Consider the following 115,863-nt stretch of genomic DNA (forward strand, 5'->3'; position numbering starts at 1 on the left):
TGGTAAACCAAAGGTATTTTCAAGTATCTAAGAAAAGACTTGTGAAGGTGGAATGTTTAAAGGTGGTTTTGGTAGATATATCTCCAGAGACTGAACTTATTCTTCAAAATTCTCAGCTTTGCATATAGTACATATTTCCTAAAGATCCTTACAATATGTGATATTAGTACACTCTGCATTTGAATGTTTAAAAGAACCCCAGCCCTTTTGTAGCTAAAGCTTTCGTGTTTATTTCCTTTTTTTTTTTTTGCTCTAAACTTCACAGGAAGGGTAAACCAAAGTGTCTTTATCTATGAACAGCTCGTCTTCCAAGAGGCTGAAAAAACTTTTGCAGCACATACCAGTTCAGTGTATCTTGTTGGGTTTTGGAAAGTACTGGTCAAGGTAAATGTTCATCCTATGTGCTAAAACAGAAGGGTTTTGCTTTCTCATCTTTTCTAGGAGAAATAGTATTACTTTCTGTAATAGGAATGGGTAACAAAATAGTATGTTTCTTCCAGCTTCTGCACACTTTACGAAGAAATCTCTGTTGGGAAGCCCATAGAAATCTTGTACTTTCTCCATTCCTCTTCCTCCCATGGAGTTAAAGGTGGTAATGACAGCGTACACGAGCCATTGTGCTGCATCGTTCGCATGTGGATGATAATATGATGCAGGGTATGAGGTAATGATTTCAGGCATACACACCTTTTGGGTGTGTTGAGGTGCTCATATTTTAAACATGCAGTTCTCTTTCCACACCTTGGAAAATCTTTTTTTAATAGCTCTTATGAAATGCTGCCTCTTTAATAGGACGTAGAGCCTAAACTTTGCAGGAGTACTCGTATATTTCTGCCTTGCTTACAGATGCCACAAGATGAAAATCATCCTTATATCCTTAGTACCCTTTAGCGCTCTGTATGTTTACAATAAATTAATAATAAATCACCCTTCCACCTAATTGTTCAGAATAGAAAAGCCTGTTACGAATTAGAGCATAAACTATTAGACTTAGACCACCTATTCCATATATTGAGAACTCTTCTTCCTTTTTTCTTTCCTTATTCTATCCATCTTAAACATCTGTAGATGTTTAGTTTGAAGTCTAAGGCTGCCAAAATCCAAACCCTTTTTCGCTAATGATCTGCGTAACTGATGATCTCTATATTAAAACAAAAAACTTACCCCTCGGTAGCCTAAAAATTTCTTTACTTACGTGGTAAAGCAGAACATAGCTGAGAATAGAATACTTCCATTTGTTATTCTTTTGCCTTTCCCATTGTAAAGAAAACTTATAAAAGTTACTGTAATACTTCTTTTTTAATAGAAAAGAATTTTTGTAATGCATATGTTTTGATGTCAAAAAACCATACAGCCTACAGGAGGAACTGTGTAACTTTTGTTTTTAACTTCTAGCAATTGTTTTGAAATAAGGGTAATCATACAAAATGCTCAGAACTCAGAGGTACCTTTTAAATTGTTCTTTTAAATCTTGTCTTTTAAATTTTCCTTTCTATGGAGGCGGCAGTCAGTATGAGAAGATTGAGCAGAATCAATGAGTAAAACTCCTGTATTTACCTCTGCTGTAAGACATACAGTTAGTTGGGGTTGGGGAGCTACGCCTGCTGTTTCTTTCACGGTTAGGAATGAATTAAGCTTTATCTCTTAGCTGTTTATCTACACTCCACTTTTCCTTTCAAGTGCTATGTATTGTTGCACTGAAGATGCTTGTAATTACCGAATTTCTTGCATCTCTCAGGTGTAACTTTTCAAATTGGTTTTGTATATTGAAACTGCAATCAGATCACACTGCAAGGTCTGAGAAAAAGCTGAATAGCAAAGTATTTCTGTTACTTTTAAGTCACATTCCCATGGTGATGGGTGTGGTGTAATAACCTAGATTAGAGCTTACTAAAATGAATGAGTAATAAAATTTGTAATGAGGTGGGTATAGTGTGAGCAGGCGTCACTCACATTTTCCCACAGATTCCTGTTGGCATCGTACTCATGTTTGTTTACGGCATTTGGAACAGCAGAAGTATTTTAAAATATTGAAAATATTTTAAAATGTACATCTAAAAATATCTAATCTGTGCAGAATATTCAGGGTATCAGTCCGGTGACTAGTTGTCTCTTAAAAAGATTTGAATTTCTAACTTACATTTTTATAACCTAATTCACAGTGCTGAAAACGTCACAAAAAGAGAAATAGCTGAGATTCTAGAAGACATCTGAAAGATGTGTTAGCTGCTAAGAAGAATTATTTTTACTGCAAACTGTAAGGCAGGGTAGCTGGGGAAAAGAAAAAAAACAAAACCCAAAGAGGAGGAAAAAGCTTAAATATAATTAAATTGTTCCGATGCATTGGTAGTTGCCATGGAACTCCATAGGACCTTCATTTTGTAACATGGCTGTGTTGCCTCTGGTAAGTAAATGCCATTGAAGACTTATGTTGTTCCTAAGAATTTGTTGTAGAGTCATGCTCACATTTTGGGGAGTGGGAGGGGATGAGTCAGAGGTAGGAATTGGTCCCGATCCTTGGAGAAGCTTACAAACAGGATGGATTTAATAACGTGGTAATTAGCCTGTGACAATTGGACACTTCCTGAACTTTAGTTAACTACAAGCAACAAAGATTTGACATGGGATTTTTTACAATGTATATTTAGCTGTCGTCCAATGACTGAATAACAATGTGTTTACCCTTTCTTTAGAAGTCGGGACTCTCAATAAGGAAAAAACCTTCTGCTTTGCTTCTCTGTAGGTGAGATTTCAGGTTTTGATGGTATCTACATAAGTGATAGAATGATTTGCATAGTCCATCTTTTTAATAGACTATGGTTTCTCAGTTATCTGTGAAATGAAACACTAATAATCAAGATAAACATTAATGTTTAATTAACTATCTTGATTAAACAGGCAGGCAGAAAGGATTCCTTAAATACTGTCTGTTTAAATGCTGTTCTCTGTTTCACCCATGTTGGGTAGAAAAAATAATGTAAAAGTGTAAGAGTAAGCGTGAGGCTTCAGGATGCTACATCTCTTTAGGATCAGTATAGCTGTAAATAGCTGAGCAAAATGTACCAGTCAGGTTAAAAGGGGAGGGGGGAATCCTGTTCTGTTCTTGCAAAACTAGAAACAACTACAGAAAATAATAGTGCAAGTTTCTGTGCTGGGATTTTTGAAGCAGCACTTCTGTGATTAAAAAAAACCCCAATATTATTTGTTTGTTCTGAAGCAGGTGTGACCATCCATTCTCTATAGGAATTGCCAAATTCAATGTACATATTGAAGAGACCGTTCAGTGGAAAAAAAAATCCTGTACTCAAAATTGTCATACTTGGCTGGAAGATTGAATATAAAAATGGATCTCTTAAGATATCTTTAAATGCAGTTCTTAAAGAACAATACTTCAGCTCTTCTGAAAGCTTCAGTAAGTTTGGACCCTTCACATACCTGGAAAAGGGCAGAAACCATTTCAGCTGGTGTTCCTACATTATAGAAGAGAACAGTTTTAATTCTAAAGTGGGCCTTACGCTTGTGGCCAGGATGCCAGTAGTTACGTTAGCATCCTGAATTTCCCTGGAGCATCCAGCAGTTCCTGTTCTCACAGAGTTATGAAAATATCTATATATTATATGTTGACTGATCCGATCATGCGGCTCAGAGGAGAGAGCCACTAGGAGTGGGATCAAAGATGTTCTGGCTTTCAATCGTATTTAGTCCTTCAGAGTGATTTATAGCACCAGCATCTTTTTTATAATGATTGCTCAAATTGGATGTGAACGTAGTAAATGTTACTGTTACTACAGTCTGCGTATAGCTCCACCTAAGTGTAGCCTGGTACACAGAACCTGTCAAACGTTTCTAATTGGGATGAACTTAAGTTACAGTCGCTCTAAAGCTACTCTTCTTGTGGTTTGAAGGTTGATACTGGTTGAATGACGGATAACTAACTCCCTTGTTTCCTACAAGATTACTTTGATCTTGAAGCCAGGAATCTGCTCGCTAGGAAATTACATGAAAAAGCAACAGCACATTCACTTTATAAGTAGAAGCTTTTGATCTATGCGACGTCATTCTCAATTCTTGCTTCAGTAATAGGACGTTTTTAGCTTTAGCCTTGCAAGGGAGTAAAGAAAGCTATTTACACATTTGAACTGTATTTTGACTGTTATTTCACCACTGTCATTTACTGCTTGCACTTTATTTACAGGGTCTACAAGAACAGCGCAAAGCTACAACTCTTAGTTCCTGTCTGCAAGAGTAATCCGACTTCCAGTTGCTGTGCTCCATGCTGGATACATCAGCTTAATGTTGGGCATTGAACTGCTTACACTGCCTCCACCTACATGGTAACAAATTAACAGTGAGACAGAAAAAATCAAATTAATGAAGGAAAATGATGGAAAACTATACACTTAGAGAAAAACACATTCTATATTAGCACCAGATTGATACAGAAAGCTCAAATTTACAATACTAGAAGCAAGCATGAAGGTTTGCAACTGTGGTTCTCAAGCCAACAGATATTTTGGGCAAGTGTTCTGTAAAGTTAGTCCGACTCTCTGGTTTTTACCCTAATTGCAGTTTTTTTGCTAGGGGTTATTTCCGTAGCTGGGGGCTGCAGGGTCATTTTTTTATTGTTCTTTCAAGCAATCATTCGCTGGCTCTGCGCTTCTAAACACAAACTAATATTTAAATCCTGAAGTCCTTATTCAGCAAAACTTTTATTGAATTTTGCAGAGAGAAAGAAGGGTGGCTGTACATGGATTCGAGTATCTTTCAACATCTAGCGGCCGTGGCAAGAGATTCTATTTAACATTTAGGAAGTGAAATTCTAACAAACGTTGCTAAATGCTGAGCTAGTCGAAACCTATTATTTGGGGGGCTGTGTCACACCATTTTGTGCTTTACCACGCTGGATTAATGCCAAAAGAGCGAAGCCAAAATGAAACACAAATTGCAATCGGGCTCCAGCAATGGAACTGCTTTCTCATCACCCTTTTGTTCGAAGGGCATCATGCAGAAACCAAATGATCTACGCGACTGCAGACTGAGGTCTGCTTTGTGATGAATTCAGCAGTTACGGGCCAGCTCTGGCTGGGCTCTGCTGCCTGTTTGTAAGAGGTAGAGAAGCGAAGCAGAGGTGTTTGAACTCAGCCTTGAAAATTGGTATTAAATTGTTGATGATGGTGCTGGAGCTGCTGCCGCAGCTGTTTAAACTTTAGCCATGGGATCGCGCCAGGTTCCAATGTGTTGCTTCACAAACACAATGACAATTAAAACGCTCAGTACTTTAGAGACAGAATGATAAATTTCTGGGCATCGGGACAAAAGGAAAATGGAGATAAGAAGCAGACAGTGAAGTTATTCACCCACTAAGAGCTATGTGCTTCACACCGCCCTGTCTCTTCTCCCCACCCTCTCCCCCTTCCTCCTCCTCCTCCTCCTCCCCCTCCTTTCATGCCTGCCCGCTGCCGCAGCGCCTTCCCCGCTGCTCGGGCCCCCTCCCCGCTGCTCGGGCCCCCTCCCCGCTGCGGGGACCAGGGCGACCCTCCGCACCGGGCCGTGCCCGGCCTCCCCCGGCGAACCCCTCCGGGCCGCCCGGGAAGGCAGCGTCAGACCGAGGGGAGCCCCTTCCCCCGGCGGCGGCGGCCACCCCCCCGGGGGGCGAACAAAGCAATTAGTGGGGAGACAAAGGGGGGAAAAAAAAAAAAAGAAAAAAAGCGAAGGGAGAACGAGGGGGAGCGGGGAAGGGGCGCGGAGGGAGGCGCGGTTCCCGCTGCTGCAGTCTCCGCCTCACGCCGCCGCGGGCCCCGCCGGGCGCAGACGTTGTCCGCCCGCCCCGCCCCCTGCCAGCCGGGGAGGCGCCGCCGCCGCTGCAGAGGAGGAGGAGGAGGAGGAGGGAGGAGGCGGTGGCGGCGGCTGCGCCCGGCGCTGGCGGCGGCCGGGGAAGGCGGCGGCGCGGAGCCGAAGGCAGCAGCGGTGAGGCCGCCGCTTGGGGCCGGCGCAGGGGAGGGTGGCGGCGGCGGCGGTGGTGTCTGAGGGTGGGGGGAGCCTTCGGCCGCTTCCCGCCTCGGGGCCTCCCGCTTCCCGTCCGGCCGCTTCGGCGGGCGCCACGCTGTGCCCGCGCCGGGGCCGTGAGGGCGGTGAGGAAGCGAGGCGGCGCGGCCGGCGGTGAGGGGACGGCGGGGCGGCGCTGAGGGACCTGGCGCTGAGGGACGCCCTGCGTGGGGGCTGAGGGGTCCCGAACGGGACGTGAGGCGGGGGGCAGCGCTGGGGGGGGGGGGGGCGATGCCGGGCTGGGTGGGGCGAGGCTACCCCTCCGCCCCGCCACCCACCCCCGGGGGAGCTGTTGGCCTCCGCCACACGTGCCGGTGCCTCCCCGCCGGCCTGCCCGGGCCGCGGTGACAGCAGCCGGTTTGGCTGGTTCCCGAGCTCTGTGCTCGGGCTTGCCGAGCTCATTCCGCTCTCGTACGGCTTCTTCCCCCCCCCCGCCACCACCTCCCGCCGCCGCCGCCGCCGTGGCCCCGGTTGGATGGGGCCTCCGTAAACTCGGAGGCGGCAGCACCCCGGGGGGGGCGCAGGGCCCTCGGGGCGGGGGGTGCCTTGGTGGTTCGTGAGGAGCAGGGAGAGACGCCAGGGTCTGCAATGTGCTTCCTCGCTCCAGTGGGAGATGCAGCGCAGAGCTTGGTGGTGGCGACTTGGGTGGGTGATTCCGGGGGGGGGAAGGGGGCTGAGAACCCCCCGGTGAACGCTGACCTGCGTCCCACACCTATACGCTGATGTTTTACTGATTAACCGTTTGGCTTATAATTCACTTTGGCTTTTTATTTTTGGTTTTATGCCTGCTCCCCACGCTGGCGTTGTTTTCAGAGCAGGTGGTTTGAAGGTGAGCTGCTCTGGTGTCACCCCACGGTTCCGGGTGGCTCGACCAGAGTTTGCTGCCGTGTTTATGGCCAGCTCTAGACCTGTGGGATCCCCGGGCAGAGGCTCTGGGCCCCTCCTGCTTTCCGCTATATCACTGGTGCTGCTACCTAAGGCCATTCAGTGCTCTCTTTTCTGCGCCCCAGCTGTCACCGGGCACGAAGTAATTGCTGCTGTTACTCTGATGTTGATGTGGCTCCTGCTGCATTAAAATCAGGAGCTAGCTTCCCCTTTCATTATAACATCCTCACGTGTGTTTTTTAAAACATAAAAATAAATAAAACCAAAGTTAACACCATAAAATAGCCTTTCTAAACCATAGCATGGGGAAGAAAATTTAGTCTGTGACTGCGTATGTTCACGATTAAAAACCTGACTGTGAAATGAAGATTCTTTGCTCCTCACCCCTTCTCTTTCCCGTGTGCTGGATGGGTAGGGTTTTATGGAAGTCCACAGGTTGCTTTGGGATCTTTGAGCAGAAAGATTTTTTAAACATGTGATACCTGTATTGACATGCCGGAAGAAGAAAGAAAAGAGGAAATGCCTTTATGCCAGCTGCTTTGCGAGTAACTTTATTTAAAGAACAGAAATATGCATGTAGTTCTGAAACTAGGAATGTCAGAGAGTGGTTTTTCTGAAGTGTGTGTCTGTGTGCACCTGCTGCAACATGTAACAGGACAGCAAATGAGACACTGGGGGGGGAGAGTAACTAACTTTCTCCCCCCCCCCTTTCAGAGCAGCGTGTCTTAGTCTAAGGAATGTGTAACTCTTCAGGTACTGACAAAACTTCATTTACATACTGAATGTAGAATGACTGAAAAATGAGCAGAGGATTATTAGTTCTTGGTTTAAAATTGCAAGGTTTAAGGGTTCTCTTCCTGTCCATTTCTTATATGTGCTAACAGACTCTCTGTCTGTGCTAAAGTGCACTATAGCCTTTTGTGTATTGACGGGAGAGGGATGTGTTGGCTGAAGCAGAAAAGCTTGGAAATGTGACCTTAAATGTCTGTATCTTTAGCAATCAAGAAGGAGTTTTTATTTGGCCAAAAAAAAAATATTTCTATGTATTTTGTATGGTTTCTTCTAAAGAGAGGATCTAAATTTTCAAATGAGGGGCAGAAAAACAGCTATTTTGTATCCTCATCACAGAGGTGTACTGTAGGAAATAAACAGCCTTTTTCCTCATGTGATTATACTGTAGGAAGGAGCAGTGCTTATATATGCTGATTGCTATGAGCTTGTAGAGCTCCTGTAGGTTTCCTAGGCTGTATCTGTTGATCATCTTCTGAATGTGAATATCCCGGACAGCCTTTATTTCCTTAGCTTGAGCAGATTGGATAATTCCTTTACTGCTCCTCCCTTTATCCTTTTAGCCCCGTTAAAGTTTTTCTTGGGAGTGACTGGGAATATTTCAAAGTAGATCTTCCTTCAAAAGAAATAGAGCCATCTGTCTTGCCAATATGATTTTTTTCAAAACGGCTTTTCTTTTTCTCTCTAAAACACTCAGGTCAAATGTTAACTCTGTATGTTGAATGCAAGTTTTCTAATGTTTGAACATGATGACCATGAATGAATGCAGCTCTTGTTTAATCTTTTGGCATTCCTTAGGGACTACTGGCTCTGCTGGCACGTATAAAAAGTAACGTGCTGGAATCCTTATTGGACTGGCATGTTCAGAAATGCCTCAGATGGATGGTGTTTTGTTATTTAATGAAAGGCAATTATATACTGCATTAGCTGTAATCTCAGCTGCCCTCAGCTGGGTGCCAGTTTCTGCTGGAGCAACCAGTCCGTTCTTCTTGACCAGCAGAACTGAAGGCAGCTCTCTCAGCAGCGTGGTCCCTGGGGATTTCAAACGCCTACTGATATGTCTGTGCTCGTCCAGGTGTCTGTCCTCTACACACGTTTATTTTTGTAGAGTGATGTTGCACTCGCGTGTTGTACAAACTCAGGCAGAAGACTTCTGGGTGAATAGTACCATACATTCTTTTCATTTATAAGATGTGCCTTCACTCTACTGTTTCAAGCAGAAACATCATTAAAAGCTGTTCAGCTTTCCTGATTTTTGTAATCTTACTGTCTATAATTTTACCTTATTTTGAAGGGAAATTGCAAGGGAAAGAGAGAAACTCAGTATTTGATAGAGTTAGCTTATCTGACACTCTCCTTCTGCTTCTCTGCTTGGCGGCGGCATCCACTCAATCACAGCAATATTTATCTGCATTCTGTATTTGTACTTCTACTTTATGCCAGCCGTATAGCAGTCATGGTGCTAATTTAAAAGGCTAAGAACATGGGCAGCTAAAAAGGGATTGCTGACTTGATGTTTTCAAAGAGTGTGAAACAGTTACAGTTTCACTCAAGTCTATCAAAATGAAATCCTTACTCTAAAAAGCAGCATCTTTGTTTCAGCTGTGTCAGTTGTAACTGTATTGGGGAGAAGCCCTGGGTCTTTGGTTATATGCATTTGGTTTTGAGCCTGACAGGAGATGGTATCTTCCTTCTCAAACTTTCATTTAAACTTTAGATCCCAAATAGCTTAAACTTGAGGCTCTACTTTAGTTCCCAAATAACTTATTCCAGAATCATAGCTGTTATTGTGGACTGAATGCACTTACTGAGATGGTTGAAGTGCGTTATCATCAGAAGTCGTCAGTGTGGACAGTCAAACACCTTACTTTTCCTATTATCAATACAGAGGGCTTTTGGGAAAGGCAAGAATTTCCTTGGAAAAATGTAGGAAAAGTAGTAAGTAGTGAGTTTCCCAGAAGAGGTGACAATTATTTACTTTCTTGGGTGAAAACTTTCTCTACTTTTCAATCCTTGACTCATTCTGTAGAGAATGATGTGTGCTTAGGAGGATCATGTGCTTTCTGATCTTTTAATAGACTATAGCAGTGACATTTTTATAATGCGTGTGTACAGCGGCAACTTGAAGTGTTAGAGTTTGCATCGTATTTTCTGTGATGATGGGTTTTTTTTAAGCTTTTAAACCATTATCAGCTCTTCCTCATTAATTAAGGATGGGAATATCTGTAAAAAATTGAGCAGACTGTGTTTAGAAATAGCAACATAGACTGAGAAAAAATTACTCACACATTGCTAGCCCAAAATAATTTTTTACTGTTACATTCATCCTCTCTAATTTTTGGTTTGTATTCAGCAGTCTAAGTCTTTGTGTTTCAATGGTATATTTTTTTATTGAGAATCTCGAGGCTTTTAGGATGAGCACAGTGAGCTATGGAATGGTAAGATGAGGTTACTTAAAATGTCCTTGATGCAGAATTAAAATCCATAATCAGAGCAGAAGCTTTAATGAATTACCTTCCTCAAAGCATTGCTGTAATATCTGACTGATGGTTTGAGGTCCTAAGCTTCTTACTATCTTTCATCTGCATCATCTTGTTCTTAGTTCAGTTTCTTAGTTATAGGCATTTACCCTGCCTTTTCCCTTTCCCAAGCATATGCAGAGAGAATTCCGTTTATCCAATTTTCAGTGAATATTCTACACTTTCTAAGGCAGAAAACCAGCCATGCATCTTAATCACCAGCTTAGCAATGTCACTAAAACCCTCTAATTTTCAGTTGATTTGTATCTCATAATGGTGACCTTCCTAACTATTATATCCAAATTTTATATTATCTCCAAACATACTGATAACCTGCTACTACAAAGTGTATTGATGGCAATATTTTGGTTTTTCCATTTTGCTTCGGAAATTAGCTGGTCTGATCTAAAGTCACTGGGAGAAGCTCAAGACTATTTGAACACAAGTCTCCCTCCTACTGGTTGGCCTACTTCTGTGAAACTTGTAAGAATATAATACTATAATACTTGTTTTTAGAAATCAATTTAGAAATTGTTTTGTTTTATTTAGTTGAAATTACCTGACAGGGTCAAAATCGAAGGAGAAACACGGATTTGTTTGCAGGCCGGGCTGCCGTAACAGCCCTGACGTTGAAAGATGATCTGGAAGTCTTTGGTCCTGAATATGCTATGGATCTGTGAACTCACACGGAAAACAGTTCATCTCCATGACATAGAAATACAGCATCTACTCTCTGTCTCCGTTAAGAAGCAAATCTGAAGTTGCTGGTTGAGCTCTAGATTAGTCATGCCCTTAACGAGGGACAGGACTGTGGGGCGTTTGGATCGATTCCCAAACAAGAAATTCTGTTCTTTCCCAGTCCCTCTAAGTGTACGAGAGAGCAGGAGCGTTCTCAGAGTTCTTAAGGAAACAGAGATTCACTCTTTGAAGTTACAGAAAACCAGTAGCTATTTTTGGGGATGTCCTTATACTGTGGTGTGATGGCTGCTTGATAGTGGGATGAGTGATGACAAGGCATAGTGTTTGCATTACAGTGTTGGGTCTGTTTTGAATATCCCCTGGGTGTCTTTGTTTCACTGAACACATGAGTTGCTTCAGAGTAAGTAATGTCTATCTAAACAAATGCCCTCTAAAATAGAGTTGAAAGATTTTTCAGGATCTCTACTGCTAGTGATCGTATAGATATGATTCAGCTTGAGTAATTTGTCAGCCACTCTTCATTTCAAGTTCTGTTCATCAACTCAATGACACTGTCAAAAGAGCTGTGTCATACCAGTGGGCAGACTTCCCAACTTCTTGCAAGCTTTTGGGTTTGTATTTTTACGATGGCAAAAGTAGACTGTATTTTGAGTTAGACTAAAGACATACTAAAACTTGCTCGCAACGGTAATTTGCTGGAGTAACCCTGGTAGTGACTTTGAAGGCACTTCAGAAGAGCAAAGGATTGCTTTCATTCTGTTAATTTAATAGTTATGCCTACTTAAAATAACAGGGATGCACTTCTTCGAGAATCTGTCTCTGATAAAATTCATGTTTATGTTAAGAACACGGTATGAGAAACTTGAGGCTTTGTGGTTCATGTTGGGTGAGTGTTTGCCTTTGTGAACGGTCTACCTCTCTAGAATTCACATGATGCTTATATTGGATTGGGCTGGAATGAGCTGAAGTAGAATGTCGTAAGAAGAATGATCCTATACAAGCTAGGGGACATTCTGGCTTATTTCCTTAATAAATTTTTATTTCCTATAGCAATATCTGCAAACAGCAGATCTGAGAGAAAGGTCTGGATTTTTTTTTTTTTTTTCCACCTGATCAGTTGAATTTTAAATGCAAAATTGTTTCTACCTTTAAAAGTGAGGTGCAACACACTGGTTTGATAGGCACTTAGCAGCCCATATATTTTGATTCTGGCAGTAAGCAGAGCATCTAGTATGCCAAATAAATATGATCTGATGGCACTTAGCATGATAAACATTGAATCAAATGATGCGTATTATTTTGGTGTCTTTTCTTATGGTAGTGATGTACCTGAAAAATATATTCAGATCATCATGTTACTTGATTAATTTACATGGGTTTGGGAAGGCAAAATCAAGCTGAAATCGTGTTTTTTAAATGCTCCCTTTCTTCTAATTGCTATGTGTTGAAAGAGTAATCAAATGTAGGCTCCAAAATGCCAACTCTTGTTCTGTTGAAATCTTAAATTCTTAATTCTGTTTGTGTTTTATTTATAAATTCTTTCTTAAATTCTATTCATTTCAACTTAAATGATACCTGAAGATGCCTCTGTAATCCCACAGCCTCTAATCACTGAACAGTACAGTTAAATTCTTGAGCAACATTCATCAATTTGGTTTCATAGTGATTACACAAAGGATGTTACATCAGTAGGATAATAATTTGCTGTTTGTGACTTGCTTTGTTATCAAATGCCTACTGTGCTTTCTGGCTTGGTTCAGTCTGAACTTGCTACTCATTCAGTAAATGCTTTGGAGCTGACAAAACATGCTGAATTTGCACTAAATCATGACCATTAGGTTCAGAGAGAAGTTCATTTACCGTTTCAATAATTTGCTTCAATGGCTAAATGCAAAGAGACCTTGATGTGAATTCGTAGCTCCAAAATGGTTGTATTTAAGTAGTAAACGGCTAGGAATACGAAGTGGGCTGCATTGTTAAAAGAGAAGTTCTGAAAAGTTAATGCATGGAGGCTTCCAAATCCATCTCTTCGGTTTAACTTCTTGTAATTGCTACAGAGCTGACTTTGAAGCTTAGTGTGACATTTACAATGGATACTGTGTGCTGTGGAATTACTTCATTGTAAGCGTAATCCAACGCTTGCAAACTGGTGATTCAGTCTTTATGGTTGCCCAATATGAAGCATCTCCAATGGACCCAGAACGTGGCAGAGGAGGCATCATGTTCAGGAAGAGAATTGTTCCGGGATGCGGCTCATCTCTCGCACGCTGGATGTGCCGACATCGCAATTTTCCAAAACATGAGAAATCTGGCTGCGTAATATGTAGCAGTGGAGGACTCTGCTTGTATTCCTCCTTGGAAACAAAACAAGATTGGTGGCATTAGGAAATGTGGTTTCGGGAGGGTGTGTGAGCCTGGCTGCTCGCTGCGATTTATCCGGAATTGTTTCAGTGAGGATGTTGGTGGGTACGTCCCAGTCTGGTCAGTTTGTGGACCTGCTGTGGATGAATTAATCTCATTCCTATCTGAACCTTCCAGAAGTTGGTATCTATGATCTGGCATATTCTTGCAGAGAGAGAAATATTCTTAAAGAGCCAGCAAGAAGCAAATAGCAGTGCAATGTGAAGACATTTATTTTGTTCGAAGCCGAAATGTGGCTGTATTTCTAAATTGTGTGTGAATTTCAAAAGCCTGTAAATTCAACTAAAAGCATGATTTGAAGTGCTTTTGGAAATCGATACTTCTTACAGAAATGTGATACCAGCCCAGGAGACTGCAAATACAACTTTTAGAGCTGTAATAAGAATTAGATCTGAATCATACAGAAGATGCTTTAACGTTTTGAGACTGCAATAATTTTAGGAGTTGTAAGCGTTTGTAACTGTGAAGGGTCTGAGCTCTTGGACCAGAAGAGAAAACTTTCTGGGTTCAAAATTCTAAGTTACTTTCTGTAAACCATTGTCAGCATATTTGAGGAATGATTCATGAGCTTTTGAAAACTTGGCAATAAATGGTTCATAGAACACCAAGAGTATGAAACAGATATTTAAGAAATGCTGTTCAGGCTGCTATTTCAAACATAGCGCTTCTTGTGGTGAGTTTGTTTTTCTCTCAGGGAAGTGAAGTTACTGGATTGTGGTGGTCTCTGAAATATATTTTCCATATCACTTTTCTACAGAAGGGATTTTCTGATTTATTTTGTACATTTTCTTCATGGTATGGTTGGAATTTGTTTTCTAGATACCTACTAGTTGAGTGCCGCGGGGGTCGTGTACGATCCTCTCTGGTTACAGATTCCTGTGAGATTTTCAGCAGAGTTCTCTCTTCTACACAATCCTTCTAAAATATTTACTCTGTATCTGTTAATCTTGATGTTTATGTATTTTGCAAAGCACTGGTATGCTTAGCAGAATTAACAAATTGAAGTGGTCTCTTTTGAGCTTAGAAATGTGTTGGCCTTGAAAGGCATTTTTCCAACAGCATTTACTCTCTTAATGTTGTTAACTAAGTTTAATATTAATCTATCCAATTCAAAATGTTTCTAAGAACTCATGCGTGACCAATAACAGATGATCATCGATTAAAATAATTGTTCACTTTATTATACAAATAAACCACCAGTGTTCCAGCCTCAAAGTATGCGGCGCAGAGCCAGGCTGCGTGTGTCTGCGTGCAGAAGACAGAGATTATACAGTCTGGTTTGAGTCAATTCAAACATTATGCCGCTCTAGTCTCGAATGTCCTCTTTGTCTCCCTACCAAATGGACAGACAACTTGCTTTTCTCCATGGAAACACTGCATCTGTTCCATGGTAGTTGCAAGTAGTGATGTTAACCAGTGTTTCTTCCTTAAATTGTCAAGTCGTTGTTTCAAACATTTTATGGGATGAAACGTTTCACATTTAATTATGACACTACCTGTCCTGAGGAAGGAGATGGTACTATGCTTGTCAGATGTCAACTAAGCTTAAAGAACTATTGATACTATTATATTTTTGCATGACTATAGGATTCTTAAGTGGAGTGAGATGAGGCTTTAACTTCTTTTCCTGTTTTCTTATTTAATTGGGTTTCAGTTCTTTTTGGAGTACTAGTTGTTGAAAATACAGTCTTGAAAGAAACAGTGGTGGATAACTGTTTTCCTTCTGTTATAGGAATTCCTTTAGAGACAGAAAATATTCTGCTTTTTAAATTCAAGGTTATGTGGTTAAATTTTATTTAGTTAGTTTTAATTCAGTTTCCCATCAGAATTCATATAAATTATCAGATTAGTAGGATTTGTTTTCCTAAACCATTGGTTCTCAACTTGTCACTTACAGATGGCTTTGATCCATGCCCTACTTCTAGGTCTGTAAAAGGTAATTAAGAAGAATAAGGATATTATTAATCAGCTAAAAGGGCCAATGCAAGGATTCATGTCTGCATTTGAAAATTTGTGGTAGTCAACACACAACCAAAAAAATTGCAATTTGTTCAAGAAGGTAATGCATTTCCTTATTGTATGAAATCACATCTTTCCCAGCAGTGGCACAAGTGTAAAGCTGGTGTTTAAAATCTCTTTTTTTTTATACCCAGTCACGGTATTGGTAGAACATGTGGCTTTCTGAACACTGACGTAGTACGTATCATCAGCCTCTTTCTGTGCGTTTCCTTAGGTTCCAGATACGACCTTTTGAAAAACTTACAGTTAATGTTATTGCCTAATGGTTATAAGGATTCTTTTTCAGGAGAGCTGAGAGATTTAGGGAAGGAAAGAGAACAAATGGAGACAAGTGGTTGGCTGCTCTCTCCTATGAGAACTAAAATGAGGTAATTGACATCGGGAGCCTGGTAGGAAATGCTGGAGTGTGTAATGTTTAACATCACTTGATGCAAATTTACACGCTTTCAGTGACTTATGAATTCTCTTAGGAAATGTTGCTATGAAGGTCCTGTTTCTTTCTAAAACCAAAAGTTGCATTTTCACTATTGCAATAAGGTAGTAATTTACCAAAATCTATTGCCTATATTTTAGCATTTTTTTGAATTAAGCTAGAATTTCAGTAACTCTGAAACCAGGGCACAAGGGATTGTGTTACTTCTGGCCTGGTTGAAGGCCCGTAGATCGAGAAAAGCAAATGACGCAGCAAATATATAACCCATGACTGTGGAGAGCAAGATTAAAATATGAATGAGCACCCTGAGCCAAGAAATGCAATATTAGAACATTCTAACTTTCTGTTGAGCAGAGGTTTGTTAAACGTCTATTAATAAAATAATTATTTAAAACTGGCAAAATGTATTTTTGGGGGTAATTTAGTGTTTGTTTTCTTCTAATATACCTATTCTTGCACAACATAGATGGTTACTACCTGTGTGGTGCTGGAATGCTTTTGGGGGGCAAAAAAAAAAAGAGGTGGTATTTGGAAAAGAGTGGTGGAATAGTGTAAGACAACTTCTAGCTTCCTGGTTTTAAGAGACAACCTTCCTTAAGTGTGGGGGTTTGCCTTTGGTCCAGATAAGGTGGTTGGATTTCCATAAAATTGGTGTTTGGCACTGAGAGAAGACTGTGAACTAAAAAGAGCAGACCTCCTCAAATGTCTGTATTTGTACCAAATCCTTCTTTATTAGGTACGGTTTTTCTGTTTCGTGGATTTTGATGGGTTGAGGAAAGTAATGGAGGGGTGTGTGGAGATCCTGGTGTTGGAGGGAATAGGGCCTGCAGTGTGAGGAAGAATAGGTAGGTAGCATGTGTATAAGAGAGAAAAGGACTTTTCGAGTCCTTGAAGAGTAGTTTTAGACTTCTAAATCAAAATATGAAGAAATGATGCATTCGGATTTAGCAGGAAGGGCAGACTTATAGTAGTAGGGGAAAAAAACCCACAATCTTCCTGCTGTGTCCAAAGTGACATCTTTGTGATCCCCTAGTTGTTCTTCTGTCTAACTGCACACCTCTCGGTTCTTTCATGGCTTAGTCATATTTCATGCCCGTCCTTCTGCTTTGATTTCAGAGAGCTAACTCTGCTTTCATGTTCATGAACGTGAAAGCTCTCACTTAAAAGTTAATGGTAAACTGGGATACGTCTTGCAAAAACAATGGAGAAATTTTTCTTCTCGGTAGTCGTAACTCTGCAGATGGGAGGGTGACATTCTTCTGGCAATGCTGGAAAAAACGTGCAGCAATCCTCACAGTGCTTCTTCAGGGTTCTCATGGAGCATAACTTAAATTGTAGACAAACACCGTACAGCCAAGGTGGTAATTAATGCTTTTTAAAGTGTAACATTTATGCAGACTTGGAAAATGGCTTGAATTTGGCATGGCTGTTCCTGAAATAGCAGAAGAAATGTTTCACTTTGTTATTTAGGTTCACAGAGCAGTGTGCCTGAGAGTTTTTTGCTTTGTTTTGTTTTTTTCACAGTGAATTGATTTTTGGGAGCACTAATGTGCTGGCTATTAATAATGCGTGAGGGGTGAAACTCATCCTGGCAGGTAAAAGACACGGCTGGCGTGTCCCTTTAGTCTTCCTTCCTGCCGCGCAGCAGTCTCTCCTGCAGCAGTGTCTGTTTTGCCTTAAAACCCACCGTGTGCCCAAGCGTGGGCACCTGGGCACTGCTGGTAGTGGCTTGGGCAAGTCTGGAGTTGGCCAGCGTGTTCTGCCTCTGCATGTGTCCTGGTGGGGGCTAAAACAGGGAGCGAAGGACAGGACTGAGACCTGCTCTGCGGTTCTTGTTTGTCATGTTCTGAGCAAAGAGTTGAGCAAACAATCTATTGCTACATGTCTGTTTCCTTTTATTTATTTATTTTTAGGTGTTTGTTGAGATGTGTGCTGTTGTTTTTTTTTTTTAAGTGGGCATAGTTGTTCTGTCAGTGCCTTTTATATATAAAGCTTAGCAAATATCCAAGCTGTGTTCATGCAGAACAGTTTATACCTTAGAAGGTGGTGGGGAGACCAGTCACCTCGCGGTTTGGCTTTGAATTCAAATTACAGAAAAGAAAAAAAAATTAGATTTCTCATTGTAGATAAAAGAGCCTTTTTACAGCTTTTGTAATCAGAAGGAAGATGCCTTCTGTGGCAAAACCCTCATGACATAGTTCCCTGAAAAGCTTATAGCTGGCTTCCAAGTGAGAGCAGCGCTCTATCCTAGCAACCTAGGGACGAGTCCCTCCTCCTCTTTCCAGAGGAGCGGAGCTGGGGCACTGCGCCGGGGACTGCGGGCCAGAGCATCTCGTGATCTAAAAGATCACATACAGCCGAGGTGGATTTTTACGTGATAGCTGTCATCGTCTAACTCTGTTGATCAATCTAAAATTTTCCAGTTCTAGTCTCTCTTAAAAACTTTATTCCTTTTATCCTGAAATTCCTGGTTCTCTTGGTTTATCTTGCAGTTAGTTACCGAGTCTCAAGTTGTTTTTGCTGGGATATTGCAACACTTGAAAAATGTGACTGAAAACAGTAGGGTGCGCAGGCTGGTTACGTCTATGCATAATGTTAGTAATGCTGTTAAGGGCTTTGTTTTTCTTTCTTAAAATAGCCTTTTAGTTTAAAGCTCAATGTGAATACAGCAGCGTTCGGTGAAGTGAGTTATTTTGATGTTTTAGATTCAGACTTGGTGTCTTTTAATAGGAAATGGCTTTCAAAAGATGAAGGGCTGTCCTGGGAAATACTTCTTGTTGTTATTGGAAAGCGTCTTTTACCATGCATTAATACACAGACTATGTATATTTGTAGAAATTTCTTGTGCAGGAGTTAAAATACTGACTTTTGTTTCATGTCTAATATTTTTATATACAGGTTTATTCCAGAGTTGGAAAAACTAGAATAATATATTTTATCCATGTTTGGAAAAAGATAGTTGCTACAGACAAAGAGGATTAACAGCAGTACTGCAAAAAGATGAGTATGTTAAAACCAAGTGGACTTAAGGCTCCTTCAAAGACCATCAAGCATGGGAGTACATTGCTGAAAACACCTGCATCTGTTGCAGCTGGTAAGGAATATTTAAATAACTTTTTTCATCTTCTCACAAAGAGTACCTTGGAAGCTATGAGTATAGACTATTTTTACTATTTACAATGAGGTATTTTTGCTTGTATTTTTGATCTAACAAGTGATCAAGCCTTTTTCCTTGGAAAAAACTTGTAATGATAAAAGTGTTTGGCTAGTTTTTGAGGTAAGACTTGTAATCTTTACAAGATTTTTACCAAAACCTACATTAAATTAATTCAGTGTCTCTGTCCTTAGATTTTGAATCATTGTATGCCAGAGATTATGGTGTTTTCATAAGTAGGAAAATTTGGAATTGTGCTCTTCCTTTATAGAAATCATGCTTTTCCAAGTGCTTGTTACACTGAAACTAAGCAATGTTGCTCTATGGAATATTAGTGTATTTTCTTTCTATTGTACTTGATTCCAGCTCCAGCAGAAAAAGCAGCTTCTGGTGAAAAGGCCTCAAGCGCAACTACTGCAGATGCACACGAGGAGTTTGTGGATGATTTCAGAGTTGGGGAGCGTGTTTGGGTCAATGGAAACAAACCTGGCTTTATTCAGTTCCTTGGTGAAACACAGTTTGCTCCAGGACAGTGGGCAGGGATTGTTCTAGATGAACCAATTGGTAAGAACGATGGCTCTGTGGCTGGAGTTCGCTATTTCCAGTGTGAACCCTTGAGGGGAATATTTACAAGACCATCAAAATTGACAAGAAAAGTGCTGACAGAAGATGAAGCCAATGGTACACAGACAGCTCATGCTTCTAGAGCTACATCACCAACTTCCACATCAGCTGCTAGTATGGTGTCTTCATCCGCTGCTGCACTTCCCCCTTCAGGAATTCCGCAGAAAACTTCACCACTTGCTGCTAAGGAACATTCAACTCCTTCTCAGATTAGCAATCTTTCGAAAACTGCAAGTGAATCTATATCAAATCTCTCTGAAGCTGGATCACTAAAGAAAGGAGAAAGGGAGCTCAAAATTGGAGATCGAGTTCTGGTAAGATTCCCCTGCTGCCTCTGTGTCTGCTTTTGATTGATTGATAAACTGTAACTTCTCCTAATATTCAAAACTTTTTTACCGTTTCCTTGGTCAAGGTAATGTAAATTTATATTCCAGCTTTCTTCTCGTTGAGTGTCTTCTGTAGACAAGCTCTTCACAAGCAGTTCTGCATACTGTAGGAAGATCTTTGCGTTACTAAAATAAGATGGTTAATTTGGCAGTTTCTAATCTATTATGTTTTCCCAATGTTTAAAAAACATCTAGTCTTTAACGACATATTTGTAGCTTATCTTTCCATAACTTCAAGAACTATAGTCATGTTAAATAAAAACAAAGCTTGTGAGATTTCCGTGCAGCTCTTTTGCCCTATTCAAGGCTGTGTCTTTAGAAAGTGAAGAGTTCAATAATTGATTGTTCCCCTGAGTAGTGATAGGCAGCAACAGAAGTAGTCACATAATGCCACTGATCACCCAGGAATTACGTGTTCTGTTGGTGACGTGCCATGTTACTTGGCTGCCCTTCCTAAGTTCAGAACCATAAATGCTTCTGCTGATGTATCATTTCACTCTTTTAAAAGGGAGTTAAGTTTTGTTAGTTTAAACATTTTTTTAAAAAATAATTATGTTGTATACTTTTTATATTTGGATCAATGTAATAGAGCATGTGTCATTTTTGATAACTGATTTGATATACACCTACTAAGAAAAATGGGAAACTGCCTTGAAACGCTAACCTTTGCTTGAAAAGGCAGTAGAAAGCTGGTGATACATTGCTTATGTTGTTTTCTTTATTTAAAGGCTATGTATGTAACCTTCAAATATAACCAAAATGATATTTGTATGTCCACCAGATCTACGATGACTATAATAGAGATCTGATTTTAGGTTTTAATTACTTGCATGTGTCATTAAGCTGAAGAATTGTCTTACTGTTATTTTGATACAATCTCTTTTTATTTACAACATAATTTAAAAAAAATCTCCATTAGGTAAAATCAAGGATAGGAACAAATGCTCTGGCATAGAAAGCACTTCTGGGGTTACTGTAAGAATGTTGTGTAGAAAAAAATCTCATGGATTTTATTATTTGTCCTGCACTGCCCCACCACATAATGATTCTGCAGTGAAGGTGGATCGATATTTTATTTTATTTTATTTTATTTTATTTTATTTTATTTTATTTTTATTTTTTTTAATTTTATTTTTTAGAGGAAGAATTTGACTCTTCTTTCTGTGTAAACAGAGCTTAAAGCATAGGGCCAAGTTGCAGAAAGCGTGAAGGAAACTAAGGGGAAGCGAGGGCAGGGTTTGGCTGACGGCTAGAGTTGGGCTGAGATGTGCTTTCTTGGAGTGGTGATGGAAACAAAGATTTACCGTTTATCCCTAGCTATTTCTGTCAGAGACTAGAGCCCTGTCATCTTCCAGTCAGTGTCAGTTTGTTAACCACTTGTTTGCCTTTTTCTGAAGGATCTTTGTGACATCTTCTACGATGTCCTCTTTGGGTGGGAAAATTCTCTGATGCCTATGAAGGCATCGCTCTGACTTTCCTGTGTCTTATTACTGCAAATTACAGAAGCAGCGTATCCTAAGTGCTGCAGTTTGATAGTAAGAAGGTCCCAAATTCTGTTTGTTAAGCAGAACAGATTAAACTTAGTATTTCATCCTCCCTACTTCCTCTGTTTGCCTTAAGTCTTCCTGTTGAATCATCGAATTGTAGTTTGAGGTTTTGGGGCAATTTTTAGCACAGCGTGTCAGTGATGCATATCTGTTATTTATATGCCAGTGTAGAACAGTGTACACACGGGAATATGGATGTTAAAGGGACAGGATTCTTGTCTGCTGGTTTTTAACCCTTTTGGGTGCCACGCTAATTTTTTTGTAGTAGATCCCAGACTCTGCTGATGTCATGTCTAATAATAATTCAGATGTAAATGTCTTAAATCACCAGGTCAGTGCAAATAATAGTAAAATTGGCTGAATAATCAATTCATCTATGAATTTATTTTTTTTTTTCTCTGCCACTGAACTCCTGTCCAGCGCTATAGGCTGTAGAACTGAGCTGTTACCGAGTCATTGCTGGAAACTGTCCTCAGAGCATTCAGCTGGCACCCGTTCTTGTGAAAGACCTGCCTGTCACTTAGCGTAGCTTGCCCAGCCATTCCTTCTCCATCAAAGGTACAAATGCAACTGGACTGCTCCATGTCATTTGTTTTTTATTTATACTGACAGCGATACCTTTTCAGTAACATGTAACGCAAGAGGATGAGAGGCTTCGTGGAATTTAAGTCCCACTTCAGCACAGAATTTCCCCTCTAAGTGACAATGTAGTGTCATAGGCCTGAGATAGGCTACAGTCTGACCGTACCATTGCACAGCTCTAGCAATTAAATGCTGCCCATATTCATCAGTTCTTGCAGTTCGGACTGACTGCTGTTGAGTACCGTGTGAAGGTTCTTGGTAATAACAATGCTGTGATGATTATGGATATACGGGGAGAACAACTGCTGAGAACTGCGACTTGAAAAGGGTGAGCCTCCAGCAGTGTAGAATTGCAGTTCGGCAGAACAATGAATTCGTGATAGACAAAAGCTCATTTGGGAGTCTTATTAAAATGCTTAACTGGAAAAGTATGTCCTTAAGGGCAAATTCCTAGATGGGTAAGGCATAGCTCCTCAGCTAAGATTACATTCCAGAATGGACTTCAGATGTGGCTCAACTTTGTTGATCTCGGTGTGTGATCTCAGGGTGTGGAGTGTTACACTGCAGTATTTCAATCTGTTAAATTTTTCCTTCTAACTTTGATTTTCAAATGTACTTAGAACTCGATGATCTTTAAGGTCCCTTCCAACCCTAACCATTCTATGATTCTATGATTTACCTTGAATTGATCTGTACGATTTTTTTGTTGTTGTTGCTGGCAACTGGCCGTTTTCGGGTGATACCTTCAACAAAAAGGGCAAAATCATACATCTTTTTTTCTGCCAATCTGGGTTATCAAGAAGCAAGAAGCCGTTCTGACGACTGTTTCTGTGCCAAAGAAATGCGCTTACCGATTCACATCTCAACTGGGCTGCTTTTTCGCATTACACAAACGTAAATTTGACAGAAGTTTGTTGAACCTGAAATGTTGGGTTCAAAGCATTCCAGGCTTGACAAACTGACATCTCCCAACAGCTAAGCTTTGTTGGAATGTTTTTCGGTTCCTACTGAGATGTTAGTACTATACCTCTACATGAAAAGAAGCTGTAAACTTCACCGTTGCTTCTGCGTTCTGTGATTGCAAACTACTGCAGCAGTGTTCAGAGCCAGTGGTGTTGGGATGAGGTAGTTTGATTAAAGGCTGATAAAGAAATCCTGAGGAGGTGATTAAAGCTGTAGTGCATGGTCTGTATTCTTCTGTGTAGCTAGAAAAAATATCTTAAGCTTATTTTCTTATTTGTTTGATCTCTAATTGTTTCACTGGTCTTTTGTGCACTTAAAGTTAGAAGTACCTAATGCTACATGGTCCCTTGTGCAGAGTCCTCCCAAATTTCTACGGGAGAGCTGATGTCTTTAAAAAATACATAGATTTAGTAATAAAGGAAACTTCCAATGTATGTATGTATTCCTGATTTATTTGGATACAAAGACAGGTGCCCTACAGGATCTTCCCTTAATTCAGATAAAATTAGGAAGAATAGTGGTTAAATACAAACTAAGGGTTTGGGACACTCATTCAAATGCTTGTCAGAGAAAAGAAATTTCACTGCAAAAAACTAGAGGTGATTGATTCTCAAATGCAGGCTTGCTCAGTGAGGTTGTGCAGTAGATGTGGAGATGAAAAGGGAAGTTTAGACTGAACATTAGGAAGCGTTTCTTTACCAAGAGGGTGGTCAAACACTGGAACAGGCTTCCCAGAGAGGTGGTTGATGTCCAAAGCCTGTCAGCTATGTGATACGTCAACTGAGTTGGATTCCTGTGGATGACTGCAGAAAATTAGATTGTAGTAGATTTGCTGCGTCAGCTACAACTTTTTCTCTTCCCCCCCTCCCCCCCCCCCCCAATTTGAAGAAAACATGTTCCAGGCCATTAAGTTGAGTTGTAAACACCAGAAAAATAGCTCATGGTAGACATCATTGTCTGTAAGGGAAATAGAATAATCGTGGAGAAATTCACGTTGTCCTGTCTTCTTAGAAGCTCTCTTTCTTGATGTTCTGGAGGAGTCAAAGCAAATAAAAAAAAAAGAAAGTGAAGTGAATACATGTATTATACCTCAAAATGAATATTCCAGTGCAAAAGGAGAGATCATATAGATTTCTGTATTTACTCCTTCTCAAAGACGATTAGATTAAAACAGCAGGCAAGCCCTCTGCTGTCTTGGAAATCTCTGATAAGAAGTCTGTCTCCCTCAAATCCCAGTGTATCCGAGCCACATTCGGCAAGGATGTACTTCATTGCCTAGTTGACTTGAAGCTGAGCAGTCATTTTCCTTTCACTAACAAGTCTTTGGAAATATTTCATGTTAATATGTAGAAATATTGAAAATATAGGGAGATAAAGTACATATTTAAAAGAATTGTGGCTTCCGATATGTAACTATTTGTTATTCAGCTTTCCATTTGTTGTATTGATGTATAACTCTTACTGGAAAAAATAAGATAGCTGAATCAAAAAGTTATTAATGCAAAGCGTAATTCAAATAGCTCTGTATTAACCACAATTTCCATTCTTAACATCTGAAGTATGTTCTGGAATCTGGATATGATTTAGTTGTTAGAGGGAGGACATTAACTCTGGGCAGGCTGATCTCGTTCGGGGATTGCTGCGCAGTAGGAGATACTGATGTGTCAATCTGCGCTTCCTCCATTGCCCTCCTCCAGCCTTTCCGGGGTTAATGACAGTGTGAGGCCTTTAACACAAGTGTAGTTGATTTGCCTCCTGAAAATTAGGTGTTTGAGCATTTTGAACCTTGTGGGAATAAGAATTCCTATGCAAAAAGTGATGCCTTCTTGTACTGGGGGAACAATAACTGAAAACTAATTCAGAAAACAAATTACGTTCAGGCTAAACCAGTTTCTCTTTCCTGTTTGAGTTGCAGCCAGAGAACCTGTTTGCCCTGGTGTTGCAAACACTTATGGTTTCTTAAGAGTCCAACGCAAAGTTGATTTAAAAAACAAACAAACAATCAAAAACCCCTGAACTAACCAACCAAACCCAACTTGTTGAAACAAAAGGGGGAAACCTGATTCACGTGACAGCGGCTGCACCAACCAAAAGTTGAAGCAGCTTTGAGGGCATCTTCGGCTTTTTCCTGGAGGGACCAGATGCTGTGTTTTAAATAAATAAATAAAAATCTTATCAACCTAAGGGGCCTTAGCCTTCTCAAGGGATTAAAGTGCTTTCATTCATTTAACCGGTTACAGCTTCTTCAGGGTCTGCCAAATCTGATGCTTCTGGAGCTGAGCTGTAAAGCCGTAATTCGGGCCTCCGTCCATATGTTCACAAAAGGTTACAAACTAGATTTACAGGCAGATGCTGCGGTGGCCTTTTTGCAAAGTTATTCTCTAAGCATGAATGACATCTCATTTCTTCTTCTTGTCTGTTCGGCACTGCTCACTGTAAGTTATTCGTTACTTTATTTCTTACTGAGTTCTTTAGTGATGTAACAGATAAAGACTGATAGCAGATTATTGTCAGATTTGTTTCCACCCCTGTAACCTATCTTCAAGTAAACATGACGTAAGTCTGTCAGCTGATTAAATTCCAGGGCTCTTAAAAGCAGCGAAGGGGGAAAGAAACTTCCCGTGTAGGGAGGAGTTTCTCCCTTTAGAAATAATCCTGCATTTACCATGTGGTATTTTTCAGTTTTCCATTTTCTAGTTTCTGTAACATTCTGAATAGAGAACGCACTTCCGAGTTTAGTCTATTTAAAAATCTATAATAGCCAGTATTTAACTGTTAGAAAAACACTATTCACGGTTAGAAAATTGTTAGAAAAACAGCATTTAACTGTTAGAAAATTTAATTTAATTGTTGAAGCAATGCAAATTGTTAAAGCATTGTTAAAGCAATGCAAAAATATCTTCCCACGAGGCATATGGGGATAGAAAAGGAAGAAGAATTTGGAAGTTGAGAGTGTGTGATTGTCGTGTGCTCCGCTGGGGCTTTTCCTCTCCTGAGCCTCCTGCGTTGTAACTGCGAATGCACCACAGTGTTTAACTCAATCACGCTTTTGCTTTATCCTTAAGCTGAGTTGACTGTAAGGTATTTTGATGGCTTTGTCATGTTAAGTCAAGGATGAAAGTAATTCTTACATTTATGTATGTATATTTAGACATAGTATTTTGGATACTGTAAAGTATAATGCAGATTAATTTGTGAAGTGGTTACTGCAGCATGAAATATATATATGAGAATATAGCTGAAGGATAGAGGGTATCCAAAGGCTTTGTCTGTAATTCATTATCTGGGTGATTTTCTTTCTGCAAACTTCAGCTTTCTTTTAATGTTACTTTTAAGCATTTCTCAGGACACATTGTTACCTGTCTGCTCACGGATAAATAACATGTTAAATTTATCTTGTTGCAGCAAGGTGTGAGTTGTGTGTAACTGTGAGTCATTTTGTTTTAGCAACTCCTTATTTAACTTAAAATTGCATGTGAGTTACTGGGATATAATGGCAGCTGGAGGTGGCTTTTCCTCATGACTCGATCCTTTTTTTTCCTTTTTTCCTTTTTTCCTTTTTTTTTTTTTTTTTTTTTTTTTTTTTTCCCCTCTTGTGTGTGGACTCCCTGTCTCTCTCCACCTCCCTCTGCCTTCCCGAGGGGACCGATCTCCAGGAACATGTTGTCCTTGCTCATATCAGCACAGGATGGGTGGAAGAACAATTTATTTATTTACTTACTTTAGTCTTTACCTTTGCTTTTTTTTTTTTTGGTGGTGGCAAATTCACGTTTGGCTTTTGTAGTGTGGAATTGCTGTTAGTTTTTTGTATTATTTCCCATGTGACTGAATGAGTTGATTGAATGAATTGAATCTCAATAGCACATCTTTTTTAATTATTAAACTGTTTTCTTCTGGAAGTGAAGGATTGTGTGATAGCACTGTGTGTGAGTGCCTTATTGCACGTTAGCTCTTTTGCCCACTTTGGCCTTGCTTTTGAACTCGCTAGTCAACTGCAATCAAATTGGGTAGAAATATAGAGGTTTCAAAGATAAGTTTTTACAAGTTTCATGAAAACAGCCCAATAGAAGGTAGAGAATCTAACCACCAATTTTGGAAAAGCTGCAATTTGTCTTCACAGATTTTTGCACATCAGAGAATCCACATGATCAAGGTCTTCCCTAAGTGCGGTTCCCATCAATTGAAATAGCTGTAGTCACTCTTGCATTTTTAGCTAGCAAAGTCACTTGACCATAATATCCAATGCCACAGGAAAAGTGACATCATTAATCCTGCTATTCACACAATTGCTGGTTTGAAAAATCTGAATTAGGAAGGCCAGTTTAAAGTTTAGTGGATACTCTAGCACGCTTCTAGTCATGCCTTCATCAAGTGTCAGATGTTATGCAGATATTTCTAAAAGGAAATAGGATCATTGGGAGGTAGACTGTCTAACATCAAGAAAAAAAAAAGACTAGGCAAAAACTGACAGAGGAACCAGATGTTGACAAACTGTTTGACAAAACTGCCATGTTTTATTTCACTTCCTCCTTTGGAACTATAGTGTGGTGTGATTTTTTTTATTTTTTATTTTTTTTAAAGTTTGGATACTAACAGTCTAACTTTAAAATAAGCATTGGGCTTTATTGATACGTTTAAGAACTGGGCAATGGGTGGCAAACACCCACCCACCCCTAAAAAAGTGCCTCTCTTGGTACCAGCATTGGATATGGTGTCACTAGTGTGGCTTTGCTTTGAGCTAATCTAGTGCTAATACTGCTCAGCACTTTGATACATGCTCTGGAAGTAATTGTAAATCATTCCTGATGAAGTATCCAGGCAGTGAGAGGGGTAAATAACATTATGCATGGAGCATTCCAGAGGGAATTGCTGTTTCACCTCCAGCAGGCCAGGCTGTTGGTTGCACTTGGCATTCGATGGCAGAGTTTATAAGCCAAAGAGGAGACTGTAAAGTACGTAACAGCTGTCTGCTGGAGGGACTAGAGATGGAAGAAGATCCAGGAGCTAAAGGAACTAAGAGGAGCTTGTGGGTTGATGTGGCAGAAGGACCAATGAAAATATGTGGTGCTCTGAGCAGCGCTGCCCGTGCTTTCGGTCAGTCCTCAAATACTCTGTGTAGTTATGTCCTTAGTTATTTGAAAAACCCATTGGAATCATTGGCGAGAATTCAGAACGCAGCTGCAAAATGACTCAAGCAAGAGAAAGTATCTTGCAATAAAAGATTTTAAGAACTCAATCTGTTTGATTTACGAGGGGAAAAATTGAGGTCTCTTGCTTAAAACGTGTGTTCCTGCGTGGTGAATGCCAGTTGCAGAAGAGCTCTGTGATCTTCTAAATAAAAGCATAATGAGAGTCAGTGGCTAGAAGCCACAGTCAAATTTGTTTTATTTCAAATTTAAATATGTTTCTAACAATGGAGTGATTAACTATGAAAATAGACTGTCAGTGGAAGCATGTTTTCTGATGGATATCAGCTCTGATCTAAAAACATCAACGCATACGGCTTAGCTCAGTGTAGTTAGAGGGTTAATTACAGATGTAACTGGGTGAAGTGTAAAGACCTGTTTCAGGAGAGCCAGAGGAGATGATCTGATGGTTCCCTCTGGCCTTGAATGGGTGAGCAAATCAATTAAATACAGTTGCTTTTGCCAGCTGGAAATGGTTCCTCTAAACTTTGAGAAACAAGAGGAAAAAGATTCTGATTAGTAGATCCCAGGTTTTTCGAAAGCGGTGTTTGTGTGTCTGGATGTTTTTCGCTTTGTCAAGCATTGCATATTATGGGTGCTGTGGTTTGAACGGTTCTGAAAATGCCTAGTCTATGTGACAAACACAGAAAATATCCAAGTGATGCTTTTTGAGAGTCACCATAACTAAGTGCTCAGGCAGAAGAGGAGACAGAGCAATTGTTATTCACCTTTTAACTCTGCTCAGCTGGTCTGAGTAAGTGATACTGTTCTACTGACAAAGCTTCAGACAGTGGCTATCCTCTTTTCAAAGAGATCTCTTTTTTCGGTGACTAGTGTTTAAATAGCAGCCTCAGTTTTAAGACCATCTCTTTTTTCTTTCTTTTTTTTTTTTTTTTTTTTTTTTCCCCCTGGATTACAGTGGTTTATTTGTTTCCTACTTCTTCTTATCTTTAGAAATGCAACTCTGCAAAGGTTCTCACAGTTTGACGTGCTCATCCCGACGTGCTTTAATCAGGAAGTTTTTAACTGCTTCAGGTTTACAGACCCATTTTGCTACTTCATTTTACATTGCAGCAAAATAACGTAAGCTTAGTTATAATTTGATAAATGGAACTTAATAACTTTTCCCATGTGTTTGATGTAACACTAGTGAATTCCAAGCAAATTTCATCACCCCACGATGACCCGTAGCCTAACCTAGATTCTCTGGCGTATTATTGCTTGATATTTTACAGCTTGACTATATTGAGTGTGATAACCAACTAAAAAAAGGTCTGGCAGCTCTTTTCTCTGATCTATTATTCAGTGACCTGCCTTAGCATGATTGAAGGTCAGGGAAAACTATCTTTGTGGTAATGATGCCCCATTTTTCCATATAACTTTTAGAACTTTTAAATAAAGTTAATTTCCTGTTTCTTTTAGAAACTAGGCTTTTTCTTTTCTTTTTTTTTTTTTTTTTCCAGTTCTTCACGCAGTACTGGGAAATAGATCCACTGGCAAATGCAACTAGTTTTGGGGGGATTCTTTTATTTATCATTTTTACATTTTTTGCTCTAACGATAATAATTTTTTAAATATTTTTTTCTGTAATTCTATAATAAATACTATAATCCTATAAGTACAATTCTTTTTTCATATTGGCATATATGGTTTAGTGTAATCGTGTCTTCATCTTTTTTTCCCCTCTAGAGCACTAAGCGTAAGCCTGTGTATGTACAGCAATTTTTATGCACAGAAAAGCCTTTACCATACTGTGTGGTACAGTCGCACCTCACATTGTACTACCAAGGGAATAAGAGATTATTTTCTTAAATGCTCTCAAGGTAGGTGTGTTGTCACATGATGAGTACTTAATTACAGCTGGAGATAATTATATTGTTTGAGGCAGGTGTCTGTGTGCGACTGTGAGTCTTCAGTAGATTCAGGCTTTATAGAGCAATGCTGACCCTGGCTCTAAAGCTGAAGACTTAGAAGGCTTTTTGCTTGAAACTGAGCAAAACTGTATATATAGGCGTTGGCTGATGCTATGAGCAGTTTACTGCCCACAGTGTGCTCTGATTCCTGCTATTGGTGAGGATACACACTTCAGTATTTGCAGAAAGCAGAAATGTAGTAGCCGGTTATTCAAAGAAGCTTGACTAGGTTTGGAAAAAAAAAACCAAAATTCCTTGGCGTTCTTCCTTGCATCTTGTTTTAAAATAACCCTGGTACCATGGTTACAAGACTAGTCACGTTGCCGTTTCTCCTGGGAATCTCATGTTGTGCATCCCCATATGTTCTCGGGATACGGATTCCTCCATTCGCTCCCTCCCACCGGGCCCTGGGTTGCGGTCCCAGGCACATCCCCTGCCATGGCTGTAGCGGGTCCAATGGCACTGGCCACTGCCAGAGCTTTGCTACTGCATCGTGGCTCCCGGTTCATGATTTGGATGCAATTTCTTCAAAATAAATGCCATACATTTTTTTACCCAGATGTGGGAAATGAGCAGGGCCAAGATATGAAACAGAAAGGAATGAGGTTTAATCTGTATTATCCTGGAGCTAGAGTTACTTACCTAGAGGTTTGTCTACAGTTTGACCTGGAGGGAACAGATGGCAACAGTTTTTCCTGTCTCTGGGAGTCTTCACATCTAGTTTTCCCTTTCCACTGCAGTGCTCCAGATAGCTCTTATCTTGCGTATCACATTTACCTTTCTATGAAAACAAGGTTTTGTGCCTCTGTGTGTGTGTTGGTAACTTACTGTTGTTGGTAAGTTGGTAACAACTTATGTTGTTTATTAAAAAACAAAACAGAACCCCTCACCACTCAACAAAATTGCAATAAAATTCCTTGGCCTGGGCTAAAGAGTTCTATCGGAGAAGCTGAGGAATCCCTCTGTGCAACACAGACCTGACTATTGTCTCTGAAGGGATGCTCCTTATCTAGGCTATTGTTCTGCCTTTCCTGTCTGATTTCTTTAATGAGTTTTTTACAGCCTCTTTTGGTTTAACTCTGTTGATTCAGGCAGACGACAGTACAAAATTGAGTAGGAAAATAATACGCACAGAACTAACCAGTCTTTTAACTTAAAGATGTCTTCCAAATTTGTCTTTAAAGAAAAAAAAAAAAACCAAACCAAAATCCCCCCAGCTGCCCGCCTTCCCCCCCCCCCCCCAAATCCAAACTTGCTAGAAAAGGGATAAGGAGAAGGACAACCTGGAAGACCCAGTATGGACTGATCGCCCAGACAACTGCATGTTTTTGTCTCATGCTGCTCAGTTAAATTTTTTGGAGTTTGTATTTAAGTTAATGATATTCACCCTCTAGAAAAAGTGGGTTATGTCTGAGGGTGAATAACGTGTCAACTTAAGGGATAGTTCTTCCGAGGAAGTACTTTTAATAAATTATATATATTCCTTGCTCACCACGGTGCTACGGAGGGATCTGGATTCCATGTGACTCTTTTGGCCGGTTACGATTCTTTATTTCTAAGACAGTACTCGTGCTTGTTTTTTGAGAGGGGAAGTTTGCCTGTTCTCTGCCAAGAACACCAAATACCAAACGTTCTACGAGTTACTATATTAGGCTGAACCATGATAGCTGTAAACTTTGTGTATTTTTATTCCATGGAGAATAATAATTTGATACAGTGCCACTTCAGGCTAGATGTAAAGGTAATTTGCAGACTAAATGCTGTTTCAAGACTGGCTCTAATGAGAGAGAAGGGAACTGCCACCTTAAATATGGACGAAAGACGACTGTTGCCTTTTCTCATCTTGGTAATATCAAAAAAGGTTAATTATTCTTACCTGGTTTGTGGTGGATAAGGATTTTTATTTATTTTTGTAAACTTTTTTATTATTTTCTTTTGCTCATCAGCTGAAGCCTTGCGTTGCTCACAGAGCTGTTGGCCCTGGGAAGTTGATGAGCCAGAAGCTGAAGCACAAATGCGTGGGGAAGCTGCTGTGCACTAACTTAGTACTTCATGGACACTTAGTGCTTTCATGCAAGATAATGTCCCCCGTTCCTAGATTCCTCACAGTTAACCTCTTACGTGAACACTTCCCAATGTATTAATATGAATTATCTAGTGTACTGTGATCACGCACCTTTATGGCACGAGGAGCTTCTTGTTTTCTAGTTATCTTGGGAAGTTCTCTCCAAGAAGTAGAAGTCTAACGTAAAAATTATATGAAATCCTAATATACTTTTTAGTATATAAAAAGGGAAATTACAGTCTGTGTTAGCAGGGTACATCTCTGCCAAGGCTACAAAATATTCAGCATTGTATAATGTGTGCTGGAAAACACAAGTGGAAAAAAAACCTGAGGCCCTCAAAATGTCCATGTTGAATGCAGTGAATCTTTTGAAGAGCTTTTCATTAACATTTGCTTGTTTTCATAATGCTAGATGCAGGCTGAACAGATTTTCACACAAATAGGACACAACATATTGTCATTCTGACCTGCAAGGATCCTGCAGTTCTGGCTTGTGGCCCTTCTTGGCAAGTGTCAGCCACACTGAACACCTTTTCCTTCTTCACTTAATTTCCTGAGCATTACAAAAAGCGATGTCTTGCAGACATTGTAAGTTAATTGGAATGGCTGTAAAGATTTAATATTTTAAGTTTGAAATCAACTGATCTCTAATATTCCATTGAGGGGTGTTGTGTTCTGTTGTTCTGTTTTCAAAAGAAAAAGAAGAGAAGGTCAAGAAAATGATTCCCTCCTCCCCAAGAATTCAAATAGCTGTTTGCGTCTACAGTTTTGCAGTGCTATGCATTATGCTTTATAACAGTTCTTTGAAATGCAAGGGAGCCGTACTATGTAGTTTATCTGAACTATTCCTTAGAGAAAATATGAAAGACTTTTTTTCTTGTTTCATTTCTTCTGCTTTTCCTCACAGAATTAGAGTAAGAAATAAGCAGTTCTTAGAAATCCTTATTTGCTGATAGCAGTTTCTCTGAAACTATAGTACGGATCTATTGCATTCAGTACAGTGGTTGTACTGAGTCTTGTTAAATGTATTTTTAACCTTATGGCCGTTTAGAGTCATCTAATACAATTGTGGCCTCAATCATGACAAACATCCTGAATACTGAATTGCATAGAAGTAAATACTAGGGAGGTAATTTCCTTTTTTTTTCCCCCCCTTCTTCTGTAAACGATTTGGTTATGAAGATCTGTTCAACATGTTAAAACAAACTCATAGGCAAAAGAATATGCAGCTTGAAATAAGAACTGGTCACATCATTAATGTGCTTCGTGAACATGATTATACTGAAAGCTTTTTACACTCTATTTGGGATTTTAATTTGGAACTGTATTAAATGCAGTGGTGTGTCTTTATTGCTTCAGGTTGGTGGAACAAAAGCCGGAGTTGTGCGTTTCTTGGGAGAAACTGACTTTGCTAAAGGAGAATGGTGTGGAGTAGAACTGGATGAACCTCTGGGAAAGAATGATGGAGCTGTTGCTGGAACAAGGTTAGTCTATCATCAGATAGCGGCCACCTTAAAGATTTTGCATCTCTATATTCTGATTTGATTTTTTTTTTTTACTATCTTACATGAAACTTTATATCAAGGGAAGTAGTTCGGCTGTAAACCTGACTGTCTGTGGTGGGTGGGGGGGATTGTTAGACACTGATTTGAATTTTATGACGCCTACACATCTCTGAAAGTCTGCCTCAACCCCACATTCATGGGATTAGTTGATCTCTCCCACTCCCATGTGAGTTTTATTCATAGACTGGTAATGGGAAACACAATTTCCTGCTTTTTGAAAGCCTGTTTGGTTTCTCAGCTTGGAATGAATGCTCAGTTAAGGAAATATCTCTGGGTATCTAATAGCTGAACTTAAGGGAAATCTTCCTGCATCACAGGAAATGGGACCTCCTGTACCAATAGTTGTCTCATTGTGAAGATCGGGAACAGTGTAGCTGCTTCCTCCAATAAGTCACACTTAGAAAGCATTAATTCACATCTCCGTTAACTTTCTTCCTCATTTGGTATAGGGAACCGTCCTTTAACTGATTAAAAAGAGGTTTTACAAGGATTGTGCCATCTTCACATAGGTGATCACTATTTCAAATTTTAAGTTGCTTTTGTTTATATATAACCAAAGATACATTCTGTATAATCAAATATGCATACCTCAGTAGGTATATATGTAATCAAATGTAAAACTACTTGATTTAATTAATGTCTGATTTTTATTTTTAACTCTCTGCTATCACGTTTGTTGTTGGTAGCTCAGAGGAATGTATTGAAGAGGAAAGCTGTGCATGTTAAATTTTGAATCTGAATGGAATTTTTAGGAAACAGCTCTAGCTCAAGAGTTTATTCTATTGAATATCTTTAGTCTGATAGAATCATGCTGTTTCAGCTTCTCAAAGTCCCCTTTCCAAATATAGTCTTAAAAAAAAATGCAATCTAATAATGCAATCTAATATAGATTAGATTGTCACCAGCTGTTACCCACCCCTTTAATACTTTTAGACTATTCATGTAGAATTTTTTGTGAAGCCAGACCGTGTATCTGAAAAGACCGAAGTTAATTTAGTGTTCTCACCTGTCTGCTTTGCTTTTTTAAAGGTATTTTCAGTGCCAGCCAAAATACGGTTTGTTTGCTCCAGTCCACAAAGTGACGAAGATTGGTTTCCCGTCGACCACACCAGCGAAAGCGAAGACAACGGTGCGAAAAGTGGTTGCGACTCCCACAGCCCTGAAACGGAGCCCAAGCGCCTCTTCCCTCAGCTCTCTCAGTTCTGTGGCCTCTTCAGTAAGCAGCAAGCCGAGCCGTACAGGACTAGTAAGCTTCTTTTTCTATTGCATGCTTTACGTTCCCAAACAGGAATCCATGTGGCACTTGCCCGTGATTTACTTGCATAAATTGAGACTAGAACAGATCTTGGCGACAGCACAATATACATTTAATTGTGCTCTCTTTTTCATTCAAAGCATGCATGACGGAAGGAAATCTTAGCTAGCCCTGAAGAGTAGCTGACTATTTGAGTATTTAAGCTTACCCAGTTAATTTGGGCTAACTTGAGTTTTTGCAATAAGAAAGGGGCTTGTGATGCCGACAAACTGAAAAGGCATCAGTGTTCTCTGACTGGAATCTCCATTTAGTTGTTCATTTTCCTTGCGCTGCCTCTCTCATAGGGGGGTTGTGTTTGAGGATGTGGTGTGCACTAAAGCTTCCCCAGCTCAAACTTGTTTTATTAAGCAGGAAGCTTCAAATTGTCTAAAATGTAAAAGGTTTTCTTCTACTGTCAGCTGAGAAATACAGAAGTAGCAATTGTCAAGTCTTTGCTCACAAGAAGCCTCTTTCTTTTCTTTTAGATTTGGTTTTGATCCTATGAATTCATAAAGACTAAATGTTGCAAAGTGCAGTGGCTCAGGTGAATTCTAACACAGTACTAATTCCACCTAATACACTTACTATGGATTCTTGTAAAGTTACTCTGTTACATAAATGTCCTAATCTTGGGTTGTGGCAGTAAAACGGAAATCTTCTGGGAAAGCTGAATTTTAAAACGTCTCTCTTTTAAGGCAATTAAAAGCATAGAAATAATTGGGTTTTTCCGCAGTCACCCTAGGTTTTTTTTTCTTCCTTTTTTTAAACCGAAGAACATAAATACATCTAATTAGGAGATTGCTCCCACTGAGCGGGAACTGGTTAGCTGGCACACTGTCCCACTGACCAGGAGGTGCAGGACGAGGAGGTGACTCGTTGTGCTCCTTCAAAACCGAAGCAGATTACCAGTGAGCAGAGGTCAACAGTTGGTCAGGGCAACAGGGTTAATACCTGATCACAGAAAGCGTAAGGGATTTTTTTTTTTTTTTTTTATTTGGCACAGACAGTGGGACTTTATTACCTAATCCGTTCTGGAAGTTGCACTTCTGGCTGCCGAGTGCCCCCTAGTTTGAATCTGGGGCATTGACATCGTCCAGGGCAGAGTTGGTGGTGACGCATCAATATGGATCTCTGCATTTAATTTGATGTGCTGTGAGACTCTAAGCAGCAAGAGAGTACGGTTACACATTGTAAATGTCTGCGTTTGCTTATTTTGCCTCTGTGTTGTGCCCCAGGGCTTCTGCCTGTTTTGGGCCATAAACTATAAACCTTCTGTAATCCATTGTTTCTGAAATTAAAATTCCAGCTTTCTTCCAACTCTTAGGCAACATGAGCGCTTGGTTACCATCCAAGTTAAAAGGACTGTCAAAATGATTCTGACGCTTTTTCTTTAAAAGTTAAGCTGCTGAAGAAACAGGATTTCCTGAAATTGGTTTTACCACAAAGAGAGCAGACTTTTCTTCCTCCAGTTTCTAGGAAAATTATAACTTATCTGGAAATTGCTGAGCTCCTACATAGTCTTCTCAGTTATTTGGGGCTGTTGCTGTTTTCTTCTTCCTGAGTAAGAAAAGCAACTGTCAAAGTAGGTGATCTAATGGTTTAAGAGGGCTGCCTGTTGCAATTTGTATTTATTGCCAACTCTGAAGGAAGTTGATGTTTCTCTGAAGTCTTTTGGATTTCTGCTGGAATTGGGAATTAGGTCATTTGATTTGAAGAGCTACAATTGTTAAAAAGCAATATGTTCTGGAACAAGATATTTCCAAGAAACTGAGAGGATCTGAAAAAATTCTAAGCATCAATTGAAAGGTAGTTTATTCCATCTCGTGCCTTTTGAGTCACTTGACACAGCATTTGTGATGGGTTGTAGATGTGTCATTCAGGGCCATGAGTAGACAAGTTAGAGAGATCGTGGAGCAGTCGTGGTACCAGAAGGGGGAAGTGTGTTTTTGTGATGACAGGAGAGTACACCCGAGCTATGCTCTCTGTTGGGGATGTTGTCCAATGCCCGCATTCCAGGCTGTATATGGCAACTATTCTTCAACATTTTGATCTCTGCAAGGATCGTGGAAGGAACATGCTCCTATTCTTGGGCAATAGTATTTGACAGAGCTAAAGGTTAACGTAGCAGAAGAGAAAGACTTTGTTTATTGGTTTTTGTTTCAAGTAAGGCTTGAACTGCGATGTAATTTCCATTTAATACTTGGACAAATTTCTGAGCTGTTGAGCATAAAGTCAGTTTTTATAAGCTGTATCAGATTTTTTTTTTTTGGTTCAGTTTTTGCTGTTTTCACAACTCTTGTTCACTTTTACTATGTAATTTCAGTTTATTTACTTTCCCTTCTAGCTCAAAAGCTCTTGAGGAAGTAGAAGACAGGGCCATGCTGAATTTTCACTGACACAGGTTCCATTCAGTGGAGCAGAGAATCATGCAAGGTCAAGGAAAACCCTAAGGTTCATTTTAGCTGTAGTTCTCCAGAGTGATTACTTTTTATCTGTACTCTTAAATTTAATATTTCAGATTTTTTTTTCCAGAAGTAATTTAATTCCAAATGATATAAACATACGTTCTAACCGAATACCAATTGTTCTTCACAAGGTTTTAGCTGTAAGGCTGGCTTTTTAAGTCAAGGTAAATGCTTTTGATCCTGTATGTTTTATTCCCATGGTAGAGGTGCAAAATGCTAGTTGGAGTTCCAAAAGCTTTTGGTAGAGCATTTGGAAATGTTATGCTTTTGCTGATGACCCAAGATGGTGACTTGCAAACTAGAGGCGCAATATTTTTAAGGTTCAAAAAGGATGCCTGCCTTTTTTTTTTTTTTAAAATGCAAATGACACTTAGAAACATAATGAACAATCCTCTGTGGGAGCCTACTTCGATTGAGGCCAGCCCTTTTGTTTGCAGTTCAGCCCTTCTGTCCCCTACACATTACTACCTGCTCATTGATACCAAGCAGTCTCACTACACACGCATTGCCACTGTTAAATTCTAAAAAATAAAGTCATTCAAATGTAAAAGGAGAGGGTACAGTAGGTTACAGAAAGCATTTGCTTTACTAACCCTATGTTTGTGGAGTCTGGAAATATCCCTGGTTTTCACTTGATACAGAATGATTTTTAACGTATTTACTTTGTGAAGTTGACAGAAACATCCTCCCGATACGCAAGAAAAATTTCTGGCACCACAGCCCTGCAGGAGGCACTGAAGGAGAAGCAGCAACACATTGAGCAGCTCCTGGCAGAAAGGGACCTGGAGAGGGCAGAAGTTGCAAAAGCAACCAGTCACGTAGGGGAAATAGAGCAGGAATTAGCACTTGTTCGCGATGGACATGATCGGGTAAGAGTGATGGTGTTGTTCTTAAAATAGAAGCTTTAAGACAATTGACTTAATTTCCAAAAATGTGTTTTCTTATTGAAAAGGTCTGGCAGTAAGACATGGCGTTCTAAAACTGAAGTAGTCCGTACCTATGAGATCTTCCTTGTGGGAACTTTGGCTTGATGAGATAGCAAATCTATTTCATTTAACTAATCTTGGTTGAAATTCTGTACGCATCTCAGTAAGCAATGGTCGTCTTCTATTATATGCATATTCGAATATGATAACATTCCTGGATGTTGGCCCATCACTTTACCAAATTGTGATTTACTGAATTGTGATACAGATACATAACTTGGAAAAAATTTCCAAGACTTTGTTCTTATTCTTCCTGCTAATTAGCATGTACTGGAGATGGAAGCAAAAATGGACCAGCTGCGAGCTATGGTGGAGGCTGCTGATAGGGAGAAAGTGGAGCTTCTCAATCAGCTTGAGGAAGAGAAAAGGTAACCAAAAACTGTCTTCATTAGTATAACTGTGTTAAAAACAAACTTTGCATTAAAAGCAAATACTGTGGTGGCTGAAAAATTTTAAATAATACAGATAAGGGTAATTATTGTATAAAATCATTTTGCAGTGTCCTAAAACTAAAAAAGAAACTTGTAAATCTGGGGAGGGAAAGCCATAGAATGTGGACTTGTTTAGAAGCTGTAACTTTTGTTTATAGCTGAACTTCATGCAACTCATTCCTTTTATTTTTGCTTTCTGTTATGAAGGATTTTATTCATATGAAATTAATGGATTATGCCTGGTCTTCTTGAAACACTCTTCCACTTCAAAAGGAAAATTTTGATAATATCATTTCCTGGCAGTGCTGGATTAAGAATTTACAGTTTAGTCCTCTTGTGAATAATTTATTACTACTAGTCATGTGCTTTTAGGTAGTAGTCTTACTGGAAAATCTTTAAAGCGATTCATTTTAATGCCTTTTCTAGTGGCCTTTTGTAACCATTTGAGGAAAGGAACTGAGATTACCAAATAGGTAAAGCGAGGTTAGGAAAGGAAATAATCTGAGAAATTGTTGGGACAGGGTTAGGTGAGGAAATAACCCGATGGTTTTGGTGTGTTTGGAATGCTTTTGGAAAGCAGGAGTCGATTGAGAAACCCATTGTAAGTCTGCTCTGGGTAGGCTTGTGTGCCCCCTGAAATCAGTCAGTGTCAGCCTCTGAAAGGCCTCCCTAAAACTAGAAATCAGAGATGAGAAAATGCAATGGTAAACCCTGAGCAATTCCTTTGCAGATTTCATGCTGCCTTTTTACGGGACCTACTTTAACTGAATTTTCAAAACAATCAGTAGAGTTAGGTCTGGAATTGTTTGTATAATCTCTATGAAATAATGCAATGGGGTTTTAAATTATAAAAAAAAAAAAAAAAGCAGCTTTGCAACAGCTCGGGCAGCCTGGCCGTGGACCTACTTTTGCTGAATGCCAGGTCAGTGGGGGTCTGTTTTACCGCAATCCTCCATGGCCTTGAGCTCACCTTCAGCCTGTTGCTAAGCAGCCTGGCAGCGCCGCTCTGCGCCCGCTGCCCCTTCGCCCAAGTGACGTCCTGCAGCCGGGAAAACACCGCACGGCTTCGGCAGTGTGATAGTTGTCCTTCCTCCTGACCATTCTAGACTTATTTACTTTGCAAGTTCTCTGTAATATATATTCAAGTCAGTCTCAGCAGCGATTTGAAGTCAAATAATCTTTAATCCTCTGTTTCCCAAAGCACATTGGTGAGACCCGCTTCCAGTAATAAGTTCTTATTGTCCTTTTATTTTAGACATCCATCACTTGTAACTGCCTTTGATGCAGTGATTTCTACATCTGTCAGCCAGGCTGCGGGCACCAGCAATGCGTGTAATTCAAAGGGAAGAAGACGTGCTTGTCTCTTCCTTTGCAACATCTTACAGTGCTGAAATGATCAAGGGGAAGAGAGGGAGATCTGGCCCCTTGTTCATTGGGGTACACCAGAGCCACGGGAGGGAAGAAATAACTTTTTACAAATCTTATTTTAAGTCAGAGATTAGCTTCTTGCCTCCGCTTTCTCATTCTAAGACTCCTATACGGGCAAGGCAAGTCAGTGTTCTTGCTTGTGCTCCCATTCTGGGTCTTGCGGTTCATCTTGACAGTTAACGCGTGCTTGTCTGTGCTAGAGTTTAGATGCAAGTTGACCAGCGTGTTTCTAGAAGGCCCACGGGTTGTGTCCTCACTTTGCCTGTTGCTGTGGTGAATGGTAGAATACACAGAATGTGAGGTCAAACTGTTCGTTTGGGTCACCTCTTTTTGAGGATGTGCAGAAAGGTGAAAGAATGAGAGAACAAATGACTTAAAGGTTTTCTTTTTAACTTGTCAGAAAATACAATAAAATACTTTCTTTATAGAGCTGCAGGAAGACCGATGCCTTACTTTGTCTGCGGTTGTGTTTTAAAGACAGCGTCTTTCCTTCTCTCTGATGCTTCCTGTGAGAGAATTATTCTTGTTGTTTCTGGCAGTTTGCTGGTACAATCAGAATGACGCTGAAAAGTGAGCTTGAAAGCATTTTCTTTCAGTGTTATCTCAATTTTAATGAATTGTCCCCACAGGAAAGTTGAAGACCTTCAGTTCCGTGTGGAAGAAGAATCCATTACCAAAGGAGACCTAGAGGTAAAATATCTCCAGCTTTGTAAACAGGATATGTAGTAGGACACAGAAATGCAATCAGTCCAGATTAAACGTTCTGTTCTCTGGAAGAGAAAGGCAGGAATGATGAATAGATGCAATACTGGTCCAAGCATATGCAAAGCACATGGAAGTGATTCCCAGTTGTGCAGTCCTTGAGTAAGCAAACTGTCCTGAAACTACAGCGTTGCACCCTTAATGCAGTTACTTTAGCAAGGGCTGTACTGTGGAATGGCTGTAGTTGTTTAGAGTCATTCAATTAATTCATAGAAAACTCTACCTTTTCATATTTTACATTATTTTGTATTATATCTTACTAATGTTTTTGAAATTGCTTAAAAGTAACCACCAACAAAAAATCATTTTGAAGTTATGAAACTGCAAGTTAATATTTGTGCCTTTGAAAATTAATGTTGAAGACTAGTCCTGTTTGTCTTCAAACAATTCTTTTAATAATCCCTGTGCTTTCCTAAGGGAAGATTGATTAACAAAATATATTTTGTCCTGAAAGTTATTGCGCACAAAATCTAAACAGCAGTTAATGTGTGCAATTTTTATCTTTTTACTGTTTGTATAACTATAATGTTGGGCTAAACCACAGTATGTTATTACACAATCAGAATAGAAAATATTTAATGAAGGATTACTCTCAGATATCTGAACACTGCCAATTTTTATCCCAAATTTCTAATTAAAAAACAACATACTTATTAGTTGTTCTACTCTGGTGTTGTCTAATCAGAAAAATATTAGAACTTCTTGCACGGCATGAAGTACAAACTTAATTAACTTGTGTTCCTGTGAACGATTTATGATTAAAGTGCTAGCCTTATGAAAATTACTCATTTCATATAACATTTCTTTTATTTTAGTCTTCCATTCATGTTAAGATATCTATCTATACTCTTCACAGAATGCTCCTCTTATTGTTTAGTCCATGGAAAACTTTAATTTTTTTATTTTTTGTTAAATCCGTCGATAGTCATGGCAAACCATCTTAAAGACTCTGGTTTGCCAAGCTGTGTAACTTCAAGAGTTTAAAGTGAATTCAAGATAATGAAATGTATCCTGTTGTTTGTGTTGGAATGATAGTGCTAAGTCTGCAGGTGAAATATTTTTGTTTGTTTGTTTTTTTAATTTTACTGATAGCGAAAGAGGCAGATTTCGGAAGACCCAGAAAATGTAAGAGGGCACTTAAATGTGCAGAGACATCCCATGTTAACAGATTGTGTGCAGAAAATGCTTATACTTATTCACTAACTGCATAATCTGTTATTGAAACATTGACTCTAGTATTTGTGTGCATGTTGCTTTCAGAGCAATTACAACATTTATTGAAAAGAATGTGTGTAATGACTAAACGTTGTAATCCCCATTAACTGGAGAGAGGGCGAATGTGTCATTAGAATTCTTTAGGGTCAAAAACTTCACATCTAATTGAAGAGTGTGGGAGCTCATAGAAAATGACTGTCCAGGATCTCGAAATGTCTTTCATTTAAGTGTAGGATTTTAGTTGCTTTCATGACAAAATCCTGCATGGTTTCCTATGAGCTCCTACTGCTGTTCGATAGATGCCGTATGCAACTCGCCGATATGTTTTTCAGAGGAAAAAAAAAACAAACGGTATGTTCCCCACCTCCCCTTATTTGTTTCTTTTTTTATGGCATGAAATGCTAAGGGGAGAGATGATTAAAAACATCTGAAGAATTAGTGTGCAAAGGTGTCCGTTTTTACTGTAGCTTCACGTAGCTTCTCTTTGAATTATGTAGGAAAAATATACGTTACCGGATAACAGAAATTGCCTTACGAGACATTTAAGCAGCCCTCTTGCACCTGTAGCTCAGAATAGTGGAATTTAAAAGCCCTCGCTTTGATTGGACTCGGGAAAATTGACCCCAGGCTGCCTCCTCTGCTGCATCCCCAGCCGAGACAGGAAGTTCTCAAGACTAAAACTGGTTTCCTGCTGTGCATTCTTAGGTGTTCCTTTTGCGAAGCTACTTCAGCGATCTGGGTCTCCTCTATTCTTCCAATCAGGCTCACGGTGTGTTAGAAGTAAATCTGCATGTGCCCTTCCTTTCTCTTGTTTTGTGCACTCCCTGTTTAATCCTATCTTTACTCCCGATTTCCCTACTCTAATTTTTTCCATTAAAATGGACATCTTCACTCTCTAAAGGAGAGAAGTGGGGGTTCACTTAGTTTCCAGGCTAATGCTTCATAATCTTAGTCGTGTTCTGTGATTGTTATCCCAGCACGAAGGGACTGAAGGTCGTCTTGCCCCTATCCTAGAACTGATTATCAGCATTTATGGCTTCAGCACAATTTTACAGTTTGACCTATAGACGGAAAACTTAACAGTAAGGTTTATTTTGAAGTGGAAGAGTAGCTAGAATACACAAATGCTGAAAATAGGTGATGACTGGTCTCTGAAGTTTGAGTGGAATTCTTGAAGGTTCAAGGCAGAGTAAGCCTCATCCCATTTCCCTATCAACACCAGCGAAGCTTTGGAGAAGGTGAAGATGCTTCCTTTGTTTTTTTTTTTCTTTTTTTCTTTTCTGTTTTTCTTTTCCATCCAAGTTACGGTTTACAATCAAATTCTTTTCTTCCATTTAATAGTAATCTGCTCTTCTCAGTTAACTGTGCTCTGGGTTTCCTCAAAAATGACATTTCTCTCTAGATGATTAGGAGAGAAATTTGATTGATTCAAAAATTTGCAGTGATTTTTAACCTCAGGGAAACTGGGGCCTGTCCCTTGGAAATCAGACTTATTCAAAAGATAATCTATCGTCTCCTAAATGGAGAAAAAGGTGTCTGGCAAAGATCTCTGGAGTTTTGGGGATTTTGATCTCTTATTTCATTTTGCTAGGGTTTTAATTTATTTCCCTGTATAATATATAAGAGATGGGATTAAAATAAAAAGCAGTAATCAGTGATGGTATAGCCAATCTTTGCAGTAGTAAAGCAATGTCTATAAAATTAAGGATCAAAGTGTTTTGGGGTTTATGTAGCGTAGAAAAACTTGAGAGAGCATGTTTTGCAAAGTGATGCAAGGAGAATTCTGCAACTATTCAGGTTTGGGGTTTCTTGGTTTTTTAATAGATGCCTTTGGTGAGTTGGAGCAAGGAAGGTATGAATACTCAATTTTAAAAAATAGATTACTTTTTGGACTTAGAATTTTGTTGTGGATCAGAACTAATACTAACCTGTGTCAGAGAGGGGACTGAATTATAGTCACTTATAAAATATTGTTAGTTCCCTTAGAATACTTAGCTCTATTTTCAAAGGCTGTGGGAGGCACAAACAGTAATCCATGTTCTTGTGGGTTTTTTCCCCCACTGAAGATCTTCCACTGATAGAGAAACAAACCTGCTATGGAATTTCGAAACCAAGACAAATCTAAGAAGCAACTTTTGGCGTTCGTGGCGTTGGTGGATTTTAGTCTTTTGGACCTGGTAGCTACATAGTAAAACAGCCAACTGTTTTCAGATGAAAAAATGTTTAAAAAATTAAACCGCCAGATGTCTGTGTTCTTTTGGGAAAGAAGATAACTTGATGCTGTCAGAAGGAATACTGTGTTTGGAGGAGAACAGGCCTGAAGCAAAACAAGAGGCTCATCGCATCCCACTTACTCTGCAGAGACTCCATAAGATCTTTAACTGCTGCGGCTGGTTTGGAGGCAGCACTAATCAGCTTGTCACTCTATAAATAACACAGTTCTGTAGGGATTTTTTAAATATCACGTTACAAAGATCAGAGAAGCAGCAGTGTCCTGCCAGCTGTGCACGCACTGCCGCGCCGTGGCTTTGGCAGCAGTGTGGCTCGGGAATTATTCACGCGTCTTCCTGCCTCTTTGGATTCTTCCAATCCGGTGTCCAGGAGCTGTTCGGGTTGTAGGACTCTTCTCTTAATAGCAGTTCTTAGGGCTTGGGGGTTACTCTGTTACTTGGTTCCGCAGTAAATTAACTGCAGCACTTGAGTGGTGTGGGACGATTTTCACCAGGACTGGTGGATGCAACTCCTTCGGTTAATAAACACATCTCCAACTTCAGGCTTCTTCTGGCACCCACCTTACTCTCAATGTGGGCAAGCCCTGAAAAGCTGCCCTTTTTGGAAAAGACACCGTGAAGCAACAATAGACTTTATAATCTTTTTAATTTGGATTGTTTAGTAAACATAAACTAAGAGTGACCTGTCAAGGCTGACACAATACTCAAATCTCGGCACTTCAGAAATGAGCGTGGCAGCTGGCTCTTACCTCTTTATATTTCTTTTTTCTTTTTCTACCCACCTCCTTCCCCACTTCAGAGGTGCAGCTCAGATTTGAACCAGCTGCTGGACTTTAGCTGCATCTCTCAAACTTCAGGCTCTCTTGCTGGCCTTGCGGAGTACCTGGGTATCAAGCCAGAATATCCAATATTCTATGTTCTTGCTAAAAATTCTGCCTCTTTGTAAGCAAAAGGTAGGAGGTACCTGCTCACTTAGTTTCATCTGCTTCTTGCTTCCCTTTAGGACCCTATTAGAGTTACAAAGATCTTACTCTCTTTTTCCTTACTTCCACATATATATCAATATATTTAGACTTCAGTAACTACAGAGCAAACAGACTGGTTCACTTTTTAACCTGGTTTTGGAGAATCTTACTTGTTGCTTCCTTCCTTCCTTCTTGAAAGAGGAAGAGGGGGAAAAATGAGGAGGGTTCTGCAGTTAGAGACAACCATTCTCTTTCTATTCAAACAATTCATGCCATGGTGACAAATGAACCTTAATGTTCCCAGGTCTCGGCCGAAAGGATTTTTATGGCCGAGACTCGAGATACAGCTACTATTAAAAAGAAAAAGAAAAAAAAAGTTAAAAAGTTTTGATTTGTCACATGAGCTTCAGTTGTGAATTTTTGTCCCCCAGTTAGTAATTAAATCATTTATAAAATGAGCCTAGTACATTAAAGAAAAAAGTTAGTGGGATGACAAGGAAAGGGACTTATCCTATTAGAACAGGTATAGGTATATATACACATGTGTATATTTTACATAACTATTCTAATTTGTGCTGAAAACTTCATGTACTGATAAATAACTTCTACTTGGCTGCATGAAACTTTTTGTTCATATTTCTTCGTTTGTGATATTTTTTTACATTTTTTATTATTTTTTTTTTTTACACGTCAGTCCATTTACGCTCTCAGTCCATCTTTCTCATCCATAGCATTTCCCTGTTCATTTTATCCACTGCATCTTCTCTGCTCATCATTGGTAGAAGATTCTGGCAGCACGGCCTGCATGTGGCTCCCTCCTCTTGTGCTGGCATGTGATGGTGGCACCGTTGTGTTCTCTTCCTTTCCCTTTTTACTAACAGACGCAGACCAAACTGGAGCATGCCCGCATTAAGGAGCTTGAACAGAGCCTGCTCTTTGAAAAGACCAAAGCTGACAAACTCCAGAGGGAGTTAGAAGACACTAGGGTAATGGTTTTCACTATTTAAATAACAAGACTGATTTGTGTTGTGGAAGATTTCTGATGACACAGTCTGCTGAGTATAACACATGCTGAAACAGGCCCTTGCTCCTGCCACGATCAGTGCCTGCTATAGATATAGCTGGAACACTTGAAAAATTAGCATTCATTTTGAGCTTCGGTGTTGTGTGTGTGTATGCCTGTGTATGTATACTCATTTCTTCAGATGAATTCAGGTAAGGTGTGTTAAAACTGTAAAATTAATACTTGAATCTAAGTCAAAAGTAGTAAATGGGAATGTGAATTGACGTGAAGGAATGTTCAGTGGTTCATTTTAGAAGTAGTAACGTTCATTAAATCCAAAAAAAAATAAGATCAACTGTGCCAGTGCTTTTAACACAAACTTAGTATTTGGGGCTTGGTTTCTCAGGTCTTAAATAGTTGTTGTACTACTTGCTTAACTAAATCATGGTTTGCAGTGGCTTTTTAATGGGTTTTTTCCCCACCCATGATGTAATCTTTTCATGGATATCCCAGTAGCATTAGTAATACTGTTGCCTATTAAAATATCACTGGACATTGTCCCAAGTTCTGCTCTTAGAGAGAGAGACAGATCCATGCTCACACATGCAGCTTTTCTTGAAGTTGAGGTAGGATGAATATCATAAAACCAAGAATGTTCTCTATAATAAGTACTTCTAAAGTGTAATTGCAGGTAAGTAATACCTTTTTCAGGATGTTGGGATAATAAGGAGGTTAAAACGTAACTTCCTAATTAGAAATAATTGTGGTAGCTTTGCCTGCTTTTCCATGCCACGAGCTGCTTCAACAGTCAGGGAGAAGCTCAGACAACATTAGGGTGCTTTTTCAGAGACAACAGTGGAGTGGACGTAGAAGGAGTTTCAAAGCATTTGTAGGCTAAAAATGTATTTGTGTTTTTCTCTGACAGTCATAGCTGGCATGAGATAATTTGGAAGCAATTATTTCAACAAATAAAGACCTGAGAGTTCTCTGTTCTTTTCCGGTCAGCTTTAAAATGGCTCTGAGAAACATTTTGTTAGACATTGGTAACATACATAAACATAGTTTGTAAGTTGTTCGGCAAAATGTTATTTCTAGATAACTTTAGAAAAATGAATTTAACCAAAGTCCACCTTTAGAGAGAATATAATATGTGTGAAATATAAAGGTGTGGACATTTTTTCTTTTTTAAAGCAATAATGTATACGTAAGTAAAACAACAGTTGGTCTTGTTTGTAAACAGTTTGGCCTTCTATGCGAGGGCAGCATTTGCTTTTACTTAAGGTTTTACTTCAGGGTTTTTTTTAGAATTTCTATAGAAATAGGAGTTGACAAAGAAACTCAAAGGTATGCCAATCCAAAATGCTGGTAAGAATACACTAACGGTGTTAGTTTGCAACACTCGGTGGTTTCTTTTCAGTGAGGCCTAAGTGTCTTTGTATTAAACATATCTTTTATAATTCTTTCTTCTTTTCTTAAAATGCTGTTAATCATAGGTGGCCACGGTATCAGAAAAATCTCGCATCATGGAACTAGAGAGAGATCTAGCATTGCGGGTGAAGGAAGTAGCTGAGCTTCGAGGGAGATTAGAGTCTAGTAAACACATTGACGATGTCGACACTTCTCTTTCGTTGTTGCAAGAAATAAGTTCTTTGCAAGAAAGAATGGCAGCAGTTAGCAAAGAACACCAGAATGAGATGAATTCACTGAAAGAGAAGTTTGGTGTTAGTGAAGAAGCATTGCAGAAAGAGATCAAATCGCTTTCAGCTTCAAATGAGAGAATGGCAAAAGAAAACGAGTCCTTAAAAACTAAGCTTGATCACGCCAACAAGGAGAATTCAGATGTAATAGAGCTGTGGAAATCGAAGCTGGAATCTGCAATTGCCTCCCATCAGCAAGCGATGGAAGAACTAAAAGTTTCTTTCAGCAAAGGTGTAGGGGCTCAGACAGCAGAATTTGCAGAGTTAAAGACTCAGATTGAGAAGATTAAATTAGACTATGAAAATGAAATGTCAAATTTAAAGCTGAAGCAGGAAAATGAAAAATCTCATTATTTAAAAGAGATTGAATCACTGAAAGCAAAACTGTTGGCAGTCACAGAGGAGAAAGAGCAAAGCCTGGAAAGCCTGAAGACCAAACTGGAAAGTGTGGAAGACCAGCATCTAGTAGAAATGGAAGACACTTTAAACAAATTGCAGGAAGCTGAAATAAAGGTAAAGGAGCTAGAGGTACTGCAAGCCAAGTACAATGAACAAACCAAAGTTATTGATAGTCTTACACCACAGATCAAAGCTGCTGAAGAAAAGCTTTTGGACCTTGCTGCACTTCAGAAAGCCAATTCTGAAGGTAAATTGGAAATCGAGAAACTTAGCAAGCAGCTTGAGGCAGCTGAGAAACAAATTCAGAATTTAGAGACTGAAAAGGTTGATGGAAGTAGCAAGGTTTGTATCAACATCCATCCTTTTATTTTTACTTCGCTTTTATTTCACATTTGTACTGTTCTAATCTGCTATAGCAAATACATCACAGAAAAAAACTAGTTTTATTGAATGTGTATCTTAGTACCATCTGAGGAGGTTTAGAGAAAGTGTTAACTGGGATTTGTCTCTCGCCAGTTTTCTAGTGCTCGGTCTGTACCACTAAGCAAAAAGAAAAAAAATCTTTCTATGCTTTCTTGCTGCAGGCTTTGGCCTGCTTCTGCTGAAAGCTTCGTGTTATGGCAAAGTTAGTATGTTGGCTTATTTGGGAGAAGAATCCACACAACTTAAGTTTTTAACTGTGATAGAGGTATTCAGATAAAGTGACTTGGGGCTCAACAGGAAAATGTTTCCTCTGTACCTTCACTACTTTGCCTCTCATCAAACAAGGTGATGAAAGAGGCTATTGAAAGCAAAAGAGATCCTGGTGGAACTTTTCTTTAAGACAAAGCTATGGAGTGATGTTGTTGGGCGCTGTTTCACAGCATTTTTGAAGCACAGATTGCAATGTGGTGGTACTTACCAAGATTTTTCTTAGTTTTGGATGAAATGTCTCTTTAAAGTTGATAGTGTGGCATTCACTACTGGAAAGTTGTTCCACCACTGCAGGGAGGAATAAAAGCACTGAGATACCATTTCATTTTCAGGGTTCCCCACATCCCCAATAGACACGTGACCTGACAAGGTAGAGCTCTAATTGTGAGAGTAGTGGGAAAGTAACTGGAAATAGCTTTTGTAAACCCTTCACAGATGGTGCCAAGGTACTAGATTTTTATGGACCTTTGACTATTTTTGATGTCACACTGAGTTTCTGCTCTACCCCTGGGTGTGGTACAGAACCTTTTGAAAAATTCCATCCCTGTATGTGAATTGGTCCGAGTAGCCAGTTGAAGCATAAGTGCTAAATTGATCAGTTAAAAAAAAAAACAAAAAACACCACCACAACAACAATAACAAACAATAAAGAACCAAAACTACTAATTCAACTGATGCTATAACTTTGTTTTGAAATTTTGAATGTACTCAAAAATGTCTGCCATTAAGTAATGTTTTCACCATTAATTCCAAGGGAACTAAATTTTAATGATTTCAGATATATTCCAAGATGCAATCAGTACTGTGATGTATGTAGTCATCAGTGGAAATCAGCTTCACTCACTTAACACATCACATTTTTTTTAATTCAGTTGGTTTTTATTTTTTTTTTTATCTTACAGTGTTTTTAGTATACTTATTTCTTTCAGATTCAGATTTTAATTTTCCTATTTTTTCATTCATGTATGTAATTTTATTTTACTCCATTTCATCATCTTTGTTAGGCTAGTAATCTGGCCAAAGAACTGCAGGGCAAAGAGCAAAAGCTTCTTGACCTTGAGAAAAACTTGAGTGCAGTAAATCAAGTTAAAGATTCTTTGGAAAAGGAACTTCAAGTTTTGGTGAGTAATACCCAAAAATTTTGACTTTATCCTTTGGATTTTGGTTTTCATGGTGAGAGTGTAATTGAAATCTGTGGATCAACTCTGAGCAAAGTCGTTCAAAGCTATTTTACTCGTGAAAATAAGGCAAGGGTTCGTGACCAACAGGATCTGTCTCAGAAGGAAAAGAGCATTTCACCTGATTTCTGTGTTCCCAGGTGTTTTGTCTAAATAGAATTCATCTGTTTAGGGATTTCAGATAAAATATTAAACCAAATCAAAAGCAGCATGTAGTTTTAATTTAGACTAGTCATTAAGGAACATGTGGCCCTTTAATTGTAACTGTTTTGTACAAGTTAATGCTTGCTATACACATCTTACAAATGGTTTCTGAAGACATTTTTCATTTGATTTCTCATTTTGCAAATTTATTTATATTTGCAAGTATTCTATAGCTGGGTTGGATTTTCCTGAGAAACTACACCGGAGTTAGTAACAAAAAGACATGCTTTAGGTTTTACTGTCCCTGTCATAAAATCTTTCCCTGGCCATAGTAAATATTTGAAGTTGATGGAAGAGTCTCCCTTTCCTTCACAGTCCAGCATCTCTTCCTGCTGGTGAAGCTGGAAAACACTGGTATGAGACTGATCACAGGGCTGCAGATCTCCACTGTGCAGCCTGTGAGCAGCACGGGCAGCTTCTTGCATTGAGACCCAGAAACCACGTCTCCTACCCTGGGCTCTGTGGCTGCAGTTCTCTTGCTGTGCTGGCTGATGGAGAAGTTATTCTGAAGGATGTTTAGGGACTTGCTTGCAACCAACGCAAGGGAAAATCTTGCTTTATGTTGCTGGATATATCTATGCTAAACTCTAATTCAAAAACTTCAGATCCATTTATAATAGAAGTGAAGACTGGTTCTATTTTGTACTTGAAAAATACCTAATATAAATTCAGTGGTTGAATTCTACTGCTATTACCAAACCTTACCTTAGGTTTTTTTCCATTTTTCAGAAAGAAAAGTTTAGTAGTGCAGCTGATGAAGCAGAAAAGGTTCAACAATCTATGCAAGGTATGTCTGCTGCTAAACTAAAAAGCTGCAGAAAATAAATGTAAAATAAAGGGTTTTTTTTCCGTATGTTTTCAAATTGACACCTGGTGGTACTGCAGTTTCGGCAGCTATGGAAAGGACAGGATTACTTGCAGCCTGTCTTCTTAAGAGTAATATACCTTGCAAGTAGGTGGAATTATCTGCATCGAAGGAGTTACTAACTTTGTTTTCAAAATTTTACTTGCATAGAAACAGTAAAAAAACTAAACCAAAAAGAAGAGCAGTTTGCACTAATGTCCTCAGAACTGGAACAGCTGAAGTCTAGTTTGACTGGTAAGGAAGGAATAAAATGGAACGCTTTGAAAAATGCATCAGCTTTGTGCTTTCATGTGCCTCCTGCTGAGCTTGCCACGTCGTGCTTTCCCAAACACATATGGCTTCACAAGGAAGCCTTTTCTCTGGGCAGAAAACGGCTGCTGTGGCACTGTGTTTAGTGACACAGCAAGGTGACATGAAGTTAAGGAAAACGTGCAGTAAGGCAGAAGATTTTCCTGGTTAAGTGTATTCCAAATCAATAGTTAAATTCTTTCTTGTCATTGCGACAAACTCATGCTGTGGTGATGGTTAGATCCCAGACAAAGGCTTGGGGACCGGGCTGAAGCATTGTAAGTGTAAGGTAGGTAGTCACAGAAGCCTTGTCCCCAAGTAGTGTTTTCTTTTAAAGGACATCAAAAAGGCTGTCCCTTAGTCGCTTGTCCACTTCTTCCTCTCTCATAGGAAGGAGTCTTGCTGTATCTTTATAACTGTACATCTCAATTTAAAACCAACGTAGAAAGAAATTAGGAATCGTTATGTACCCTGTAAGCAAGCCTTTCGAGGCATTGTTGGGACTCTAGAAGTCATCCCAAAGTCTGTTCTTGCCCTTGGTGGCAGTGCCTGCCCTGCATCGAGTCATTTTTCCACCGTAGCTTTATGTTGCTTGCATTGTTTGTCTTCTGCTGCTCTACTAAATAGCTGGTGAGTTGTCTCACCTGTAAGATGTGCAGAGCTCTCTTACTGTATTGCTTGGTTACCCTCTGATAAGGGTAGAACTCAAGAGAACAGCTTCTCATGCCCTGAAGTGAATCACTTCTGAAAGAAAGATTTCTTGACTAGTTGCTTTCTTACTATTTCGGAAGAGTTCTTAACCTTCTGCTACAGTTAACAGTTCAAAAGTCAAACAATCATAATGTTTAATTTTAAAGGGGTAATTTGCAAGCTCTGTAGTATCAATATTTCTCTGCTTATAGTCCTTTACTATCTTCTAGCTAATCTGTGCCTACCCTTTCTCTTAAATTTACTAAACTGCTAACCTTTGTCTTCCTCAGTGATGGAGAAGAAATTGAAGGAGCGAGAAGAGAGAGAACAGCAACTGATTGAAGCTAAGGCCAAACTTGAAAACGATATTGCAGAGATCATGAAGTCTTCAGGAGACAGCTCTGCCCAGCTTACGAAAATGAATGATGAGCTCCGGCTAAAAGAAAGGTATTCCAGCATTGTCAGAACATTTTCACGTTAATTCTTTACTCTGCACTCCCAGCACTTCTCATTTTATCTTTTTGTAAATATCTGAACACGATGCTCCTGAGTGTCACATTGATATGACAAGTGAACTTACTCTATCAAACTGAATTAATCAAAACAGTCTCCTCAGAGTGATTTGAAGAGCAAATAACATTTATAATTCTAAAATTCTTATGTAATGCGCTTCTTATCACCCAGAGTAAATGACCTTTTTAATAATCTAGACTGTTTTGTGATTGTACTTCATAATTATTTAATTACCTGAGAAGCTTGGTTTATTTGGATATACAAAAGACTTGGGCCACATTTTTATCTAGCAAGAGAAAATGTGTTTTCTTTCAAGTAGAATGTTTCATGTAGAACAGTTGTTCTTTACCTTTACAAAACCCCAGAGTGGGAGCAAAGTAACTGGCAGCTGCTTTGCTCTGCACACGAGCAAGTGCTCGGTCTCACTTCTTTCTGTATATTTAATTTAGCAGAACATTCTCTATATGTTAAATAATTAAATCTCTTTCTAAATGCTTGGCGAATATAGAACTTCAGCATAATTTAGACTCTTTCATCTCTGTGCTTGTCGTGCTGTCAGCAAAAAGTAATGTTCTTTTATTTGGTCTTTCTAGGCAGTTGGAGCAAATACAACTTGAGCTTACAAAAGCAAATGAAAAGGCTGTTCAGCTTCAGAAAAATGTGGAGCAGACAACACAGAAAGCTGAGCAGAGTCAGCAAGAAACTCTCAAGATTCATCAAGCAGAACTGAAAAATATGCAGGACCAACTGGCAGACATGGTAGGAAGAACTTTAAAAAGCACCAGTGACCTATGTGCAGAATATTGTACTGCTGCTTCTTTAACTGTGTTCCAATTGTTTTGTCTTCTGTCAGAAAAAGCAGATTGAGACTAGCCAAAATCAGTGTAAGGATCTTCAGGCAAAGCACGAAAAAGAAACTTCTGAGATGATCACTAAACACGACGCAGATATCAAAGGGTTTAAGCAGAACTTGCTGGATGCAGAGGAGGCACTGAAAATTGCACAAAAGAAAAATGAAGACTTAGAAACACAGGCTGAGGAGCTGAAAAAGCAAGCGGAACAGGCCAAAGTATGTATACGTTGTTACTCTGCAAGTAATTTAAAGTTTAAATCTTTCTGTTTCAGTGAATCGCTGTTTTTTTGCCTGACTTCGCCATTTCATAGTAAGATTTTTCCAGCGTTTCTTTTTTGAACTTTTCCAGGGCAGATTTATATCAGTTAGGGAAGAGAAGCACACCCGACTACCTGGTTGTCTTCTCTAGATTACACAAGAATCCATGAAATACGGTTCTTTGATGTTAACATTTTATGTTCATAGATATCTGGCTCGGCACAATCACTTGGAGCCAAATGTTATTCTCTGGATTTTAAACACATGAATTTTAAAATACATTGTGAACTATTTCATTTAAAAGTGTTACAAACCTGAAATTTTGTTCTGTAGTATGATCCCATATTGTGTGCAACTATTGAGTAGGTACCTTGATTTTAGTAATTGTTACTTTTTCTTCTATTTCTTTGACATTGCTGCTTGCTTTCACCCTTCATTAGTTATTTGCTATAATCTTTGTTCTATGCTTTAGCAAAATATTTAGTATATAAATTGGCACGCAATTTAACTTTAAATACACTACTGATGTGGCATTTTGAATTAAATGGGTTTTGACAACATATTTTGAACAGCATCATGAGGAGAATTATCTATAAAGGTGAATTTGAGAACTGAAACTCAGTATCTAATATAACTCCCTGCATTTTAATTGACTTAGATTCTCATGAAATCATTCTGTGGCTCTTCCTGAGTAGTTTACATTCAGAAAATGTGTTAAGAATAGTTTTAAAAACAAGATGAAGTCTTGTATAGAGGAACCTTCAAAGCATTGTTTTTAAAAATTATTGTTATTATTTGATTCCTGAAAAGTTGTCTTGCAGATGGTGGGTGTTTTGCAATGAAATACCAGGGGTGGCTGTTGACAGTTCGGTTTGTGCAGGGACTGTGTGTCAGTGTATACACTTTTTTAAAACTTAAAATGCAATATCTCTCTTTGCCCTTAAACCACATTTCTCATCTGCTTGATTTCATTTTTGTTTTCCCTTCTCCCTGACTTTATTTCTTTAGTCCTTAAGCTCTGTGTTAGCATCAGCCAGAAAAGAGATTGAACTAATGTCAGACGAGATGAGGGGTTTGATATCAGAAAAAGAGACTTTGGCACAGGAGGGGAATACTTTAAAATTAGAGCGAGGTTCCCTGTTATCAAAACTTCTAGAATTGGAATCAAAGATTTCGTTAATGCAACAAGACCAAGAAGAACTTTGGACAATAAATGAAGAACTTAATTCAGAAAATAAAAAAATTCTAAAGCAGAAGGAAGAAGCTGAGGCCAAAAGCCAGCAGGAAAGTGCAGAAAAGGCAGCGCTAATTTCTGAGAAAAGCAAATTACTCTCTGAAATAGAGGCCGCACAAGCAAACCTTCTGAAGATAACTCAAGAAAATGATGCTCTCCGGTCTTCAGAGTCGACCTTGCTCCAACAGTTGAAAGAACTTCAGGCCAACAAAGATGCCATGGATGTGGTATGTCAGAAACATATCAAGGAATGGGAAGAACTGGAGAATTATCAGAAGAAACTTTTGGAAGAGAAAGATGCAGTTGTTAAAGACAAAGATCATGCTATTCAAAAGCTGGAAAGTTCTTGTGAGGCCCTGGACAGAGATAAAAGGGAGCTATTGCAAGAAGTGTCAGCTCTGACTGCAGAGAGAGATTCAGCCTTAGAAAAGCACTCAGATCTTCAAAATACACATACGGCCTTAAAAAATGAAAGGGACAGTCTATTGAAGACAAGTCAGAGCCTACAGTCTGAGAAGGAGATGCTCCTTAAAAGCATAGAAGAGCTGCGGGTGAGTTTAGACAACACGGTGAGTGAAAACCAAGCATTAAAAGTGAGAACGGGAGAGATGCAAACAGAACTCAAGACTGAACATAAAGAACTTGAAAAAGCGATGAAAGAAAATGTGGAGTTGAAGGATTCCCTTGCTGATCTCTCTCGTCTTCTTCAGGAAGCTAAAGCCTCAAGCGAGAGATCCAATGCTGAATGCGTTCAGTTACTTCAAGAGAAAAATGCTCTTTTTTCATCAGAACGAAGGCTTTTGGCTGAAAGGGAGGAACTTTTAAATGAAAATAAGGCAATTGCTGAAAAGCTTGCTAAAGCCACGGCAGATGCCGTACTTGCTGAGAAAGTCTTTACTGAGAAAATAAACGAACTGAACTTAGAAAAGGAATCTATTTTTTGTAAGTCATTGCAACTTGAAAAGCACAATGAAGCTCTTCTTCAAGAGAAGAATGAATTGGAGAACAAATACTCGGAGCTTCTTGACGAAAACAAGTCTTCTGCAAACACAATTTCTGATATGAAGAGAGAACGTGAGCTGGATGTCTCAGCCAACAGAGCTCTGGCCCAAAAGAATGCCATGCTCCAAGATTCCATTGAAGCCCTCAAGGAAGAACTAAGTAAGAGGACTCTAGAAAATCAAGAGCTAATAGCCTGTAAATGTGACCTTTCAGATCTTCTGAAAGAGGCCCAAGATGCCAAAGGAACGCTAGAAAATGAACTGTCTGCTCTGTCACATGCCCAGCAGGTCCTATCGGCTTCCTTTGAGACCTGTTCCTCTGATAGGGAAATGCTGACCAGAGAGAGGAGTGAATTGCAAGATAAGTGTCAGAAATTAAGTGGAGAGGTTGTGATTATGAAAGAGAACTTAACCATAGAAAAGGAAGCCAGAAAACTGGACAAGGAGTCATTTTTATTGGAACGGACAGAACTTCAAAGCAACATCAGCTTCTTAGAGAAGGAAATACAAGAGCTGAGGGAGAAAAATAAAGAATTTCTGACTGAGAAAGAAAAATCTGAAACTCAACTGGTGACAATAGTTAAAGAAAAAGAAGCCCTCTGCGCAGAGACCGAGCAGCTTGTGTCCAGTATCAAACGGCTGAAGAGTGACTTTGCTTCCTTGTCCAAATCAAAAGCAGAGCTCCAGGACCTGCACAGCTGCGTCTCCGAGAGGCTGGATGATCTTCAACGCAGGTATGAGGTGACGGAGAAGGAGAGAATACAGTTACTTCAGGAAAATGAGAGCCTGGTTGCTGAACAGAAGAGTCTGGTCATCATTAAGGAAGAAATACTAAAAGAGAAGGAGAAATTCTCCAAGGATTATTATAAACTGCACGAGGAAGTAGCACTTTTAGAACAAACGAATAGCGACCTCTCAGGCAAATTGCTGGTGTCTCAGGGCAAAAATGAGATGCTGCAGGAGGAGATGAACAATCTGGCTTTGAAACTAAAAGAAATTGAGACTCTCCAGGCCCAAACAGTAGCGCAAAAAATGGAGGTATTGAAACACATAGTTGAACAGTCCAGTCCGGTTCTACTAATCCTGAGCACTAACCCAACGGTTTCCTCTCTGCACTTCATTGCACAATCAGCACTTCAGCTCGGTATAAACACCCTGGAATTATCATCTCTCTCTATATATATTACTTTGGGTTTTTTTTCAAGTTGTAACTGAGTCTGAAAAACACTTTAATAATTTTTTCAAAATATTTCTAATTATTAAAGACTATGTTGTCGCTGAGTGTTGCAAGAAAACAACGTAAACTGTGAATAAAAGGAAGTTTTGTTTCCTTGAACTTGTTGGAGAAATTGAGCAGCTCCTTCTGTTGAAGCACTGCAGCTTAAAAGCAAGACTAGTTGTAGATAAGGTTTTAGATTAGATCTTTGCATAATTTTATGTTAAATTACAACAAACTACAAGTTTGAGTTACTCCAAAAAAAACCCAAAACAAACCAACTTGCTACTCCTGTAAATGTAATTGGATAAAAAGCAGTGTAAGAGAACCTTTTAAATTTACATTATAGGACTTTTAACAGTCTGTTAAAGACATTGACAATTCTGGTGTTCTTTTTATTCACAGAAGTGTTTTGTATTCACCACCAACAAATTCTGTAAAGTATTTTGAGTTTCAGTTTGTGTGGCTTGAAGCCCATAAAATCATTCTGAATACAAATTGGAATCAAAATATCCTATGAAATGTATTATGCCCACCAAGGTATCTTAGTATTCTTGTGAAGTATTTCCTTTTATGAGGGCATAATGAACAACACTGAAATAATGCAATAATTGGTTTTATCTCCTATTTAATTTTTAATTCTTTTTCAAATTTTTAACAACTTCTTGTAATTTCACATTTTCTGAAAATAGAGCAGTCTGTTGGCAGTGAATATCTATTGAACTACTACTGTCTAAAGTGGTTAGAAGTCGAAGAGCAATCACAGTGGTGGTAATTAGAAATCCAGGAATTAAAAAAGAAGAAATGGGCTTCCTCGGTGGTAACACAAGCATGGGGTTGTGATCTAGTTCTGCATGGAATTGAATCTTCTCAAGTCCATTTATTTTTATACTTTATGCAGCTTCAAAATGCAAATAAATTCCCAGTTGAAGTTTAATTTAATTCCTTATTTAACTGGAAAGCAGCTGGCAAACCGTGGAGCTGTGCATAAAGTATTGTGGTTCATCTTTTGCTTTCAGAGATCCCTTTGGTAATTTTTTTTTTTTTCCTTTTCCCCCCACCCCCTCTATCTGTAGGCTGCCAAAATGGCAGAAGATGTTTTCCAGACTGTGGAGAAGGTGACCAAAGAGAAGGATGCCATTCACAAAGAAAAGATTGAAACTTTGGCCTCTTTGGAGAACTCTAGACAGACAAACGAGAAGCTACAGAATGAAGTAATCACATTTCAATACTTTTATATGAAAAGTTTTGCCTGGTTTGTAAGGAACAACTATTGAATAACAGAGAATTGGCTTAGCCAAGAGTGGCTCCTGTCATTTTCCCACCACAATACTCAGTCTTGACTGGCTTGTGAAAACTTACTAGATGAGTGTGTATTGATGGAAAATGCAGGTGCTTTATATAGCCCTATGTCCTGTGTCCTTCTGTATTTTGCGTGTGGTTTCAAACGCCGTACAGCGTATAAGGTTGTGTCCCTTAATTCTTGGTGCAGCAACAAAAAAAAACTATCCCATGTAATAGGAGTTTGGGCTGCTCCAGCAGCTTTTGCAGGTCACAGAATCAAGAGACATGGGTTTGACTTGAGGCTTGGTCAGTCTTGCTGTATAGATTTGGGTAAGTTGCTTAGGTGTGTCCGCTCTGGGCTTCAGCTCCCTGGTTGCAGTTATGGGGTGGAACTTCATGCTGTGATGAAGCGCTGCAGAGCTCTGAGTAATGGTTCTCCCGATCCCCAAAACTTACCTCTAATGCACTCCTTGCTCCGTACATCCTCTTTGTTGTCTTCACATGTGCAATGTTATAATTTTATTTTTTTCCCCGCTTTTCTGTTAATCAGAATTGTGGTCTGACAAGGTACAAATTGTACTGAGCTACACAAACATGTGAGCACAATGGTCCCAAAGAACTTCACAGTCCAACGTGTACAGCAGTTCCTCTAGGGAGCCGTTTTCGGTCTATATCCTCCCACCACTTTGTGATACTTCAGGGTTTGAAGAAGAGAAGAATGTCCTCACTAATCTCTTTCACGCTCTTGTGCCCCAGAGTATCTAGTCTGACATTGAACTGGCGTCTTTTCTGCAGATCTTGAGCACTTCGTGGCCTCTTTTTGATGGTTCTTTCATCTTCTGCAGCTCCGGTACCAATGGGTAGTGAACAGCTGGGCTAAACGAAACGCCACAGCTTGTGCTGAAACAGTAATGATTTCCAAGGAGATCTGATGACTTGAGAATTAAATGTGGTGACGTTAATAATGGCAGGGGTTCACTTTCTGGATTAAATAAAAAAAAAAAAATCCAGAGAGTCCCGTAATGCCCCGAGAATGGCCGAAGATTCTTATGTAATATAATGTGTCGCTGAACGCCAACAAATCGGGTTCACGGGCTCATGGGGTTTATGTGGTAGATTCAAGCTCAGTAAATAGATAGACAACAGTCTGTCCCATGCAACATCATCTCCGAAAGGAATTAATTTCTCACGGTTGCAAGCACAACATTGCACCTGCTGTTTCTCAGAAATTAAGGTACGGTAAAGCAGAACTTCTTATCAGTTATCTTAAAGGAATAGATCGAGGGAACAGCTAATTTTAGCAACAAAGGTTGAGTTTTTAAAAAGTGCTTTGAGTTGTATAGGGTTTAGAATGGAGGTGCTTTGGAGCTTTACCTTTTATATCAGGGTATATGCGTCAGATTACTGGAAACTGCTCTTCAATGGACTTTGTGCTGCTTGAATGCAGAAAGTCTAACATTTTCTGTTAGACAAATGCTTCTCGATACAAACAGACTGAATTAATCTAAGAGCTAAAGATGAAAAAATGGAACAGCTCAGCTCAGGTCCCCATTTTGCTGATTATCTTTTCTGAGTGCTACATTTAAGAGCTGTATAGTTTCGTTAGTCTAATGAAGGGGTTTTTTTCCTCTTTAGTTGGACATGCTTAAACAAAACAACCTGAAAAATGAAGAGGAACTTAATAAATCAAAAGAGCTTCTAAATCTCGAGAACAAGAAAGTAGAAGAACTTACAAAAGAATTGTGAGTATTTAAATGTTAAATCTGTTAAACCATTCCTTTATATTTACATTTACCTTTCATTTTTTTTGAAGAATTGTCTTTCAGTACCTGTCCAGTATCCTCGCTTATAAAGCAGATATTAGGACAAAAGTAAATACGAGTTTAACGTATAAAATGTGAAATCAGAATGTTGCTCCTGAATTGCTGAAGGGTATCAAAGCAAATCCTTCGCTACAAGAATTGTTTGAAATCATTTGTTTGTTGGAGGAAGTGTGGAGTTCTGCCACCTGAGGGCACTAGATTATTTAAAAAGCTTTATAATAAAGAAATTCTGTTTAGATTTAATTACAAGTACACTTGGAGTGTTAAGTAGTTTTAAGTGGCTTTGTTTATAGAAAATCTGATTCTGCTTTTATTTTTCATCGATAGCTTTATCCAGTTTATTCCCATTGCCCCACTATGCAGTCATTTTCTAACTGGTACAATACAAATGCCATATATATAGTATGTAAAACTAGAGTTAATTGCTTGTCATTTGAGATACTTCATTTGAGAAACTACCTCTTATGTACTACAAACTAATGATGTGTAACACTGTATACAAACAAATGAACTTCAAGGCTTCTGATATAAAGTAATTTGCCCTGTGGAATCTCATTGTGTCGAAGCTTTTGGTGCGCCACTGTGAAGAATAATCCAGCCTGGTTATTGCTGCCCTGCAGTAGCTGCACGTCCCCCAGGTTTCAGAGATGTAATGAATTAAATCACAAATCTCTGTTCCCACCTGCACTCCAAAAATAATTTCTTGACTCACGGGGAGAGCTGAAATCTGGACTGATAGCTAAGAGCAGCTTTGGCTAATTATTATTGTTATTGTTAGTTCCATAAGTCATTTTGTGACAGTACTTAACCACGGCTCTGAGGTGAAGACAGGAGACAAAGGAAATCAGCACACACAACTAATACTAAATTTCTGTGTGACTGACAGGTTTTACTGCTTGCTTTTAAAAACCTGCACGTTTGTATGGACAGCAACCTCCTTCGAGAAAGGCAGGGTTTCATTCCGTGAGCAATTCCGACCTGCCTCAGCGCTCGTGGGAAAAGCCAAAGCCAAATGCTTGTTTCCAGACTAGTTGCTCTAATGCTAGAACAGCAAGGGGCTGGCAGACTCTGATATCATGGAAAGACAAAATATATTAGACTCTAATTTATCAAACAGGAATTATATATAGAAGATACTTCCTTGAAAATCGTCAGCACTGAAAGGTGTTTTCATGATCGTGATTGCTCTGTGGGGGTTTTTTAATTTTATTTTTTTTTTTTAATTATTGTTTCTTAAGGTTAATCTTATTGCTGAATGTGGTCTCTAAGCACCACTCATTGTGGATAAGTGGAAGCTTCTCTAGTTGTTTTTAATTGATCTGTGTTGCCATAATTATTTTGTGTGCTGCCTTGTTTTAATTAGAGTAAGGAATTAGCTGGGTAATGGGCGTTTCCTGACCAGCAGCAATGTGGGTAGAGGGGTCAGTTGGTGAAGGTGGTGCCCTCGCCTTTGTGAAGGAGAGCAGAGGGGAAAGGTTGCCCACAGGAGCTGTGACTGTAGGGAGGGATGTGCTGCTCTTAGAGCAGCGCCTTTTGGAGCGGCGGGATGTTACAGTGGTGTCAGTGTCCCTTGTAAAAGAGCCCCCTGTGTAAAACTAGGATGAAGAACAGCAGAAATACCGGCTGGATGTTGTCTATTCGTTTCTTACTGCACACTGTCGAGTTCACTTGCAGCTATCAGCTTAAAGTTCCTTGGCACTAAACACAGGGGAGCATTTCACACCAATTGACCCCAGTGTTTTGTGTGCTTTTTTTTTTTTTTACAATGCCCTGAATCTACACTTTGATGCCAAAAGCAAAAAGAGGAGAACTGGTTAGTACTGCAGTTCAGCAAACGATCGTGGTTAAAAATAGGTATGTTCCCGCATCAGCAAGCAGATTTGTACCAAGATAATTTGAATCGATGTTCAGTGATGTGAGGTTGCCTGTTTAATCCAGTCGAGGTGGATCAGATTGGAAATCAGTCAAGGTGAGGCCAGACAGAAGAAATGGTTAGAAAATCGTTCTCCAATTGCATCCTGAACTCAAAAAGTGAATCAGGCTTCCTTTTGTTTAAATGTGCCCAATAACGGAGCACAGAGTCCTTGTATTTTGAAGTGCTTGAATAAGTTTCTGACTTAAGGGTTCTTCTACCTCCCACAGTCATAAACGTATTTTTAATATTCCAGTCAGGGTTTAACTCTGTGTATTATTGGCACATAGGAGTATCGAGACTCCTTTTTATGAAAACAAAACAGTCATAAAAATTACTGTTTAGTGACATGAAGTGTATCTTTTCTATTTTTTGAAAGACGTCAAATCTTTAAAAACTTGTGTTAGTCACTTGAGCTATAGGTGGGCATGCAAAATATTTTTCAAAAAGTCATTGAAAATAAACTTTAAGGAAACCACACATATTAGTAGCAAAATAGGTTAATGAAACCTGCGAATCCATTTTTTTTTCTTCAGCTTTTGTTTTCTCTCTTTTTCAGTTTTGCATCCATTAAAAATAATGGAATAGATTAGATACTTTCCTGTTGTGCCTTCTCCTTGCGCGTTCTTGTATGTTTGGATGTTAGACCTTGTAGGGAGTATTTAAGTAAGTGGGACTGTAAGCTTTTATTTCTTTTTCTTTTTTTTTTCCTTCTTTTCCTTTTTTGCCCCCCCCCCCCTTTTTTTTTTTTTTTAACCAATTCTCATGTTTTACCCCTGGCTACAAAGTTCACTTCTGAGAAAGCCTAGGCTATAAACCTTGCCAACGCTCTTGTCAAACCCTACCCTGTGTTTCTAAATCCAAGCCTTTGCTGGCTGTTGGAAGGATGCAGAACTCGCGCTCTGAACTTACCTCCCGTTTCTTTGAGTATCTGATACGTTTAAAGGAAAAGGAGTTTTGTGCTGCTACTGCTTTTCAGGGTTAAACCTATCCCTGCGCATCCGAGGTATGGATTGTCACCTTTATTATAGATCCCCTTAGACACGTGACCTAGATGTATTTTTCCAAGCTGTGAAGCTGAATCTCTCCCACAGTTTTTTCTTGCCTCTCTCGTTCCTATGGTAACGATGCACTCTCTGTCCTCGCAGCGAAGCGCTGAAGCTGGCAGCAGCTCAGAAGTCCCAGCAGCTCGCGGCTTTGCAAGAGGAGAACGTGAAACTTGCCGAGGAGCTGGGCAGGAGCAGGGACGAAGTCACAAGTCATCAGAAGGTAGAGTGGCTGGAACGTTTCCTGGTCTGTGGTGAAGGCGCTGCGCCTGCAGTTTCCGCTGATGCCTGGGTGACGTTGCACTGCATGTTTGGGCTTGGAAGATGAGTTGCTCTGAGAATGCTTTTAGAATAAATTTGGAAGCCACCTGCACGGGGAGGTTAGAACTGCGGGCTAGCAGAAGGTTGTGTAACCCACGAGGGATACTTGGGAGGCTTGGGAATAAGCATAAATTAAATATGCTTTAGCCAAATGTATTAACAGACACTTGCTATTTCTGTCAGGAGTAATTTTGTTATACAACTGTGGAAATCTCCATCTATCCAGTACTTAAGGAAATCTAGCTATTTAATTTTCCTCCTTATTCCTATTCTCCCTCCCCACTAAAAAGAAAAAGAGTATTTAGGATGTTTTTCAGGATACTATCTGAAGCTACTTGGTTGGACTCTGCCTCTAAATAGTGCTATGCACGTGTATGCTCATTAAACTTCATGCCGTGCCTGTACATCAATAGTGTTGCAGCCGGGTAGTGGGTATTGAGGACTAGAATTGATGTAAGATGTTTTTCTGGTGGTAGTTTATAGGAGAAAAAAAAAGACTCTTAATATTTTTATTTTTTTTTAACTATTATGTTCCAATATGTCGTTGGAATCTTAAAGTATGGGCTTAGTTACACAGCTTGTAGCACTGGTACTTGCCAAAAAAGAAATTAGATTTACAGCCATTAATATGGTGGGTTTTTCTTGTGGAGCAGTTCTGGTGACAGCCACACCATGAAGGCATCTTCGGAGGATCTAGTTCAAAAGCAAGAATGTAAAAGACATGGGTTTATATATTGCTTTTCTGAGATGGCACTTGTGTAGAAGAGGGGTATGTCTGTTTGGAAATACTGAGGATGGGTGACTACAGATCTGGCCGGTTTCTTAATCCTTTTGGCTGCTGACAGGAGTCATGCACGAGCTGCTTCATCCTAAAGAGCCTTTGGAGGTGATTAACAAGAGTCCCAGACGTGTGGGCTCAGCCACTGACTCATGCTGCATCTGAGTAGTGGTGTGGTAAGAGAACGCTGTCATCCTCAACAGCCAGTGGGAGCTCTGCTCCCCACTCCCACATGTTTTCTTAAATTATTTCAGAATCTTTGAGGCAAGATCTCTGTTATTTTCAGAAAGAGTTGTAACTTGAAAAGGATTCGGCAACATTGGTCAAATCTTTCTGCCTGTCGTATGTAGCCAGAGGAAGGGACCCCCGAAGGAAGGGACCCTTCGGCCCACAGGGCGTAGGCTGGCAGTGGTCACTGCAGTCTCAGTCTGTGGCCTCCATTCTTTCCAGATGTCCTTGCGAAGGAGTCCGGCTGTCTGCATCCCACCGACTGTGCATCCGTCAGCAGGGATCCTTCTCTCGTTGCCAGAATAGAGAGTTAGTCTGTGAAGCACAGGGATTAGTCAGTCATCTTGCAAACACCATGCCCTTTTCTGCCCATGAGTAGATGGCTCCAAGATCAAAGATCTGGAAGATCTGCTAGAGCTTGGAGAAACACTGTTTGCCTTCTTCAGCCATTTGTGTTGCTTTGTCCTCTTCTGTGAGGAAGGTGCAAACTGAATCTTGGAAACATGGGAATGCCATCTGTTGCATTTTCTAAACATAGTGTTTGGGCTGCGGTGTCTTTAGGTCTAGTGAACTGTGCAGAGTGGAAGAGGCGTTTTGTATTCCATGGAGCTCTGTTGTGGCAAAAGGAACTAAGGCAAAATAGCGTCATTTAAAATGCAGGTTTCCTGCCGAGTGTCACATAACTAATGAGCGCAGCTCTTCTCAGTTCAGTGGTGTTCAGCTCTCACTGGTGAAACATGTGGTCCGCCTGCCCAGAACTGTCAGATGGCTTGGTTGCTCCTAAAAAGCATTCCCTGTCTCCTCTGGAGCCTGTAAAGTGCCAACCATCCTTTGCAGTCTGATAGAAACCAGCTGTTACACTGAGGAGTAGGACTTTTTTCATGTTCCCTTTAGATCTTAGCTAACCTAAATTTACAGTCCCCTTGTTTTACCTTTGACTCTGCTGGGTTCTTTTAATGAAATGGCAAAAAAACCAGCCAGCCTCGAGGATTCTCGCACAGACAGCTCTGTCTCGGGGAGCCCACCACCACTTCTGCCTTGCGGTCGCTTGGGTGAACGTACACTGTGTTTAGGCACCAGGTTGCAGGACGGTCTGGGCTTCCTCGGCTCAGGCTGTCTACGGGGAGTGGAAAAAACGTTAGTCTGAAGAATTACTCAATTAGATTTTAGAGAACAAGTGTCCATAGTGGCCGTGAAGAGGTTTAACATAGAACAGGATTGCCCCTGGAGCTGCATTTTATGCAGTGGATACTGAAAAATTGGACAGTAGGGAGGAACGCAGAGAATGTAGCAGTGCTTCAGTCTGTGTGAGTCTCAGTGCCTGTTAAAATGCAGTAAGCAAGGTAGCCCGCATATGTTTTAAGTATTTTGAGCAGTCGCTATGGTAACTATATAAATTCTAGCAAGTGTGTTAGTCAATTGGGTTAGTGAATCTGTGGCTGCGTGTGACACACTTTGCAAAATTAATGAATACTCCTTCATGAATGATTTATCCTGACATCTAAAGGTTAAAGTGTCTTGTACTAAAGATGCTGAGGGGTACTTTTCTATATCGATCCATAAATAATTAGCTGTTTGTAATTAGTTAAAGATTCCCAGTCAGATAGATACTGACCTTGGGGAACTTTTCTGGCTTCAAATTATTTGTTATGGTGTTTCAGTAGCCTCAGACCTGCCCAGGCATTTTAACTTGATTGGAAAAAGCGTAGAAACACCTGCTAGCTCAGCTGGTCCATCTTTTATTAAAGGCATGTGAGAAGCCTGCTCTGAGGCTAATGAGAGGGTGAGCAGACACTGGAGAACTGTTGATGAGTGGTGTCCTTTCTCCTCTTCTACCACAAAAGCTGCTCAAGGTTGGATCCAAGACTCGATGCAGCTGCAACAGGGGTTTAGAAGCTGCACAACTCCCTTAACACCTTGTCCTTTACTTTTCTCTCTTTTAAATCCACTTCTATCTTGGTCTGTACAAAAATCACTCATCTCTGCACAGCCAACCAGGAGATTAAAAGGCAGGAGAGAAGCAGGGTTTATGCTCACAATGAGCGTTCCACAAATGTTGAAGGATTTTCCGAGTTAAACAGGCACCACAATCTTTTCCTAAAAGAAACCGATACAAAGGAGGGGTGTGTATGTTTGGGGGTGAGGGGAAAAGAGCATCGTGGAGCACTGTGGGCATGGCCTTTGGGGAGCAAAGGGTGAATAGGGAGATAGTTATAAGAGTGTAAGGGTTTTCCAATTGCAAGTGGCAGTCAAGAGCCTAAACACTAGGAAGTTAAGCCAGCCCAGGGTGAAACAAAGCAATCTGTTTGTGGAACGTGGCCAGGTTAATGCTGCGCAGTGTGACCAGAGAGAAATGCTAGTGCTGGTAGAGGAAAAGTAGTCCAAAAAACCAGCTGGAAAAGTGTGATGCACAAGAGATTGCAACGTGAGTCTGAGGGAGGAGAGGGGCCGTATAGAATAGATGTCAGAGGGGGGTCTGGAGAGGCGGCTGAATAACGTGCAGCTCATTGGGATTTACCAGTGAAACATTTCTCAGAATTTCCATAGTCTTTTTTTCCTTCTCTTTTTTTTATTACCAGTCAGTACAGATGTAAGGAGCTCATATAGGCTGCCTCTGTGTAGGAAGCAGAAAAAAAGTCTCGGAAACGGGGGGTATACTTTGTGCTGCTGCTGAAATTGCTGGGTTTGACTTGCCTGCAGGAAAGATTTGGCCATAGCCCCATAGTACTGCGGCTGCTCGGCAGTCATACAGCGGTCACTTTCCTTGAGAGAGACACTTTTGATTTAAGACTTCTTAATATATGGCTCTCTACACCATTCTAAGTATCTATTTTTTGTATCAATAAAGTTGTCTGATTAAGCCCCAGCAAAATGATACAATTGATCTTAAACCTGAAAGACTTAACAGCGCTGCAGTACGTGAAAGGGGAAGGTAAGTTGTCAGAAAGTACGGAGGAGAGAATTTATCGAAGTGAGCTGCATTTAACTTAGTCTTGAAGGCTGGTGAACAAGCTTGCTTCTCATTGCAACTTGCTTCATGCTTTCTGTGCCAAACCTGAATGTCTGCAACGTACTGAAAATATTTAGTCAATAAGAGACTGTTTCCTGTTGTTCCGAGGTTTCCATTATAAATATATATAATATATAAATATGCTAACCTTGTGGATGAACCCTGAAAGCTTGTAGAGTCCAAACAGAGATTGTGTTCAAGTCAGTTCTGCAGGGCAGTAATTGCTGACTTGGGCCATTGAATAAGAAGAAAGGAGGAGATGCTGAAAAATAATTAATTGGCCTGAAAAATACTTAATTTCTTAACCTTATCAGAAGTTCAGTTACCCTGGTGTTTCTGTGGTAGGGCTTTACAGTTTTGTTGTTGTACAAATTATGGTTACTTCTTTTGTTCTGCTTTTCCTAAACCTACGTGTGCATGTCTGTTTGGACCCCAAGAACCTGCAGCAACAATATTTTCAGTTGAAGGCCTCACTAGTTGTCAGGGCTTAAGGTGGCCCCACCGAGTTACAAGTTCAGGGTACAGCAACAAAACCAGACTAACAGCTTTAGGGATCAATAATTTATCTCTAAGTAACGGTACAGTAACAAATACGGATCAGTAGTACAATTATCCAGGTCAGACAACAGCAAATCCAGTAATTCACTGATACTGGGCTAAAATTCATAGCCAGGTGCTCAAAGGCTTACGGTTCTCTTTGGTGTGCACGGGTCCTGGCAATATTGTATAAGGCAGTACCAGCCTCACACCTCTCTTGTGTGCACAGGACGTGAAAATACTATCCAAAGAAGTACTAGCCCCTCACTAGCCAATAATCTTGGTCACTGAACAATTTGTGTGTGTATGTGTTGCCCTAGTAGAAAATCAATTACTTTGAGGATTTTTAGGCTCTGTACCCTCTCCTACATTTGTTTTATGATGATAATGATGCTCCGATGTGTTATACACTAAGGATTGTTTCCTTAGTATTAACTGTAGTCTTTTTGTACTTGTGTTTTAGCTGGAAGAGGAAAGATCAGTACTCAATAACCAGTTATTAGAGATGAAAAAGAGGTAAGTTGTTTTTTTCTGATGTGTGTTCAACTATGCAGTCCTACAGAAAACTTCAAAAAGCATAATACAAAAATAGCGCTAAGAAAAAGCAGCTCTTTTCTGTTGTATCATAGTTAAAAGTCCGGAGGTTGTTACACAGATTGGCGTACAGATGGTATCTTCCCCATTTTCTTTATTAAAAGTGAGATGGAAATGTAATTGTATTAATATAAGAGCATGCTAAGCAGCGGTATTTCCCATTTCCTCTTTAGTTGTGCACCTCTTGCATTGTAGTAGTTCCCCTCGTTTTCAGTAACCAGTTTAGTGTTTGGTTTTAGTCTGCTCTGGAATATTGGATTGTCCATCAGTCTGATAAATATGCGTGTGCACAGACCTGACTCATCAAGTTCTTAAGGAATAATGGAAAAAATACAGTGATGCTGAGGATTGTTATTTAAAAAAAAAAAAAAAAGTAAAGAAAAGCAGCCGTTATTCAGCCTCGAATGGATTGTTCTCACAGTGTTGGGGTATCGAGTTCATCGTGGCAGTAGTTATTGCAGCTCATTCAGCGCTGTTTTTAAATGCCAGGAGATTTGTCCTGGGTGACGGGGGCATCCATTTGTAAACTTTGCTGTTCAATAAATGGTCCTAAGTTACAAAATTTACTGTCTTTCTGCAATGTATTTATGGAAAGCGAATTGACTCAGTGCCACAATGTCTTTAGGAAAATGTGGGCTTTTCAAAAGCAGTTATATAAATCCTTAGAAAAAGATGCAGCTCTCCATGACACCAAGCGTGTTCCAGGAAAAACAAACAAACCCCCATTCAATTTCCTGAATTTATAATGGTCACAACAAAGAACAGTGAGTGGCACTTCGGCGTTCATGCACATCCTCAGCCACGCTGAGCCCTTTTTTATTCCCTAATAATCTGTTATTTGGGAGGTGGGGTCACACTCTGTTAGAGCTCACACTCTTCTAAAGGACAAGAGGCCTAAGTTTTGGTTTTTTTTTAAGATGAGGTGAAGAAGAGAGAAATCTTTAGCTGGTGTAAAGACCATTTGACATCCACAATAATTAGTACGTCTATACCAACTGGGGATCATCTCCATCGTATTTGATGTGGAGGAAGGGAGGGAAAAGGAGGGTATTAGTGCTGCTGACAGCTTAGAATGCTGTTCACAGCCTTGTTATTTAACGTGTTTTAAAACATGTTTGAAAGTTACTTGAGGAAAGGAAGGAGGAAGTGGGGAGCCAAGATTCATTCAGTACTTTCCAGCAGTTCTATATCATAGCATACATATTAAAACACAAATTCTGTAGTAAGTTATAAAAAGCAAGGTTTATGGCTCTGATTTCACCTTCTCCTGTTTTTACTCTGTGTGAGCTGCCTGAAATAACCTAGATACTTGTGAAATCATTAAAATGAGTTCTAACATTACTTCACCTTCAGTTGGTTACACTGAGATGCCCAAGTTTGGCTTAATGACATTTCTCAACAGCGTTGAATGAACTCCAATAGAAAGGGTAGAACAAGTAGCAGAAACAGTCGACCTCACTGACGCAGACTGCAGGCCACTAGGGGTTTAAATACATATGGCATTATTTGCAATAAAAAAAAAGTTAGGCTGAATGAAGAGCTAATTAAATAAAAAAGAATGTCTCTGAATTTCCAAATTCCACTGAAGCTGGTGATGAGTGATGATTTCTTCCTTTTGTCTTAAGAAACTGAGATACCGCAAAAGAGACATCTTTTTGTTTCAATTAGGTCAAATCTCTAGCAGTAGTTTTCTCACCTTCCTTCCACCCACAGGAATTCTCTTCCTCTATTTTAGCAACTCCCTCTATGAAATAGTCCGGCCAGCAGTGAATAGGAGTTTGATGTTTATGAATCTAAGGGGGTTCTATGTTACTTCAGCTCATTAGGTTCATTGTGGGTTGCTAACTGTCTTACTGTCTTTGAGCTTGCGCTATTTATCGATACTCATTTCATTCCTCTCTCTTCCCTTTCCTACCCTTGCTTCCTTTGCTATATCTGTGTGTCTTTAATGGTAAGACTCAAGAAAGTCTATCCACGTTACAATAAATAATTTTTTTTTTTTTTTTTAAGTAAAGCTGTTGTACATATTTTGGCTGCCTTTGTCCCTTGGTGTCTTGCTTTTGTTTTGTAAAATACTCAGCAATATATATATATATGAAAAAAAAAAAGTCTATATTTTTTACCAAAACAAAAAAACCCCTTGGTACAAATTTAGTTCTTCCTTACAGTATTTCACATTTCTACTCCATGTTTCTAACATGTGGTTCTTGTTATCTTGCGTTTTTAAAGCTTGCCCAGTAACACTTTAAGGTATTTGCTTCATTCTTAGAATTTCTTATTTTTGTAGTAAGGGAAGAATCTGGGTGATTTTTCTTTTTATGTTAAAACAAAACAAAACCCTTTCTCTCCCGTGACTTCCACACAGTGCTCAAAATATGGTTTAACTTCCTCAAGAAAGTGAAATTTAAAATGGCATGTGAAATGACAAAGTCATTTTTATTGCTGTTTTTTTAATCCCTGCTGGCAAGCAGTTATTTTGGAGTTGAATTGGCAGGGGAAAAGTTTAAGTTCACTGAATCTTTCCTTTTTTTTTTTTTTCCCCCCCAATAAAATAAATACTTTAGTTATTTCACATTCAACATATGCTCCTTACGTTGACTATCTCTCATATGAATCACACTACAAACGATACTGAAGCTGAGAGCATCAGTGGGGTAGATTCTCAGCTGATGCTGGAAGTGACCTGTGATCCACACTTCTGTATAAGTAAGAATTGACATAAACCTACTGGATTTGTAGGTTTTCCAGTTTCAACATTTTTAGAGGGCCTCCAAGTGAGCTGTAAAGCGTGGTTCCTGCAGAGACTGCCCTGTGAAAGAAAAAAACCAATGCTGCAGTACAGGGATCTTCCCCCTCCCCCCCAGCTCTTGTTTTCTCTCCTCTTTTCTTCTCTTGTTTCTCTCCCCTTCTGTTATAGTGTTCTAGCATCCTGTATTCAATTTGTAAATATATATATTTATATGCTTACAAACTGTTTGCCTTTTTCAACCACCTAAATGCCTGTGGTGATTGAAACCAAGCCCAATAAATGGCAAGTTAATCGTGTTTGTACAAAAAGCATGTTTGGTCTTGATCTCTAAGGTGAAGATCTGACCAAAAAGTGGAAACATTGGCTAAATAACAAGCTCTTGACACTGGGGTTTCCACCTGCCCTTTGTATATAGCAAAGGGAAGCCCGGGTGAAGTCTCAGGTACAGGAGAGCTTGTGAGCAGCAAATTCCAGATGTTCTTTCCCATTTCCCCAGCCTTAATTAAATGCTGGCTTTGCAGCTCAGTGGATGGGAGAAGGCAGCTGTGCTCTGTCAGCAGCATCCCGTGCACTGGGGGGACATCTTCTCACACCACCACCCGGTGCTTCTGATCCAGTTCAGCAAAGCCTTTACAAAGATGGGTTTAGGCTGGAGCGTGTACATAATCCTGCTGAAGAACACAGACTGCTGTCGTGCTTTTAGTGCTTTGCTGAATCAGGGTTGGCGAGGAGATCTATTAAATGCCATTGCCCTTTTGGTTTTTATTAACAGGAATATAACATGTATTTGCAGGCAAGATCGTGCAATTTGTTGTGTTTCTGCTTATATTAATTCTCTCATTGTAAAAAAATATACCAAAACCAAAATCAACCTTTTGGTTCTCGTTTGGTAGCTGCATCAGCTTTTCTAAACCCCAGATTCTCCACTTGCTGCTTCCATTCCTGAGTATAATCTTAACAATGAAAGAATTGCGTTAACTGTGCTCTCATTGTTGAGTTTCCTATTTATCTCGAGTCGGTGAGATTTATTGTATTTCATGGTCTGGGTATCATGGCTCTCACTAACTGTAGATACCGTGGATATGAAAACTTCTCCATTTGAACCCAATAGTTATCCCCTGCCTACCGAGCATCCTCACACAGGGACCCGTTCTGTCCTAAGAGAGTGTAGTGTAGTTTAGTTACTTAAATGGGACCATTATGTCATTTGCTGTCTTTGAAGTATCGGCTAATCCGTGCTTTTTGTGTAGAGGGTGTACACTCAGGTGGCCTAATTGGTCTTCAGCACTCTCGGCGAGTAAGCAGGGAGGCAGCTCGCTGCTGCGGCCGTGAGACCGCGATCATCTAAACCGAGATGTATAGATGTTATGGTTTGAGAGAACCCATAACAATCTATTGTCGTTAGACAATTATTCTATCACCTGATGACCCCCTCCCCACCCGGAAAGGGGAATCGGGGAACACAAAGAAACACAAGGGTTGAAATATAAATACATTTAATAGACTAAGACTAAATAATTAACACTAATACTAAAGAACCGGTATTAATCCTGATACTGATATAAGATATACAGGAATTACACTCAGCCAACTATATCAGCAGGAAGCTGCGCACTCCCAGCAGGGACAGCAAATGGCGGACACTGGGAGCGCAATGGCTTCAGGAGGAAGGGAAGGCCTCAGGGCTCCGGCACCGGGGCAAGGAGTTGTCTGGACCCGCCGCCATCAGGGAGAGAGCCAGCTACGCAGCAAACTTTTCTAATTTATACTGGATGTGACGTTCATGGTATGAAATAATCCTGTTGGCCAGCCTGGGTCAAATGCCCAGGCCTTGCTCCTCCTTGTCCCTGCCCCTGGCAAGGCTCGAAAACACTAACCTTGAATCCCACAGAGCCTGGCTGGCTATAAAGTAAATATTTTCACAAATTCAGACACTAGAGTCTTCTGAAAGTGCAATTTTCCCCAGCATTAGAAGAAAAGTTAGTCCTGTGTCTCTCAACCCAGGACAATAGAACTGCACGCAAAACTGGCTACACCTGCAGAAGCTCGGGGAGTTGACACCTAGTTGCTGGGCACTGCTTGGTGCTCTGAAAAGCGAGTTTCTCTTCTAGATAAGTAAACGCAGATTTTTTGGAGTAGCAAAAAAAGATTTTTAAACAAACAAAAACCTCTCCGATTGTAAGGAACTTTTGTAGCACTAGTCCTCGTACCAGAGGACAATTACTCATCTGTGTGTATTGTGTGACCCATCAGGAAGGTTCGTTAGCATCAATTTGAGGAGGATGTCATAGCCTTAAGATCACTTTCAGGACAGGATTTGTAGGCAGAAGTCATGTCTCTCATTAGATCAGCTGAAAAGGTTGGGAAAGCTGGATATACAGAAGTGGTTTGTGCCAGCTCTGGAGGATTTCTTTTTAACCCTTCTTCCATGAAGTAAAACAAATCCCATGTGGTTTTGTGCTGAAACGGTATTTAAAGGCCCAGAAACTCTCAAAGTACATCTTTCAGGAAATAATGATGTCACTGAAATTAGTGAGGACCAGCTGATATTTCCAGCATCATCAATGCTTTGCATGACAACTTGTATAATGAGCTTTGCATGTATGTTTTGTTGCTTGTTAGTAATTTTCAAGAAGTAACAAAACTCTGAAGTTAGGTTTTGTGGAACATTGTGCAACGTGTTTGTTTATCCTGTATCTCCCCAGTCTATTAACTTGCTTCTTTAAATTCAAATGGATACGATGATATGCAGATTCTGGCATGTACTACCTAGGTAAACTTTTTGCTTTGTTTCCACAGTTGTAACATCTAAAATGTTTATAGATATATAAAATCTTAGTCAAGTACAGAATTTAAATTTGCTTTTTAAGAGCCACTTCTTATAGTAGTCTAATACTTGAAATTAAACTTCTTTAGGCGACTACAATAACCTATTCCTTAGGTGATTCCTGGTTGTATTTGGTTTTCTTTTAGAGAATCAACATTAAAAAAAGAAATTGATGAAGAGAGAGCATCATTACAAAAATCCATCAGTGCTACTAGTGCCTTGATCACACAAAAAGATGAGGAACTGGAAAAACTCAGAAATGAGGTAAATGAAGAACAGTGGGATGATGCTTAATTTTGGGTTAAGTTATGGCTAGAAGCATATGGCTTTGCATACTTGCTACTGAAGACTTGGCTAATTCTTATGCTGTATTAATTTAGCATAGTTAAACCTTAGAATTTAAGTCTTTAAGTATCTGTGCCTACTGAGGTGACTTCTGGTGTGGTTTTTTGGTGGCTATTTAGCTCTTACTACTAAGGATGTTGCCTTGGTGCTCTGACTTCATTCTGGAAGGTCTAAGCATTCTTGAATAATTCTTACAGATCACGGTGCTCCGTGGAGAAAACGCTTCTGCAAAAACCTTGCAGTCAGTGGTTAAGTCACTGGAGTCGGATAAATTGCAACTTGAGGAAAAAGTGAAGAACTTGGAGCAAAAACTCAAGGAAAACAACGAACAGCCTTTAACTGTATCTAGCTCCTCAGGTAAAAGAGACAGCCTCATTACTGTCTCTGGGCCTTCGGCTTTAATCTCGTAGATTTCTGCAGCTGTTAACCAGAGTGCCAAAAGGAGTTTTAACTAACGAACCTCCCGAGACGTGTGACTTTCCTTTCCATAAGACTTGAATGAAGGCCCTCTGACCAGCGGCAAAACGGGAAAGTGACCAACACTGGGAGTTTACACCAGGGTGGAGGGCAATTTGACTTGAAATGAAACGTGTGTTTTATGGCTTATGCCATATTCTGTTCATGGTGTGGCTCCTGTGCAAAAGTCTCTCTTAGACTTGTTTTGTTTTTCCTTGCTGTAGCTGCAAAATAACGTAACAAACCCACCTCCCTGAGCACAGGACTGAGAATCCCATGCTCTAGACACTTGCGCTTACCATATCTGAGCTGCTTAAGCTTCGTACCGCTACAGACTCATCACTGCAACAGAGGAGCATTCCCTTGCAGATTTATTAACTTCAGATGTCACCTATACATACACTTTTTGTATTTTACTAAGTTATGTGTAATATTGAATATGCTTCTGTAATGCACCGGTCAAAAAATCCTGCCCAAAAGTCACCCTTACCAAAGCTTATACTGAGTGATTAGAAAGCAGTGGGAATAAGGTGTTTTGGAGACTAGAGGCTATTACATTATTTCAGTCTAAGCCATTGTATGTTTCGTAATTTATATTACTGGATACTTATGCTTTGGTTCTGTTTGTTTGTTTTTTTTTTTCCTTTCAAGGCGACATTGCTGCTAATCTACTTCAAGATGAGATTGCAAAAGAGAAGCAGGTACTTGATCTGAAACATCAACACGCTAAAACAACAGTGTGTCTATAGGCAGAGTGAAATATTTTTCCAAAGACAGTTCCTAATCAGATTTTGTACATCACAGTTCTAATGGGCAGATTTATCTTGTAACCTTCTGCTTCTGAAGGGAAATACTAACAGCAGGAAATATTAAGAATCAAGCGATGAGTGATACTGGAGAAATAGTCCAGGTTATTGGAATGTGAGGAGACAGGCAGGAAAGCAGCTGGCGAGTTTTGACCTGCAGCCTGTTGGTGAGGTACAGCCCAACAGAGCACACTCAAACTGCTCCCTGGTGTTCTTTCCAAAGGTTTCTTGGATGTGAATGAGGAATAAGGTGTGGCCCACCTGAATCTGCGGTGCTTGCCATCTTGGAGAAATGGGCTGCCTGACCTCACACGTTACGTCTAAGCTTCTGCAGTTGGAAATGTTGATCTTTGCTTCTTAACTGCAGAACTTTACTCAGAATGAGGGTTGGCAGCAATGGGGCAAGGAATTTGCTCAGTTAGCATGAGCTTAGTAACAGGAAAAATACGTATCAGAGAGTACAATAATCATAACGAACACGTGAAGTGCTGCCGTGCCACAGGCAGCGTGACAACAAATGCCTAGGAAACACGGATGGAATAGAAGCACCTTCTGCTCGTTATAAAAGTCCTTGTTAGATCTCTAATGTCAGTGATGTTGATTTTAAAAAAATGTCCTTCCTAGTCCGTAAAGAGATTAGAAGTCATGTAATTAACACACACTAATCACCAATATTTTTCTGTTTTTCTGCCTCCTTGAATTCGCCTGCTGATGGCAACCCTTCCTTCCTATCAGCACGAGGTTTGTTCCACTTCTTGGCTTCCTTTATTTTATTCACTATGTTAATTTGCCAAGCATTACTGATGACATTCAGCAGTGCCGCTGCGGTGCTGGCCTGCTGATCTCTGTGGCTCAAAATAGCTTTGGGAGATGTCATACGGGTGCCCTGCGCTATATCCCCTAGAGCTGCAGGAACAGAGACACTGTTCTGATCAGAATTCACAACTGAATTTGTGTTGAAAATGTAACATTAGAAAAAGAACCCGATCTGTCAGTGGTGGATTGAGACCCACTGATGTCCCAGATGTGTTCGCTGGACATAGCTTCCTTGCTCCCTGGGCAGAAATCACCCCAAGGGTCTCAGAGGTCCTTGGGGAAGTTTCTATCCCTTGTTCTTTCAGTGATGGACACTGAAATCTTACCACAACGATCCAGTGGTAAGAGTTAATGCAGATCTGCACGTGTGCAGTTGGAGGGTTATTCCTTCATTGCTGCCTTTCTCTGAAGCGCAATCCTCACTCAACCTGCTGACTGTCCTTGTTCTTGACTATCACAGATTGACTTCCTGAATTCGGTGATAGTGGATTTGCAACGAAGAAACGAAGAATTGAACTTGAAAATACAAAGAATGTGTGAAGCAGCCCTGAATGGCAATGAAGAAGAGATAAATAACTATGACAGGTATAAATCCTAAAGGAAAACCTTGGCTTGTGTTTTGGGAACTGTTGGTAGCAGTCAGTTCCGTCACCTGCACAACACACCAGCCTGAGTTCAGCAGGAAGGACAAATGGAGCTTTCCCTTGAATTTAGGGTGATTGGATCCAGCCTTCTTTTCGGGTCCATTACCACAGTGTATCTGGTGGTGCAAAATGATCCTCTGTAGTTATCAGTCACAAACACTAGGGTATCGTAATATATTTGTTGTCAGTCTTGGTTGAGTTTGGCCCTTTCCAAATTAAGTAGAAGAGGTTTTGCTCTCAAGAGGTCCCAAGTAGCTGCATTGAGATGGGGAGATCCATCCAGAGAAACAGAGCTAAACCCAATTTGCTATATTGTGGCTTCAGATCTCTGCTATCAAGAGAAAGGAGAAACTAGTTTACATGTGGATTTTTTTTTTTTAAATAATGTCTGTATTTGCTCTGTTGGTGTAAATAATTGCACAGTTTGTTTAGTAAATATTATCGTATAAGGGATTATGGGGATACTGCAAGGTAGTTGAGATGTCAGAAGATCTTCAGAAGGGGTTTTGTAATTATTTGTTGTTGTTGTTGACCCCTGTGGTGTTTCCTTAGTCTCAATAATTACGAGACAGCTTATTGGGCTGGGCAGGGCAGGGCAGCAGCCCTTTCTCCTTTATGGAGGAGAAGTACCCTGCTTGACTTGTGCTGGTGCTGATCTTGCAGTGAGGAAGAAAGCTTGTCAAAGAAGAAACCTCGTCTCTTCTGCGATATCTGCGGCTGCTTTGATCTTCACGACACTGAAGACTGTCCCACCCAGGCGCAGATGCTGGAGGAGCCTCCCCACTCGGCTTATCACGGCAGCAGGAGAGAGGAACGCCCCTATTGCGATACCTGCGAGATGTTTGGGCACTGGACGGCCGACTGCAATGACGACGAGACCTTCTAACACGACGCGCAGCAGCGAGGATGGACTGTCTGTGCGCCTTAATCGGACGATTTATGCCACCAGCATTTGTGTGTGCTGAATGTCAGGAAAAGGGACAGCGTTTCTTGACCCCCCCATCTCCCCCTCGCTCCCATTCCCCTTGCCCATCCACTCCCAGAATCAGTTAAATTGATAAATATTTTGCTCCTCCACTAATAAATACCCCATCTCCCTTTAATAAACTTAAGTAAAATATAAATAAATGATTTAACAGAAGACTTTATGCTATTTCTTCCCAGGTTCTGGGTTTGTCCCCACTCTCAACAAGAAATGCCCCTGTGCTGTTGCATCTATTGATGGGAAAACATGTATAGGAACGAAGCACTATAGTTATATTAAAGCTTATTTAAATACCTTAAAATTATGCTGTTAATTTTCATATTTGCACTAAACCATTTTAAGGCTGAATTTGTACATTTAGATTTTTAAGCTTTTTTTGACACTGGACTGGGTTGAGAAATATTTCATCTTTATTTTCATTTGCTCGTTTGATTGTGATTTCGCTCAGTGAACCCGAGCTCCGGGTTGCGGTTTGACGACGGTGTGAAACGTGAAATCCTGAAGCAGGTAAGAAACGGAGCTGCTGTGGGGTTTTTCTAGAAACCCATATGCTGTGCGCACCTAAAACAGTTTTGTGGGACATCCCTTTTTTTTTTTTGCATTCTTTCAGCTTCTATATAGTGTGCGTGTGTGTATATATGCATATATATATTAAAGTTATATTTTGGAAAAAAAAAAAAACAAAGGTGTGTTTTCTTTCATATCTTTCCCCCTTACATTGGGAATGTAAGGGGCTGGTTGTGGGGACAGACATGCCCTGTGCCCGCACTGTAAATAAATAGAGAGAAAAATGTTAGCAATGTTGTGGGATGTTTTTACTAACGCTTCACGGGAACCCTCCCGCAGCAGGCTCTTGGTGACGGCCAACAGACGTTGCTGACCTCAACAAAAGTGTGGAATTTGGTGCAAAAGAGAAGGGGTTTGAATCATAGAATAGTTTGGGTTGGAAGGGACCTTTAAAGGCCATCTAGTCCAAACTCCCTGCAACCAGGGACATCTTCAACTAGATCAGAGCCCTGTCCAACCTGACCTTCAATGTTTCCAGGGCTGGGACATCCCCCACCTCTCTGGGCAACCTGTGCCAGTGTTTCACCGCCCTCATTGTAAAAAATTTCTCCCTTGTATCTAGTGTAAAACTTCCCTCTTTTAGTTCAAAGCCATTACCCCTTGTCCTATCGCAACAGCCCCAGCTAAAAAGTCTGTCCCCATCTTTCTTATAAGCCCCCCTTGGGTATTGGGAGGGACTCTAAGGTCTCCCCGGAGCCCCTTCTTCTTCAGGCTGACCCCCAACTCTCTCAGCCTCCGAGCGTTTTCGCTGCCGCCGCGGTTGACCCGGCGCCCGCCAGGGGGCGCTGTGCCGCCGGGCTGGCCGTGCCAGCGCGCCGCCGCCTCTGCCTCTCTCTGCGCTGGCGTCACGCGTCACGTGGCGGGCGGCGTCACGTGAGCGGGGGCGGGAGGGCGATGGCGGCGCACCTGAGCTCGGGGCGCGTCAACCTGACGGCGCTGCGCGAGGCCGGGCGCCGCGAGCTCCGCGAGTTCCTGGACAAGTGCGCGGGGTCCAAGGTGAGAGCGGGGCCGCGGGGGCCGCGCCCGCCCGCCCACAGGCCCCACCGACGCCTCTCTCCCTTCCCGCAGGCCATCGTGTGGGACGAGTACCTGACCGGGCCCTTCGGGCTGATCGCGCAGTACTCACTCCTGAAGGTAAAGGCGGCGGGGCCGGGGGGTGGCGGCGTCTCGGGTGGTGGGGACTTGTCACCGGTGGTCCCCACGGGCAGCTAAGGGCCTTGCCTCCGCGCAGGAGCATGAGGTGGAGAAGATGTTCACTCTCAAGCCGGGCCGCCTGCCGCCGGCGGACGTCAAGAACATCATCTTCTTCGTCAGGCCCAAGCTGGAGCTGATGGACATCATCACCGACAACGTGCTCCGGTGCGGCGGGGGCGAGGGGTCGCTTCTCGGGGCTGTCGGGGTCTGTTCTGTGCGGGGGCAGGTTTGGCCCGAAACTGCTCTGTGGTTTGTCACTTCTGGGCCCAAAACGGGGAACCATGCGCAGCGCAGACACCACAACTACAGTGTGGCTGCTCCTGGGGCTGGAGTCAGGGTGTGAGGCACCCCCTGGGAAGGGAGCGGGGGGGGTCACTTTGGCTGCCGATGCAGAGGGGTGTATTTCTCATTAATACGTGCATTCCCTCTGATTAGCTGGAACGAATCATGCTTTGACTGACACACACCCCCCTTCTGAGAACCGCAGGGAAACCGAGTCACCTTGTCCACCTGTGGCTGTGGATGTGCGGGGAGGGGTTGTAAAAAAACATTCTGAAACACAAAGCTGGGGCTGGAAGTTGGCAATAATCACCAAGTGCAGCGTTCCCATCTCCTCCGAATTCAGTGTCCCCAGCCCGCGGTCTGCGCCCGTCACCTGCACAGCTGAGTTACCGTTTGCTGTGCTCCTGCCTGTGACTCTTCCAGGGAAGACAGAGGCCGCTCTCCCCAGAGGGACTTCCACATCCTCTTCGTGCCGCGCCGCAGCCTGCTCTGCGAGCAGTGGCTGAAGGAGCAGGGCGTGCTGGGGTCCTTCATCCACCGGGAGCAGTACAGCCTGGACTTGATCCCCTTCGACGGAGACCTGCTCTCCATGGAGTCTGAGAGCGCATTCAAGGTAAGCACTTGCCTCGTCTTCGAGGGAAAACGCTGTGCGTTTTTGTGTTGGCCGTTGGTGTTTGGTACGGAGGCTCTCAGGGGGTTTGTCGGTGACCCACGTAGAAGGGAAAGGCCTTGCAGAGCAAATGGGGCTTGATCCTGAATGCTGAGCTGAGCCTGAACTTCTCTTAGGGCTTTCTAAAGGAACAATCACTACACCAAGCTGCACCCCAGTACCTCCAGCTTTAACTGCTGGTGTTATTTTCACAAATTGAGCATTCAGGAGGCTTGAAATATTTAATCATTACAAACAGCCAGCGCAGCTTGTGTCAATGCGCGGCCGAAGAGCCATGTGCAACGGTGAACACTGCACCCTACGCCGCACCGGGAATTAGCAGCTGCCACATACCAGCTGTGTACCCTGTTTTCTCAAAATGCTGTGTCTGGGGAAAGGAAGGTTGGAGAGTTTCTTTGGCCATCTCTGCTTTATTAAGCGTAGCCCAGAGGACATGTCAGGGCTTGCAGCTGCTTGTCGGCAGCTGTGCTGAGGTGTTGTGCTCTCAGATTGGCCTCATTAGAAGGAGAGTCTCTTCGCAGTCGCTTTCTGGCTGTCTTACTCCTCTCCATCAAACTGGGAGTAGCACGTGGGGTTCAGAAGTATTACAGTGTCTGGTCTGATCAAATGATTTGATGTACTGATGGCAGAGATAAGGTCCATATTTGCCAACAATCATAGTTTTTCCTCAGCCTATCTCTGCTCTGAACTGTTCATACGGACCACATTCTGCTGTGGAAGCAGCTGTGTTGGAGTGACACCTTCCATCGGGAATCCTCCTTCTTGTTTAGGAATGTTACCTGGAGAGCGACCAGACAAGTCTGTACCACGCGGCAAAGGGGCTGATGACGCTGCAAGCTCTCTACGGAACCATCCCGCAGATTTTTGGGAAGGGCGAATGTGCCCGGGTGAGACAAATGTTACTGATTAAAAACTGCATCTTGTTCTTTGGAACTGCTTTAAGGAGTGTTTGGTTAAACGTACCTGTGGGTTTTTAGAATCCAGCCACAGACCCTTCTTGTCATATTGGAATTTTAGGGTTGCGGCCATCAGGTCTTTGTCATCTCTGGCCAAAAGAACAATCTTTGCTGTTCCATAAGTCTTCCTGTCAGGAGGATTTATCTGATTTTGGATGCTTTTTGCTCATAGATATACTATCTTTGTGTTTTCAGCAGTTCTTATTTCTGTGGAGTTTTAACACTGAGCCGCTCTGTTGGTATCAGAAGGGCTGAATAAAGCAGGAAATATGTAACCTTCTGCTCATGCCTTTGTTTTTTCATCTCTCCCTATAACTCACTCTTTTTTCTTCTCTGAATGCCCTATGGTTTAATTAGTACCTTTTGTAATGACGCAGCAGCTTGAGATGAACCCAATGCTTCAGCCCCAGTCACTGCTAAGCTGCAGAGATGAGCAGAGAAGTACCTTTTTTTTGGTTTGGTTTTTTTTTTCTGGTCTTGTCCTGCCCTGATCTGTCAGCTGGTCTGTACCTCTTGCCATTCTCCTCCTTTACACAGGGCTGTGCCCTATACTTGCATGAGCATGTGCTTGTAGGGCTTAGAAGTCAAATCCATATGTAGTGGCCTGCACCATAACCAGACCTACACGATTTATTTTCAGCACGTGGCTAATATGATGATCAGGATGAAGCGCGAGTTCCCTGGAAGCCAGAACTCGATATTTCCCGTCTTTGATACCCTCTTGTTGCTGGACCGCAATGTTGATCTGCTGACACCATTAGCTACGCAGCTGACGTATGAAGGGCTGATAGATGAAATCTATGGAATTCAGAACAGTGAGTACTGCTGGGTAAGGGGGAGGTCTCTGGCGTGCTGGAGCGGGTTAAAGTGTGTCAGGTGGGTTTCTGCTTTGCTAAATGACTGTGAGGTGGGAGCAGCTCACCTGAACTCAGTGTGGGGATGGTTCAGTCCCAAGCTAGAACCCATCAAGATCAGTTCTGGCTCTATTCTTGCCTAGGAAGGGGTACTGGGTTCAGAGCATGGTTATTGAATGGGTGTATTTTGGATGCTGGCTGGGTGCAGCCATGGTGACATAGAACACAGCGTGGGAGAAGAAATGTTAAGTGTGTGCCTTCACCCTCCAGCCTGACTGGCTCGTGTGCCACACCGAGGGGACGGGAACAGTTTGTGAAAGGCTATCCAGAGCACTCTCCTGCTCTTCAGGAGGTAGTGCGAAAAACGCCAGAGAGGCATTTACAGGTTTTAATCCCTCCTGCTGTACTGAAGACTGGCTGGAAGGCTGCCTCCAAACCTCTTTGGTAGCTGGGCAGCTAGCACTTGGGTTCTGATCATCTATGTGTGCGTATGTCTCTGGGTCCCTGGGTGAGACTCCCCTTAATTATTGCATATGCATTGAGTCGTTTGGGCATTTATATTAGCTTTACTGCTCAGAACTGCTCCCAGCTCAGGGGACGCAGCCTGCTTATCTTAACTTATGGTGGTGAAGTTCCAGTCCTTCAAATGGTTATTTCTCTGCATTTGGTAGCTTATGTGAAACTCCCTCCTGAGAAGTTTGCCCCGAAGAAGCAGGGTGAAGGTGGGAAGGATCTCCCCGCAGAACCCAAGAAGCTCCAGCTGAACTCCGCTGAAGAGCTGTATGCTGAAATCCGAGACAAGAACTTCAATGCTGTGGGGTCAGTGCTGAGCAAGAAAGCCAAGATCATCTCAGCAGCCTTTGAGGTGAGGCCTGTATCCGACCGTGCATCCCTTGGGCATTCTTGTCATCAGATAAGTCACAGTCTGCGTTCAGCTGGGCTGTGACTGGCAGCTCCTGCTGTTGCCATGGAGTAATCCCCCAACCAGAGGAAAAACAGGTAGTCTTCAGAAGCCTCTCCAGTCTGTTCCCCTGCCCTGGGATGAGATCAGCAGCTTTGTCGCTGCTGTTTCCTGTTAACTGAAAGGTCCTTTTCCCTCTGTATTCACTGGCGATGCAGAGAAAAGGCTTTAAGAAATAAAACTCCAGAATGTACATTGATAGGATATTGTGGCTGGCATAGAAAACAGTAGGAGGCTTGACCTGTAAATTCATGCTTACCTTAGGCAAAGCTGGAGAGTGCTATGGGATGGGTTGTGTTTGTGGTTTTGTTTGAAAACATCCTGTTAATGATTCATAAAGGAACTGAGCCCCCATATCTCTGTTTTGAGACTTTGTGGTTATTCTCGATAGAACTTGGTACACTGTATATTTCCTTGGGTTTTTTTCTTTGCCTCTTCACTTCTGCCACATTTAAGACAAAGGTAACGGTGCCTTAACTGAAATACCATGTGCTCAGCCTCATCTCTTAGTAAATGTCTGTTACTGCAATATTAGTGCTGAAGGTGCTAAAGATGGATTATTCATACTGGTTGTTAAAAAAAAGAAATTGTCAGAGGTAATAGGTGATAATGAAACAGCAGCACACTGGCAGCAGAGGACTTCTTAAATTGCGGGCTTCATCGTTATCACTCTCCTGCCTGCACTTGCCCATTTAAATCCTTCACATATGAGTCAAATTATTATTATTTTTATTCCAAGTTGCAGCAAGAGGCAAGTAGCCAAATGAAATACAGACCTCTGGACTGCTCTGAGAGCTGAAATCTGCATTGTTCTTCATCAGATCCTTGCTCAAAATCTGGGACGTTGTTACAGCCAGGTACAGTGACTGGCAGGCTTCTGCTTGTGAGGGACACAGACCCTGCCAACCCAGTTCCTCAGCACCTTTCACTACTGCTTTGGGAAGAAATGTCCCTCATCTGACTGCGTTAGCCTACAGCTCCGTGTTTACTGGCAGCTAGCAAAGTAATTCATCTTGGCATGAAAAAAGTAGTTTTGCTGGTAGGGACTTAAGAGCAGATAGTGATGGCTGAAATCAGACAAAGGTGGAGAAAAGTGATTGGCAACACTGGTATAATGGAAAAAAAAACAGTCTAATGATCCCGTTGTATTATGTCCTGCCTCTTCTAATGATTTAAGTGGTGTTACTCATAATGCTGTGACTTTAGTGTAAGCATTTAAAGTCTTTTGTCTGAGCGGTTGCATATCTCTGACAGTATCTGCTGTTGCAGTGAGTACAGTAAAATCTTTTTCATGATAAAATGATCTAGTTGGTGTTATTAAATCTGAACAAGACCTAACCTAAGCGATGGACTTCTTTAGGAAAGACACCACGCGAAAACTGTTGGAGAGATTAAGCAGTTTGTCTCACAGCTGCCACACATGCAGGCAGCAAGAAGTTCTCTAGCAAACCACACCTCCATTGCAGAACTCATCAAAGACATCACCAGTGAGTATCCGTTGAATAGTCTTTCTGACTGATTTCAATATAGCAAGATGCAAGGCAGCTTGATGGACATCAGTCAGCTTGGCAAAAATTGGCTTTGCTCCATCCAGTGCATCTCTGCCGAAATGTTAAATGTAGAAAATAAGCTGTCAGTTGCTATTGTATTGATTTTCATTCTTTTCCCAAAGCATCTGAAGATTTCTTTGATAATTTAACAGTGGAACAAGAGTTCATGTCTGGAATAGACACAGACAAGGTAAGTAGATAAAGACAATTAGTGACTCTTACGTCTTCAAAAAAACCCAAACTTATTTCTCTGGTTTTTTTCCATTTGGTTTTTTTTTTTTTTTTTGAGGGAGGAAAAATCTGATCTAGATGATGCCTGTCTCCTTCCAGTGTAAAGGTTGTGAGCTCTCACATGTGTCTCCTGCACATTTGCAGTTTTTTTCCAAGTGACACGCCTTGCTGAGTGTACCTGGAGATGATGCTGTACTGTGTGCTTTGCCGGGCTCCGGTTACCTGTCATTGCCTGTAACACAGATGAGTACAGCTGGGGTGCTTTGACTTTACAGGGGCACCAAGTGCTGTGAGGGATCAGTGAAAGATTGAGGACCATTAATCAGAATTTTTTCAGTGCATGAGACAAAGTCTTGGCTATTGCCTGTAGAATAGACATGCTCTAGAAGAACACGAAGTGGAACCAGTGCTGGATCACTGTTTACAGATGGTCTTGAGCAGGTCTTTCTAGATCTTCTAGGCACTTTAACAGGTCACTAAATAACAGGTTATGTTTTGGTTTTTTTTTTTAATAGGTTAACAATTATATTGAAGACTGCATAGCTCAAAAACACCCGTTAATCAAGATCTTACGTCTCGTTTGCTTGCAATCTGTGTGCAATAGTGGACTGAAGCAGAAGGTTCTGGACCATTACAAAAGAGAGATTCTTCAGGTTGGGCTGTAACTTTTGGATCAGTAAATTTCTGAGACAATCCACATGGAAGCCTCAGCTCTACAACACTCACATTCTAGACAGACTCTTCTTATACATGGGTAGTGTTGACTTGCAGTGTGTACAGACAGAGCACCGAGGCTTCTCTTTGGGCTGACAGCAATGACTCAGGAGGTGCTTATATGTGTTTTACAACATGTAGATACAGAGAGACTTGTATCGTTGCACTTTTTACTATTATGATTTAAACACTTCTAAATAAGATACACTCTAGAGAGACCTTAACCAAAAAACTATTTTAAACAAACATCTTTGCCTTTTTTTCTTTCTTTTTAAACACTCTGGTCATGGATTATTGACATGGTATTAAAGGTGAATTCTTCATATTGCAGACTTACGGCTATGAACATATATTGACCTTAAACAACTTAGAAAAGGCTGGACTCCTGAAACCTCAGACAAGCAGTAGGAATAACTACCCAACGATCAGGAAAACCCTGCGCTTATGGATGGACGATGTTAATGAACAGGTAAGCAGGCTTCCCAGCAGAGAGTGTTACATCTAACAATACAGAATTATGTGCAGCAGGAAAACCTTCATCTTTTATCTGTATTTTACTTTTTTTTTTATTTCTGTGGTGCTGTTTTTCAGCATGAAGTAGCACTCACCTATTGCTCACACTCTGCTCTCTCCTGCAGAACCCCAACGATATCTCCTATGTGTACAGTGGCTACGCTCCGCTAAGTGTACGTCTGGCACAGCTACTGGCTCGGCCAGGGTGGCGGAGCATAGAGGAGGTTTTAAAGATGCTGCCGGGTCCCCATTTTGAGGAGAGGCAGCAGTTACCTACTGGCCTTCAGAAGAAGCGTAAGTTTTGCTTTGTTTTCCCATTTTTTAAAGGGAGATGCATTTCTGTTAGGCTGGAATGAGGCAAACTGAAATCAGGGCTGGTGGAGTCCTGGACATCTCCCTGTCCCACAGCAGTATTAGATCTACCTAACCCATTTTTGACAGATAGCTTTCTGGCCTCTTTACAAAGTCCAGTCATATATTCAGCCTGTTATTAATGCACAGCACCATGTGCACTGAAGATACTACAGAGCTGTACATTTGTTTAACTTCTCATCAGAGTCCTAAAATAAACCCTAACCTTACACTCTGATTTTAGTAAGTAACATTACTCTCCTAGTATTAAGCCTTATAGAGGCTAACAGCAGATAGAAGCACATCCTGTAAAGACTCCAGAGCTGGCAGTAGTGTCTGCATTTCTGGGCCCCAGTCTGGTATTCCACCCCATAGGTTTCTCCTCTAATTCAGCTGCTATCTTTATTTTAAGTTTAGGTCATTTTGAGTTTGACTGACAGCTGATGGATAGGAGAGGTAAAAATAAAACTAAGACAACCTGTACATTTCTCTGAATGCACAGGTCAACACGGTGAGAACCGAGTCACTCTGGTGTTCTTCCTCGGAGGTGTGACATACGCAGAAATCGCTGCACTGAGATTTCTGTCCCAAATGGAAGATGGAGGCACAGAGTACGTCATTGCCACTACAAAACTGATCAATGGAACAAGCTGGATCAAATCCTTGATGGAAAAACTGGAGCCTGCCCCTTTTTAGGGTCTCTGGCCAGAGACAGTAGAATTGAGAGGCCCTTTGGCGCAGGCACATCAGCTTCTGGTCTTCTGGAATGACTGCCTGAACATCAGAGAAACGATGACAGTGAAAGAAGCTCTCCTGAGACCAGCTCATGATGCAGTTACCCTCGTCCTCCTCTGCACTGGGTTCCTACTGTTTGTGGAACATCCTATTAGACAAGCAGTGCTGAAAGGCACTAACGGGGAAATAAACAACGGGAGAAAGAGAGATCCTGGCTTGTGGTCTGAATTGGCAAACAAGCACAGGGGGAGCGGGGATTTGCCCTGGTCCTTCTATTTGGCAAATTGCTTCTTTTTTTCTATCCGTTTAGTTTTAGTGGGAGATATGATTGCTTCTGTTTACCTTCCTAAGGTGCTGAGGAGGCAGGATATTTCACAGTCTGTTTAGTGCCTAATACATTCCATTAATGCACTGGGTCTGTTTCTGTTAGAGATCTGTGCTCGGCTGCACCTCCGCTGTACCCAGGGTTCAGTTTCCTGCTCATCTTTCTGATGAAGGCCAAGGAACTTGTGCTTCCCCAGCAGCAAGGGCCAGGCCACAGTAGCTAAATTTTCTCACATCCTTGGCAGCTGGTTGTACAATGGAAAGAGAACTGATGTAAAGGAGAAGCAATAACTTTTTTACTGTGTAGGTTTAGAAACTTCATGGTTCTCAGGCATCCAGAATAATGTACCTCCAGGGCCTGCTTAGCCTGCACTGTACTGTAACAAGCCGTTATGGATAGTTGCCTGTAGGCCATACTCGAGTCCATTGTCCTGCACACTTTGGCCAAGGTACTTATGGGGTTTTCTACAGTAGCAGCTAAACCTTGAGCTATCCGCATGCGTGTCAACAGCACTGACTGAATACAACCAGCTGCACGCAAATTACAAGGGAGCTGCTTGAGCCTTTTACTTCAATAGCTCTCTGAAGGGATTGGTGTTATGTGGCTTGTTTACGTGCCCACCTAACTGTGGAAAGCTACTCCACAGTACAAATGACATCAGTGTGTCAGGAGCTTATGTTTGAAGACAGACACTCCCCACGTGGAACCCCGGCCAAAAAAATAGCTACATCAGTGACCCGGTAAACAGTGAGTTTAAAACAAGACACTTTTTTCACACACACCCCCCATTTAGTTTATAAATTGTGGTACTTGCTGCCACAAGCTGTTGTAGAGCTCAAAATCACGAAATGGAATTTTCCATGGTCTTGGTGGCTGGGCCCTGGGTGTTGCTGAGCCAGTGTGTGCAAAGAGGCAGCTTCTGGCTCCAGAGGACTCAGCCTTGCTAATTGCTAGAGGCTGGGAAGGCAGAGCAGGGTCATTCCTTGTGCCTGTGCAGCTGAGCCCTGCTAGAGCCTGTGCTGCTGTGCCTCAGCCCTCCCCCTGCTCACCAACACTGCAGTCACGGGCTTCAGCAGCAGCCACCGGGGACTCCGTTTCACACCGCACTTCAGTCTTAAATAGTTAAAAACAACTAAATAACTCCCCTCCACCCCACTCCCCGCCCCCCCACCTTAAATCATTCTCTTAGCAACCACTTCTGTTCTTAGTTATCCTGCATAATATGCCCCCCAAAAAAACCCACAACCCTTCATTTTTTTTCCGAGTTGTTAACAGTTAGGACTGTGGGTTTCAGTCTGTTGTTTTGGTTTGTAAGATTGAGTTTTGCCAAATCAGCCCCTTCACAGATCTCCTCTGTTTAACTCCAGTTGGCTTATTAGAATAAAATAAAAATGTATTTGATTTTTTTTTTTAAAGTGTTGGCTCTCACTCTCTCTCTCTGGAATAAAATAAATAAAATAAACCCCTGCATTGTGGTGGCTGTATCCTTCTTCCCCTGCCCCAGGATAACTGAATTAATTAAGTTGAAACTATTTTTCTAAGATCTGGATGTTTTTTCTTTAAGCTTCTGCACTAATTACATTCTGTTCTGGCACTTAACATATTACATCAGAAATAGTTATAGGATTTCCTGACGTCTAAAGAAAAATACATTTTTGATCACTTAAGTCTTAAAAAAAAAAAAGGTCTTAACAACCAGGACATGCTGCAACTTTGACAATGATGCAAGGAACAAACATGGATTGCTTCCACTGTAAAGAAGGTAAATTCACAGTATTTAAAAAGAAAATTGAAGTAGTTTTGGATCAAAAATTAGATGTTACTATGCAGAGAAAAACAAGAAAATGTGATACAGTGCAAGGCCTACAGGGTGTCCTTGGCTTGGCTTTGAGGGTCTTTGTACTATCACAGTTTCCAGATATTTTTTTTTTTTAATGTTTTTTTTTTTTTAAATCTTAAAAGTTGAACTAATCACAACGAAATGAATCGCACTGATCAGGATAGTTTGCAAACTAAGATCATGATGCATAAAAGCTGCACCACAAGTGAATAAAGGAACCCATGCAAATCGCCAATAGAACAGCTTACCCTCAGACCAGGGTAACCACTTGGAGCAGCAAATGTGTTTGTTAGTAATTTTGAAAGTAGTTTATGCTGGACACTTGGCAAATTCTAATTTATCAGCAGCACTGCTGCATATTTTTTTGCAGACTGTAGCCCGCACCACCACCAAGCATGAGAGTCATGTGGACATTTCAAAGTAGACAAAGGCTCTTCCTGGAACTATTCAACAACAACAACAAAAAAGCCATCCTGACGTTGATCGATTCTCTGGGGGAGCAATTACTACTTAACAGGCTTCCTGAGCAGCTTGATTATGTTCTGCTTCTGTCTAAGGCCTTGCTGACCATGCGGGTAATAATTTGATAACAAGAGAGCCTAATTAAATTAAGGGGCCATTTTCTACATCATAATATCTTTGTAGGTAAGAGATTTGATTTGCAGTACATAGTCTTCCTTCTCTCTGTTGTCTGCATTTGTCTGATTTACAAGCAAAAAAAAAAAAAAAAAGAAAACATTACCCAACCTCCACCCCAAAAGACTTTCACTTTTCATATAACATTATCGGAAAGCAGTTTTTCTAAAAATAAATATATAGCTTACCTCCCCCTAACCCCTTGCTGCAAAGGAGTTGTAGCTCTCGCTTTCTAAAAGGTAGGGATGACTTCTTGGGTGTGCAAGGGTGAAGCTAGAGCAGTGACTAGTGACAGTGCAATGATTACGCTGTCTTCAGCGCTCACCCCCTTTTGATAAAAGAGCCCAACTCAGGCCACACAGTTCCATCCTGTAACGAGCTGCTGCTCTGGGACGATTCCCAGCTATATGTGAGTATCCTCCTCCCCGGGTGGCCCACAGAAGCACAGGGCTCTCAGAGAATGGAACAAGAGGAACAGCACCCTTCCAGATAAGTGCAGAATAAAAAAATATAAGATGATACAACACATTGTTAGAGGAAAACCCCCCACATTTAAACAAATGCAGGGTTTGACCTGGTAACACTAAGCCATGGCGCTTAAACTCACAAAATACTGTTGACAACACTCTGGGGAAGGGGAGCTCTTTGGCATGCTCCGTGCTGCACAGAGCGCAAAGGCGCTATGTCATATAATAATTGGTCCTGACCACACCTAGTGCATTAGTCCTCGTGTGGGCTGCAAACACAACCTCATTCCTCCTGGCTCCCGGACGAGCAGATCAGAAGGAGATCAAACTACAGCACAAACCGTTTAGAAGCCAGAAATTCAAGGAACAGCTGCAGAGCAAAACAAGTGAGAGAAATAGGAACTTTACGAAGTAGAGCCCACCATCTGCCTGGGTAAGTAGTTTATTTCTTTACCAACATCTTTTTACATAATCAGAAATCCCATAAAGCTTATAGATAGAAAACTTCAATGCTTTGAACAACTGGGAAACTATGGCTGGTTTTAAAATGCAATAGCTCCTATAATGCATATACGTGCCTGAGCTTAGAATGAAATGACTGAATTCTTTAATAAGACCAAAAAGTGACCTCTTTATCACAAGAGCTCTTTAAAAAATATTCTGAATGGTAGGATGGGAATTCAGTTTACTTTGGCAGGGCTTTACACTCTTTAGAAGAGAAATAATCCTTTTAGGTTAGCTTTATCTTACATTCGGTTTTAAATTCCTTTTACATGTTTGACCAAGAGTGTGGATATTTTTGATCAGGCACAGTTATGATCAAAATTAAAAAGAACATGTAAATTGGAAAGACGGTAGAATTTTTTAGATGGGGCTTCACAGCTTTAAGACTAAGGAGCCAATAACTTTTCTGAAAGAGTTCAGATTTTATATTAAACTAACAAAGGAACAATCACTTTTAGAGTGATATGCAAGTATGACTTTAAAATACAGCTAGAAGATTAATTCTAAAGCATCTTATCCTGTGTCTCCCATTTAAAGGTTATTTTTAACATCAGATATAAATATTTGCCTGTGCAAACTTACATTTAAGCCCCAGTTTTCATCATTCTTAAACAAAAGGCTCAGTTTGTGCCAGTATCTCCATTAGATGCAATTATATCATTAAATATTAATGGTGGCTTGCTTGGAGGAATTGACCACTTTGATCGGCACACACTGTTGGTAATGGACCATCAGCGACTGCTCTGAACGTGAAGCTTCCTGGATGCACAACCACTGACACAGGAGGAAAGATACCAGGAGCCAGCTGGACCCTGTCAGGGCCTCTGGCCCTTACCTACACAGCAGTGTCCACTGCCTGTGTGTCTATATTTTAATTTGCTTAATTACCAGTCCTGATTTGGAGACTTTGATCACAGCCTGAACTCTTTTTCAACACTGCACAGCTCGGCACCCCTGTACAGGGCTCTGAACAAGCACACAGAAGTCCAACCTGAAGCTAACAACCTTTTTAGAAGGACAGGTGGCCATTAACTCTCCTGAACTCAGCCATTTCTCCCCAGAACACAGCCACCCCGTCGGCTCTGCAGTCTCATTGCTCGGAAAGACTCACCCTGTCCCTTTGCTTGCAGCCCGGGGAGGAGGACAGCAGCAGCCAGCCCCAGAGACCCTACCTGCCGCCGTGCCGGGGAGAACCATGCCGGACTCTTTCACCATCCACTTCCTCAAGGTGCTGAAGGAGCTGCTGGCCTTCGTGCTGTTCAGCTACACCGTGTTGGTCGGGGCGCTGCTGCTGGCCGGCTGGACCACCTACTTCTTGGTGCTTAAATGAGAGATCCTCTTCTGCTCCCGCAGCCGCAGGCTGGGCAGAGGCGTCGGGCTCCTCCGTGCCGCTCGGTCCCTTCCCTCCTGCCCCGACTCTGCAAGTGTTTGGTTTCGTTAGTGCCTCATCACAATCTTATTTTCTTATGTAAAAAGAATAAAGGTTTTAAAAAAAAAAAAAAGTATCAACATGTAGGCATTTTACTGATCTTTTTGTTTCCTGCAGATCCTTTGTGTCTCCTAGACATTTGCCCCCGTCCCCCAAAATATTTAAAAGCCTCCCAGTAGTTTTCTCCTGAGATTCCCACCCCGCCTGGAGAACATGGCAGTCTCTCAGCACAGGGACAGGAGAGATGCAGCACCATTCAAAGATGACTGACATCTCAAGTAAACAAGTCCTGCCTTGTCTAACTCTGCCTCATTAAGGGTGTGAAGGCAGAGATACAGAAATTACTTGTAATGTGGTTTTTTTTTTTAGAAGTCCTGGGAAAATACATTTCAAATCAGCACAAGGTTTCCCTCTTCCTACAGTGTTATGAGACAAACTTCACGGGGTGGGGGCACCAACACATTACCTACAGGCCGATTATTTGGAGCTCTCAAGTGTGCAAGGCTTTTCAACAAATGCTTTACACGCAGAGTTCGCTGGAAGATGTGCCTGAGAGCCAGCACTGCCTTGCTAAAACTAAACCGTGCTGAGTAAACTCAGTCTCACCGAGAATAAATGGGAATTCCCAGTATATACAAAAAGAATAGATTTAATTGATCAAGGCCCTTCAGGTAGAACCATACAGGAAACCTTTGCTGGAGAAGCTGGGGATTATCAGTAGTTTGGAACTGGCCAGAAGCAAAGCAGCATCATATATTCTTGAAAAACAAAGATGAAGTGAACCCAGGAGGGGGGAAGCTGCAAAGCCTGTGGCAGCCAGTCAGTGAGATCTCAGCCAACACTTCTGGTGACCTGGTCCCCAGGTGAGGGCTGCTCTCTGCTGAGCAGGGCTGGCCTGTCGGCCTTCTCTGAGCAGGGTAACACAGAGGAACGGGCCAAGCGCCGCCTGAGCTGAACGCTCCTAGCGCCATTTCTGCTTCAAAGGCCGGTGATGGCGTGTCCCCAGACCAGCGTCGTTACCTGGAGGGCCGAGCCGTCCCTGGGGCAGTCCGGGGCAGCGGGAGCGGCTTCACCGCGCGGCCGGAGGGGACGGACGGACAGGGGGACGGACGACGACCCGTCCAGCGCCGCCTCAGGCTCGCGCCGCTCCCGCCCTCAACCAACCGCCACGTGCCCGCCCTCTGCGCATGCGCCACGCCCGGAAACCTGCCCCCCCCCGCCCCACCACCACCCCCTGCCGGAGCGCGCTGACGTCACTTCCTGCGCAGAGAGGCCAGGCCCAAGATGGCTGCGGGCAGCCGGTGGCTCCGGGGCTGCTGCTCCCTCCTCAGGTACCGCGGCGGGGCGGGGGCCCGGGGGCGTTTCAGCGGAGCCCAGTCGGCGGTTTACCGGGCGGAACTCAACCCCTCGGCTGGGCTCCTTGCCGCTGGCCGCCGTACCCGCTTGGTTTGCCCGGTATCATCACGGCGGCTGCGGCGGCCTGTGCTACAGAAGTGGCCCGTAACGCCCCTCACCTGCCTCCAGCTGCCACAGCACAGCTGGGATGGCACAGGCAGCAGGAGCTGCGGTACCCATGCAGCGCTAGCTACTGGTGGTCTGCAGCATAAGACTACATAGCATAAAAGAAGCATAAAACTGACCAGTTATTTTCAGAAATTTGCTGTACAACAAAAAAATTCTCATGACTGAGTGCTTCTGTGTTTCTGCTGGAGTATTTCAGTGATAGGGGCTGACCCCACAGACGCTCAGACAACGTTGGATGTAAATAAAACTGACTACCTGAGGCCCAAAGTGTCACTGGATTGCAGCAGACTATTACCTCATATTGCTCACCTGCATGTACCATATACCACTTTTAAGCTTGCTTTTCAATTTGTTTTTCAATATTGAATATTAGCAGTGTGTTGGTACGAGATAAGATACATTTCCTCTCTCAAAGGATTAATAATGTACTAGTTACTGTGCTTGTCTTCTTGCACTTAAGTAATATACCAGAATTTAAAGCAAACTTACTCATACGCTGTTAGGCAGCTGCATTACAGAAGCTTGGGTAGAGACTGGGTCACCCGCGACAGCTTCTAGGTGTTCTTTTTGCTCTTCGATACCTATTTCCCATTGCACACTGGTTATTCCTTGCGCTTAACTTTGTTTCCTGCATTTCCAGACAAAGCTTCCCTGTTCTGGCCCACATCAGGAGACGCTGCCTCTCGGGCGGGAACAGACGATGGCACCAAATGGTGGGCGTGGGGCTGGGAGTGGCCTTGTGTGCAGTCCCAGTCGTGGAGGTAACGTATGGGGAGTGAGGCACGTATGGCACCCACTTGTTAGAAACAGTTTAATATTCAAACACGCTTGCTTAGCATTTTACAAACTAGCACTTACCCTCAGAATGGTATTCCTCCTTGGGCACCACAGGTGTTTAAGCCGTGTAGCTGTTAAGGAAGAGAAATGAAAAAGACATCTACCTTCAGTAACACTCTGCAAATACAGTTGCCTTGTTTTGCAGTGGCAAAACAGGAGTGAGAATTAGGCTGTCCAGCCTTGTAACTAACAGTGGTGCTTTTCCTCACTAAGAACACAAGTCAGTGGAAAGATCATGCAAATGTCTTGTCTTTCAGAAGCAGAACTCGGTTTCTCTCAGTAACGATGCCTTGATTAAAAGAGCAGTTTCCTTGGTAACAGACAGTACTTCTACGCTCCTCTCTCAAACAACATACGCATTGATTGAAGCATTGACAGAGTATACAAAGGTAAGCCGAGAGACTACGCACTTTGCTGGCAAGTCAGTACTGGAGATACTAAATACTTGGCACTAACTACTCCTGTTAAACCATACTTAAAATGGACTTTGGTTTTTTATGGATTTTAATAAAGGAGGTGTGGGGCTTGGGTTTTTTTATGGATTTTAATAAAGGAGGTGTGGGGGTTGAAGGAAACAGTGGGGTAGGCCTCACTGCTCTACTAGACCAAGTTGTTTTTAGCTTTGTGAGACTGTTGCTTTGAGCTTGAACTTCAGCTGAACCATGTTTCAGAACTGGGGCTAAAGAAAGTCATAATAGTTACTGGATACCTGCATACTGAGTAAGTAGGATACACTACCTTGTATTCTTAGATATTTTATTTATCTTCTGTGCCCATTTCTAAGGCCACAAACTTGAGTTTCATCACAAGAATGGAGTGACCCATATTTAAGTCTGAAACAAGAGACAGTTTTCATTTTATAAATAACTGCCAATTTGAGTAATTGCATTCCAGTTTACTTCCTTATTAGTAAGGCAAGTCTATGAAGAGATGCTGTGCACAGCACTACTGCAGGCAGACAGAAGATGCTGTCAGTGCCTCCAAAATCACAGTGAACTGGAGAACAAAGCAGCTTTGGAACCATTCAGCAGTTTTGCTAATTAACACCAGTTAACACTGAGACAACGTCAGAGATGTACAGATTGTCACGTAATTGTGTGAAATGATTCCTTTGCAGGCAGTTTATACACTGGTTTCTCTCTACAAACAATACGCCAATCTTCTTGGGAAAATGAACTCGGAAGAGGTGGATGCGGTCTGGCAGGTGGTGATTGGAGCCAGAGTCGATGTAAGCAATTGTCTCCCTTCAGTCAGCAATCTGCCTCTTAAAACTCTGCTCAGAAACCTCTCTTCTCGCTTCCTCACCTTTTCACAAAGGCACTGTTTGGAAGAGCATTCAGACTGTTACACCTAGTGAAGTAATACTTTGTTTTACTCCTAGATGACAACAAAACAGCAGGAATACCTAAGGCTGGAATCCAGCTGGATGACAGCGTTACGTCTTTCAGAGATGGCAGCAGAAGCTGCGTATCAATCAGGTAAGCAGAAATACTGAGAATTTCTTTCCCCGAGCATTTAGGCAGTATTTATTGAACAAGAATAGAGTTGAGAGAGACAGAATATACATTCAGTTTACAACTGGTGCCTGGTTTTTAGAGGTGCTAAGAACTTATATTCTATTACTGGCTAGAGGTCTAGAACTGTTCTGAGAACTAGGCCTGGAAACTTCACATGTGGTTTAGATCAAGACCAACCATGCCAAAAAAAGTTTGAGGAACGCGTTTAGTCATTTTTAAATGCTGTGTTCATAGGATCATTTGGGTTGGAAAAGACCTTTAAGATCGAGTCCAGCTGTTAACCTGGCACTGCCAAGTCCATCACTAAACCACGTCCCTCAGCACCACATCTACACATCTTTTAAATACCTCCAGGGATGGTGACTCCACCACTTCCCTGGGCAGCCTGTTCCAATGCTTGATAACCCTTTTGATGAAGCAATTTTTCCTAATATCCAATCTAAACCTCCCCTGGTGCAACTTAAGGTCATTTCTTCTTGTCCTATCACTTCTTACTTTGGAGAAGAGACCAACACCCATCTCTCTACAACCTCCAGTTCTGGGAGCTACACAAATAAGGCCACCTAGGGAGTCCAGCAGGTCTTTCTAGCTGGATTCACTTTTGTTAAAGAATAAGAATATTTGCCTTGCACTCAGAAAAGATACTAATTTTGGTCTTTTCTCCCTGTATACACACTTTCACAAAAAATATAGAGACTTGATAGCTCTGAGATTGAGTTATGAGCTGACTGATGATAAGTTGGCAAAGTTATTGGAGTGGAGAAGGGGAGGAAAAGTGATGAATATAGAGAGACACCCTCTATAAGTGCCTGAAAAAGACGCAGAATCTGTAGGAACATGGGAGGAGAAGGGATTCCGAGTTCAGCAGTACCACAGACATTCCTGCTGCTGGTAGGTGCCAGGAGAGGACAAGGACTGAAAGCTCCTGGCACACGGTGACTGGGGTGGGCTTAGTTCTCAAACCCACCAGCACAAGCTGATCCCTCTAATCAGACACTGGCTGTAACCCACTCGAGTGGGAAGAATTCAAGGGGACAAATAAAAGATCTCAAAGTCGGCATATTGTTGCTTAAGGTAAGTGAACAGTAAATGCATTTAGCATTAATATAGCCCAAGAGCCATCAAAACACTAAGCAAAGCAGGTGGTAATTATAGAGAGTCGTTTCCTTAATTGAAGGCTTGCCAAGTGCTCCTCTAACCCAGTGTGTTTAAATGATTACTTTTCAGGTGCAGACCAAGCCTCGGTGACAGCCCGCAGCCACATTCAGCTGGTGAAGTCACAGGTGCAAGAAGTGCGACAGCTGTCCCAGAAAGCAGAGACCAAGTTAGCTGAAGCTCAGACAGAAGAGCTCATAAAAGCTCAAGGAGAGGAATCTTCGTTGCCACAGGGTATTTTAGGAAGTACAGAGGCAGCTGATGACCCTTACCTTCGGGAGGACTGAAAAGAACTTAAGTGTCACCACAGAATATGTGACAGTCAATTGGAAATTGAAGGGTCTCGAACTTTCAAGTGTGGGGTAGTGGTAAACTGCTGAAATTAGCCTATGATTCCATTTTTTCCCCAAACAGGATTGCTTTACAAATCAGTTCCAAGTATCTGAAAGGCCTCGATCTTGTTTGTAAATTACCATGTTTGTAATACTTATGGATTCAATTATTTAAATGTTGAACTATGCAAATGTGAAAATTGCTATCAAGGATAGCTCGTTGTTAATTGTCTCTCTGCTGGGAGGGTCCTACCGCTCATTTGATATGTTTGTGAGAGCTCTCTTAACTTAGAGGCTAACCCAGTAGCAGCCAAAGAAGTGTATTTAAAAGTCATTATTTTTAATGTGTGAAGTAAATCATGTCTGTTAGGAGATACCTTTATTAAACTGCAAAAGCATCGTGTTGCCCCTTTGGATAAGAGAGTAAGTGCTGTTTTCTTTTTGAATTTAAAAGTTTGTAATTGAGCTGAGTGACAGCTGTGTCAAATTACACTTAATTGCAATCAGGGGAAACACTTGCTGTAGAGCTGAAAACTTCCTAAGGAGTTACCCAGGCTCTTTTTAGTGAAGTTTTGCAGTTCAGTGAAGCAACCTCTTTCACCCAAGAGTCACTGCTTGTAATAAATACATCTGCCTTCCCCAGGAAGCAAAGGGAGATTTGATTTTCAAGATACTGTGGTTATAAACAAAGTTGTGGCAACTGCTGCGTACTTCTTTACAAAGCAGTGAGCAAACGTGAGTTTTACATATTTGAATGCTTTTCAGCACAAGTTTTCAGGAAAATAATTCTCTCTTTTTTGCAAGCTTGTTGTTTCACTGCAGGCTTCAAAACCACAGGTGTCTCTCACTGTGTTCACTTTCTAACTTGACAGCTTAATGTGAAATTTGCAATATTAACTGTATAGACAATCTGTGTAGAACAGCATCCACTAGAACTTCAGCAGTACTGATTTGAGTCAGTTAATCCCCATTCATCAGGTTTTTTAAGAAAACACACATTGATCATAGGTTTTTCACCACAAATTAGCATCTGATGCACTACATATGTCTCGAGGTTGCTGTTACTCACTTGAGTTTGGCTTCATGAGGAATTTTTCCAGCTGTAGCGTAAGCCTTTCTATCTGCATCTCATTTTGCTTGCCTTTTGAACAAATGCAATCTCAGCTGCTCGCCACGGTACATTTATAGATTAAACAGTAAAGAAATTAACAAACCACCTTTCCTTGCTCCTGCTCCTCACCGGGTGCTGCTGTGTCCAAGGAGGATGGCAGAGCCTGAAATTCAAGCTCACGGGAAGATGCCAGCACCTGCTGTGCCAGTAGTTGGGAGGTCCCAAACACAGCTTTGGGCTGGAGCACTGGGAAAAAACCCACTATCAGGAGAGGATTATTTGCAGCGGTGACACAGCCACACCCTCAAGAACCAAATGCAGCTTCAGGTCAGGCTCTAACCACAACCGCTCTGATTTGTTACAGGCTGCAGTGTCCTGATCTGAGACACAACAAAACTGGGTTTCGTTTCAGTGATTTTACTTCTCAAGTCTCTTCTAAGTAACGGCACTCTCTGAAATTAATGGCATGTTTTTTTCAGACAGCGTCTGCTCCTAGCAGGTAATGTCTGATGTTTATAGTCCGCGTTGGGCGCCGAAGGGAGCATCTGTCGTTCGTTTAGTGGCCAGCCCAGCCTAAACCAAGACGCGGTTTAAGAACATCTGCCAAACCGCTGACCCAAATGCACATCCAGGTTGTGTTCCTTTCAGGATGCCACGATAACTCCACTCAGATGCTGGCGTGGCAGAGATACGGCCTAAGACAGGAGCCTGCAAAGCAGCCCATTCCTCCCCCTGCAGAGCCTGCCCCCAGCCCCCTTGTTGCCCCACACTTCTTGTTTCACCGACCGCCCTGCTCTCCCCAAGACACAGGCTGTACCCGCAACACATCTAACCTTCAGAAATGACAGGAACCAACTCGTCGGTTCAGTCAAGTCAAAACGGGAATGAGGAGCACCGAGTGGCTCCATATTGCCTCCAAAGTGGGGCGGAAAAAGTCCCACACCTTTATTAGGAAGTGGGAGATGCCAATCAGGGGTTAGCCCATAAACCCAAGCCCGCAACAGACATCATGACATCCTGCTCTACGTTATGTTACTGAGTTTGCATTTGGAATCATCTAGTGGATCAGAAAAATGCTGCCACAGCAGTTCACAGGGTACCACGGCACCCGCTCTGCCCAGTCTCTTCTCTGCAACAAGCAGCAGTGCCCAGAAACTAGGTCTTGCTGCTGCTGCTCAGCCTTGTTTACAAAGTCAGAGACAGCAGTGACAATGGCACAACACTAATTGCTCCGATTTCTGTAATCACACACTTCCTCTCTACCCTCTGCCTCCTTCCAGGCTGCTTCCTGCTCACACACAGCACAGCAGCTTCTGATAGAGCAGCAAGGCACCCTGAAGCTGATAAGCTTCGTTAGTGTCACCCAATCTTAGTTTCATATTTGGTATTTCCCCAAATTAGCAACTCCAGCGCACTCATAGATTAATCACTTCTGTATCACTTCATCTTGTCTGGACAGGGACAGAAAAAGGCGGCTGCTCACAGCAAAGTGGCAAGTTTCCATTTCCACAAAACCTTATCCTCTCTAATATCAATGACTCCTTAATGCAAATACCCAGCACCAGCTCTCAGCCTTCTCCGGCTTTTGGTTCTCTTAGCTTTCAGGAGACCCAAGAATACCCCTGTGAAAACACTTTTCACAACTGTATTTTATTTATACCCAACATTACAACAACAAAACCCAAACACCTCCCACACAACATGAAAAGCTACCGCCACTTTATCTACCACCGTGATTATTCAAGGCGTATTGCTCCTCTCAAACCCAATCAAAAAGTGTTTGTGCAAAAGCTGCCAGTGCATGTAAACCTGTAATAAACTTCTGTAAAATCCAAAGGGCCTGAGTCGGAGCCCAGTCCCCTTGTTACAGCAATACATTTTTGAGGACTTTTTTTTTTCCCCCACTCTTCTTCCCTCCCTTTCTCCTGCTGCCCAGTAGGACCTGTGGGATTGCTGGCCGGGGACAGCAGAGTTGCACTGCAGTGGACCCAGCAGCACACACTGGCCTTTCTTCCACCTTTTCAAGTAATTTCAAGTGCTCTGGCACACATCAGTCATCATCAGTCATCAATTTGGCCAGCGGTCAGACACCAGCCTTGGTGTTGCAGAGCCTCCATAGGAGGTGGCACCTCATTCACGTCCCTGTGGCAGTCGTGACTTCCTCTGGCTCCAGTCCGGCTGGGAGGAACCAAGCCGAGTCCCCTGTGCCAGGTCTCACGGAGCCACCAGCCCCATCCACACCCCGTGACAATTCAATTGCTTCGGTAACCCACCGGTAGAAAAAGACTTGCTGCAAAATAGACCTCTATGGCTCAAGTACAGTCCGTTAGTAGAGGACACGTTTCTACCACAACCTGATTTTTAGTTTAAGTACCCTGTATTTGTCACCAGTCACAATCCCACTGTGCTTATCTGTAGCTTCTTTTCCAACCCCTGCTGTAGTTGTGTGTTACTGACACTGCACACCTAATGCTGTCATCCTTTACCAGCGTCCACATGATCCACATCTCGGTTGGGTTTAGTTTGTGCACAATCATCAGCTCTTTGTACAAGCACGGATCAAAAGGATTGAAAGGCCTCTGGATCCCGAAAGTCTTAAAGCCAGCGTGGTTCTTTGGGGTCACTGCCATCTTTGCCAGACACATTCCCACAAAGACATCATCTATTGGGAAGAGCTCCATGTCCTCTGCAGTGCTCTGGAGGCGGCGCACTGTCTCTCTAGACATCACATAACCCCCTCCACCTGCATAGAGAGGATAGAAGGAGGCTTTGTACATGGACTCCGGAATAAAGTATTTGACCTTGGTGTTCCTGATGGGCCGGGCGTTGGTGATCACATCCCCAACAAAGAGATCCTGTTCAGGGTCCAGTTCTTGGAGGAACTCAACGATGTTGTAAGTGTTGACAAAGACATCATCGTCACCCTTCAGCACAAACCTGGCGTGCAGGCAGTCCTCCATGAACCAGCGGAGGAAATGCAGCTCCTTGAGGGTCAAGTTGAAGAAGTTGTCAACAAAATCCCACTGCAAGATGTCATCAAACTCCTGGCTCTCATAAGCCAGCAGCTGGTGCAGGGACTGTACCTGGATTTTGGCCTCCGAGCGCCCTAAAAGGAATACCAGCCTGATGTGCTTGCCACCAATGGAGATCTCCTTTCCCCACGTGTTCCTGATTGCCACCCGCCGGTCTATGTTGATCGGGGAAGACTTGATCGCCAGCAAGAGGAACGTCTCTTTGCTACACCTGGAAGGCTTCAGCAGGACCGAGAAGTTCCGGCAGTGCTTGTATGTTAAGAAGACACGATGAAGCTCCGGGAGGGTGAGAGAAGAATTGGCAAGGGTCAAGTTTGGCAAACACTTGCTGGGCTCAGCATTGTCCAGAACCAGAGATTTCAGTTTGTGACTCGCTCCATCCACTTTCTGCTCCGCTGACGATGCTGCCAACTTTGCCTCTTTCCTCGTGTAAAAAACCCACGCCAGCAGCGTGATTGAAAAGGCATAAAGCGCCAGGTTTTTAATCCTGGGATACATGGCAACCTCCGGTGCAGAACCCAGGCCCTGTGCGGTCGGAGGAAGACAAGCCGTTCATGAATTAGAGCTACCTACTTAACGCTTTTCGCTCCCGCTCGCAGCGCTCCCACGCCCGCCGTCGTACGGGGACAAGAACGCACGACCCAGCCCGGGGAGGGGACCCGCCGGGTCGGGTCTCGGCGTTTCCCCTCGCCGTTGTTTCTTGGCGCCCACCAAGCCCAGGTGCTGCCGGGCGAGGACGGGAACGCCGTGCCGGCCGCTCGCCCCCCGGGGAGGGCTCGGGAGCCGGCGGGGATCCGCGCCGCCCCCGCACCGGGGACGGCCCGCCCGGATATAGTCTCGGAGCCCGGCGCGCTTCGCGGTGCCCTCCGGTGCGAACCCCCCGCCCCGCTCCGCGGAGCCGCCGCCAAACTTACCGGGAGCCGCTCCGCGCCGCCGCCACGCACCGCCCGAGGGGGCCGGTCCCGCCCCACCCCGGGCCGCCCGCCAGCGTGGGGGGGGGGGGGAGGGAGGGAGGGAGGGAGGGGGGCTGGCACCGGGTACCGGGCACCGCAGCCTGCTCGTCGCATACCCCAGCCTGCACCACCGCACGTCGCACACCCCACAGTGCACACCCCGCGCCCCACATCCCACCCTGCACGTTATACACCCTGCCCCCCAACATCGCACACCTCACCCTCTGCACATCGCACACCCCCACAGCCCACCCCGCACATCGTACACCCCACCCCACAACACCGCACACCCCACCCACATCGTACACCTCACCCCCGCAACACGGCACACCCCCACAGCGCACAGCCCACCCTCCACCCCGCAACACCAGCTCCCGCAGAAGCCCAGCAGCAGCCCAGGGCAATCACCAGCCCCACGGCAACTCCCAGCCCTGGCGATTCAGCTGAAACAGGATCCACGCAGCGTCCCCGTGGGTTTTATTTCCCACTCACTCTTTTCCTACCGACGTGTCACTGGGTCTTAGCCACCGTCGTGGCCACGCTCTCCTGGCTCTGGCTACCGGCTGCCAAGGGCCACCGAAGCAGCTGCATCTGGAATTGAACTGTCAGCGGCACCGGCTGGAGTTCTTGACCCTCCTCCAGTTCAGCAGAGTCTTTGTTTTTAATTTTTCCTGTGGAAAGAAGTAAATCTGTCACTGTCTTGACCGAGTAAATCCCCCTAAGGGCTGCAGTGTGTGAGGGGGTGGGGAATGCCCACCACGTTAGCACTGACTTCCGGGCCTTGAAGGGAAAAATCTATTTGAGTATGACTTTGGGTAAGAAACCCGAAAAGCATCTTTAAGCAGGCAAATGATCTGGGTGCAATTTTGCTTTTTGTTAAGCTCACCTATAACTCCTAAGACAGAAGAAAGGTGCAGAAATACATCATTTTAAGGATCCTGGAAAATCAAGAGTAGGGTAAAATGAGACCTACGTGAGACTACTTCTGAAGACATCCTTCAATGTCTGGGCAAATTGCTTGCTCAGGACAAAGCTTGCTGCCTTTCCTCTTTCAGTTGTCTGGAAGGGATCCCAGTTCCTCTGAGAGGACTTATTATTTGTGTGCATTTGCCGACTGAGAGATGCAAATCAGCCTCAGCTCCCGGCTGTGAGAGTGCCAGTCCCTGAGAGAGCTGGGAGCCGTCCCCCCTGCCCCGGAGCGTGGCCACCACTGCAGCTCCAAGGTGACGTGTGGGACCCCAGTGATGAGCAAGTGCCAAACGACCACGATTTGGTGACTCATGGAGCATCCGGGGCTGGCAGACACAGCGTGCTGTGGTGCTCAAGCAGCCCACCTGCCCCTCCGGCCGTGTCTGCCACCCCGGCCACCATCGGGGTGTACTTGCGAGTCATGAGTCACAGCAGAGCACACGGCCACGGGACACTGTTGGCACTGGGTGTGGGGGCAGCTGATTTTTAGGCACTATCTTTTTGAAATATGCACTCAGTGGCCTTGCTGTGCAGCTGGCCAGCCTCCACAGGCGTACGGGGACACCAAATGAAGCACAAGAGTCTAATCACTCTGGGTTTCCTGCATCAGCAGCAGCTTTCTGTGCAGCCAACACCATCTCTGGCCACACAACACCCTGCAGAAAGGGTTTGTTCTCACTCAAGCTGAAGAGAAGACCTCTTGCATGCACACTGACCACAGGCACTGGGCTGGAAAGGAAGTTAAAAATACCACTGCTAAACTTCAGTTTGTTTGTTTGACAGCAGCTCCCTGCTTCAGCAACCGTTTGAGCAAATATTGCAAATACACATCTTCTTCTGGGGAACAATAATTCAAAAATTTTTTTTCTTCTTTTCAGGTAGTTGGGAAGGTCTTCAGGCCACCAGGCACAGACACAGCCTGGGACTGCAGGGCTCCGAGATCCTCCCTGGAGACGGGGACCTCGTCGTGGGTGACAGGGCACAGAAAGGCACCCCAGAGCTCTCGGAGGAGGAGGTTAATTGCTCTCTTAAATTAGCAACTAAATCTGATGCCAGAGCGGGGACACGAGGCTCCTGTGGTAGCTCCTTTGGAGGCCTGGCCCGCTCCATGCTCTCCTCGGCCCATGAGCAGCTTTTCAGCATCTCCCTGCTACCCCTTTTCCCTCCCCCACTTCCTCCTGCTCTTGCGTTATCCCTCCGATGTGCTGGCACTGCTATTTTTGTAGTCAAAACAAGCCTGCTGGAAAACCTGCAAGAGGCAGCGTGAGGTTTGTCTCCAGCGGTTTAAGCAATGCCGCTGGCTGGGCAGGCTGTGAGCTCTGCACTGGGGAGGCAGGGGACACCCATCAGGGATCCCAGTGGTCTCTTCGTGGGTGACAGCAGACCGGGGTCTGTTCCCAGCCCCGCCATGGGCTGGCTGGAGCACCTGGGGTGCTCCGTACATCTCACCTCTAAACCAGAGAGAACAATAATGCCTTCTGCAAAGTGCTTTGAGATGCGAGTTGGAAATGGATGAGGACCTTATTATGCATCCCAGACAGCACTCCCCACAGCTGCCCGCACTGGCCCATGCCACCAGCCACATTTGGCAGCCGACACAGCGGGCAGCGCTTCTCTCAACCACAAATGTGCTTTGCCCTTCTCCCCTGGCACCCAGAGCTGGTAGGTGTGTGCCACTCCTAGGACAGCCGGCAGCCCACCCTCGGTGTTTGTTCAGACACCCATTCAACAAGGTGTTGGGGTGTGTCTGACCCTCCAGCACCCGCAGTCAATGGATGCATTCACCGCCCAGAGCTCAGGATGTGAGTAAGTGCCCTGGCAGGGCAGCGGGGGCCCGCGGCTGCCTCCCGGCTCTCGCACACGCCGCCCTCTGCCCAGCGAGCTCCAGCCTCCATCACCTTTGCCAGACGCCGTGGTTTTCCGGCTGGCCTGATTTCCTTTCTCTGCTTTTGGTTTTTTGCTCTTGTCTTTTCGTTTTTTCCTGTCCTGCGGAGAGAGATGTTTCCATAGTTAGGCTGTGCTGAAATTCACTGCCCGCATTCCGTCCTGTGACAGCCATCACCATCTGGGTTCTGCCACCGGGATTTAAAGGGCAAAGGAAAGGGGTGAGGGGAAGCAGGAGCACAGTGGTGGGGCTGCTTGGAGAAGAGAATCCAGGGAACAGAAAGTGTCGAGAGGAAGCACGAGCGTTTGCTTTCATATTCTCAAATGGAAAAATAAACTCATCTATTTTCGTAGGGCCATTAAAAGTAGTTGTTCTTACTGTTAACATCAATATTAAATAACGATACCAGTATTTTTTGGATGGTACTTAGGCAGGATCATTTCAGCCCCATTTTGTGGAGATGGATGGGAGGGATGCCTTGCCCAGCTGCAGGGCAGGATGTGCTGAACCCCAGCCTGCAGCCCTGCCCCAGGACACGCTCCTTACCTTCTCCTCCAGACTTGGTGGCTGCAGCGGCTGCTCAGTGACCAGGATCCCAAAGTCACACACAGTTGCCACCAGGTTCTCAGTGGCCAGGAGGGTCTCCAGGGTCACTTGCTGGGTGCCCAGGGTCCTCTGAATGGGAGGGTCACTGCGGAATTCACATGGCTTCTCCTTCTTCTTCTTTTTCTGCTTGTCCCTGGGCACAGGAACCTGCAGGGCACCAGAACGGGGACAAGCCTCAGCAGAGGGCTGGGGTCCCTTTATCAGACAACAAACAAACCCAACCCAGCCCTTTGCCCATCACTGCATCCTGACCGAGATGTGTGTAAAACCACTGCTGCCTTCCTCCCATAGCAAGGGGGGACTTTTGTGAGAGGTCTGAGATGGAGGAGAGATTCTCTGACACACCAAACTGGCCCAGGAGAAGGGCCCTCATTCCCCCATCATTATTTTTCCAACTCAGATGTTATTAGGACACCATTCTCTCCCAGCACCCTACCTTGGCACCATCCTTCTTCTGCCCCCGTCCTGCCTTCCCCTTCGTGACTGCATTTTCTTCTGGAACAGCATCGATGGGCCATGAGAGCACCTGCCCAGAGAGAGGAGCTGGTGCTGCAGGGACACCCGAGGACCCTGGCCCACGGTCACTGTGAACGCAGGCTGCCTCCCAGAGGGAACACAATACCACAGCTGGGCCTCCCAGCAGCTCTTTCCCCTTTCATCCAGCTCTACCACACGCTCACCTTCTCCTCCACAACCGAGACAATGGTTCCAGCTGCCAGGTAGGACTTCAACCCCACTAAATCCCTGGCAGTGTGCTCCTTCCTGTAGCTGCAGTCGATGGTGTCTGCCCAGGGCTTTCCAGGGGTGACAAACACCTTTGCTGTGCAGGGACACAAAAAGTTCTCTGAGAAGAGACCTCTCCTTCCCAAGGGTAGGAAGGGCCCCTGGGACGTGACCAGTATCAATTAATTTGGAATTCCTCATTACCAGAGTGGGCCTTGGGCTCCTCCATGGCTGCAGGCTCCTGTTGGCCCCTTGTTTCTCCTGTGTCCTGAGCAGAGCCGTCCACATCCAGGGTGGCCACTCCGAGACTCTCGTGGATTTTTGTTACCTGAAACAAAGAGAGATCTCTTGGCAGCGTATGTCTGGTTGTATTTGCAGGACCAGGGGGCAGAGCTGCTTTCTAAATCCCATTCCCCAGACCACCCTTGGCATTGGAAGAAGGGGCACCAGTGCCAGGGAAGGGGTCTGCTGCATGAGAAGGGCTGTAAATGCACTCCCACGTGCAGAGCAGTGCTGGGATCCCTGAGAGGGACAGGGAACGTGGGCAGCAGGGACCAGATGTGACCACATGTGAATTCTGTCACCAGCACTTCTGCCACCCACACCAGATCCGTTACAAACAGTCTCACTCCTCAACCTGGAGGTGAAGTCCCCCTTGCTGTGACCTGCCACTGGCTGTTGCTTTCAGGAGCTCAGTGAAGCACAAACCTCAGTGATGCTACTGTCCTCGATCTCCTCGCCTTCTGCAAACTCGTACATCACACAGTAGCTGTAGGTGATCACTGGAGCCTCGGAGCCAACCTCCAGCTGCTGCTGAGCACTGGGATCGGGGACTCCCTTGATTTCCCCAATGCTCACAACCACTCGTGCTTCGTTCCTGATCAGCTCTAGAAGGAAGACAACCTTGCTATGAAGCTGCAGCATGCTACTTCCAGAGTGAGGAAGGTACAGAGCAAGCGGAAGCCTCCAGGATGCCGTGTCCCACCACCCGGCATCCTTCCCTGCCACCCGGTGCTAGTGCTGTGACAAGCCACTGCCACACGGTGTCACTCCAAAGCCATGCAAACATCTCCTGGCTCCCTTGCTTTGCCTCCCTGGTTAGCATTTTAGACTACAAAGACCACATCCAGCGCATAAATTCATTGAGTAGGGGCCATCAAGAGGAGGGTCCCACCCCCGGGTGTCCCCAAGCCCCTGCCCTCGTCCCAGTCAGGGATGTGCCACGCTGCAGAGGTGGCTTTGCTTCCTGCTGGCAGTGCAGCACACGTAAGCATCTCCCCCAGTGGAGATGTTCCTCTTCCAGCAGCTCGAGACGGAAGCACACTGTCTGAAACTAGATGGTGTCTAGAAAGCAAAGATGGGGGCAAATCACGACAGCGAGGCAGCGCTGAGATTGGGTTGTTCCTGCAATCTTTGAACCTGATTAAGGCTAAAATTACCTCGATTGCAATTACACCGCTGCAGGGTCCTCTGCCTGTCACCCCACTTGTACTGGTGGGGTAAAAAGGCACAGAGAAAGACTTCTGTTTGAGGAGGCAAGAAGGAAGTCAATACCAGATCCAGAGTTTGCCCTGAGGACTCCTACCTCAACCACGATGAAACCACCTCCTGAAACACCGGGTCAGCACAGACAGGTTCAAAGGAGAAGGCTCACCTGGCTGCCTCGCCAAACCGTGGAACTGGTGCCTCTCGTCGGGTCCTATGTGGATGTCATCGAGGATGGAGAGCTTGGGCAGGCTGTCCACGAGGAAGCCTCTGTAAGTGGGAATGAGGGCCAGTGGGTTCCCTTGGAGCACCAGGATGCGGAGCTTCTGCAGACTGGACAGTTGGGAGACCAGCTCCACCAGATCCGTGAAGTTGTTAAAGCTCAGGTCAAGGGAGACAAGATTTGGCCTAAGGAGAGAACCCAGAGAAGGAGGGCTGGGCAAACAGCGTCCATCTGAGGATAGATAGCTATTGCCCTGGGTCAAAAAAAGAAACAAAAACTGTGTTTCCCCGGCACAAACTGGGTCAAACTGGGGAATCTAATGGTACAGTCTCAAAGAAGCCAGTTCCAATTTCCTGAGCCATATGCTCCATTGCCAGTCTGCCCCACAACTCAAAACCATATTCCTTTAGTATCCATTAACCATCCCACTGCATAATTTGGTGATGCAGCTTAAGCTTTAGATCCTTCCCAGGGCAGACTCCCAGAAGGGGCTTTGGGAAGGGCATGAAAAAAAGCAGCTGCCCAGGGCCATGGGAACCTGGTAAGCAGGGTGTCAAGGCTGTTCCCCAGGTGATCTTCCCATTCCACACCTTGGCCACAGACAAGACACCATCTAAGCATGAGACAGGAGACAGTGAACAGAGACAGAGAGCTCTGCACTGGCATTGGACACAGAGCAAAGAGACAACTCTGCTGAAAGGCTGTAATTTCTTAACACGGGCCACCTTGATGGCTTAAGGTCATCTGTTCGCATCTGCCCAACCTGCTTTAGGAGCCCGCATTCAGCCTGTGGTGTTACCAGAAGGCGGCAGTGAGGTACTTGTCCTGCGAAGGGCTGCACAGCCTGTTGTATCCCAGCCCCAAGTGCTGCAGCTCCGGAGGAGGATGAGCACACAGGTCCTGCAGATCAGCCACAGCGTTGCAGCAGAGCTCCAGGACCTGCCTGAGACAAAGGGAACAACAAACACCCTTTGCAATGAGCTGTTCCTGGCATTCCCTCGAGCTGTTTTGGCTTGGATTGCGTTCCCAGATGGGACCTCCTTTTCCATGCTGCCATCACAAGGCTTTGCTCACTCACCTTCAGTGTCCGGGGCAAGTTGGCTGAGTTTATCCCGCTGATCTTGTTGGTGCTGAGGATGAGCTCCTCCAGCTGATGTAACTGCAACAGACCCTCATCGACCTCCTCCACCTGCAAAGGGTTGTGTTTGGCCAATGCATCCCTGAGCCACCTCATGGCCAAGGTGATATGGCCACGTAGTGTTGATCCACGTGACATATGTGTAACACAGATCAGTGCAACATGCTGTGGGGGGTGGGAAGTGGCATCTGGGACAACCCTGGGATGGGGAAGGTGTCATTTTCCCAGGATGTTTTCCCTCCCAACACGGAGCCGTGGTTTCCTGGCCCGGAGATGGGTAGCTTTACGGGCATCAGCAGCTGCACTTACTCCCTTGTCAACGATCCGCAGGGACCTGAAGAGTTGGAAGACATTGGAGCCACGGACGAGCTCAGGCGCCAGCACGGCCATCTCCCGCAGGTGCCGGTCCTGGGGGCTGCAGTCCGGTGGCAGGGCCCAGGGGCTGTGTCGGTCACGCAGCAGCTCAATCAGTGCCTCAGGGCTCTCCTCGCCCAGTGGCACAGTCTCCTCCTGCCCGGCTGGGTCTGCCCCTGGCCCCGGCCGGCCTCTGCGGGGACTCCTGTGTGCATTGAAGCGGGACTTGTTCTGCAGAGAGAGAGAAGGGAGAGGCAGTGACAGCCCTGCGGACCACAGACCCCCCCCACAATGTCCCACGGCTATGCCCCCCTGGCCCTCTACCCAGCTGCCAAGGCCGCAGGGGAAGTCCTGCAGACCCAGGCGCCGCAGGTGCTCCCAAAAAGCAGCGGAGACGCTGCACCGGCCGGGTGCTGCCATCTAGCCTGAGCCTGGAATGGAATTCCCTGTCTCATTGAATTCGTCCCCGTTGCTAGGAGATGGCAGGGACGCGGGTGCCCTGGGGACAGGGGACCAAGCTCTGCAAGCGGGGACATGGAGCGAGCCTGAGACAGTATCAAGCTCCTCAGGCTGGGAATAAATCCCTGGTTTTCTGGATCTCCCCCTGGGTTCTGGGGGCTGCTCCCCACCAGGGAAAGAGCGGGCAGCCTCGCGCAGCATTTGCAGGCTGCAGCGTCAGCCCTGTCCCCTGCCCAAGGACCTGTGACATGGCATTTGCCATTTCACTTACCGACATCCTGAGTGTCACCCAAGTTTCGGGGAGGAAGCAGTCAGGTTCTCAGTCAGCTGTGAAAGCACTGCCGTTCACTCGTGTGGAGGGAGCCACTGCCACAGCAGCGCAAGGCCATCGGAAAACAAAGTTCACAGCTAAAAATACCAGCTCCTACACTTGGAAAAAGTAGATGAGACCCAGGAACAAAAGCCACAGCTCTGTCTCAGGTCAGATTCAGGTCTCCACGCTCTGAGGTTTATATGCTTTTTCCAGCAATAGGTGTTGAGGCAATGGCTACAAATTCCATTGTAGGGAGCCTACGGAGCAGTCTGTGTCAGCAAAATTTCACCAAATGAATTGCAGATTCTCTGTGGCATCGGGTGGTTACGTGGTGGAAAGCTGAACTTCCACTCAGGTTGGGTTTTACAGGACGGATGCCGTCCTGCTCCCTTATCAGCTCAGCAGCTTATCACGGCTGCATACAGATAGGAAAGGACGTGCAGAGCATGCACACGCAGAGATAGCGACATGCCATGGAATGGAATAACCAGGCAAACTGCTATCCTCAGCTCAGTAGAAAATGAAGTCAAATCTTCTAAAAATCTTTGACAAAGCACCACCAGTGGTCAAATCGTGTTTTGTGGAAAAGCCAAGCTGTAAGAATGCTGCTTCTCTTATTTGTCTCACTGCTACAAATAACCAGCCCCCACTGCCATCGGTGCTGCGCATCGGTCCCCTGCTCTTGGAGGAAAACCAGCTGTGGTTCCTTGTCTGTCCTCCCTGGCTGTACCCATCTAGGGGGGCTGGAAGGGGACTGGCAGTGCCTGAAGCCCAGTGGTCTCTTGTACGTGCGAGTTGACACACCGCCCACACATCTTGCAATGTGCTGTGGGGCACTAACCAACTGCACCTCTCTGCTTTTTTGGTGCTTCCAAACAAGCAACCAAGATCCTCCTCCTGCCTGAAAGGACCCACCTGTCCCCATCAATGTCTCTGTAGGGATGTTCCTAAAGAACACCCTGCACAAAGAAACATCTCTCGCTCTCTCCATTTTACCCCCAAATACTAATAAAAACCTCAAATAAAAAAAGCGTCTGCAAGAACTGTCCTTTTCTGGTTCTTCTCCAGCGCTCTGCTGTGCTGTCTGCTGCCTCACGCCGTAGGTCGTGATAACTCATTCTCTTTCTTTGCATTATTTAGCACCTGGGAACATGGGTGGTACAAGAAGAAATGCATCCCCGAGCGAGATGGCTGCATCCCTCTGCTCAGCTGTCCGGGGCTGCCTCCCAGCACAGCAGCAGAGTTCAGCCTGTGAATCTCCATTATTGTGGCTTCAAGCAAACAACCGGGGCCTGAAGGTAGAAGATGGTGGGACCCGAGTGCAACATGGTACAGGGGAAATGTCTGTTCCCATTTCAAGCCCCGGGAATCAGTTCAGCCTGGAGAACAGTCCTTGTACCAGTCCCAGGCGCTTCGGAGGAGTTCGTGCAGGCACCAAGCTTTTTATTTTCAGAGACAGACTATTTCACATGGAAAATTTCACACGGAACTGACTGTTTTCACAACAAGCTGTTGTTCCTTGAAAGTTTTCTGGTGACTTGACACACATTCATCCTGGAATCTATGACTACCTTTCAGGAGTATCTTTTATCACAGCGGTGGGAAGCACGAGCGTGTAGATGTCACTGCCTATTCACAAAGGTATGTTCATAGAGGAGTCCTCTGCCCTCCTTTCTGTCCTAAAGTATCAGCGGTTTTGCAGGTCCTCTTCTGATCACAGCCTCATTCTTGTAAATCCTAGGAACAATTTTGCTCTGTTTTGGTGAGCATGAGAATTTTCTGCATTTAGTTACTGGAAACAGAAAATAGCCTCAGGGGAGTTTAGAGGGAAGGGTGACCGAGATGGGGAGGTGGAATCCTGGACATCCTCTGCTGTGTTACGTGAGGGGGTCACACCTCGGGGACAGGGTCTTACAGACATCCAGAAAAAGGATATATATATGTTGACCTGGAGGCCTGACCTGCCATGTACACAAGCCCCTCATGGCTTTTTCCCTCCTTGCGTTAGCCCACTCTTACATTGACCCTGCAGCAGAAGGTTGCTGGCTGTGGGCACCAATGATGTGCTTGCCTGCTCCAACCATGCTTTTTAAAAAAAACAACAGAGTTTATATTCTAAATCCTACATTTTGGAGACCCCAAGGATTTAGATGGGGTGGCTAAGCCAAGCGTCCTGAACTCCTAGTCAAATAGATGATAAGGGACACTGTCAGTTTGAAACTGCATCTAGATCACAATCAGTGAAGACGTATTTGAACCAACTTTTGATGTAATCTTTCAAAAAAGAAAAAACCCCAAACTATCACCCACAAAAAAAAAAAACAACCCAACCATGGAGGAACCACTGACGCAAAACCCCACGGTACTTAAATGCAGCTTGGCTGTCCATGTCTACAGCAGTCCAGACAACAAGCGGCTTGAACACCAACATCCAGATCGCTTTCGGCCAAGTCAGCTGCTCTCCAAGCCCATCATGAAACACCAAGCAGGTGGGTGCGACTTAACGCATTGTAAGATTATGCTGGCTGATGTTCATCACTAGCTCAGCCGCTTAATGTCTACGCGCTTTAGAAATTCAGCATCCTGCACAAAACCAGGAAGCTTTGCAAGAAATGATGCAGAGGCTTGAGACTAATCAATGTATTCTTTCTTTCTCCCCCCCACCTTCCTTCGAATGCAGAGATCAACAGGTTTGCAATCTTCCTCTTCTGTTCACTGGTTCCTTTGGGCTCCTTGGCACCAACAGCTACCTCAGAAGGAAGAAAAACTACTACAGGACAGATGCAGAAGCGCTTTACTACCCAAATAAAGCCCTTAGCATCAGTGATAGAAAGGCAAGCAACGACCTTGTTAAAAAAATATGTAAGTGTACTATTTTGCATTTGCTGTGTCTATGTCTGTGGAGAAATGTCTTGAATTATTTCTTTTCTGATAGTCTTTCTAGTATTTTACAAAATTCGGGTTATAGAATCACAGAAAGATATGGCGTTGGAAGGGACCTGTGGAGATCATCTAGTCCAACCCCCCAACATAATAGGGGTAACATATGGGTTAGAACATAAAATAGTCTCTGCTCTCTATTCCATACAGGAAGGAAAGCACTTGTATTGTATTATTTTAGGGCAGAGCAGGAGCAATGTCTGGGGAGAGCTCGGGCAGCTTCACCTCATCTGACCACTAGCTCTGATCTTCTAGACTGAACGCATTGTTCCTTCTCCGTCTCCTGGGTCACACTAGGCTTGAGGCAGGCATCTTTTTGAATGAAACTGGTCAGATCACTGGAAAGAGGGAGAGAATTACCTTGCTCTTCACTCTGATCCTAGTAGTAGAGCAGTCAGGAGCATTTCTGCTGAAAATCCTGCTCAGTCCATCCTTTTCTCTGAGATGGTAAAATGTGCACTAAACCCAAGCGTCAACGCTTCAGACAAACTTCAGTTCCTGGGGAATGCGGTCGCAAGAGTACATTGATAAAAATCAATGTAAACGTTTCCCCTGAATCCATTCTTGAAATCAAAACCATTTCTGCTGAAACAGGTGAAAATATGCTTAGGTCAAAGCAAATCTCTTGCATGAGTAGATTTTGCCCATATAGCCAAGCAGGCTGTTAAGACAGAAAGTACTGGCACAGATAGTGTGCAATACC

General features: G+C 42.7%; 6 protein-coding genes across 7 annotated transcripts; 4 read left to right on the top strand and 2 right to left on the bottom strand.

Annotated features, from left to right (window-relative positions):
- The first annotated feature begins 18,810 nt into the window (after window positions 1-18,810).
- On the top strand, window positions 18,811-78,726 carry CLIP1 (CAP-Gly domain containing linker protein 1). Its single transcript, XM_074159381.1, has 27 exons — window positions 18,811-18,904; window positions 19,331-19,902; window positions 33,590-33,714; window positions 34,825-35,041; window positions 38,226-38,423; window positions 38,805-38,908; window positions 41,029-41,089; window positions 42,254-42,286; window positions 46,454-46,558; window positions 48,069-49,013; window positions 50,369-50,485; window positions 51,476-51,533; window positions 51,762-51,845; window positions 52,880-53,036; window positions 53,696-53,861; window positions 53,956-54,171; window positions 55,222-57,486; window positions 58,741-58,878; window positions 60,584-60,690; window positions 63,832-63,952; window positions 69,067-69,119; window positions 71,427-71,447; window positions 74,920-75,037; window positions 75,316-75,475; window positions 76,226-76,275; window positions 77,657-77,781; window positions 78,504-78,726. The coding sequence occupies exons 1-27, from the start codon at window positions 18,811-18,813 to the stop codon at window positions 78,724-78,726; spliced, it is 6,633 nt and encodes a 2,210-aa protein (XP_074015482.1).
- A 1,545-nt stretch (window positions 78,727-80,271) lies between these two features.
- Window positions 80,272-90,196, top strand: VPS33A (VPS33A core subunit of CORVET and HOPS complexes). 2 transcript variants are annotated; one of them, XM_074159383.1, is made up of 13 exons: window positions 80,272-80,388; window positions 80,461-80,526; window positions 80,624-80,751; window positions 81,292-81,481; window positions 82,309-82,425; window positions 83,135-83,309; window positions 84,020-84,213; window positions 85,670-85,796; window positions 85,982-86,049; window positions 86,606-86,743; window positions 87,136-87,273; window positions 87,443-87,611; window positions 88,171-90,196. In XM_074159383.1, exons 1-13 carry the CDS (start codon window positions 80,287-80,289, stop codon window positions 88,362-88,364), a joined length of 1,806 nt encoding a protein of 601 aa, XP_074015484.1. In that variant the 5' UTR covers window positions 80,272-80,286; the 3' UTR covers window positions 88,365-90,196. The 2 variants fall into 2 exon arrangements, with proteins under 2 accessions (XP_074015484.1, XP_074015485.1); XM_074159384.1 differs by lacking the exons at window positions 84,020-84,213; window positions 85,670-85,796 and having other exon boundaries at window positions 80,274-80,388; window positions 88,171-88,603.
- Window positions 90,197-93,370: 3,174 nt separating this feature from the next.
- On the top strand, window positions 93,371-93,505 carry LOC141472373 (uncharacterized). Its single transcript, XM_074159385.1, has one exon. The coding sequence runs from the start codon at window positions 93,371-93,373 to the stop codon at window positions 93,503-93,505; it is 135 nt and encodes a 44-aa protein (XP_074015486.1).
- A 1,365-nt stretch (window positions 93,506-94,870) lies between these two features.
- DIABLO (diablo IAP-binding mitochondrial protein) lies at window positions 94,871-99,391 on the top strand. Its single transcript, XM_074159681.1, has 6 exons — window positions 94,871-94,935; window positions 95,769-95,889; window positions 96,223-96,354; window positions 97,083-97,193; window positions 97,347-97,443; window positions 98,710-99,391. The coding sequence occupies exons 1-6, from the start codon at window positions 94,889-94,891 to the stop codon at window positions 98,922-98,924; spliced, it is 723 nt and encodes a 240-aa protein (XP_074015782.1). The 5' UTR covers window positions 94,871-94,888; the 3' UTR covers window positions 98,925-99,391.
- Window positions 99,392-102,488: 3,097 nt separating this feature from the next.
- On the bottom strand, window positions 102,489-103,610 carry B3GNT4 (UDP-GlcNAc:betaGal beta-1,3-N-acetylglucosaminyltransferase 4). Its single transcript, XM_074159789.1, has one exon. It carries the CDS (start codon window positions 103,608-103,610, stop codon window positions 102,489-102,491), a length of 1,122 nt encoding a protein of 373 aa, XP_074015890.1.
- A 965-nt stretch (window positions 103,611-104,575) lies between these two features.
- Window positions 104,576-111,868, bottom strand: LRRC43 (leucine rich repeat containing 43). Its single transcript, XM_074159790.1, has 12 exons — window positions 111,773-111,868; window positions 111,404-111,679; window positions 111,035-111,145; window positions 110,756-110,895; window positions 109,903-110,141; window positions 108,957-109,135; window positions 108,453-108,576; window positions 108,206-108,345; window positions 107,962-108,051; window positions 107,466-107,672; window positions 106,933-107,020; window positions 104,576-104,736 (listed from the first exon to the last, which is right to left on the bottom strand). The coding sequence occupies exons 1-12, from the start codon at window positions 111,866-111,868 to the stop codon at window positions 104,576-104,578; spliced, it is 1,851 nt and encodes a 616-aa protein (XP_074015891.1).
- Between the last annotated feature and the right edge of the window lie 3,995 nt (window positions 111,869-115,863).

This window comes from Numenius arquata, chromosome 16 (genome assembly GCF_964106895.1).
Source record: "Numenius arquata chromosome 16, bNumArq3.hap1.1, whole genome shotgun sequence".
Lineage (NCBI taxonomy): Eukaryota > Metazoa > Chordata > Aves > Charadriiformes > Scolopacidae > Numenius > Numenius arquata.

Bases quoted from the DNA above. Each gene is read 5' to 3' on its own strand.
- DIABLO (XM_074159681.1), top strand. From the start codon at position 94,889: ATGGCTGCGGGCAGCCGGTGGCTCCGGGGCTGCTGCTCCCTCCTCAG. The intron at 96,355-97,082 runs GTAAGCCGAGAG...ATTCCTTTGCAG, and splicing joins CATTGACAGAGTATACAAAG to GCAGTTTATACACTGGTTTC. The intron at 97,444-98,709 runs GTAAGCAGAAAT...ATTACTTTTCAG, and splicing joins AGAAGCTGCGTATCAATCAG to GTGCAGACCAAGCCTCGGTG.
- B3GNT4 (XM_074159789.1), bottom strand. From the start codon at position 103,610: ATGTATCCCAGGATTAAAAACCTGGCGCTTTATGCCTTTTCAATCACG.
- LRRC43 (XM_074159790.1), bottom strand. From the start codon at position 111,868: ATGGCAGCACCCGGCCGGTGCAGCGTCTCCGCTGCTTTTTGGGAGCAC. The intron at 110,896-111,034 runs GTGAGTGAGCAA...TGTCTCAGGCAG, and splicing joins ACTTGCCCCGGACACTGAAG to GTCCTGGAGCTCTGCTGCAA. The intron at 107,673-107,961 runs GTAGGGTGCTGG...GGTGCCCTGCAG, and splicing joins AGAAGAAGGATGGTGCCAAG to GTTCCTGTGCCCAGGGACAA.
- VPS33A (XM_074159383.1), top strand. From the start codon at position 80,287: ATGGCGGCGCACCTGAGCTCGGGGCGCGTCAACCTGACGGCGCTGCGC. The intron at 82,426-83,134 runs GTGAGACAAATG...ATTTATTTTCAG, and splicing joins GGAAGGGCGAATGTGCCCGG to CACGTGGCTAATATGATGAT. The intron at 83,310-84,019 runs GTGAGTACTGCT...TGCATTTGGTAG, and splicing joins AATCTATGGAATTCAGAACA to CTTATGTGAAACTCCCTCCT.
- LOC141472373 (XM_074159385.1), top strand. From the start codon at position 93,371: ATGCCGGACTCTTTCACCATCCACTTCCTCAAGGTGCTGAAGGAGCTG.
- CLIP1 (XM_074159381.1), top strand. From the start codon at position 18,811: ATGAGTATGTTAAAACCAAGTGGACTTAAGGCTCCTTCAAAGACCATC. The intron at 51,534-51,761 runs GTATGTCTGCTG...TTACTTGCATAG, and splicing joins GGTTCAACAATCTATGCAAG to AAACAGTAAAAAAACTAAAC. The intron at 69,120-71,426 runs GTAAGTTGTTTT...GCGTTTTTAAAG, and splicing joins TTATTAGAGATGAAAAAGAG to CTTGCCCAGTAACACTTTAA.